The sequence below is a fragment of the Paramormyrops kingsleyae genome, chromosome 1 (assembly GCF_048594095.1).
Source record: "Paramormyrops kingsleyae isolate MSU_618 chromosome 1, PKINGS_0.4, whole genome shotgun sequence".
In the NCBI taxonomy this organism is placed as follows: Eukaryota; Metazoa; Chordata; class Actinopteri; order Osteoglossiformes; family Mormyridae; genus Paramormyrops; species Paramormyrops kingsleyae.
Window position 1 is genome coordinate 61,080,224 of NC_132797.1, and position 144,179 is coordinate 61,224,402.

The following is a 144,179-nucleotide window of genomic DNA, read 5'->3' on the forward strand; positions in this document are numbered from 1 at the left end:
ACCTATGACCTAATATAGGGACATGGGGACTATAATGGGCTGTACAGCAAGGACACACAGTCTAAAGAGTGGGTTACTACATTACTATGGAGATGCATTGATGGCTTTGGCCCTTTGTGTGGAAACCTAACATGGAGCCAAACCCTAGCCAAGCCTCCAGCTTCTCATGGTCACCGCTCTGTCCTTTTACCCCATGTAATGAGGCCAAAGCTCAGGGTGGCATAGTGGAGCCAAGTGGGCGTCTACCTACCAGGCTCCGCAGGACGATGGGGGCCTTTGAATGAGCTCACCGACCATATGTGAGCTGCTGAAAAGCCAGTCATCATACAATAACTTTAAATCGCATCTACGTGAGTCACCGAAAATTACTGGCAGATCAGGAAAGTTCTCCTGGCCTCTGCAAAAAACACGATGTATTCCATTGAATGAGAATTACTTCAAATCACAAGCGGCTTCAGCCCATAAACCGATGGCGTAAAGAAAGGTTAGTGTGAGAATCGAGGACTTGTTCACTGATCTAAAACAGCAGAAGCAATACATGCTGTCAGCTGCCAGTTGCCTCTGCTGCCACGATGGGGAGAGCTTTTGTACTGAAGCAGGGGTGCGGGTTCGAAAGGAATGCAAAACCCATCTGATTTCAGAAGTAGTGAATGATTAATAAAAGAAAATGCTGGTGGTAATTTACCTTGATCAACAATAACGTTATAATGTGAGAAACAGCAGCATAGATGTCATCACAAATTTTGATTGCTCTTCTCACTGTGGACCTTACGGTGCCAGTGTGAACAAGAGTGTGCTCTTCTCACTCTGGGCTGCCCATCTCCACCCACTCCTGTGCTGTGAGATTTTCCACTTGCATGTGCCAACTCAAACTCTGGACTTCACACCAGGAAATCTGCGGTTCTCTCAGCTTAATCCCGGATACAACCTTTATATGCAGATCTCAATAAGCTAGTTTGCTTGGCAGTGTGAATCTGAAGCAAGGACATCCAGTGTTCTCTGTTCAGAAACACCAGCCTGCAATCTGCTCCACATGCCATGAGCAAAGCTCAGGAGATGATTAATGTTTACCCATCTGCATGCTTGTGTGATCACAACTGCTGGGGAATTCTGGGATATATGGTTATGTAGGGGGTTCTTCTATATGGTACATAGAAGGATTGTTTGCATGCAAATTCTAATGAAGATGACCTCTGCTCTTCATTGAACCTGGTTGGTTGTGGAAATCTCAGGTCCAAAGTACATTTTGAGTCATGACCAAGTGCTTCCATGTCTCTGGATGACTTCAACAGTCTCGGAGCAAGTACACGCAGCATTAAAACTGCAGCTCACGGACAGCAGCTTCACACTGCCATGTCTTTTCAGTCACCTTCTGCTGGGCATCATCCTCTCTGTGATGCCAGCCTTCAGTTGAACAAGCATGGGGCTGTAAACACTCTCACTATGAATGTCAGTGCAGATAACGAAAATGGGCGTCATGTGACAAGTCATTTATTCTGACATAAAGTAAACTAGAGTAGATTGATAATCCACAAAATATTGACACTGGGCCTTATGTTAAAACATGTTTACTTGCCATCAGTGTGTGACTGGAAGATATAGTCCCAGTGCTGAGGCCATTACTGGCATGTGTTGTTGGTCTTTGGAAGCTTTGGTTTAAGCATGGGGGAGGGGTGGCACAGTGGTTAACACTGTTGCCTCCCCCCTCTGGGACCAGGGTTCAAGTGTCCAGCAGGGTTCCATGTGTGTGGAGTTCACATGTTCTTCCCATGTTGTTGGGGGGCTTCCCTCCAGTCCAAAAACATGCAGAGGTTAATTGGAGTTGCCAAATCACCCAAAAGTGTCCTTTTGTGAGTGAATGGTATATGAATGTGTCCTGTGATGGGTTGACACCTCATCCTGAGTGTTCCCTGCCTTGCACCCATAGGCTCCGGATCCCCTGCAACCCTGAATAGGAGAACCAGTTTCAGAAAATGGAAGGATGGGTTAAGGAGGAGGGTCTTATATTCCCCTCTGAGGAGTCTCCCTGATACTTGTCATATTTCCTTAGTCAGCACATACCTGTGCATTTCTTAGCTCTCACTCTGACTACTGATTGACTGACATCTTCCATAATTGAATGTGTTCCTGAGGCCAAGTGCCTTCTGAGAAGCCGTTGACTATACAGGAGAGGGAACTCCCTGCACCATGGGCCTGTCAGCTTTTGACAAGGAGACTCTGCCTTCATCTCCATGGTCTTAACACCCTGCATTCATGGAATGGTACTTGCAGGAACAGCCAGACAGCCCGAGGGCTGTTTCACCACCCCTGTGTGCATGTGAGACCTTGCCAGACTCACTGGGAGATGTGCTCATTAAACCCAGTGTTGTTTAGCCCAAAAAAGAGAAGATAGTCAGATACAGAGGAGAGCAGTGAGATTATGGAGGCATTTAGTCATCTTTTTTAAATGACCCCAGCAAAGAAGTTGAGATGGTGCCCACTACAGGTTGGGGGACTCACTGCACATGCTGATAATGGCTTTGCTGTGTGTCAACATTTCACAGAGCTAATTGATTCAAAGTCTGTGTGTATGTGAGCTGCGGCCTCCATGGTCGATGCATGCAGATCCGGTGTGGCTTTTGAAAGACAGTGTGTGGATCTGCATGCTGGTTTCTCATTACAAACGAGCCTGGCCACACGGGGCCACTTCAGTAAAGGTGGGAGGAGGGGCACCCGCCCAACCTCTTCATCTCTGCCTACAGGGACCTACAGCAACATTTTTGTCAGCGGTTCAGGACCACATGTGTTAGATTGTTATTGTTGGGCTGCAAACGTTCTGCTGTCTTCCAGGAAATCATGTGAGGATAGATTAATTCATTTAAACAGGTTTTGAGAGATGACCTGACCTAAAAGTGAACTTTTACCGTGTACTTCAGAATTTTTAGCTAAATTCAGAATACAAACACTAAATACGTAATCAATAAATATATGCTCTAAGCATGTGGCTCTGACCTGTTTTACTGTAACCCTTAAAACCTTTAATCTCCTCCTAATCTTCAGCATTTCATTAAAAAAGAGAAATAAATTAAATGCTATGTAACAGAAATGCATGGATGCATATATTTATCCATCTTCTAAACATGTCCACTATTAGTGGACCCTCCTGGAGCCTATCCCAGGCGGCACAGGGTTAAAGTTAGGATTAGGCTGGATTCACCTTGGATCAGGTGTCAACTTTTTCACAGTGGATTTGTCATGCACTATCCATCAATGCTTTCTTCCAGGTTTCCTGCTCAATCACCTTCTTTGAAGGGATCCTGGTTTTCAGTGTATTCTTTCTGAAGAACACTATAAATCACTGTAAAAGTCTTTGTAATCAATGAGCCTGTATAATATGAAACAAACATGATGGAGACTGAGTGTAGAGATACCAGAAGACAGACACACAGCATCACATGGTGTCACACAGTGTCATACACTGTGTCACGTCCTAATGACCAAAACAAATACAGTCATTCCTGCTACAATGAAACTAATGCATTCCTGACAAACCTCACATTCACAAAAATTGTGTACTAAGATACACATACCTAATGGAAAAATAGGGTTAGTGGAATGCAAATCCAAAACTTAGCAACTTATGCCAATAAAAATGAATTAAATTATAAAAAACAATGATACCAGTGCAAATAATGTAATTATATGCATTTTAAATAAGAAATAATAATAATATATCTCCAAGGGATCTGATGGGTCTCATGAGAACTGCCTAGTAATCGCTTCAACTGAACATGCTGAAGTGAACTGAAGTGAACTTGTCGATTGTCAAGAATTGGGAGTAGTGAGTCACAGCCACCCTGCCACCAGTACAAATACATAGGGCACAAATACAATGGCCACAACACAAATACATGCACACAGCACAAATACAAAGGATTATGGTATGCAAAAGTTGCTCTGTGCTTTTATATGATAATTTGTCAAATAGTTTGACCTGTACAATGTGCTGGATATATAAAAAGTTAAATTCTTCTTGTTTTGAGAACTGATTCGATCAATTCACTGAAAAGAATGGGTTCAAAAGAACAATTTGTTCACAAATTGAGCATTACTAACATTAAATTGGATAGCTGTTTTTGTCTGCAAATAGTGCTTCTAGGTTGTAGTTGTAGGTTGCATAGTGCTTTTCTCTCTGACTGAAAATCATGTAAATACATATGCAATTTTGTGTATGATACTAATACTGTAAATTAATCGCATTAGAACACATTGTAGCAGGACTGACTGCACATTTACTATATTCATTCAGAACCAGCATTTAGGTTTATCATGTTTCAGTACCTCTGTCCTGAATGGGTGACTTTGATATAATAATCCTCTGCTGTATATGTCACCCAGTTTTTTTCTCTGTCAACACAGATAAACTCACTCTCTAGGGCAGACAGAACCTGTTATGTCTCAGAGCCACAGTGTCAGGGTCGGCACCCATCCGACCTTGCCCCATTGTGTTCCTTCCCTATTCTTACTAGCAGGCGGCTGGTCATTCTGGTCTCTCGCCTGTCATGTAGTCCCTTAGCCCTAGTGTGTTCCCCATGCCCAGACAACTGTATAGCTCACTGGAATGAATCTGTGGCTCAAACTTGTCAATTCACCAGTTGTGGGTTTAAAACTGGCCAGAAACCAGCCTAACCTATTTTGCTTATCGGTTTTCAGATTTTCCTACTGTTTGTTATTGGTTCTTTGCTTCCCTGTTTTGATTTGCCCTGCTTGTGTCCAGTTTGATTTAGATTTTTTTTTCTCTTAGTCTTTCTTAGTGTAGTCAGCCCTCTGTTATGTTCCCTAGTCTCAAGTGCTTTCCTGTCTTGGTGATTGTTATAGTTCCCTAGTCCTTGTTCTCGTTTAGTGATTCTGCTTCCACCTGTTTTTCATTGTTCCTGTATCTTTCTTGATTGGTTAATTGATTATTAGTTGCACCTGTTCCTTGTTTGCCCTGGTGATCCTGTGTATTTAATTGCTTTACTTTGTTTTATTCCCTAATCAGTCGTTGTCTGAGTTACTGTGCTTGTGGTACTGTGTGTATATTCTGCCTGTTTGTCTAGTGGTTGCCCGATTCCTTTAGCTGGTGTATGGTTCTGTTATTTATTTTCCCCTGTTTATTTATATCCCCTCGTGGTCCTTTTGTTTTGTATTTCACCCCAGTATGTTCCATTTTCTTTAATAAACCCCCTTTTGTCTTGAGCTACTAAGTGGATCATCACTTACTTTTTCTCACCTGCACCATGCCACGCTGTAACACGCCGAGGCACATTCATGTGAAACAGATGCTGTCAAAATTCCCCAGAAATACACCAGCTGAATGATTCAGTCACTGTCTTCGTTGAAGAACCAGCTTCCCGACCAAACATGCCAAAGTGAGGACAATTTGCAATGTGTCTTCTGGAAATGCCTCTGGATCTAACAGAAGATGGTGCCTTGGTTTAAAACGTAATGAACACATCTTTGTGTTTCTTCATTCTGCATGACGTGGTGAGTTCACCCACATGCCTGCCCTTCACACTCTATGATTTTTTGAAAATCCCCTGTTCGTGTCAGAGAAGCAGTATTTCCAAGAAAGATGAGTATGAAGGAAAAAAAATCTGTATGGTAGGAAGTTTCTTGCGCAGTAGAAATGCAGTGTTTTCCGCATGCATCTTTCTGTAATTATTTGTGGTTGCATGCTTACCATGATTCTCACTGACAGCAGGTGAGGGCCAGGAAGGGGCTGGTGTCAAGGATCACTAACACAGAGTACCACACGGCTCGTTACACAAGATGGAAACATTAAGTAAAGGGGCAGTACTGTCTCACATACAGCCGTGATTATTTCCACAGTGACACTTTGCCAGGCCTTGACACACACAAGCAGCGTTTCACACATCCCACACAGCATGGACGTCAGCCCGACCAGCTCCAAGCTCCATTCAGATTTTTCTTGCTCAAATGGAATTTGAGCTCAGGTTCCATTCAGAACTTCCTCACAGATGGGACCACAGATTACAGTACTGTTGGTACTAATGCTCTTATAATAACACAATAGATGGGCTTGGTACCACTGGATAATGTTTCATAAAGCAGTGTGGAATGCTGCTAAGGCAGGAGCACAGGGAGGCTAGGAAAAGCCGAAACCAAACAAGCTGCCTTTCCCACTCCTCCAGGACGGAAAACACTGGAGAGACACCCAGAGAGAACATGAAGCCTGATCCAAGTGTAACAGTGTGGGACCAAGGCAGCTTGGGGCCTGTGGTTGCGAACCCTGCACGGTGACACTAAAGGGACGATGCTGGGTGACTGTGGCATGATGCTCCCACCCGCTGGTACTCTTAATCGAAACAATGGCCCCTCGCTCAGCAAAAGGTCTGATGCAAAGAAAGATTTGCTGTCATATGTTTGATTATTTTATTCCTTTTCTGGGAATCTGATCGGATCAGATTCCCTAAGTCCTCTTCCTGTCCTGATGCAGCATGTACAGTAGGATTCTTCCCAGGAAAACCACACAACCTGCCAGCTGTGTGACACATCAATGAAGCAGGCAGGTGTAAGCACTATAAATACAGTGCATCATAATGGATAAAGGAGCGTTATACCAGATTACAGTGTGTTACAATGTGTTATACTGTGTGATAGCGGATTCGAGTGTGTTATAAAGAATTACAGTGTGTTACAGTGTGTTATATCTGAATAGAGTGTATTATACTGCGTTACAGCAGATTACACTGTTATACAGAATTAGAATGCATTATAGCCTAATGCAGTGCGTTATAGAGAATTATAGTGTGCTACATCATGTTATAGCAGATTAGAGTGCATTATACTGTGCTATAGTAGATTACAGTACATTATAGTGGATTGCAGTGGGTTATAGTTGATTATAGTATGTTATAGCTGATTACAGTGCATCATAGGGGGTTATATAGTCTGTTATAGCAGGATATACTGTGTTATAGTGGACTACAGTCCATTACACTGTGTTATATTGTGTTGCACCCTGTTACAGTGGGTAGCACTGTGTTATGCAAATATGTTGTAGTGGATTGCAGTGCCAATGAATGACAGCCCATGAGCTTAAATCCTTCAGTACTACAGAACCTGCTGTTTTCTGGAAAGATAAACAAATGATCACTGTTAAAATGTGAAAAGCAGACCCTTGAAGCACCGTTTCCAGTAGTGTTACTCTGGTGGTCCTTGCGGGGCGTCTCATGCGGGGGGCCCCAGGGAGCAGGCAGGCCAGTAGGGGCATTTTCTCAGCGATATAGATACTGGTTATTTCTGCACCACTGAAGGCTTAGAGTGACACGGCAGATGTTAGCAGGAAGGCTCCAGTGTGACCTTAAGGCAGCCGGCCACACTGCCCCTGTGCCCCTGCTTCCACCCCCAGCCTTGCTCCCCCTGTGTTGATGACTAGGATGTGCCTCAGTGTGGAGAGCACTCCGCAGAACATTCTCAGTGTGAACCATCTGTGAGATGATCTCCGTGGGAAAGTGCCAAGCTGAGCTGTGTGCGGGCAGGGGGTGGGCAATGTGAGCATGTTCTTTTGTACATGCTGTGCCCCTGAAGGACAGGCACCAGAGGAACCCCTGCTTCCTGCCCCATGAGCACTGTGCCCGTGTCCTTGTTCCTGCTCTTGGTCAGGGGTCATTCAGCTGCCTGGGTTACAAAGGTCACGAGGTCATCTGGTCATATGATGACAAGGGTGGGGTCCTCAGCAGTGCCAGGATGGAGTGGGCAGCAGGGTGACGGTCCATTGTGCAAGAGCGACTGGGCGCAGTGTGTGAAAACAGTCAGAGCCAGAGTTCAAGCAAAGGTTCTGGCGCATGGGGGCAAAAATCGAGAGGGCGGATACAGGCTTTGTAACAGTTAACGCTTTCTGGCGGGGACCTCTAGTGGCAGAGTTACTCAGATGTTCCTCTTGTGGTGTCAGGTACCGAGAGTCTGTGCTGATGTGCCATTCATCTTTATCTGTAGATGGAATACAAAATACAGATGGCATGTCACTGCCTGTGTGGACAAGCCGTGAGATTGAAGGTGTTTATGTCATTCAGATCTGCTGATAGCCCCTTCCAGAGAGATCAAAAGCCCCCTTTGCTCCAGCCATGTGCTAACCAAAGCTCACTCCCAGCATGCCTTGCAGATGACTCTGAAGGGTCCTCACTTTCAGAATCAACTTGTTGTGTTACAAACAAACAAACAAGCAAACAAGCAAAAAATGACTGGGTCCTTCAAGGAGAACCAGGCCTGCAGAGACAATGGTGATTTCCAGATAGATATCAACGGCTTTATAATCTTAAGACAATTTATTTGTGTCATTGTCTCTTTTCATGAAGTCATAATTGATATTTATGCAAATTGTAGTATAATTGTTATTTTGCCGGTATACGATGGGGGTTGGTACACAATGACAGAGGTGGCTGTATGATTCTTCACCTCACACTCAGGTCTTGGGGCCATTAGAGGGTTAAAGGATGATCCCAGCTTAGCGTTTGAGATCAATGCGTAATATCACACTCCATTAAACCTGAAGATTGGTTCCTCATCACATCAGATGTGGCAGGGGCCATGCGCTTGTCTCTGTCTCTTGGTCTGTGTGTCAGCATACTTCATTAAGGTCCCCCTACCCACTACCCCCCGCCCCAGCGGCTGTGAGCTGCGTTTCCATCCCGGCCAAGCATTTGACCTCACCAAGTAAGTAAGTCACGTGCTTTCAGTAGGGAAGATGGGCCATGCAGATGTGCATGATAATGCTGCACACAGATATCAGGCAGTGAAACGCCTCCCTAGTGGCCTGGAGCAGTGGCTTGGTCTGGCCTATCTGGCAGGCATTTGGACCCGTGCTGTTCCAAGCAGCTCCTTTGAGTGGCCAATGACCTCACCATGGTGATAGAACACCAGCTAATTAAACATTCAAAGGATGATTTAAAAAATGGAAGTTATGCAAGGGCTGGCATGAGGAGGTGCTTGCAGCCAGCCAAGAGTTCAGACAAGGTGAAGCCATCTCCTGGTGGGAGCCCTGCCTCCTGGCTTGCTTTAGCCTATTAACATGCATTATTCATTTCAGGATGAGCTCATACACTACACCATATAAATAGGTCAGGAATATATATACAGGGGCCTGGGCGATGGGAGAAATCCCAGAGGTGAGACGACCATCTCAGCCTTGCTTTGAGTACAGGAGATGTGGGTCTTATTTGTTCACAAATAAGTTAAATTAAATTACTTATTGTAGTTAAATTACTATTTGTAAAAAAACACCTTGAGGTGCTTGTATCCTGTGACAGCATACAGCCTGCTGATATTTCATGAATATGTGTCCAGTTTAACTCTAGTTTTACATAATCAAACTAGTGCTGTAGTTCTCGAGACCGGTCTTGATCTTGAGACCAATTTTTTGTGGTCTCGGTCTTGTCTTGGTCTCGACTCTATTTGGTCTCGGTCTTGTCTTGGTCTCGTCCTCCATTTGGTCTTGGTCTTGTCTTGGTCTCGGACATAGCGGTCTCGATGGGATGGGGAAAAAAAGAGAAAACAGCACATCCTCACAGAACAGTATTATTATTACGCGCCTCAATTCAAATGCAACCAGTCAGATGCATCTATTTTAAAAACGTTACATTTTATACATTTTCTCAACGGACACTGCCAGTGCTTCACAGTCCACACACATCATACACATCACATCATAGCGAAGTCGGCAAAGAAATGTCCGAAAATGTCCGCGAAGTCTATAGCATAGTTATAATTCAAATAAATTAGGTATTTTACATTGATTAGAAAGCACGGTCATGGAAGTGCAAGTCAATCTGGAGGCTCATTCTCTTTAATTCAAAGCAAAGGATAATTACATAGCTGTATTCATAGCTTACCCGAGGCCTCTGTCCCTGGTATAAGAGACTTAATATGAACATCTTTCTGGTACATCCCATCTCTTTCCCTTGACGACGTCTGATAAAATGGTTATAGGAGAGGATTGCTGAGAATATTATTTTCAATCAGGCCTCGTAACTATGACAAATCTGGGAGATTTTAAATGAGAGACATATGGACATATGGACAATATAATTGAAAAGATAACATGAATTTGATTTAACGAGTAATGACACTTTACAGCAATGCCTTTTTTCTCTACAGTTGATCTGAGTAATGTGATGTCAATTCTAGCGCTAGTCTGTTTTCGGTCTTGGTCTCGCCTTAGTGTGTCTTGGTCGTGGTCGTGGTCTTGGTCTTGGTCTTGGACTTGGTCTTGGTCTTGGTACCCTCAAGTCTCGGCAGTGTCTTGGTCTCCATACCCTCCGGTCTCGGCAATGTCTTGGTCTCGGTTTAGGCGGTCTTGACTACAACACTAAATCAAACTATTATTCAAACCAGGTCCAGATCACAGCCAGACCAAGAAAATCCTTTGCAGTCTTGGGCACCTCCACTTCTGGTCAGAAGTAAAGACACAATGTTCTGCTCTTATCAAGGAAACATTGAGCTGTTGATCCATAAATGCAGAACTCCAATTATGTTTCTGGACACTATGAGGGAAAAATTAGGTTTATCTGCTTTTTTAATCTTGGTTGGACATTCTATTTCACTTGTTAGATTTCTGTTGCTCAAAGAGCACCAGGGGAAGCAAACAGTAAAAACAGAAACTTGCCAGAGCTGGGATATGGCGGGTTGACATGCTTTCTCACGCCACACCGCTGGAGAGGAGGAGGATGGATGGATGGATGTATATATATATATATATATATATATATATATATATAGAGAGAGAGAGAGAGAGAGAGAGAGAGAGAGAGAGGCAAAAAGGCAAAGCTAGGTTAACACTGTGATCAGCAATACACTGTGTTTGGCAAATTTCTTACAGTGAACCGACTGTTCATGAACAAATCAGGTTACGCACCGGATGTTCGAAAAATTTTTGTACCGATGTTTCAGGCTGCGAACAGACAAACATCCCCCAAAAGCACCCCAAAGAACAACCTGAAACATGATGAAGTGTACATTATGCCCAAGAATGGTTGTGTAATGTATAAAAAACTTGTTGTGGATGTATGTCTTTACTATATCTCTTCAGAGGTCGAATATCTGAAAAAAGAAAAAAATAGAGAGAACGTTCTGATACAGCGGTGCCTTTCAGTGATTGATAAACATGTTTGTGATGGTTTTTAACAGTCACATATCTATACGTAAGATTACAATACTTCATTAAAAACATAAATTATTAAGTAACTCCTATTTAAGTGTTACATTCTTGCATTCACACATAGTGGCAACTGCGTATTGTTTGTAAACAGTACAAACAAAGAAGTTCATCTCCATACAACGTATCGCATCACAAAATGTATATAAAAATTTTAGGCATATGAAAATAATATACAGTATAATCACATTTTCAAAATCACTGTATTGTTTTTGACTGTTACTCAGTCTTTTAATATTTAGTTTTTTTAAGGGGATGTTTTGTGGTTCTTTTCCATGTTTTGCTGTCTTTCGAGTGACCAGCCCACCAACTTGCCTATGTTCTGTTTTATTTAATTTAGCATTATTTGTGTATAATTAAGGATATTTTAATTAAAGTCTATATTCTTGGTCACAGAGTAACAAAAAAAAATAATAATTCAGTGTTTCTGAGGTTTGAACGAATTATTTGCATTTACATTATTTTAAATGGGAAAAATTGATTCAGGTTTCGGGTCACAAACTGAGTCCTCAAACGAATTAAGTTCATGAGCTGAGGTACCACTGTACTTGGGTAACGATGCACTGAGAAAATCTTGATAGTAACTCACACAGACCCTGCTATCCACTGAGTACAGGTGTGTGACACCTAGGCTGGCATGATGGTGACAGGAGAAGAGGAAGAAAAGTGAGCCACAAGGTGGTTTGAAGGTGCCTTTCAAAGGGCCATTTCTCACTTTGTGTTCTTTCACTGAAAAAGTTCCAGAAATCACAAGAGGACACCAACATCTGTTTAAGAGTGTTTTGTCCTGTGTTAATTTGGTACAGTAGCTTGTACCACACTGAGTGGGAGTCACAGTGCTGGATTTGCCTAAGACTGGCAACAGACTTCACTTCCAGAGTTCTTATGCCAAGGCTAGTGCTGTCACATCACATCCAGGGGCCATTCAACACTCACAGAAAATGTCAGCCACTGTAAAACTATCTTCGGGGAACGCTTAACAAAGGCTGTTTGGGAAATATCACCATGTATCTGTCAGAGATTATTCTCTGCACTCTCAAGAGGCTTTTTTGATATAGGTCAACGGAGCTGGCTTTTATTGGTAAATAAAACTTGCAAGAGTAATTTAATGACCCCACAGAACAGATTATCTGGGCTCCGCCTGCTGATGATCACAGTACACAGGACCTTCCCTCTTTTATTAAAATACTTCCTGGCATCTTTTATACAAATACCTACTGGAATGGAACAGGACTCCAATACTCCATTAAGGAAGGCTCACAGGTAAAACTATTTGGACTCTTTTTCTAACTCTCTACAGGTACATACATATACACCCAGGTTGAATAACCTCTATCTTCAGCACCCGCAGAGGAGGAGCTGGGTGAAAAGAGGGAAACCTGAGGCCTGCAAGTTTTTCTTGGGGGGGAAGTGAATTAATAAATGACTCCTTGCTGTATTAAACAGACTGCCCTGTGTGTGTTTTGATGAGGTCTCCATGCCAGACATCAGATAACTCACTATGCCGGCGGTTCTCGTTATTTATTGACCATGATGCATTGAGGTAATGAATTTTATGAAACCTTCTTAATGTGGCAGACCCCACAACTCTGTCAAGTTGTCTTCTCATTGTTGAGTTTAGTCTGAAGGCTGTGGCACCATCTTAACTTTTGCATAAAGAGTGACAACTCATGGATGAGTTAGTGCTTCTACCTTAGCCATGCCCACTGTGGGTTTTGTGAGGAGCTGGTGAGCAGTGTACTGAGATGGAGACAAATGGAGAGGTCAGTGAGGATGCTCAGTGTGGAGTGAGGGACAGGCCAAGCAGAAATGGTGTCTATGAGAGCATCTGACAGCTGGTTGTGACCTCAGGACCACATGAGACATGTACACACCTGCAAAGGGCATTATGGACCTCTCTACATGAAGACTCGGTACATATATAGCAGCCCAACATACCCGCACGGAGCGCAGCAAATATTACAACCTGCGAGGAGAGGCTAGGGACATGTGAATCTCCTTATTGCTCACATGCAGATTCCTCAACCATCTTGAGCTCGAGATGGAGGGATCAGCGGATGAATGAGGCCCTAGTAGGCGTCTACTCTCCAACACATGACTTGTTACCAGCTAAGCTCTCGACTCACACTTTTTTTACGTGAGTTTTTGCTGAACAGCTAAGTAAAAATTTACAAAAATGATTAAACACTAAATAGATATGAAATGTTGTCACAGGCAACTGTACTGTGGTGCTGAGGTCCCCGGGATCAGCATGCTGGTGCTAGCAGGCAGGGTGGCTGGGCTAGCCTGTGGGATTATGGTGTATGCCAGATGTGGCTTGCTGCACCTTTGCTTATTAGCCAGGGGGCAACATTGGGCATGCTGCTGTGTCTCGCCTGTGGCTTCCCCATCCCTCCTACACTTTCCTGCTCTCCAGAGTGCCGTTGCTGCTCAGAGAAGCCTCCTGACCTGGTGTGTGCAGGTGGACCTCTTTTTCACACTCTGAGAAGCCGCAGGAATCTTGCACCCCCCCAAGTAGTGAGTCCCAAAATTGAGCACCAACACGCTGGCCATGGCATGAGTCCTGCTGGAATCCAAATTCAATTAGCCAGATATAAGGTGTGAGGCTTGTGTGAGCCAGCGGGTGGCGCTTTAAAGGTGGAGGCTCTCGTTCTGTCAGCACTGATCCCGCAGATGCCTCCCCTAATGAAAGCCAGCTGGCCCCCATCGTGCTGAGGAAGGCGCTCTGTATAAGACGGGCCAGCCGAGCATATTCTGGAGGGTGGCTGGGTTTGACTAGAGTCGAGTTTATCTGCCTTTCAGTCTCAGGGATTTTAGAACACTTTTGTGTCTCCCTGGACTTTTAGTCCTCCCCATGTTGCTGTTGTAACCTGGATACCAAAGGAGGGAAATCAGCCCAAGGGCATACATGGACACCATCTGTTACAGAGGTAAGGCTGAAGTTGTCACCAAAAGGTTGACTAAGGTCACTGTGTCCTCATACCTGTACAGTACTCAGCTGTATATGACTGTAAAACCCTGTGAGCTGCATTATGTCAGGAAGAACAATGACAGTTGTTACAGGAAATAAGACCATAAGAACTATACAAACGAGAGGAGGCCATTTGGCCCATCGAGCTCGCTTGGGGAGAACTTAACTAATAGCTCAGAGTTGTTAAAATCTTATCTAGCTCTGATTTAAAGGAACCCAAGGATTCAGCTTGCACTATGTTATCAGGAAGACTATTCCATACTCTGACTACACGCTGTGTAAAGAAGTGCTTCCTTAAATCCAGTTTGAAATGTTCTCCTGCTAATTTCCACCTATGGCCACGAGTTCTTGTATTTGAACTAATGCTGAAGTAACTATTCGGTTGAACAGCATCCAAACCTGTTAGAATCTTATAGACCTGGATCATGTCCCCCCTCAGTCTCCTTTGCTTGAGGCTGAACAGATTTAGTTCAACTAACCTTTCCTTGTTTGACATTCCTCTAAGACCAGGAATCATTCTTGTGGCCCTACGCTGCACCTTTTCTAAGGCTGCAATGTCCTTTTTAAGATATGGTGACCAAACCTGCACACAATATTCTAGGTCAGGACTCACCCAGGAATTGCATAATCTTAGCATTACCTCCCTTGACTTAAACTCTACACACCTGGAGATATACCCCAACATCCTATTGGCCTTTTTTATTGCTTCAACGCACTGGCGAGAAAAATGATGAAGGATGAGAGCAGGCATTGGCAGCTGTTCTCATACAGTATCTCTCAACCCAGGGCCTCTCTCTGCTCTCTGAGGGGTGATAGACCCAGTGGCTGCAGACCCATTGGCCTTGCTTGTGCACAGTCAGGCTGCGACTGAGTCTGCAAATTATCACTAAGTGAACCTCTTAACAGACACTGAATGATGACCTACAAATGGTGTTGGAGACAGGCAGCTTCTTCATAACTGTGTTTGTTAAACACATTAGCATGTTTTTACTGGGCAGCAGCTCTGCCTTTTGGTGCCAGGCTCAGTGATACGTAACTAAACCTCATCTGGAGTTCTGCAATTTATCCTGGCATCCAGCTCTCTGGAATAGTAACGGGATTCCTAAAAGACCCGGGTCACCTTAGCCTCCCTGTGGTCACTGTGGTGCATGCACACTTACATACAGGCATAATGATCCTGTAGTATGCACCTATTTCACTGACGGTGTCTTTCCTGCTGCTACTCTATGCTGCCATCATGGCAGATTCTGTTTCCTGTGAAACAAAAGCAGCTTTGAGTGTCTCAGCAGTTCTACGAATAACCGTCATTCCCCTTTGAGATCACTGAGATTCATCAGCAGTCATGACCAAGTCTCTTGGTCTGGACTGCACGTGGGCCAGGGCTCATGCTCTGTGGTAACATGGAATCTCTTGCCTGCATACTATTTCACTTTTTTATCCCAAAAGCGTGGTGTGTGACATACATGTCAGTACAGTAGCCACCAAGCCTCCCTGCCTCCCCATGCATGAAGCCTCCATGTGTCTCCTGTGCTCAAAAGGCGACCTCTCACTATCTGTGCTGATACTGCTGTTGCTACCCCAGGGCATACTGGGACCCTTGGGCCTCAGGGCAGAACCCTGTCATGGTGTGTCTTGCACATGGCATGAGCCACACAAGCCTGTGACATCTACAGTATCCGAGTGTGCATGTGGAGGGATTTAATGACTGTAAAAGTTTGCCCCTAAATCTCATTTTGTTTAAACCACAGATTGAAAAGGCCTTGGCAGTACAGTAGAAATTCCTCTCATAAGGCCTGATGGCGTCCCAACAATCTGTGTAATCGGGAAGGAAGAGTGAGCAGAGGATGCTGCTCCCTATTAGACCGGCTGGATGGGACAATACCTCTGATCTGTAGGACCTTCATTCTGATTGAACGTACAAAACACCAGTGGTTAGTACAACACTGCTTAGCCCCGTAAATGCCAACTCGTTAAATGGCAGCTTCCCACCTTCAGGAGCCTATTGTCCCTGGCTGTTCCCGATCTTGCGAAAGCTGAGTGTGTGTCACAGACACCTCTGCTCCTTCCACAAAATGCTGCTGGTGTTACATTTCCTCGTATCTTCTCATGAAGCAGGTGGCACTGTCTGATAGGTCATTAAATGTCTGTGATGACTCTCAGTCATTCAACTATTGCATTTCAGCATGGGGGCTCATCAGATGTGAAATATGCTCCTTTATCTTGCCCACACTCCCCAGCATCTGGGCACACTTGACATGGAATTCCCTCTAAGAAAGGGGTAGGGGGTGCTTAGGACTGTAGATCATCTCCTCAGATGTGAAGTGTTTCGCCACCATGTTGAGGAGACTCAGCCCAAAGCCAGAGCCTATTTGATTGCCGCTTCTGTTGATTACCACTTCCTTGATGGACGGAAAGCGAACAGCAAAGCCATTGTTTGTGCCTCCATGCCCCCTTACTACGATGAAAATGAAACCTTATGTTAATATTTATGCATACAGGACAAAATCAGGAGCATTATGCTGCTTTTCAGAAATTGTTTATTTTGCAGATGCTTCTATCCAAAGTGATGTACATTTTGAGACAGCAGGGTCAGCCAGCCCATGGAGCACAATTTTCACAAGAATTAAGGACAATTTTCAGTGGTTGAACAATGTAATCACTCTGCCCACCCTGGGATTGAACTAGTGATCTTTCCAACTTAGCCACACACCATCCTTAAGCCCATTGTGTGACCAGAAACAGAGAGATGCTGATCTGCAGGACTTGCTGATCCCATCCTTCACACCTGTCACCTCCTCTGTCTGCTTCCCTGAACCGTCTACATGAAAAAGAATCATATTGTTCCATTTCAGGGAGAGGAAGATGAGCCTCATTCCATGGCAAGGGATTTACAAGCTGCTCTAAGCAGGTGTATGAACACTCTAAACCGTGCTTGGCCGCTTGGCCTCCAGCTCACCAGTGATTTACTGACGTGGTCACTGATGCTCATTTCGGCTGCTGGGGTTGCAAACCTTTGAATGGGGGAGGCCAAGGGTTTAAATATAGATGGAGCCCGGTGGAGACTAGCCATGCCTCCTAAGTCCAAAATGTATCTTGCCGGAGAACAATAGCACTTCCTTTATGTCAGGAACTCGAGGGTTTCTGTCATGTGAATGAAGCATCAAACAGGCAGCAAAAGAAGGTGATGATCAATTTACGGCTCCGCAAAACAACAGGGGTTTATTAACAGATAATGAGAACACTGGAAACACTACAAACAAAAAGACCATGAGGGGTCAAAACTAAACAGAGGAAACAATATAACTAACAGAACAAAAAAGACCTACAAGGGGGGAACTGATAACACAGAGAACAGGCAGGGAAGCAAACATATCACACAGCTAATCAGAACAATCAACCTCGGGGAAACACAGTCAATGACTCCAACAAGGAACAGAGCAGGATCAGGTACTTAAATACAAAGGGTTAACAAGGAAACACAGGACAGGTGAGACCAGTCAAGAGGCTCAGGGAAACAGCACGCAGGTGAATCTAATAAACTAAATTATGGAACAGAATCCAACACTAGGGAAGTCAGGAAAGACAGGAAAAACACAACCAAGGGCACAAAGCAAAAAACAAAACAGAATGCAAACCACAAAACTCAGGAACTATAAAAACTAATACAAAGGAAACACTAGAGAACAATATCTACTAAAGAGAAAAATAGAGGTGGCTGAACTTGAACACACAACTGAGGAGATTATAAGTGCACACTCAGTCCATAGAGCCATGCAGGGATTTGGTGCAACACACTAAGGACTTGAACAACAGGGAGGACAGGATGGCCAGTGACACCTGCTGGCCAAACGGTGATGAGACACGAAAGACTGGGACAGATGGGTGCAGACCCTGACACTTTAACGTTAAGCTTTTTTCATCCATCCATCTATCTATCCATCTGTTTTTTGTATCCACTTGTCCTATTCAGAGTCACAGGGGGTCCAGAGCCTTGGAGGCTACAGTTGCAAAACCCTTTTACATAATGACTGAAATTAATGTTAATTTCCTTTAGTTATTCTAATATCTTGAGTGGATGAGATATTCCTACATGACGTCTTGATTTTTCTCCCCTGTTGTATTTCGACTGATTTCGCTTACCATACTGCTGCTAAAACTGCGCTTACTAGCAAGACTCTGCTAGAGGTAAGACGTATGTAAGAAGCAATCTCTGAATAACTTGGTATTTTAATGCATTTTCACAGGGACATTACAAATGAATATGCAAGAATAGAACTTGCAATAATAAGCCATTTTTATGCATTTTTCAGGTTTATTATGTTGTGTTTAAAAAAATTCAAAACTATGTAACCACACAATATGTACAATACCCATGGCAATGTTTTTTTTATTTTTATTTTTTACCACATTTACTCATAACATAACATGCCAACAAATGAACATACTGTGTCTTTAAGATTGATGACTAATTGTTGGTGACTAATAATATAATGTACAGGGAGACTTATCCCCAGCCAGACCTGTCAGGGCTCCCCCTCCTCTCTGGTTCTGGTTTAGTCCCTGGGGAGACCTCAGTGGTGCCTAGTCCACTTGTTTAGGTTGCAGACACAAACCCGCGCTGACATTTTTTAACGACATAATCACCATCTTTCAGCATGAAGTGGGTGCCAGGTGTTCTTCCTTTCATTGCCTGTGAGTGTTCATTGCCTATGGCAACATAATTGGCATCTATATAAAATATATCACTTTGGTCATAAGCCAATCAACTGCCAGGCCATACTGGTCCGTGGGGAAAATAAATAATTGTATGTGAGCTTATCCACTGGCATATATGGGTAACTGGTGGGTGAATTACTACATGCTTCCAGCCTGAGCCCCCCTCAGAAACAGTGGGCAGTGTTGTTCCCACTAAAAGAAGTACAAAAAAGTCATCAAAGGGATGTGTCTGTGGGCGGAGTTTTTGAAGGCTCTGCAGGTAAGGACAGATTAATGTCACTGTTGGGCCCTTGAACAAGGTACTGACCCCCAATTGCTCCACAGACTGTCTAACCCTGCTTTTTCAAAAATGTATTTCAATTTGGAAAAAAGTATCTGGTAAGATGAAAAATCACTTGCGGACCCGTTAGAGGGTCATTTCACAGCCATTTGGTATGTGGTCCAGCACCCCCCCCCCCAAAATCTGCCGCTGGGCCAGCTCACTTACCATGTCACACGATGCGGTGTACAGGTCACATCATTGTGGGCTCACGGGTCTGTGACGGATGTGATGGGCTCAAAATGAACGTATATGCTGTGAAGATTGTGAAAATGATGATCAAACCCCCTCTGGCCTCCCCTGCCCCACCCCCCTATAAACCCCTAATACCCACATCCATTCAGCTTCCCCTGGTCTGACCCTGATATGAGCATGTATGTGTTTGCCCCCCCTCCCCCAATGTTGCATTCTGACATCACACCCCATGCCCTCCTCCCAAACAGCGATTTCCCTGGTGGAAATACCATTGTGAGTAATGGCTGAAATGCCACAAAGAAGAGGCAGATGCTCATATTATCCCAGATGCGATACAGTATTCATATAGAAACTTGGCAGATTGTACCATAAAGGAACTTTATTAGGTGTTCCTAATAATCCTTTAGGTGAGTATACACTCACCTAAAGGATTATTAGGAACACCTGTTCAATTTCTCATTAATGCAATTATCTAATCAACCAATCACATGGCAGTTGCTTCAATGCATTTAGGGGTGTGGTCCTGGTCAAGACAATCTCCTGAACTCCAAACTCAATGTCAGAATGGGAAAGAAAGGTGATTTAAGCAATTTTGAGCATGGCATGATTGTTGGTGCCAGATGGGCCGGTTACTGGGATTTTCATGCACAACCATTTCTAGGGTTTACAAAGAATGGTGTGCAAAGGGAAAAACATCCAGTATGCGGCAGTCCTGTGGCGAAAATGCCTTGTTGATGCTAGAGGTCAGAGGAGAATGGGCTGACTGATTCAAGCTGATAGAAGAGCAACTTTGACTGAAATAACCACTCGTTACAACCGAGGTTTGCAGCAAAGCATTTGTGAAGCCACAACACGCACAACCTTGAGGCGGATGGGCTACAACAGCAGAAGACCCCACCGGGTACCACTCATCTCCACTACAAATAGGAAAAAGAGACTACAATTTGCACAAGCTCACCAAAATTGGACAGTTGAAGACTGGAAAAATGTTGCCTGGTCTGATGAGTCTCGATTTCTGTTGAGACATTCAAATGGTAGAGTCAGAATTTGCCGTAAACAGAATGAGAACATGGATCCATCATGCCTTGTTACCACTGTGCAGGCTGGTGGTGGTGGTGTAATGGTGTGGGGGATGTTTTCTTGGCACACTTTAGGCCCCTTAGTGCCAATTGGGCATCGTTTAAATGCCACGGCCTACCTGAGCATTGCTTCTGACCATGTCCATCCCTTTATGACCACCATGTACCCATCCTCTGATGGCTACTTCCAGCAGGATAGTGCACCATGTCACAAAGCTCGAATCATTTCAAATTGGTTTCTTGAACATGACAATGAGTTCACTGTATTAAAATGGCCGCCACGGTCACCAGATCTCAACCCAATAGAGCATCTTTGGGATGTGGTGGAACGGGAGCTTCGTGCCCTGGATGTGCATCCCACAAATCTCCATCAACTGCAAGATGCTATCCTATCAATATGGGCCAACATTTCTAAAGAATGCTTTCAGCACCTTGTTGAATCAATGCCACGCAGAATTAAGGCAGTTCTGAAGGCGAAAGGGGGTCAAACACTGTATTAGTATGGTGTTCCTAATAATCCTTTAGGTGAGTGTATAGTAGGTGTGTCAGACATATGACTTTGCTTTGCGTAGACATTTACATAGACATTAAAGATCTGATTCATGCAAGTCTGTACTTGCGGACCTTTCAGTAAGTTAACAAGAAGAACAACTAATTGGTGATTTTTCTTACAAAAAAAGGAATCTCTCATGTCATTTTATCTGTTTATTACATTCTAAGAGCCTTTGAGTCGGTGCTAGCATGGAGGCTTCTAGAAGTCCAGGTTATTGAGGCTCTGGGTTCGGGCATAGGGGACTGAAGTTGTGCTGAAGCCAGTTACTCTTCTTTTCTGTCTCTCACATCATGAGACATGCAGTTACTTAAATATAATGGAAGGCAGGAGACTCACTCTATGTCCAGGTTTCTATTCTTAGCTCTTAGACGTTTATAGCACACAGTCAATCACTGTCATTTGACTGGATATGAAGACTTTTCCAGAAATTTGAAGGCTTTCCAGATCATTACTGGTAAAGCATGTGATTGCTGGTGATGCTTCTGCCTGGCTATCAGTGACCCATCATCCCACCTTCTGCAAAATATGACATCACAGACTACATCCACATCACTAAGTGATGATAGAGCGAAAGAGCAATGGCAGCTTCTAATATCGATATTGGAACACAGGATGGTCCTGTCGACATTGGGGTGCTCTGAGAGCTCCACCCTCTACACAGGGAACCACCATGAGGAAATAAAACCAATGGGAATTCACAATAAAAAAGAGAGAACTTAGATTTTCCCAGCTGGGAAATGCATGAGATGCCCTTTAAGAAATCACAGAACGCAGCTGGCCAGCACATCTCTGGGGAGGTTAGCGAGCATTTTATAACGAAAGCCATGGTGAGTAACTCTTGAGACAAGATGGGCAGAGTTTATCATGGAGAAACCCAGGGCAATACCCATCCCCAGCCCTCTGTCTGTGCCGCTTGTTCCCAGGGTGTGAACTGACTGATTAGCCACATTATTTATTTAGTCAGCCGATGCCCTCACTCCGCCCTGTCAGTACATCAGAATTCACAGCAGGAGGCCATTGCAGGCCTGGATGCTGAACAACATGGTTCAGGGTGCCCACCGGACCAGTGGTACCTGACAGAGGGGTTGTACTACTTGGCCAGTGTTGTGATGTTTCTAATTCCACTTCAGCAATGTAACACTTGCATGAACTCATCCTAATGGCCCTGATGGAACTAAATGAGAGACTCGGCACTCGGCTGGGGGTCTAAAGACTGTACATCAATAAAATCCTGGGATTTGGGATGACCTGAGGCAGGGGGAAGAGGTCCTGCATTGGCGATGTCAAAAGTATTACACATTATACAAAAGATTCTAGAGCATGTGGATTATTAGTGAAGAAGTCTTTTCTGCTTTCAGATGTGCTCGAGAGTCTATAGAAAAACATCTCTGCAGTGAGTGTGTGTGAGGTGGGGGGCCATGCAGGGATGTGCCACACATCGGTACATGGGTACTAGAGGAGAAAAGTAGCTAATTTGGAATCTGACCTGAGCAGATTACACATAATACACATAATACAGTTTTATAGCAACCAAGCAGCAGTCATAAATAAAAGAAAATATACGTGTATAAACATCCAAAGACGAGGTTATTCGTTTGGGGAAAATAACATTTATTTATTGGTCACAAAACACCAATAAACCGAGCTCAAATGTATAACAAACGCAATTATCCTGCTCTATTGGTAAAATCCACCCATTTTACCCATTTTACTGCAATCTGTCTCGGCTTCTAGACTTTAATTGAGATATGTATATAGATGTTGATTATACGACATTGAATCACTGTCCACGTACACACATGCGTGTTTAGAATTCACTAAGAGTCGTAAACGTACGTAGCGCAGTGCATCGAGCCGCAGTCGCAAACAGTACTGTTTGCTACCGGTCGTAAAATACTCCGTGTACACATGCTTTAACTCTGAGCACATGCGCAGTCTAACACTGGGAAAGACACACGCAGGCGCACATGTACATTATGCATGAACCGGATCCGGAAGCTACGGATCCAGTAGGGTGTACGGATTGTGTAGCGACAGTGTTCACAGAGGGGGAGAGTGGCATGGCATATACGGTATGGTTGAGTTTGCAGAGATGGTAAGCGATGTGGCGTACGTGGTCCATAGAATGAAAATCTGCCTCGGCATAGCTGGATAAGGAGAGTTTGGTACATGGGACTGACATACAGTGAATCTCAAATACTGCTGTTCCTTCGATATATTTCATTCCCTAAAATATAAATCCTGCACATGTAAAAGAAGGTGGTAAAACAGGCCTACTACTTACTAGTAGGTTAAGAAGTTCTTCTTGTTCAAGGGTACATTTCCCAAAAGTTCCCGTGAGCAACTTACAGAGTTGGAACCATTCCAGTTGCATGGTTCCAACTATGTGAGTTGCTGACATTTTAAGCAACTAGGTTTTTGGGAAACGTAACCCAGGTTAGCAGAGGAGTAGCAAACAACATTATGAAGTCTGTGATACTGACATTGACAAGAGGCTTCTGTACTGCCTGTAGCCTACTTTTGGTTAGCTAAACAAATATCTAATCTCGAATATCTAATAATATCGGTACTGAAGTCAAAAACATCGAAAGCAAGAAAGCTTTGAGTGGTTCAGTGGGCTAAGTCTCTGTGCCTGTTATCAGAAGATTGCTGGTTTAAGCCCCAGCCTTGGCAGCACGATCAAATGTGTGTAGGCCCTTGAGCAAAGCCCTTAATCCCCAGCTCAAGGGGTGCTGCACAATAGCTGACCAAATGCTGTGACCCCCAAGTTGTGGAGAGCAAGATGGGGTTTATGAAGGAAATCATTCTAAAGTACATGTACAAATAAAGCATGTTTGTTTTTTTTAAAAATCATTACAAACTACACATTTATATACAGCTTTCTGTTTGGAGTTCTTGATAAAAATTGCATGGCAAAGCTAGCATTGTAAATAATTTATTGATCAAGATGTAAAATGTAACAATATTCTTGTTACAATGCCAAAGACAAAGTTATGACTATGCTAACATTGTGCCTAGGCTGAAGTGGGAGTGTTACAGTTACATGTAGTAAGGTAGAAATAGTACACTCTAAAATATGACAAAAATACAGTATAGTAAATACATAAACAAAGTAACATAGTTGTTGATTATTAGGGATCAGGGCAAGTCAATCTGATAGTTGATATAGGCGGCCGCCTAGGACACCAACTTCTGAGCCAGTTTCACTTTGCCGCAGATGGGGGGGGGGGGGCACTGGTGGAGATGCTCTCCTAGGATGCCACATTGGATAGGACCAGTACTGTCAAGGATGCACATAACTGAGCAAGTACGCATTCCCTGGTGCATTTTAACCTTTATGTAGCTAATGTGTACTTCATTCGTTTTGAGGGGGACCTCAAAAAGTGACGAACCCATCTGGGAGCTGATTATTTGTCCATATTACCTCTGGGCACAGCCTGGCATGACACCGGTGGCCTGTACTACGAAGTGGGGTTACTGGCTTATCGGGGTAACTTGTCGGATTTAAGGTACCACAGTTTAAATGGACTTCATATTCGTTCAATTACATTTTGCCGAGACTACCTTAAATCCGACAAGTTACCCCGATAAGCCAGTAACCCCGCTTCGTAGTACAGGCCACTGGTCCTCACCTGCAGGTTTAGGGGCATTCTCCACGACAAAACTAACATTTCGCCCACATGAGCTACAAAATTTGTGCAAAGTTGGCCGCTGAAAGCCACAGAACGGACAATACATTTTGATCTGAAAAAACAAAAAAAAACAACAATGTTACCGATTTTAGCATGCTTTATTTGTATTCCGTTGTTCTTTATTATTAAGGGTCTGAATAAATTGTAAAATATATTTTTTTCTATCAATCTGTAATGAATTTTGACCTGATTTTAACCATTAATGAAGCACTGCAGAATTTTGTCATTTATTTGCATATATTTATTTAGGTATTTATTGGCAATTAAATTAATAACGTTCCACAGTTAAGTGTGTGATTCGTCAGATTAGTCTAATAATATCCAAAAGACCAATGAATCGTATGATCAGATTGTTAAAAAAAAAACACCTTTTAGTTCACCCACAACACCTCTGCTCTGACCAAAAGCCACTGAACAAATAATCAGCTCCCAGATGGGTTCGTCACTTTTTGAGGTCCCCCTGAAACATTTCCGTTGTGGTCTGCTATTTGCAGCGCGTTTTTTGTGTTTGCATCGCGTTTTTTGTGTTTGCATCGCGTTCATGTGTTTGCTGCGCGTTCGTGTGTTTGCAGCGCGTTTCCGTATTTGCAGCGCCTGTGTTGTCAAACTGATGGAGACGTTTTCTTAATTTGTTGTGGTTTTTTTTATGTTTGCATGTGTTTTCTGAAGTTGCAGCATGGTTTTTTTCTGTTTGCATGTGTTTTCTGAAGTTGCAGCGCGTTGAGCTCTCTCGGCCACCGTATATAAAGGTTAAAATGCATGGTAATTTCTTGTCACAAGAGAGCGAATGCACATAAAATAAGTATATATTAGTACTGTCATGACAAGAAAATTGCTGCATGTATCGCTTATGACAAAGTGCATACTTGCATAGCAGTTAGGGACATCCCTGTTTATTATCAAGTATTATATATTGTACATAATTGTATGTGCTATACTTTTACATGACTGCCAGCACAGCACATTTGTTTGTATTATCATCACCAACGTTTTGTACAAATTTTTCAGCTCGATTATAATCTTATGGGACCACCATTAAAAATGTGGTCTGTTATTGAACGGATTGTTGTTGTGCGGCGCATGACTGTAGAAATGTTGGTTCTGTGTGAGTCATTGTAGTGCTTCACTGTAAAACAACCAGTCAGAGTAGAGCTCATCAACATATTAATGAGCTTACCAAGAAAGATAAAATGGCCTGTTTCATTCTAGGGCCAAATAATAGAGTTGTAAATGGGCCTGTAAATCCACTTCTTGACATTTTTCAAGCAAACCAAGTTCATATACCTTCTATGTAGACACCAGAGAACAATTAAAAATACTGAAAAAATGCATTATATGGCACCTTTAATAACCAGATTTCAGATATTTATCCATACAGCCCAAGATACAGTTTAAAGGAGTCTTACTGACATACTGTGGTCCAATAACTAACATGATACAATGATAATAAAAATAGTTTACCAATGCCAAGGCTGTCTGTAGCACAGGGCCCCGGCAACCCCGCACCTTGGCAAAAACAAAACAGTTAGTAAAATAAGGCAGTACCAGAGAGGTTATGGGGCTGGCTGAGTAAGTGGACAGCAGTGAGAGGGCAACTAGAGTAGCAGATTTTCCCATGGAGTCTGGAAAGTCAAAGATGATCTCCTTTAATCAGCACCCCCCTTCAGGCAGAGTTGTGATAGAAGAGATGTCTCTGGTTATATAGAGCTTGCCTACATGTGGAACTCAGGATTGCCGCTCCTTTGCCTTCCCCTCTGCCGTTATCCTAAACCCCCTGCATCTGTTTTATGTATAAAAATGTTACTGTAGTGTGGCTATGTCACAAAGGCCTTCCCTCCTCAGCCATACAGCTGCGCCCCGGCACGCCCCAGGTGGAGATGTTTTCACTGAAAATGACTCAGGATGACTAAGCGGTGATGCTGGTCTGCTGACTGGAGGATGCAAGCTCCTCAGCATGCACCATTTAAGCAGCAGCCTGTTGTCCCTGGCCACTTGAGACAGTGCGGTATGTCTGGGCAGGTGGGGGGGCCATGGGCTGCCTGCGTGGTGAGATGGGGCCACATTCGTCGTCTACTGGAGCGCCTTTGGCACATGGACTGTCACGTTTCACTCAACAGCCAGACGACCTGCCTTCTGTGGATGAAAGTAATTTTTTAGGACCCAGAGTGGCATCAAAAGCTCTGTCATTGTTGCAGACCCTGGGATCCTAATGCTGACTCTATGCACATCTTCAGCACACTCTATGTTTCCCTCTCCATCCTGGTGGAGGACATGTTGACAAACAGGACGCCATCTTGGTAGGGTCACTTCTGGAAGAGGCTGAAGGGCTGAAACTCAGTATCAAAAATGTTGGTTTACATGAGTCCTAATTGCTGTGTACTGCACCTGCCCAGATGTTCTTGCAGGGTGAACATTAAAAGTAATTCCAGGGATTTTCTTACTGGATGTCCATTAAACAAGTTCATAATGAATGTCTAACAAACACATTATCTGGCAAAAAGCAGGAAGATTCAAACATTTTAAGCTGTTTTTAGGAAAAGGGCACAGAGTGTAGAATTTTGCAGCCAGTGTAAAGCCCTGATGCTTTAGTTTGCCGCCAGCCTTCCCTCCGGATAGAGGGGACCCTCACTGACTGCTCTGACTGTGGTTTCATGTGAGGCCATCATCTGACTGTAACAGTTCACATGACCAAACTACTGCATGAAATAACACATCATTTCAAGTATTCTGATCTTTGTAAAAACAGTTTCTCCTCTGCTTTTTGAATCTGAATTCCATTTCTTCCATTACACAGCTGTTATTTGTACAGTTTTCATGGCAAAAAGCAGAAGCCCTTTGTTTTTTTCATGCACCCCCTGCTATGTTTGAATGGTCCATTCCATTTGCTCTACATGATCCATGCTTGAATTCTACGTTCCATCTCCTAATTGGTTGTTTACTGCCTCCCTTGTTGGCCAGTGAATGTTGTATAATAAATAAAGACTCTGTGGTCTCTGGTGTGAATGCCCCCACCCTGACTGATGCACTCTGTGTATGCCTGCTTTTTATTAAAGGTGCACGGGTGAGCTTTGGTTCTGATTTTTGGCCCAGGCCCACATGCTAGAAAGCACATTTTTATCCAGGCCCTCCCACCCAGTTCTCAGCCCAGCATCTGGTGCCTTTGAGATGTTTTTCCAGGAAATTAATGTTTTAGCAGCAAGATCCGAATGGCCTTTCCTGCCATAACTTTCTTGTCATGTTCCATGTGATGTCACTTTGTATACATTATATGCTTGCATGCTTATGTTTTACATATATGTAATTACAAAGTTATCACTTTTTGTTATACTGCTGATTTGTACAATACATGCTGAAATACATATATGCTGCATTCAATGCTGATTTTGACATGAGTTCCTGTCTTCAGATCCAGCTTGTTCAGAACACACACTGGCCCATTAGTTGGGTTTCCCTGCAGCTTATATCCTTTTGAACTTTACCCAGCTTCCTTTCTGGCTATTTCTGTCTCCTGATATGATAGATGGTGTCTGTCACAAAAAGTGCCTGTAACCGTAATAACAGCAGCTGCTTGGTTTGTATATAAAGACTCATCCTGCGATTCAGCAGCAGCAGGTTAACATGCGATACTTGCTACATGCGAGCTCTTAACCGGACATGCACCCAGCACCCAGCGTGAACCTAGCAAACGTGAGACAGGCAGGTGATTTATACTATGATTTACCCTGTGATTTATGCTATGATTAACCGTGCCCATGCTGCAATTTACTCTGGGAGTTACCTTGCAATTTACATTCGGATTTACCCAGAGATTTACATTGCAATTTACCCTGTGATTTACACTGATTAATGCTGTGATTTACACTTCCATTTACACTGTGATTTACCCTGAGATTTACACCGTGATTATGTGATCTCACTTGATTTCAATTCTTTTGGCTGGTAAGCGAAACAGATGGATTTTGATAAATAAAAACTTTCAATGATAAAAGTCACCGACATGGTCACAAACAAAGGCCATTTGTTACTATGGATATAAATGACATGTGGATGACACTCTTGCTTCATACCTGTAGGGTTGGGGGTTTGAATTGCACCATTGCTCTGCGTGTGTGAGTTTGCGTGCTCCTCCTGGGTCATGCAGGTTTCCTCCTGCAGTCAGGTTATTCGGCGCTGCTAAATTACCCGTAGTGCGTGAATGTTTGTGCCCTGTGATGTACCGTCCAGCATGTACTCTGGCCTGGGAGAGGCTCCTGGCCCCCTATATTCCTGGAAGATGGATAGATTTAAATTAGCTCAATAAATTGGCCTACTAGCTATTTAATGGATGCCAGTTCTTTCCTTTGTTTTGGGTTCATTTGTTTTATCATTTTTAATAACAATAAATTCCACTTGGAGCATGTCAGGAAGCGAGCGCCCTTGCGGTGTTGGGAGAATGACGGATGTGTGTGGACTCGATGTTCCCCTCCAATATGGAGCAGCCAAATGCCACTAAAAATAGATTTCCTGCCAATCCGAATCATCAGAGCAATTATTTATGTTACGATGTCATACTGGAACATTGAAACAGTCTTTGTACTGGTGTGAAATAACGTTTCGGTCAGAGCAAGTCAGCAAGGGCAGAATTAAATCCAGCAAGCAAATGAAGGAGTTGTAGGAGGAGCATAATGCAGTACATCATCATACAGCTTGTAGTTTTTAATACCCCAGGGCTGTGCTTGGGTAAGGGCTCTGCAGATTTAAGGCAGACCCCCCTCCTGATCCTTAAATGCCATCCATCCATCTATCCATCCATCCATCCCTGCCCTTCCTTCAAAGCCAAGAAACTCCACACTCTGTCTTTTTTCATGTCTCGCTTGAGTCTGTTTGACAGAAGAAACTTACAGCCATTACTAAAACCAATAAACCAGTAAAGACAAGTTGGGGTGTTGGCCACTTCTGTCTCCTCATATGATACATACAAGTAAAAAAAACAAGTAGAAAAGTTCACTTTACCATACCAAGATTTCTCCTGTTTCTGGAGTGTCTTGCTTTAAAACCCCTGTGAATGGCTTTGTAGTGGAAAAAATATATGACGCCACTGGAAGACTATGAGTCTCTCACCCAAAAATGACCTCTGACATCAGTCAGCGCCCATTACTGAATTACACCAGAGAAGTGACAAATCAAGGCTGTATTTAAAAGAGTTTATTTTTATTCATTTAAAGGCTTTTTCTGATAAAGTGAAACAAAGGGAAATTATCCTTCCATAGGGAACACAAATGCATACAGTAATGGGTCATTTCTTATACAGAAATAAGCTTTCTCTGTACTGTAGCCTGTCACAGGGTAAGTGTTAAGCAGCATATTGTCATGGAAATAACCTAAAAAGTAGAAGCGTTCAGTATCAGCAGCAGTTAGCTAATGTACTGCTCTGTACAATTCTTCCCATTAGGAATAAAGCACAATGAAATATTGACTATATGCATGTTTAACACAACACAGTAAGGCTATATGGCCAGTCTGAATATTTTAGAACAGGCAAGACACGACCTCCTCTTAAATTTGTGATGAATTACAAACAATGCTTCTGCTGTTCTCTGACCCACTTTTAGCATGACCAGGCTCATGTCTGTCTGCGTTTTGTTTATCATGTCTCTTTGTTGCCATAGTTAGCACTTCATAAATGTGTAACTAAGTGCCAATGACAGCTTAATTAACTATTAACAAAGTATTATTTGCAGTCCCTTCATTTAACAGTCTTCCATCTTGGAACCATTGTCTATTTTTGGAGGCCGTCTGTCACACAAAATTCAATGCACCAGGTGTCAATTTGCTTTACATTAATAGACCCACGTATGTATTTTTAAAGGTCTGCAAGGTGCTTGCCCAGCAGTTTCATGCATGTATTTCTGAATGGGTTAGAAGCTGCATGGCATTTTAAATGTGCACCGAAGCTCAGAACCATTCAGAATCTTAGGCAGATGGTGACCTTTCGTCACATGTCTTGGGACCCCAAACTGAGCCTCAGTCAGGCTGAAATTGGGTCGTGCTCCTCGAGCCTCAGGAACCCTGCACCTTCAGCAATGAAAGCCCAGATTCTGTGGTCTGCTCACAGTCACCTGCCCACAGGCTGGTTCAGCCCCTATGCCTGAAGCGATGGTTTCGTTGTGCAGATCTAACAAGTGTGTCCTGATGTCACCTTAAGAAAATGGAACAGAAATCTTCATGTGCTTTAGTGACATGTTAGACACCCTGCACTTGTGCTTAGAGAAATCTACAGATTTAAATCCGTACCTGTTTGAAGATCTTAACTGGTCTCTCATGTTACTACATTTTGAGTTTAGAATGAGATTGTTTACCAGGCAGCATAAGTAAATAGTAAGTGGACAGAAAATAGTCAGTTTCACCATTTTCTTAGGTCTCCTTGTGTCTAACACCTCATGACTAAGGCCTCTAACACCTCATGACTTTGCACTCCCTTTGAGAGTGAGCCACGAAGAGGAAGATCTGCTTTATCTGAAATGTTAGACCTGAGCCCAGTGGGCGGAACCGGGAGATCCAGTGACACTATTTTAAGGTGCCCAGCAAGCTAATTGGGTTCTCTGGGTAAATATTGATGGGTGTCACATTTAGCTTCAGAGGAGTCTCCCCCCCCCCCCCAACCGCCCCTGCTCCCCTGGCCTTCTGATTTCAGCAGAGTATAGTTTTTCCTAATGTCCTGCCTGTGCACGGAAGGTGTAGAGATCACTGCATGTCTGAAAGATGAACAACCACTCAGCCAATCTAAAGTGACATTTAACCCTTTGCGTGAGGAACCTCAGAAGCACTGGGAATGGCTCACGTGCATTAGCAAGCACGGAGCTTAATTCATAGTTAAACTTTTCATCAGGCAGTCAGCCGTGATGCTGTCATTGGCACCTTCCTCCTTCCTGTGAGTCACCGTACTCTCTCCCCCCGCCCCCCCCTCCACCCCCTCACAGCAGGGGCCTTGCTTCCGTCCAGCTGGCAGGGCAGCAGTTTACAGTCACAGCGGAAGGTGATAATGCAGGGGGCGCTATCGGATAGCCACGTGATGTGGCCCGGGATTAGGAGTGTCACACGCACCCTGGCGCTGCCCCACCGCACGAACCCCTGAGCACTTGCTTGCTCCCTACCTCGTTATGACCTTTTGTTTCTAACTGCCTTCAGTGGCCCATCATTCGCTTTCCCCACGCAACGCAGGCCAGCTGCCAGATCCACCTTGAGATACCTCGCAGCCACTTGGCTTTCACTACAAATGCATGTCCGATGATGTCAGTAGTTATCGGTAATAAAACAGTACTATTCGAGCTGAATATCAGCCACAATATGTAAATGTCTTATCTGAGCATCTGTGAGCTTGGAACTGATCCAACATGTTCAGAGAGTGCCAGAGTGGTGGAGTGGAGTGCAAACATGCGGCTGGTCACCTCTCATGTCTTGGAACCATGGGCAGTAAGATGTTCAACGCTCATGGTATTCAGGCAGAAATCAAACATCATGGTGATGCTCCTGCTCCACAGCTTGGCTGAGAGTTTCTTTGAAGCTGGGTTTAATGAGGCCACCAGGTGATGGTTTACTGAACTACAAGCCTGTTGTTGTATGATATCATCATGATACATGCAAGTTCCCCATGGGGGCCCGTGGACATCACCGTCTGAGTCCCTCACAGCCAGACTGTGCTCTTTCCTCAGTGAACAGTCTGGCATGTTTATTCTTTTATAATTTTGCACTTCTAGGTGACTGTAAGTTATCCTAAATGAATTGAGATTTAAGGAAGTCATAGTGAATAACTTGTGTGTCCAGAAGAAATACATTGTCATGACGTTTGGGCCACGAGCAGGGAATGCAGTATGGGCTCATTTTGTATATCACTTGTGGGATTTGTGATAGCTGCTACAACAGGTTGAAGAGGAAACACAGCTGCTTGTTATTGCAGCAAGAAGGCCACAAACCTTCATCTCAACACATAGTGTAAATATAATAACGTCATAATGGTATTCATATTTATGTCTTATTGACTTACTGTTTAATCCTACTCCGCTTTTAGCACATTCATTTGTGTTTACTGGTGGCTGGATGGACATGTAGAGTAAAATTTTCATTGCATGGTGTAAGTAACTGTTTGCTGTGCATATGACAATAAACTCTTCAATCTTTAACATGGGTTCATGGAGTCTGGTAAATCTGGGAATGCCATGGAACTTCTAGTCAGCATGCAGTGCCTTCCCATCAGAGACAACTACTTTAATTTGGTGAAGCCCGGTCCCAGGCCTGCTTCCATTACCATTCAAATAAATACAGAATTGAGAGATGGAGGTGAAGCTAGGGGTATAAATGGAATCCTGCTTGTGCTAAGACCCCTCAGCATGTCGTATCGCTTAGCGTGACAAAATGCATGCCTGACATCTGCTCGACAGTAAATAACACTCGCACGCTTATAGTTTCGTTTCTCAGAAACAAGGGAAGGCATCACATGTGAGTGTGAGTGTGCATGCACGTGCTTTGTAGGCTTTGCATGAAATTGCAGAGTTTGGATCTGTCACCCTCGTTTCCATGACACGAAGGTTTTCCCAGAGAAATATAATCCAGGGAATTACACAGCGACTAGGCATGGAAATCCTACCCAGGATACACACACGGCACCGAGATGCCGAACATGCTTGCAGAGTCAAGTGCCAACAGATTACAGACAAGATCATGCCACAGGCTGGGGAGTAGTGCAGGGGAGTGAAGCGGATCCCAAACAGAGAAGCTTGGCCACCCAAGGGAATCAGAATTCCCAACACGCTTGTTGATGTGTCTGTGTGGTTGATTGGAGAAGATGGTACCTAAGCTGGCCCAGGGATTATTCTGCTGGTTCCTCGTTCAAGAGACAGCACGTGTTCACATTCCAGGCAACATTGTATCCATTTCTGATTCACTGCATGGAAGTGACACATCTGCAGTATGTCGGGGAGAGCCTGTAGATCGAGTCCAGGAAGCAGAATCTGCTGGGAATGAGATATTTCTTTATGGATGATGATGTGGCTGCGCTGCCCTATTGTCAGAGGAGCAGGGCATTCCCCTGAATCCTGGTCTTTGTTAGTTATATATATATATAACTTTGTAGAATACATGCCTGGTGAAGTCATCTTCTGAACAGAAAAGAGAGAGAGCGCAGAGTGGATGGCATGGTGGGTGGGGCCACACGTGGGGGTGGCTACTTTCCAACAGTGGCAAGAGTGGCAAGCAAGGTTAGGCAAACAGTCCTTTCACAACAGCTCAGTCCTCCTGCCCCAGCTGTGGCACAGCCATATGCCCCCCTCACCCCCAATTGCCCTCCACTTGTTTTTATTTCCTCACAGCCCATACCTCACCCCCGCTAACCCCCGTCTGCGAGTGGTGCATGACATCACAGGCTTGGCTCGCACTAGGCCAGGATCCATGGGAGAGGGCTGGTTCTCATGGTGACCCCCCCCCCCCCCCCTCCCACTGACTCTCCTCCTTCCCCTACTGTGATGCAGCCTCAGCGGGCACCTTGGGTTGGGCTACTGCCCCCTGAAGGTCAGCTGGCTGAACTGCTTACAGGAAAAAAGAAGATTACTTTCCCAGCTATTTGTTTTTGGAGGATAAAAACATATCTTCAATGCTTTGATATGCTGTCTTTCTTTTTTCTGGATTAATAGATGACGTTTGTATGTGTACTTTGAAATAAAGGACACTTATGGTGACTGGAAATGGATATTGTGCAAGACAGAAGAGACACATTATTATGTATCATCCTTGCTCAGACCACCATTGGCCTTTTACAGTGTTTACTTAATTTAGTATTAGATGTGTTGGACACGTGAAATCCTCTGTAATACAATCAGTTTCACACTCTCCACAGCAGAGGGCGTGTTTAGGCACCTTTCTGGCTCAGTGTCTGCTGTATAAATTATACACAATGTTACATGATCCTAAACTGCTTACTGGAGCCACAAGTGATGGCAATGAGTTCTCAAGGGGGACTGTGACAAAGCCCAGAGGACCATTTTATCAGACCCGGCGTTAGGTAACAAGCAAGGCTGGTCAAAATCTCGGCAAAGTCTCCAGAGAGTGACATATCCAGCAACTGTAGAACTCTATGTAATGCCTTAAAGCTAGTAACCTGGGCCGGATACAGTACGTAAGTATACGAATGGAGCTCAATAGATAGGTATACATTTGGCAGATATATGAAGGTACAGAGTGTCTTGTCTTCAGGAAAGGCTGGCCATCTTCTCTCCCGACTCCCCATTCACTCCCCATTCACACATTCTTGCTGTCTGCCCATTGATGTGAGATGAATTGTGTGGAGCTGCACATTGCCACAAACCAAGGGCATGCTGGTGGCTGTTGCTTATGTCTAGCTCTTTAGGGAGTTGACCTTTGTTAACTCCTTAATACTCCAGGGTTCATGGGTCGCATTTATGAATGCTGAGACAATATTAACTGTGAAACCATGACATGATATTTCAGCAAACAGAGACTGTCTTATGATATTTATACTGGTCAGTGGTGATTCTAGACCAGTTGAACTGGGGGTGGGTAGACTGAGGCCAGTTGTTTTGTTAGGGGGGGGCAGATGCTTTTGACCTTAATGTCCTCCAAGTATTACTTGCACAAGAATATCAGCATTAAGAACCAAAAGACGATTTTGAAATCAGATAGTTTATTTATGCAATGCTTTGCATCACATTTTACAGTTTTTACAAATATGTAACTCACGCTAATTTCTTGTTGAGACTGTTGTGCTTCCACAAACTTCATTATTTTTTTCTGTCATTAACGTTGCTTTTCACCAACTGCCACATTTCGGCCACCTGGTGCACCCGCGTTAAGAGTCCGTTAAGAAAATGTGCTTACATTTGTGTTTCTCCTGTTCCTAGTGCACAAAATCTTACCCCACATATATAAATGTAAATAATAATAATAACACACTTATTTCAGACCGAAGTACCATATGTATTTAGGGGTGGCACAGGGGGGGCATGCATATTGTCATTGGGGCATTGTCCCCCCCCCCCCCCCCCCTCACCCAGACCATATGCCCTTAAAAAGGCAAAGTTCACAGTAAACTCCAACCTGAACCTGAGTAGCAGTAACCAATCAGTGCGGCATTGGGGCACTTGAAAGTCCATGAGGCAACTGTAATAATCAATAAGGTCCAGATGAGTCCTGAATCAAACAAATCGACAAGTAGGAGCTACATACCTGCCATAAAGGATAAGCTCCGCCTGCAGAGAATATTTAAAATATTCTGAAATTTCCTGATATTTCATTTCATTACTTTTGGGGGAAAACATTCTACTTTTAGAGGAAACATTCAACTTCTTCATATACTGTATAATCAGGCTCAGGACATGCTTCAGAAAGTAGTCTGTGGGAAGCCAGAAACAGCAAGACAACAATTCTGTTTTGTAGGTAGGTTTTCTGATAGAATTAAGAAATCATTTCAGTATTACTGTATGGAATTAAAACCAGGGCCCTAATATTAAATGGTTTACAATCTGAAGCTGGTGATTTTAAGGAAGGTTTTTTTTCTGTAGAAGGTTTTCGGGAAGCAGCATGATGGCAAACCATTCTCACCTCTCTCCATAACCAGAAAACCAGAGTTAACAAGAATCAATGCTGACTCTGCACCAACAGATAATTGTCCCCAGCCTTCCGCAAAACCTCAAGCTGTAAGTCCTTCAAAACAAGTTCCTCTTCCAAACCTCTGACCCCTCCCAGGCTGCAAACAGGACAAGCAAGAATAAAAAGCCATCTTTGGAAGCTATAAAAATGCCTAAGTTAAGATTAAATCCCAGACCTAATATCTGCTGAGGACCACATTATGGTTCTTATTCTGACTCTGTTCTGTATTTGTGTACCCTACTGGATCATTTTTAGCCCACGAGCCCAACCCTTTTTAGTCCATTAGCCTTAGCCTGTTATTCTCAAAGTTCTGAGGTAGTGAATCTATTCTGTTAGCTTTAGCCCCTTAATCTATGAATTCTGAGCTCTTATATTGTCAGCTTTATCCCCTTGATCTAGAAGTTCTTCACTGCTAGTCCTGAAGGTGCAATTCTTTTAGCTTTCATCAGCATCTTCTCCAACTTCCCTAAACCCATCATTATCATCATCATCAGTATCTTCTCTATCTTCCTTGCATCCATCATCATCATCATCATCATCATCTCTCTACAGCAATCAGCATCATGTTCTCCATCTTCCCTATACTCAACATCACCAGCAGCAACTTCTCTATCTCTACTACACTTATCATCATCAGCATCTTTTCCATCTCCCCTACACTCATCATCATCTTCTCCATCTCCCCTACACTCATCATCAACATCTACTCCATCTCCCCTACATCCATCACCATCAGCATATTCTCCATCCTCCCTACACTCATCATCAACAACATTTTCTCCATCTGCTCTATATCCATCATCAGCATCTTCTGCATCTACCCTACACCCATCATCAGAATCTTCACCATCTCACCTCTATTTTACTCTGTTTCTCTTGCATGTATTCTCAGGCTCTGAGCTCTCCATCCATCTCTCTGCTCTCTCGTCTCTCCATGTTGGAGGTAAGCTAGCACCAGGGTATGCAGAGATGGCCTGAGATAAACCATCACAAAGACTTTTGCAGTATCTATTTACACAAGAAAACCAAAAAGATAAAACCCTATGACCCCAAATAATCTCAAATTCCAAATGAAGCTTCGGTTGCTAAAATGAATGAGAATTACACTATTTTTTAGGGTAAACTGCTAAAACCTCACATTGTGCGGAATTATGTGATTTACAAGGGTATTCCTAACATATATTTATTTTTGAAGAAATGTTTCCATTTAAAAAGCTGCCCTATCTCTTGTATCACAGCACAGGATAGATTGTGTCCATCACCCTTGCTATATTGCTCAACACCACCCAGGGGATAAACAGTAATATGTAAATACAGCCCTGATAATGGTTTCTGGGTTCTGATCCAGGTCCCTTACAAAGAGTACTGCCCAGAGGGGAAAATCAGGGCAAAGTTGCAAAGAACCCCATGTGAACACTGACGCGACACGGATTTCATGACAGATTTGACTGTAATTTTGGGTTTCCCTTAAAGGGACGGATGGGACAATAAAAAGAGCCTTTCTGCAAAGCACGAATGTGAAATCAATGCTTGGGCAAGACAAAAAAAGAACAAGAATCTGCACAATTAAGCACCTCACTGCATGGGTATCAGACACGAAAGAGGATCTGGCCACACAAAAGGGAGACACCAGTGTAAACAATTGCCGGAAATGAGGGACAGGTCGAGCGACACCAATAAACTATTTTGAGCACCTCAATCTTCCTCTGGGATAGAGAGCATCCAGATCCCCCCTCTCTGCCAATCACTGAGTCCTGATGTCCTACAGCCCATGACAGCATGCACTGCTGAGAAAAAATTTAGCATCTAGCTCAGGGGTGGCCAATCTTATCTGCAAAGGGCCGGTGTGTATGCAGGTTTTTGGGATAACCTATACTGTAGGTCAGCTGTTCAAACCCAGGTGTGAGGACTCTTCAGCCAATCAGTCCTCTAATTAATGATCTAATTAGGGAGCTGCAGCGAAAACCCGCATACACACCGGCCCTTTGCGGATAAGATTGACCACCGCTGATCTAGCTTGTCATACTGTGCCTTTGTGCTCTTTGACACTGTCGTTTTGCATCCAATAACTAGACACCCTCAAACTCAAGGGTTTAGTTTGTGCCAAAATGTGACCATTTGTCTACAGCCTGGAGCTGCCTCCCAAAACAACACTATAGCCATGGTTCCGTCACTGACCTTAATGCTAGAAGGAGATACTTGTTCACGGAAAAAGTATAAAACCTTTGTTCTTTGTTTAACTTTGTTGCAAGTGGAATAAATTAACAAGCAGGAACAGATCTTCCATGTTAACATGGGTAACAGATGAGGACATTTAGGTACCATTTACAATTATCATAAAGAGCAGCAAGGATGCAGAAAACCACAGAGCTGTTCACATGGAGGATGAACAGCATTCGAGAAGATGTTGAGATTTAGAGCTACATTCAGATTCTCCTTAATCAAATTTGTGTTGATTACACAATGAGAGGTAACAAACAGGCTCTGTCATTACATTCCACACCGAGGGATATGAAATGAAAACTTTCGGCTTCCCCGGCTAAGCTTAGAGTGGATTTAAACTGCGTGAAAGTGAGGTTATGACATTACTGTACCTAATTAATCAGTTATTTCACATTTCTTTTCAATTTCCTTTCATATTTAAAGAGATTTATGCAGTAAGCTGTCATTGCACGTAATGGTTTCTGATCTTTCATCCTGCCCTGCATAGCCCACTTTCATCATCTTCATCATCCACCTCCTCCACACGAAAACAGCCCCACCATCATGGCTCCGCACCCAGAATTTAAGGCTGCACCCTGAGAGGAGGGAAATTAATGCAAACACAAGTGTTTGGTCACACAAAACTACCCTGCCCCCCTCGCAAGAGCACAGACACAGAAAATCAATTGCTTTGATGTTGCTTTGAATGCTTCAACATTGTACTTCCTCAAACATTTCCTTATGTTTACATTTTGCCACAATAATGTAAAAGAATAAAAGAAAGATTTTATAAATATTGCTGATAGGAGGAATATTTTGAATCTGGGGCTGTTAAAGGCTTTGCTGTTTTACTAGCAAAGCGACTCTGCTGTTGGAGCTGCAGTTGTGTGAGGTAGGTGTCATACCTGCGTGAAGTTGGCCGCCCATATGTTTCAGACTTCAACCAAATTGGTCTCAGTCATATGTGCCGCGTTTGTGCTGGATTGTGCCGTTAAAATTTTTGTTTGTGCTGTTTTAGTTTCTGAAATATAAACATTTGTTTACATGGTGATGTCATCAGCGTGAAGTTGACCTCCCATTTGCGTCTGATTTTGACCAAACCGATCGCAATCGTTTGTGCGCCGTTTGTGTCATTAAAAATGTCCTTTGTGTTGCTTCAGTGCAGAGATATTGCTTATTTACATGGTCACGTGATTCCGCCGTTAAGTTAGCCCCCCACTTTCCTCTGAACCGGTCTCAGTGGTTTGTGCCGTTTAAAAATTGTCTGTACTGTTATTTTTTCTGAGAATCTGAATTTATTCCACACAAATCTGAAATGTGGTATCTGGCTGGCAGGGCTGACTAAGTCTACGTACAGCTTTGTCGCGGAGTCATGAAATGCTCCACCTTCTGTTAACATGAGAAACACGAGCCTGAGCACTATACGCATGCATAAACTAAGAGGTATAACTCAGAAAACATGAACATTCCTGGCGTGGGCAGGAAGCGGACTGGTGGGGTTGCCCATGTCACTGCGAGTTTGACTGTGAAAGACAGCAGCCTCACCTCCAATCCCAGCCCTCCTTGTTTTATTATTAGGAGCAGTACAGGGTTGTGTGCATTTCTGGCACCATCAGACAGATCTGTGTGAAATCATTCATATTATTGGGTCAAAACATACAAGACTGACTTTCCTGGTTAAAGTGACAAAGCACAATGAATGGATGAATGAATGAATGAATGAATGAATGAATGGGATCACCAACCTCTGGATTAATGGGATAAGACCTGAACCAGTATACTGCCCTAATAAAGGTGTCTGTTTATTCATGTATGTTTCATTCTGTTCATAGATGGCAGTGCTAGTGTTGCATTAAGTTATGTTTCAGTTGGTGCTAGAATTACCCTATCTTACTGTATTGTTCGAAAAGGCATAGGCAGACCCGTGGTCTAGTTAAGTAACTTAGTTAAGTAACCCAGTATCACAGAGGGTCTTTGGCCATGTTCTCCCCTCCCAGGCCGTCTGTACGCCCTGCAGAGCTTGACATGCTGTGACGACCTCCATCTCCTCAAATTCTCATTTAACCAGGGTGATGTGTCTGTGAAATCTGGTGAAACCTTGAAATTTGATTCCTGTATGAAGACATTACAGGCCTGATTTACTCCACATCAAGTGTTCTCTGGAGTATTCAGCTGTTCTATTCCTTGAAATCCGTGTAAAAATCCTGGAAAGAGACAAATATTTCCAGGCCTTAGTGCCCCAGCGATAACATTTGGTGTAATTGGTATGTACCTCGTATCCCTGAAGACCGATTTCATCATCTGTGCTTCAGCTGTCTGCACAAAGCAGTAGTCATGGATTTTTCTTAGGAGTGGGTTCATTAACAATCACTGGGCAATTTAAAAAGTCTTTTTAAGCCTACCCTGTCACTGTTCTTTCTGTCTAATGGCAGCTTTCCCTATTTCAGAACGTTAGTTTATGTTAATAACAAACAGAACATGTTTATCTTTATTATGTAGTGATCAATACTTGAAGCCAAAAAATCAGCCGTTAAATAAGAATTAATAATGGGCCATCATTATAAGCAGAGCTTGCAGAATATGGAAAATGTGATGTTGTGAGCAGCAATCCATTAAGTTGCCATATTGGCAGCATTAACAAGCCGTTTCTTCCTCCCTGAAGCTCAGTTAACATAATATAGCATTTCTTTGCACACTTATTTTCAAATTCAAGATACCTGTGTGTGAAGATCATGTAATTAGCTACATCAAAGGTGTATGTGTGTGTGTGTGTGTGTGTGTGTGTGTCGAGGGGGGGGGGGGCAGTGGGCTTGGACTTGATGCTGAAGAAACTGGGGGGAAAGCGTCTCATGGGAGCAGTCCAAACATGACAATGTACCTCTATTACCTAAGGATGGTATGCGCTACATGGAGAAACTTCCAGAATGGGTGTGATGTTATGGTAGGGATGGCACTGAGTGCACAAAAATGTTTGGGTTCTTACAGACAAACTTAAATTTACTTAGTGGATGAATTTGTCCAACAAAATATACAGTTAGTCAAGCCTTGCTCAAGGCGCCAATGGTGAAATCACTTGGGGGACTTGGGATTTGAACTAGCAACCTTCTGATCACAGACACAGCATCCTAACCCACTGAGCAACACACCACCCTTATGTCAGACTGGCACCATGTCAGGCATTTCCCAAAGATAACCTGCACATGACCCAAGCCTGACATTTTGGATTGTCTGTGTTCGCTGTAATTAAGCTGACTTCCCAATGAGCTAACCTGCAGGCTGCTGCCATGGTGACCAAGCACCAGTCCCGCAGCAGTCCTGGTTCAAAAGGTTGGTGAGTGGCAGGAGGGTGCGGCATGGCCAAGCTGAACCCGACATCATGGGCCACTGCTGCTCCATAAAAACATCAGGTAATCATTCACATGGTTTGCAGATGGCACTGGTTCTGACAGACGTGTTCCAGAGTGAGAGTGTTCCTAGTGCTATCGCCGATCTGCAGGAGGGACGAAGAGGAGCGTGAAGATCAGCTGGAGCCCGGCCCAGCCTGGCAAGTGCGTCATGCGGCTCTAAACTATCTCATGCATTATGGAGGTGTTTCCTGGCAATGCAGCCGAACACGCAGCCTGCGTTTTCACGGGCATCTCTCCGCCTCATGGCCGAAACAATGTTAACTGAAGGGTGGCTTAAATATACAGAGTTTAATTACATTTAATGGCCATTCTGAGAAAAGTAGGACTCATGCGGGAGCCTAATGAGCGCGTTTGGAGTAACAGTATCCGGGTATTCATGAGGTGTGCGTCAGTGCCATGCACAATGGGAACAGTCGTCCCAAATGGGAATTTTCCTACTGGTTGTCACAGATGAAGAGATTGACGGGGCAATGCTGAAAGAGAAGATGGAAAAGCACTCTGCTACCCAGCCCATGTCACCTCAGATCACACTCAATAATGCAAACTCTGCCTTATCTTCTTGCCACTTTGAATTCTCCTTCCGTGCATTTTCCTCCCTGTGGTGTGTTGCGAGTATCAAAAGGAGCATAAAGGGTATTTCCATTGTGATTTTTTTCACAAATGAAATATGGCACAAGCAAGTAATTCGTTAGTCACTCTAGTTGCTGTAATCAATTACTGCACACAGATTACAAGTTATTAATAACAGCAATCAATTACCATTACCTTTACCAATTACATTACCAGTTACCGTACTTTTTAAAATTACACACTCACCCAATAACATATTGAACTTTAAATGGTGTCAATGCTGGCTATAAAACAGATCTGAAAAACACTGGAACAGCGGAGAGGCAGTGATGCAGTGGGGAGGCACTAGGAGACAGGTGCAGCACTGGGAGAGAGGCGAGGCTGTGGGAGAGAGGCAAGGCAGTGTGAGAAAGGGGAGGCACTGGGACAGAGTCACCCTGGGTTAATTAGTCCTTTCACCAGTACAGCTGTGTAACTGATGTATTACTGTACACACCATTAAGCTAGCAACACCAAGAAAATGGAATTTCCAGTAACATGCCATTAACTGAATTATAGTGGTTTACAACCTCAATGTCTTCCAATGCTGGTATGTCTTGTGCGGGAAAATGTTTGCTTTTATTTATGGGGATTGAGAGAACCTAAGTTAGGCAGCTTGAATGGTGAGGATTAATGTGAAACTGTTTAAGGACAGAGAGAACCCTCAGAACTGATACTGTACCATGATTGGTTGCCGCTTAGCGAGGACAAGGGGAGACTGACTCCAGCCAGACACCAGATAATGGATCAATGCCTCAGAGAAGCTGTATGGCGTGAGGAGATCCCAGTCAACAAAGCACTGGGGCTTTGGTCAGCGTTTGATGAGAACTCAGCAGCCAAGCACACTCACTGTTGTACCACACACTAGTCACTGCTTGCTAACACTTTTTCCTCATGTCAGCTGGTTTGAAAACAAAATTGTATAAGAGTGGTGGTAATTTGTTTGTGATTACTGGTCTCAGATCAGTGACAGGAGCGTGGCACTCTTAGGGTGACATTGTTGTGGAGTTGCATGTGTGCTGAGTGAATGCAAATGCTCGTCTGCCTGGTAACTTTACTCCCAAGATAGATTTTTTAAGGAAGTGCCAGAAGACAGAGAGATGGAGCTGCTGATTGAAAGCAGAGCCTGCGTGTTTTCTCTATGGCATTGTTACCCACCCCCCCACGAGTCTACTGTCCTATTGATACCCCTTCATTATTCCACGGCTTAAAGATTGATCTGGGTCATGCGGAAAGTAAAGAGAGAGGGAAGCAGTGTTTGGTTTCTGCTTCTTTCTGCCTGCTTTTCTTGCGGCAAGGTGAGCGCCACCATTGCTCGCGTTCACATCCTCTGTTATTCTCCCTTTCCTCCTGTGGCTACCTGTCTGTCTGCATGTCTATACATAAATATGCCCCATGGTTATCATTGTTATAAATATCTCACTTACTAGACTCCGCTCTTTAGTAGGATCTGATTTACAGACATTTCCAGATTTAATGACCTACGTGGGTGTTTTCTAGGAGCGTGGGTACAGATAGTACAGTAGGTGTGATGGTGCTTTAGTGTTCAGGTTTAGGAAACACTGTTTTCGGACCAGGAATACATTGTTCCCCACCAGCCTGGACTCCCAGGAGGTTTTCCAGCTGCTGGCCATGCTTAGCCACCCTCGGGGCATCACGCCCTTCCTTCCATCAGATACGCACACGCCGGATGCTGGACGCCCGGCCCGACCCAACCCAGCCTATGAGGAGGGTGGGGTATTGTGTCTGTGGGGCGCCTTGCCAGCAGGTTCATAAAAAATGAAATAAACGCAGAGAAAGAGCCTGGCCGAGGGAGTCAGAGGACAGTTACTGAATCATCAAGCGGCGCCAAGCGAGACAGACCAGACACACCTCTCGTTCCCAGGTCAGCCAGCACCTGGGACCCGGGGAACCTTATCCAGCCTGGAGCCCAAGCTGGGATTGGTCCAAATGGAAATGGAACAGTTTGTAACTGCAAGGGCCTGAACCCAAATGGTCTGGAATGTGGAGTTGGAATAAGAGTCAAAATGGACCCAGAAGAGGTGGAGTTGCTTCATCTCTGGTTTCTAAGGGTGTGTCTATGTGTGTGGGGGGATGGGGGGCTTGAGGAATCCTACAGCTTGGATCTGGGTGGGACCTGTACACGAAACTGTACATGTGGCCCAAGCTCTGTGAAACTGGCTGGGCAGCCAGCAAACCATGGCCAGGAGACTCAGCTGAGCACAGAACCAAGTGGGAGAGTAAAGTGTAAAATATTAAACACATTCACACTGCTTGACTATTCCTGTCTGCTGCTGCTAAATGCTGGAATTGAATCTTGATATTAACATTAATGAAGATGAAATTGTTCATAGTAAAATTATAGGACTCGTTGATATTGACATTGTCCCATTAGCAGATACTACAATATGAGGATGGTGTTCAGCTGGTCTGAGAAGCTGGGGAGTCAGTGAGAGGCTCTGTACTGTTTATACCAATTCCTCAGGATGTTCACGCTGGGAACAGCTCCTTGTTGACACTGACAGTACTTTTGCACTTCTAAAAACCTCACAAGACGCATTGGGAAAGATTTTTTTTTCGTCAGAGATTTCTCTCACCTTCTGCCTTCACATCCTGTTTATAACAGGATGCTCCCGAAGTATTGCTCCCGGAGTGACAGCTGTCCTCTTCCACTTGGCAAAGCCAGGTCCTTCCTTCTTCATATAACCAGCCAGGCCCTCTGTGTGCCACTTGGAGACACATCTATGCAGGCTGCTCGCTCAGACGTGGCCCAGAAAGTATTCCAGTATAGTAGAGGGCTGGGATCGCGTTCCCACAATCTTGAGGAAAATGTAGGCCTCAACCAGACTTTCCCAAGCCAGCTGAGCACTGGAAGGCAAAGTGACGGTATGCAAGGCATTCTGGGAAATCAGTCTGAATTTTTAATAGTTATGTACATCCTTCAACAGCGTGAGGATTCCAGCCCATGGAGCTGGAATCATTTCCTGGTTTTCTTGGCTTTGGGGTGCTTGGAGCACAGAAATGGTGGTGTGAGGCTTTGGTTGGGGGGTCCAACGGCACATCGATTGCTGTGGCAATCAGGTCTGCTTGCGGCAGATCTGAGAAAGAAGCAGGAATGAGCAAAGAGGGTGAAAAGTGCGACCAAACAAAATCAAGGCATTTCTGGGAATTTATGACTTTTACAGCTTACAGTAAACAGCAACGATCAACCGGAAAACCACCAGCTAAAAATCTGAGCTGAAATTAATGAACAGGGTTTTTCCCAAGCTCCCCAAAGCAATTAATTAAAACAAGATAAACTGGTTTGGTGTGCTAGGCTCCAAAGTGTAGGGCCCCTCCCTCAGGGCCAGCTGTTCACCCTCACTCCCACCCCGCATTGTTAACACTCCAGCCGTTTGGTCAGCGCAACTCCATAGTTCACCAGGAAGCTCCACGCCACGTTCCATAAGAGATTATAGCGATCTATGAACTAAAGATGTCATGAAGCATTTCCCCTCCACTTGTGAGGAGGTGTGATCACAGTTTACACCGCTCATAACTGCCATGTTGCACCAGTCATGATGACCCTGTTGAAAGCTAAAGCTGTTGGGTGTTACGGTTGCGTGCTAGAGAGTAGGACTTCTGTGCATCAAATGATCATGTATGGTGCGGGCACTTGATCTCCTAGGGGTGGGGGAGGAGCTTTCTGGTAAGTACCTGTCACAGCATGTGCTGAGGGTGCCCCTGGTGTCCTGCTGGATTTAAACAGGGTGGGATGGCCGTGGTTACCTCTGCAGGGCACAGATACACACTGATGAATTTTAGTTGGACTGGAAATTACGGGAAGAGAGTGTCTTTTTGAGTAATGATGGCCGAGCTTTGACTGTTTGCCATGAGCTAGGTTTTCAATCCTTCTTTTGTCTCAATTATTCTCCCATAATGCACCTGTCCCTCCCTTATCCCTATGTGTTCAGTCTCTTTCCTAAAGCTCCTGTGTGTTAGCCCGCTTTCCATCAGTCCAGCTGAATACCATGGACAGGCCCAAGAACACCACATATGCTCACACACAACCTAAGACAACAAGTCAGCCAACAGTTTGCACACATCAAATGCGTGCATAGAGATGAACACAGCGAACCACATGTATCCTTACAAATGTATGTGCTTGACAGTTTAATAAGTCCACTTTAATGCGTGTTGACAGTAAGTCATGAGGTTTCCTCACGCTGCACGTAACCACAGTGAAATACAGCATCCTTTGATATCTCTGTGGAGTAAGCATGGCCTTTCCCACACCACACAACACCAGAGCCAGGGAGTGTCTCACGAGCCACACAGCCCAACATCCCACAAGCACATAAGAAACACAACTATCAAAACAGGAAGCGATATCACTGGTCGTGTGTACCTTCACCCTGGGGCCCGGCGCGCCCTTGCTGTTTAGTGATTTCAGTCTAATGTGGAACCTGCTGATAGTGACATGCTTTGTTAGCTTGCTAATGCTGGGCAGCAAACAAGGAGACCTCCAGTTACAATGTCGCAGTGGCGTAGATAGGCAGGGCAGTCAGAATAACACAGACCATTCTGTGGATCAGCACAAACATCTACAGAGATGAGGGGATGCCTAAACATTTTCCTATTAAAAAAACCAGCCTGAAGACTTCACAGGGAGGAAAATAGATCTCTCAGCCCTGGCGCTGTTCACAGATCCCCTGTTCTCTTTATCCTTTTTTCTAATAACATAAGAAGTTCATTAACAAATATGGTTTACGGGCTTAATTATGAGACACCGTGAAAGGAAGGTGAGGGAAAGGGCCCTGATAAGGCCTGGGTTTTTTGCACTGTACTTCTGTGCTAGCTTTTCCCATGCAGCATGCGTGTGCGTATATTTGCTTGGGAGAAACCTCATTCACGGATCTAACCGTTACCAGGCAGTGCAAACAGGCGGAAGACCTGAGTGTCAGCTGACAGCAAGAGGAGCTTCAGTGTGACTGTGGGAGAGACTCATGTGTGGTACAGGTGTAGAGGAAAGGTCATTGGAGCTCCTGATGCACCACATACAGTAGGCCACCTGGGCACTGACAGGGTTGGGGCAGGGCTTTCATCTGGTCATATTTGACTAAACATATTTAGTAATACAGAGCTTCTCCACAGTCCTGACTGACAAATGAACCATTTATCATGACACCAGATGCCCAAGAGAGGTATGTCTGCAGCTCATGGATGGGGGACATGTAACCTGACATGTCTTGTCCCCCCTGTGGGTGTGAGCAGGATGTCCACTGTAGGGCACTATGGAGAGTGTCTTATTAAACGTGGGTGCTGGATTGAGCCAAATTGGCTAGATTTACGGGAAAATGCCATAATGATCTCATCATGTTACTGTGTCTTGGAAATCACAGAAACGCATCATGACCATGACTAGTGACCTCACCAGTGACCTGCATTGACTGGTATTCCACAATTCCCTTCATGCCATGAGTTCATCTTTATTAGATCAGCAGCAGTGAAGCATGTCACCTGTCCGGGCAAAACCTGCGTCATGTACTGTATGGCTTCAGGGCCCATTCAAGCTCTGCTCTTTGTTTTAATGAAATTCACTAATCTGTTTTGTCAAGAGGCCCCGCCCCCATCCCTATGCACCAATCCCAGGGGTCCAGTGATGAGACAGTGAACCAATATGGATGGCAGTTCTTAAGAACATAAGAACATAAGAACTATACAGACGAGAGGAGGCCATTCGGCCCATCGAGTTCGCTTGGGGAGAACTTAACTAATAGCTCAGAGTTGTTAATATCTTATCTAGCTCTGATTTAAAGGAACCCAAGGATTCAGCTTGCACTACGTTATCAGGAAGACTATTCCATACTTTGACTACCAGCTGTGTAAAGAAGTGCTTCCTTAAATCCAGTTTGAAATGTTCTCCCGCTAATTTCCACCTATGGCCACGAGTTCTTGTATTTGAACTAATGCTGAAGTAACTATTCGGTTGAACAGCATCCAAACCTGTTAGAATCTTATAGACCTGGATCATGTCCCCCCTCAGTCTCCTTTGCTTGAGGCTGAACAGATTTAGCTCAAATAACCTTTCCTCGTATGACATTCCTCTAAGACCAGGAATCATTCTTGTGGCCCTACGCTGGCCGTTATGTCCTTTTTAAGATATGGTGACCAAATCTGCACACAATATTCTAGGTGAGGTCTCACCAAGGAATTGTATAATCTTAGCATTACCTCCTTTGACTTAAACTCCACACACCTGGAGATATACCCCAACATCCTATTGGCCTTTTTTATTGCTTCCCCGCACTGGCGAGAATGAGACATGGAAGCATCAACATACACACCAAGGTCTTTCTCATAATCAGCTACCTTTATTTCAGTAGGTCCCATAAAATACCTGTACTTTATATTTCTGCTCCCTACATGGAGTACCTTACATTTGTCTATGTTGTGTATATATCTTCTTGGATCCCGAATCCCCAAGCCCTTTGACAGGCATCTGGGTCCTGCTATTCAGGAATGGAGCTCACTGGATGTGCAGCGTGTGTTTCCTATTACAGCAAAGTCATATTTCACGTCTTCTACCAAAGATGAGGTGAAGGTCGGCTTCCATGAAGCACATGCAGCAGAATTTGCTTGGCGGCCTGTCTGTGGCCAGCACATACACAGCATCCATTAAGTGTGCATGGAAGTCAATCCCCGTTCCTCTGTGCTCTTCTGCTGCATTAATCAGACTAATCGGACTGCTTCATGTTTGAGACAGTGAAGGTAAACTTGAACAAATCAGAACTCAAGTAAGAAAGAACCAGACAGGAAAGCGAAAGGGAAGCCACATTCAGAAGGGTGTCAAAGCCAATGACGTCAGGGTTTTTATTTTAATAATAAATAAGAAGAAAGTTCTCACACTCTGGTATTTCGTTTTCCCCATTACACTGTGACACTGAAAGAAAAGCTCATAATCCTGGTGACTTCGTGAAATATCCTATAAACTGCTATTTTGAGTGTCTGTTAATTATAATGTGTATATACACCAATCAGCCATAACATTAAAACCACTGACAGGTGAAATGGGAATAACGTTGTTTATCTCATTGCAGTGGTGTCAAGGGTGCGATTATCAATTAGGCAAAAGAATAGTGCTATGTACAGTATATTGTGCAATGGGCACACATGCAATAGTCACATTGTGAAAGGATATAGAACTGCAATTGTCGTTTCATATATGTCCCGTCCTCATGTTCTGCATCTGCAGCAAACTGGCCTCAGTAACACGCAGACTATGGAACATACTCCTAATATGTCTTAACTGTTTCATCTGTATCATAACAGAAATGCATGAAATAGTGCCTTTATGAATGGGTATTGCAAAGCTGAAAAATATTGCAGTTAGGTTGTTTCCAGTATCATTCAGCCCTAAACAGATATTTATTCATGTTCATTTTTTTGGAAGAAAGAGGGGGATCTGCCAATTTTTGGGAGGACACATTTACCCTCCCCCATATCCCACATTTACCCTACCCCATTTCCAATGCCACTGGTTCAAAGTGTTGATTTGTCCTCCAGATCTCAGTAAGGCATCTGTGGGATGTGCTGGACAAAAAATCTGAACCATGGTGGCCCCACCTCATAACTTAAAGGATCTGCTGCTAATATCTTGGTGCCAGATTCCACGGAACACATTTAGTGGTCTTGTGCAGTCCATGCCTTGATAAAACAGAGTTGTTCTGGTGGCACGGAGGGGATCTGCACAATACTAGGAAGGTTGTTTTTAATATCATTGCTAAGAACATGCTAAAAACAATCCTCATATTCACCATGTGATCCTGATAGTGCTCAGTTCAAAGGTCATGCGTGTCACATGTAGATGATTAAGTTTGGAGCCCTTTTTGCCTCTCACACTAATTCTGTGTCCTCCCCATTTCATTCTCTCTTGTCCCAGTCTCGAGTGGCCCATAGACAAGGACAAGCTGACCCTCCCCAAACACACAGACACCCCTCCTAGGTAGGTGCCAAGGTGCTGTGTGCCAGATGACATGTGGATGGATCCTGGCCTGTTAGTGTGTTTTCTGCAGTCTGCCGTTGGTCTGGCTGGACACGCTCCAGACGTCTGTTCACAATTTACGTTCTGCCAAAAGTACATGTAATACTGTTTCTTGTTTGCTGTTTCAGCAGAATTAAGCATACATGACATTAACTGCTGGGGAAAGAAATGCCATCATCATCTTCACAGCCTCAGTGTGTTTAAGCTGCCAAACACCCCAGATGCTATAGCTGAGAAGGAAGGATCAAATCAATCGGCTTATCAGCACTTTCTTCAAGTGCATCCCTATGACGCCGTCAGTCAATCAGATGTCTTTTTATACTGATCCACCATTCAGCTCTGCCATGGCATGCTGTGAATGTGGTGGGTCATTGTATATCATCAGTGGAATTTATGATGAACCCTCGTCCAGCTTCCCGCACCTTCAGACATCCCTTTGATCTGACAGGGCTATCCAACTGTAGAAGCATTGTCTGTTGGTGTTCAGCTGCTTAGTGGGAGGTGGTCTCCCCCATTTTAAAGTCGATGGCATGGGTTCTGTCACCCCCCCCCCCAGCAGGCCCCCATCCAGGTCCCCTGCCTGACCTCCATGGACACCCCCGTCACCATACGGGAGGTCTGGCCTCTACAGCCTCTCTCCCCCCTTTCCTGTCACATTGTGGGGTCCAGGTTAGAAGCTGAAAGACAGATGATATTCACTCATTATTGGAAGTGGTACTGCTAAACCCAGTCCACATGCACTGGAACTAGATATGCATGCTTCTGGCTTTGATATGGGGTAGGGCACAATGTAAAAGGAAGGGCGCTATATAACAGTAAATCAAAATGAAGTTAATCAATTAAGAAACAAACATACAAATAAAGATGTGCATATTGCATACAGAAATGTATACATAGATGTATGTACATGCACATGCCCATATCAAGCACTCACACATGCATGCACATGCATCCCAGCTTATGCCTGCTATTTCTGGGGCTTGGGGCTAGGAGTGATGGATCTCACGTGCTAGAAGGCAGCATGTATCTGTAATTGCACCCAGGCCTGTGGGGCTCAGTGGTCCTGGTGCTAACTCCAGCCTCTGGCAGAAATTAGGTTTAGAAAGCTGTGCTGGCAGCAGGTAGGGCAACCGGCATTCCCTTAAAAGTACCATTGAGTGAGAGCAAAGCCCTTGGAGTCCCACGCTGGACCTCACAGCCCCCATTCCGTGTGACCATTTGCACCTGCCCAGTGCCACTTTCTGAAGGCTGTGTTCATAGTAAAAGCAACACATGTTCACCAGCTTTCTTTCCTTGGGCTGTTCCAGGGATGCACTCTTTGGGGAGGCAGGACCCCTATCTTTGCCAATGTGTTCTCCAAGTTACAGCATATATTTACACGCACGCACACACACACATGTGTGTGCACAAACACACAGCATCTCTACATCCTATATTCTCTATGATTAGGCAGCAGTGTGCAGCCTGCCTTCTTGATGAATGATATCTTATGAAAAATAATAAACATGATGAGAAAAGAAAGTTATGTGAATCAGACAATGAAACAAGTGAATGCTGTGTTCTTATTATGTCAGCAAGAGAGGCACGTTTCCTTGTTAACCCACAGTATGGATAGACTGCTGAAACTGACTCAAGAACTGTTTCAGTATGCAGTAACTCCATATATTTTCTAAGGAAAGATAAATGTAACCAAGAGTTAATTTCTCCATAAATATCTTCTACATAAATTTCAGCGGTGACGCTGGGGAGATACAGTGGCAATAAGATATCTTAATATGTCCTTGAAGTAACCCTTGAATTTCAAGCCATGACCCAATTTTGAAAGACAAACGCTGACACCAAGTGGACAGCTAATGTATTGCATGTTTCCAGTCCAATCATACAGCGTGGGGTTTACATTTATTTTCATAGTAACTCAATAACCCAAAGTCAGCTTTGCGCTATCAGGTGCTTGGAGATAGATTGTCATTAATATGTCCACAAATTTGAAAATACACTCACTGTATCTTTTTCCTGTTTTTACATCAGGTCAACGGAAGTTGATTTTATTTGACAGCATTTCCTGAGCTCTTGACAAAAAGACAACAAAGCTTCAGTTCACAGAAATATTCCATCCATCCAACCATTTTTAATTACTGGTCATTCCATCATGGTCATGGTGGTTCGAAGTTCCAGGCAATATATGTCTTGTACAAAAGAGCAGCTCACCACATACCAGATGGACCAGGGTAAAGGAAGGATACACTCTTTCACACAGCTGTCATTCAGCGCTGCTTTTATTGTTTGAATCTTTCAGAAACAACAATGCCATACAATATAATGTAATTTGAACACAGACCAACATAATGTACAGCCACAGCACCACAATCACATGCTCCAGGTCATTAACCAACTGGATAAACACCGGTGAACAAGTGTTCATGTTCACTGTGTTAACTGTCCATTCACCTCCTTCTTCTTCACACGAATGGCTTTGTCATGCTGGATATAATACTGATGAGTAGGATAACTCTCATTGTCTAAGACGCATCACAGATAGAAGCCCAGCAATACAAATGCCAGAAAGTTTCTCAAAAGGTGTCAATGGTAAGGTTAGTTAAAGCTCTGAGAATTAGTTTTAAGAAGAGGGCCATGAGGTGCACCTTCTTCACTAAATTTTAATTATTATCTGGAACGTATGCATCATAATGAAAATTCAGCTGCCTTGCTATCATTTGAAAATGCAAGGGTTACTGTCAAATTAAAATGTTTTGTCCCCTCTCATATGTAACTTCCATATGATCTTGGGGTAAAACTAGAATTATTTACTCAAAGGAAAAGTAAGAGAGTGAAGGAAAGGACTCATGCAAAGAGACATAAAACAGCATCATACATATGTAGCTTTCAATACTGCAATCCCCAAGGACACCTCAAAGTGAGCTGATATTTGCTGATGAAATATCAAAGCATATAGCTTAGGTACAGTATGACTCAATATCTTTGGCAAATAGGAATATATTTAAACCCAAACAGGTCCAGCTGGCATAGTTTGGCATGCATTTTGCACAGTGCATAGTTTGATTTAGTTTGCATCTGAAATATGTCTTCAAAGACTGGCCATATATACACATATCACCTTCTGCATGTATGTGGTCTCACAGAAAACATCGTTTACATTTTGTTTGATCTCACTCTGATTTAGGGATTATACTGAGTACAAACATCAGTGTCAATTGTTTTTGTATGTGCTTTTAAATGTCATAAATAAAAAAAGCTGCAAAGCACAGACCACCACAGGGTGGCGATAATGACCTATTGCCCTGTCGGATCGCCCAAAAACAGGCAGTCCAAATATGCATGGTGTTTCATTATTCCACAGCAGCGCCCTTCCATTATGAGCAATGACCTACTGCAGCAAATAACTAAAAAAGTGCATCAGTGTGCTAACACGCCATAAACAGCGAAATGTTTTGCTCTTGGGAGTGACGTATCGACAGAGCTCCTACGGCTGCCATGGTATAAAAAAAATAGTCTCATAGTAATGCGTGCTCTCGAGTTAATTGATGCGCTCCGTTTATTAATCAGTGCGGTAGAGTTGTAATTCGTGCCAGTGATCCGTGCTGTCGAGTTAGTAATGCGGTCGCTCGAGTTACTAAATCGTGCGTTGTAAGTGGTGATTAATTCGAGTGTACGATTTACTACCTCGAGCCCACGCATTACTACGAGACAATATATTTTTCTATCATAACACCTATTGGGGCTCCGTACCTATTCCTTACGCTATTAGCAAAAAGGTTATTTCATAAGAATGGATCATCATTCATATTTAAATCATTTATCATAAGCCGGTTCTAGTTCAAATGATACTGCTGAAGCTTTTTAAGTGCTGAAAAAAACTGAGGAAGAAGTTCTGCACATGGTGACAGGCTTCACCATACATACACTTTACAAGGTGTGTGTGTGTATATATACTGTATATATATATATATATATATATATATATATATATATATATATATATATATATATATATATTATTTTTTTTTTATTATTATTATTTTTTTTTTTTCACAGTGGTACCTCAGTTATCGAACTCATTAGAACTAGAATTTCTTAAAAGTCGAACCGACCAGTTTGAAAAAATATTACCTAGAGCTCGATCTGAGATAGCTTGTACGCGCGGGGAAATGAGTCATGCGGCACGTCTCTCTGGAAACAAAGGGTAACTCTTAGGTCTCAGCCTTGCATTAGCTGTGATAGCATCATGCATGTTTACATAAGCTGAATACATTTATTTAGACAGTAAAAATACATTTTGACAATGATAGACAGTAACAGTAATTATTATTATTATTATATAATAAAATACATTTAAAAATAAAGATTTCTTATTCATTATTTTAATATTAATAACAAACCATTAATACGTTTAATTATAATAATATTGTTGTGCCTAGTGCGGACAGAACGGAGACAAAGGCGCAGACGTCAGGGTATCGGGGAATACGAGGTTTAATTACAGGTAAGGCAGGCTAAACGCAGATGGACAATACAATGACCCGACTGGGGAAACAAACTGAAACGCGGACGAAATACAGAGCTAGGACTAATGACAACAACCAGAAACAGCTGATCACAGGAGGATTACACACGGGGTTAACGAGGGGGCGTGGCACACGGAAGGAGCGGACGATTGGGGCAGGACACATTATTTGGATACATTTATTTTCTTACTTCACAAATTACTGTTTTGATATATGTGCTTAGATGTGTTTAGTACAGTATATGCTCTTCTTGTTTTATCCAGTTCATTTTGTGTTTAAATACTTAAAAATAAACATATTTTGGGGGACGGGAACCAATTAATTGGTTTTCCATTATTCCTTATGGGGAAAATTCGATTACAACTCGATCCAGAGTTCTGAACGGATTAAATTCGAGTTCTGCGGTACCACTGTGTGTGTGTGTGTGTGTGTGTGTGTGTGTATATATATACACACACACACATTTGAATGATTTTAATTGTAGTGAAAATAGTTATTTCAATGCGGTAATCATGATGTTGAACATACATGTATATATGAGTTAATACACAGCAACATAGTCAAAAAATAAATACTTTAGTAAAGTAATTCTGTGATTTGTGTTATGTGTGTATCAAGATCTGTTTCATATACAATTCCCCCGTCCAAGGCCCTCCTAACCTGACACAGAGTCACTGCACCTCTTTCGAGTACACCTGGAAATGAATCACTACTGACATCTTGCACATGCAGTTGGAACGCTAAGCCCATCTATAAAATCAAGCTGTCGAACAAATGCATCCATCTTGGTTCTAAAGTATACAGCAGGCTGTCAGAGATGCTCGGGGTAAAGGAGCCTGGTGGTGGTGCCCTGCTCAGCGCTGGAGGACCCCAACCTCATTCAGAAGCTCCTTAGTGGTGTTTTACTGTGATATCTGAAGTGTGCCTCACACTTGGGGTGGGCCACCCACAAAGGTGAGTCATGCTGGGTTCAATTATTGCACTAATTTAATGAGCACTAGAGATCGTGGAGACATCTCTCAGCGTGTGACCCTACCAGGAGCGAACGACTGTGTAAGCAAAGACATGTGTGACCAAGAAGTCTACAGAGATGTTGCCCCAAGTAACAAGTACAACCAAGTCCTGAGCTTCAACAAAGTGACATTAATCTGCCCCGAGACCCCACATCTGTGTCCTGTGCAATGGGGATTTGACCCGCTCCCCCACACTCCTGCCCACTAAATGGACAGAAATCCCATGTCATGACCAGCAGTCCATGACTTCAGGCAGCAATAATCAAACCTCGCTGTTGAGAGCCAGAATTAAGTAAGCTGTGGCTGAAATTAAGGACTGACTGCTCAAGCTTAGAGAGAGTCCTAAAAAAGTCACTATAGAATAATTAAAGGATCTATACAATATATTTGGTGTGTGCTTTATAAGAAAGAAGTGTTTTTACAGCACTGACAGTGATAGACAGAGCCTGGAATGGCCTGGAATGGCCTGGAATATCCCACTGCACATGATTACTGCAAATGGCTACCGAGGATATACCAAGTTGAAACATTAAAGAGCTTGAACAGGCTTAGTGGCAAGATGACAGATAACGTTTAGGAAAAAAATTAAGACAAAGGCTTTTGTCTTGGCTTTAGAAGTCTTTTAAGCATGTTAGCAGTAATAAATATGTGTTTTGAATTTATTCTTTACTTTGATGAATTAATCTAAAGCCCTTAAAAAGCCCATTTTTTCTGTCGACGTTGCTTTTCCATTGGCTGTTTGTTTAGCTCGTGTTTTTCCTTCGGTACTATGCACTGACATCATTTCCTTTTACTTTGATGTCTTAGGAGATCTGCTACCTGACAACTGTACAGCGTCCCTGCTTGTTCAGAATAAAGCCAAAAAAGGGAAATAAACAGAAACAACAAACACAGAATGGCAGCGTGTCAGAGTTCAGGGGTGTACTGGGAGAAGTGGCAGCCAGGGGAGATTAGCGCTTCTGCAAACCAGTCAGGACCTTGGAGACGAAGCTGACGATGGCCAAGGCTGGCTGTTCAGAGTCCATTTCTGCAAACAGGTGACTCACGTTGTCTGTCATGCTGCCCTGCTTCCGGGCTATGAACCCAAAGAATCTGACCAAGACAAAGTTGAGAATTGCTAACAAACACTTTAAAAACCACAGATCAACAAATGAAACATCTATAAAGTCTTCATATAGTGCTTGATTTTAAATAATACATACTGTACATACTATCCATTTATCCACCATCCAAATTCTAACAGCTTATCCCAGTGACAGGGAGATATACAGCATATAATATATAACTTCAGTTTAAAAAAGCATTAGAACAACTTTCACTTAAAATCTCATCTCCCTCCTATATAGATAAATCTCAGGGAGTCCTTGCAGGAGGATCCTGTCATCACTAGGGGGTTGCTAAAAATGATGTTTGGACTCTGAGTCTAACCGTGATTAACACTCACTTTGCAGAACCGCCCTCTGCCTTCTTCCACCTGTAAAAGCATTTAAAGACACACGGTCATCCCTCATCAGCTGACTCAACCTCAGGTAGTACTATTGCCGCACTTTGCCAGCACTCAGACACTCACTTCCTGTCCTGGGGGTCGACGTCACAGAAGGTAATGGTGTTCATGGGATAGTGGCGTCGGAAGAATATTCTGGAGGGAAGGAGATGAAGCAAGGTTAGTTTGTGGCCGGCACGTGGCCCTCAGATGATGACCCCCCCTCATCATGTTAGGCAGCATCAGGGAGACCATTTCAGCTGAGTGTCTACTTAGGTGACACATCGGTGACATCAAACTATTCAACAGATACCATCAGGGAGGACACTGGTCAGTTCTTGTAAAATCACCTCCACTGCCACCGTCCCCTGACCCTGACTCACCTCCTCTGGTTGTCAGTGAGGGTGATACCTTGTGCGGACACCTTGAAGTGGACGATGGTGGGGGTGGGTAGCGTGCTGGCCCCTAGGGTCATGGACACGGCTTTGGCCACGGCTTGGGGGCCCGTCAAAGACTCCATGTCCACGGAGTTTATGTACAGAACGTTACATGCTGCAGGAGAGCAAAGACAGCGACAAAGCCTTCCGATCAACATAACATCATGTCTGAACTGCAGGAGGTGTGATCGCTCACCTGGTGTTGAGGTCTGATAGCTGTACTGGGTGCCTGCTGAATGGGCAGGGATTTGTTTTAGATGAATTAGGCCTGAATGAACCACCAGTTGAATCGCAGCATTAGAGCTATGTTACTGAATTATGTAGCCCAGAGATCCTGTGGTTTTCCAGCTTGATTTTACTGCAGATTCATTTCAGGGCAAATTAAACAGCATTCTAGGTCAATATTTCTGCATTTCCACACAGATGCAGTAGACACATGACACAAGCATGCATGTCTTCAGATTTCATGCCTTTTTCTGGAGTCACAGAGAGGTCACACAGGACAGGTGCGTGTGACCCAGGAGGGCCCTAGGTCACAGTTCTTAGGAACCTCATGCATAACAGCTTCGAAAAGGTCAGAGCACAAGCTCAAAGAGACACAGAGAAGCAAGCAGGTGTGTTTACCGTAGGATTCAGCTAGGGACCTCTGCCCTACACTCACTTGAAAGTGACAACAGAATTCATTTAAAATGTGAAGAGCTTAGTCAGTCACAGATGATTCTTATGAGGTCACAAAGGGGGGTCCTTACCTGCACCCTGCCTCAGTAGATTTGATGTGATGTCACTAATAGAGGCCATGTCCAAGCGCTCCACAGAAAAATCTACAGGGCAAAAAGTAATTTAAATTCACACCCCCTACTGATCCCGAATGAAAACTGTCAGCAGGATCCCACCCCTCGCCATCACAGCCACACCCCTACTGATTTTCAGGCACACCTCTCCCTCAGAATGGCCCTGACCCTCTGCCATCACAGTCACATGCTATACTGATCTCCAGCCAGCCTCCTACTTATTCCCAGTCAATATGGTCAATGCTGTCATCTCAGCCACACCCACTGAATAATCTAATTTCACACCATCACTCTCATCATGACCACATTACTCTGTTCTTGCCACACCTACTATAACAATATATGAAACTACTATGACCCTACTGCTGGATGGTGGGTTAGAATGCAGACTGGTGTCCTGACCTCGAGTTGGGATGAGCAGGGTGCAGGGTAGGGCCAGTGGGGTGATGGAGTGCTGGTACACCAAGGCAGACAGACACCCTGCGGAGGACAGGATGTTACTATGAAATTCACCACAGCCAGACCACAAGCACAGCTCTCTTTTGGGCTAAGCGCGGCTGTAGCTGTATAGATACTGCATTTGACAGAGTCTCTAGGGAGGGAGGGGCCCTGCCCCATGACCCAAGGAGGGGAGTCTGTCATGGTTCATGTCAGCAACCTTTAAACAAACCTGAAAACAGCAGTTGACTGTTTGATTTTAGCTTTGATGATTAGACTAAACATTTGGGAAATATCTGTAGTGAAAGGTTTGTAATAGGTAAAAAATGGTTGAAAATGTATTTATTAATCATTTGTTTGACATCAGAACAGATCTGTAGTTAAAAATGCATACCCTACATACTACTCTCCGTCTGCTGTATAACAGTACAGTCTTTTCAAGGCAGTTTTACACTACTCAGTTTCAAGTGCATGTAGTGAAAGTCCTTTGATCTGTTATTCTGTGAACGACGGTGCATGTTCTTCCTCCTCTGACACCATATTCCCACTCACCAAAGTAGGGCTCGTTGGGGCAGCCCTTCAGCTTCACTCCCCTGGGGCTTGTCTCGATTAGGAAGTGCCGCACTAGCTCGTGGGCTGTGTCACTACCTGTGGGACAGAAGGACACAGGTGGGATTCTCTTTTGGACAGATAGTAATAGTAATCAGTGGTGTAAATAGTGAAATAGATCTAAGGACAGTGACAGACACTGTGAGACAAGGGGCAGAATCGCACCTTTGTCACTCTTTTGCACAGTGGGTGGGGGCGAGGCCACCTTCATAGCCAAGCCATAAGCACCCCGGAAGGAGTGGCTGTCGCGGATGACGAAAGTGCCGGGTTCGCGGTCTTTTAGCATGTCGATGGCTGTCAAGAGGAAGAGGAGGGAGGGGAGGAAGGGCAGGTTGCTGAGCCTGAGCCCGCGGTGTTACATAAAACTGCTTAATAGTAACTTCAGTCCAAGGAAAATGCCACTGTTTCTGCTGTTAGGAAAGAAAGTAGCACAGCAGGTTATGGATCTGCAGGTGATCATGTGATCATGCTGAGTGCTGCTCAAACCTGAACACAGCAGGTCTCACAACCTGCTGCCCGCCCTCCTCCCCTGTGCTTACCTTCCTCTCGGGAGATGTCGGGCTTGTACCAGAACCGGGAAGTGCCCTGCACAAACTTCACGCTGAGATGGTTCTCTGGGCCTCCTTCTGCAAGCAGTGCATAGCCATGAGCAGTGGCGTGGTCCCTTGTTATAGCTGGCACGCAGTAGGACACTCATGCTTACCGCACGTGGAGAACCTGGAGAAGTCAGACAGGGTGTGGACCAGCCTGGTGCTGGGTGTGCTGTAGCCGCTGGATGGGGGCGAGGGGGCCGTCGCTTTGCCATTGTAGGAGGGTATAGTTGAAGGTCTCTCGCCCCCATTGGACATGCTTCGCTTGCGCGGGAGTTGTGGCTGCGTGCCCAAACTGCCCAAGGGCACCATGTATGGGGGCAAACTTGGAAAGGTGCCCCCTACAGGCACATCGGGGGTGACATAGCCACTTGATGAGGACTGCCCATCCGTGCCATAGCTGCATGGGAAGGAACCGCCTCCAGGCCCAGGCTCGCTGCCATTGGCTGGCTGCCCAAGCCAATCCGAGGTCAGGCTGCTCTGACTGGTCAGCTTGGGCCAAGAGGCAAGGCTATGGGGCGTGTTTGTAGCCACTGAGTGCTGGAGCATGCCAGGGCTCCCAGGGGTGGCCAGGACAGGGGCAGCCTCTGGCAGGCATGGCCCATAGTCAGCTGTAATATAGCTGCTTGTGGCGGTGTCTGAGCCAGAGGTCGGGTACGAAGAAGAGGGGAGGCGGTAGGCGGTGTCTGGGTGGTGGGGGCTGGGATCCCCTAGGGGGTGAGTAGGGGGAACAGTCCACAGGCCACTGTCAGCAAAGGGGTAAATTCTGAAACAGATCAGACATCAGTGTTTCTCAATAAAATCTCCAGGAGGAGCTCATACCGCTGATTGCATTGTTACATCTTGCAGGGAATGCCCTATCATAAAGCACTCTGTGGGTTATGTACACATGCCGTTTGCAGCCAGTCAGCTTTGGAGCACATAGCTATGGTTAATATAAACTTCTGTACCTTCTATGACATGAAAGGTCCGCCCCACACTAGTAATACGATGGCCATATGTGGAAATTAGCGGGAGAAATGAATTTGAGAAAGCACTTCTTTACACAGCGTGTAGTTAGAGTATGGAATAGTCTTCCTGTTAGTGTAGCGCAAGCTAAAACCCTGGGGTCCTTTAAATCAGAGCTAGATAAAATTTTAATAACTCTGAACTATTAGTTAAGTTCTCCCCAAACGAGCTTGATGGGCCAAATGTAAATTTCTTATGTTCTTAATACAATCAAGCGCTATAATGCATTGTGGGTAGCACAGACATGAAGATCACTTACCCATCAGAACTTGGAATGGGGCTACCGGAAGATAGAGGGGGGTTCATGGTATAGAAGGGGGTGTTTTGCTTTGCAAGGCTGTCAGTGGCATAACTGGGGGCTGAGGGGGCCCCTGCCGGCTTCCCCCCACTGACGGCAGCGGCACTACGAGCTACAGACTCCACGTAGCTGCATGGCTCTGTGGATAGACAGTGCACTGCTAGCACACAGATGCAGGATGAGTGATTGCCATGGCAATGATACTCCAAAACGGCAGAGGTCCCGTTAAGGCTTAAACGGTCCAGGTGAGATATCAAAACAAATTCATCATTTATGTTTCGTGTATTCTTGGTGTATGAAATCCAAGTGATTTGGCTCTTTACATTCTTCATATTGAAGCAGTTGTATGTATGAATGAGTGACAAAAATGCAGACCAACCTCAAATGGGGGTGCAATATTATGTTTAAGAGCAACAACTGAATCTAAAGCAAAGGTGTGTCGGTGGCATGGGGGGTAGGGGATTGTGGTGACTTTCAGATCTGGGGGGGGAATATGTTGGGGGCTGGTGAAGTTATTCATTACCATGGAGGTCTTACCTTCCTCTCCATATTCTAGAGGGTTAGCTGCTGAGTCTGGCAGCAAGGGGGGGGAGGAACAGATGTTTGAAAGAGGAAACAGAGAGAGAGAAAAGGAAGTGACTAACTAGCTGTCTGTTGCTGTGGGGCCAATCGGAAAATAGATGGTAAGTTTCAGATTGAACTGTAAAAATGCCATCAGCTGTAGAAAGAACAAGAAGAACTGCTTTTGACAGGAGAAAGACCCATATGAGAGCGAAGAGGGGTTGTTATGAAAACTGCGAGACATTGAAAATGTACGACTATTAAGCAGATGCTTTTATCCAAAGTGATGTATGACTGAGAAGACAGGGTTACTGGCCCACCATGGGATGGTGAGCACAGTGTCCTACATCTGCCCCCCTGCCCCCGCACACCACCACTTCCCAACCCACCCCCCCAGAAGGACTAGCAGATACTGACCTGAGCCACTCTGCTGCAGCAGGATCTCAACGGGGTTGTGGGGCTTCAGGCCCAGGGCAGAGAGAGGTGTCTTGGCCAGGCCTGGAGGAGAGCGGCCTGTAGGGGTGTTGGTGGTGGGGGGGGGGGGGGTGTTAGCCATCGTAAATCCCATTAAGGCACAGGGCCTTCTACTGGACATCAGGGTGCATCAAAATGTTCATAGGAAAATGGGATCATGAAGGCAGCACATGCTAGTTGAGTGCTATCAACACAGTACAGTGAGAATGGTGCGGAAGCCAGTGGCAGTATGTTATGCTCTACAGCAACATCATGCATGGGTGGGGGGAGGGAATAGTGTGACTGTCACAGGCCCAGTGGTGGTGGAGGGGGGAGTTGTCAAGTAGGCACAGCATGCATAGGGGGCGCAAGGGTGGTTAGTGCTCCTGGAGCCTGACCTCAGAGTAGAGCTCAAAACACAAAGGATGCAAATGGAAACATAGAGTTACATGATCAGAGCCAAGCCAGACAGGGAGGTGAGGCAATGAGGATCTTTCACAGTCCGTGTCACATGACTTTCATAATCCTGATATCACAGGGGTAAAGCTGTATAATACCCAGCGACTTGGGGGGTAGGTACGGCTGAGCCTCCGTGTCTAAAGCTGGGCTGCCTGATGTCTGTCATGCAGCCAGCAGTGCCACCCACAGTTGGGCGGATGCCGGTGATCACCACTTACCAAAGAATCCAAAACAATTCCTTATTTCTGTAGCATAAAGTACCCCCTGGGTGGGGCTTGGCTTGGGTGGGGCATTTGGAAAGTGGGGGGTGGGTTATGCTACTGAGGAGGAGAGAGCCGTGGTGATGTCACTCTACTGCAGCCTTAATGATCCGCATGATAATAAAGAGAGAGAGAGAGAGAGACCACTCCCAGGCCTTCCCAGAAGCTGTCCAACGGAATTATGGGAAAATTCCCAGGTGACTGCTGAGCTAAACATTAGCCTCAGCCATGAAATGAGCTAATTTTGTCCTTATTTGAGTTTGACTGGGGTGTCCTAATTCCACATGTCTTCCTGTTAGCTTCCTAGAAAGATGCCTTTTTATGTAAGGGTCTCTGTCATCTGACTTTTATTCACACTTAATTAAGAACCTGACCAACTTGGTGGAAGGTTGAGAAGATGAAACACTTCCACATACTAGGCTAGGAGATCAGCTCCACATGACCATGTCATATGACTGCTTATATTCACAGTCATGTGACCACCTCCATGATATGCATTCAACTCCAGACAAATGTATGATGGATAAGGAATGCCCTGGAATGGGAGGAGCCATTTCTGATTCAGGATAATAAGTTCTTGGAGCAACCAAAGTTAATCCTAAAATAACAAGCAATCTGACATCACGAATGCATGATTCTCTTTGATTGCATCCAATCAGAGACACCAGAAATGCTCAGTGCTCTCTTTCCTTTACACGCAGCACATTAAATGTTCTGAATTTAGCACAAGTGTTAAACTAAGTGTTAAACTATGTAATCTCCAGTGATTCCTTAAGAAGGAAGAATCATGATATCCACCAAGAATTGAAACCCATCACCAAATCAACAAGAATATTCCAAACCAACACCATTCTCTAATCTAATAAAAATTACAACAAATTTATTTTCAAGAATAAATTTGGTATAGACACCATGCCAATGGCAACATCATTTCATGTGAGCAGCTGGGCAGTGGCTCCTGCATATTTTTAAGTTGTTTTGAGGTATTAACACCATTACCTTGTCAGACTGCATCTTTCATGAAACTCTGTCCTATATAATTTACTGATGACAGCTGACTTACTAAGCACAGGCTTCTGTGACTTTAGAGAGAAACCCATCTTTTATGTGTGGACTGCTGTGAACCACGGCTCCCTCTTCCTGCAGAGCAAAAGAACTTACACAAATTGAAGTAAGGGGTTTGTGGAGAGACGGGGAAGGCTGGGGTCAGGGGAGGGGCCTCACCACCGGAGCTGGGCGGAGGACTGATGGGACTGTCCTCCATTTCCTCAAAGGCTTCCCGGTAGCTGTGCATCTGTCCCTGGGGGCAAGACAGGTACACACACCACACAAACACACACATAGTTATTATAAATAAAATGTATTATTATTATTATTACCATGGAGCAGTGGTACTATGCAACTCAAAGTGACTGAAATGGACCAAAAAAGGTTACATGGAAAACCTGTGCAGTGACTAATGGCAGGAGACCAGAGGATAGGGCAGAGAACCCTTGTGCTGTACCTCCTTGGGCCGTCCACCTGGGTTCTGAGCGATGGCGTTAACAAACTCTGGGGAAACACAGCGGATGGGTGAACGGATCGTGCGGCCAGGGCCACGGCCATCCAGACACTGGCCCTCGCTGTTTGTCCGGCGTCGTGTGGAGGCAGTGCCTCTGTCAGCCAATGTCTCCTTGCTTTGAACACCTGCCAATCAAAACACTGACCGCTCAGAATGGTGCCCCTACCATCTCAGACCTCCCCAAGAACTCAGTGAGGTTCTGAAGAGGAGCCGGGCTCACCTTTAAAGCCACTCCTGTCACGTCCGTTAAGATACCTGTTATCTTGTGTGGGCGAACTAACACCTGTGTTTGATTGGCAAACGTTTACTTTTTCAATAGTTAGCGTTTACTTTTTCAATAGGTAGCCCTTCATCTTCTAGTACAGGGCTGTGGTGTAAACAAAGCATCCATTCATTCATGCACAGCATTCATCTACTCATTCACAGTAAACTGTCACAATATGAATATCACTGCATTACCTTGTCCATTGGCCCGTCAGTATTGCTATGTAGAGAGTAGTACTTGGTGCACTGCAATCAGAGCACTTTCAGGCAAGCTTGTCAATCATTACTAAGACTGTCTATGGACATAATTCCCAAGAAACACTCAAACAAACACATGATCTCTCGGGCTCTCAGGCCAAGAAGATCCACCCAAACAAGCAGGGAACCAGGCAAGCAGCAGACGTCAGTTTGGGAGCAGGAGGGGAGTCACAGTGTGGGCTAATCCTATGGGAGTGGCTCAGGATGCAGCTTCTAACAGTGTAGAACATTGTGTTGTGTTTCAGTGCAGACTGGGCCACTAGGGGGCAACACAATCATGTCTTAGGAGTTCTGGGACTGCCAATCGGCTCACAGCTCACGGCTCCCATAGCTGAGCCGACAGTATGGAACAGCCACTACAAACATCCCCAGGAGCCCTAAGCTGAAAGTCCTGGCAGAGGGAGACAGACCTCAGACTCTACGCAGGACCCAGACCCTGGTGACGGGGAAGGCTAATCCATCCCAGCTGCAGGGACAGAGAATCCCAGGAGAGGTTGTTCACCCCTGGAAAAAATCAGACAAAGTTGATTCTGCTTGTTCTGTAAGTGGAATGCAAAAACGTGACTCAAACCTCAGCCCCACCTCCCCACATCTCCTGCAGAAGCATTATATTGTAAATGCCACACTGTGGGTGGGGCCCACAACCATGGTACTGACACTGGGAGTTGGGGGGCTCTACATCTCTGGAAAAAGCCAGTATACGTTGCTGTTCATGTACTGTGAAATTGGTAGCTCGTTAGTTATCAGTTACCGCCAGTCAGTTAGTAGTGTTAATGGCTGTACGGGCAGGTCAGAAAGGGACAGAATGAAGAGGACAAGTAAACAGACCAGCAAGGGAATAGGAGCGACTGTGGTCTGCTTTTGGGGTGGCCATGCTCTCCCAGATGCCCTGGATACGAGCATTGTACTCTGAACCCACAGCCAGGGGAGGTGTGGTGAGGAGGAAGAAGAGGAGGATGACAGGGCGCAGGGTTCCCAAAGTGGACAGATGGACAAAATGAGAGAAAGAGATGAAAAAAAGGTGAAAGGAGAGATTTACATGGCAGAAAACCCCATCACTGTCTGGGTTGTGTCTCATTATGGTGCCGGGGGCTTGATATACGAGGAAAGTCTGGGTCAGAAGAGAGGAGAAAGCCACCCTCTGTTTGGTGCTCTGAGATACACGGCCAGGACTAACTCTGATTATCTGAGCCTACTGGTTCCCCCTGGTGGATAAACAGAAGGACTGAGAATGGGCCTATTTTTCATAGAGGTCCATTTATTTTGCCCAAGAGATATGTAAGCTTCATTCAGAAAGTCCTTGTATTGCTGTTGAGTGTAAGGCTGCATAATATCATAGATAAAAAACAGTACTGCAATTTACCTGGATCAGGCTGTTCTCTCATGACCTCATACACTATGTTGGGATGCTTGAAATGCAGTCCCATTTGGGGGAACTCACACATCTTTAACAGGAGTTGCTCCCTTTACTGTTTATATAGGTGCTAAAATAGACCTGTATTAAAACTTATAAAAGTAAATTTTTAATTGATACTTTTACTGACCCCAATGGGTCTTTACACCTCCCTCAACTTGTTCTCTGTAGAGTAAGCTGTCTATGAAGGGCAGCCACCTGTTGTGCACCCAGGGAGCTGGGAGTTAAGGGCCTTGCTCAAGGACCAGCAGATATGCTGAGGCTAGGTTTGAACTGACGACCTTCTGATTATAGGCACAGAGGCTTAGCCCTCTGAGCCACACACTGCCCCCTTTTATTTTGACATAAGTACTAAATCTTACAAATCTTACGAAATAAACATGACATTTTAGTCCAGCTAGCCCTAGTAAAACTAACTTTAGCCCAGTTACCCTTAGCCCTGTTAGCTTTAGCCCCGCTAAGGCGCCCTTCTTACCGGCTACGCGGTGAGCCACCAGACCCTCCAGGCTGTAGCTCTTCTCTTCGTTAGGGGGGGCAGTGGGAAGGGGAGGCGGGGCATAGCCAAGACTATACTGGGACCCTGGCACTTTGGGCCCCCCCTGGAACTCATAGCCTACTGAAAAAGACCGAGTTATGGGGGGGTCTACTGGATGATGGAAGAGTGGGGGAGTATGGCCCGTGTAGGCCTCCTTGGGGGCCGTCAACACTTGGAGGAGGGAAGAGCCAAAAGGAAAGGGGCCCTGCAGAACGGAGTCTGACTGGGGTGCGGGGGGGCGCGCCTCAGGGGCCCGGGGTGGCTGAGCGATGGCAGGATCCAGTTCCAGCATGAGCATGCCGAGGTCCTCGATGGAGCGCTCCACATCCTGCTGGGAGGGGGCGGCGGGGGGCAGCTCTGGCAGGCTGTGGGTCTGCTGTTGCCAGGCATTCATGCCGCGCTGCACAGCATTTCGGCTGCTGGAGCCACGGGCAGGGGCCCTGGGGGTGGGCTCTAGAAGCAGCTCTGGCCCAGGTGCGGTTCCGAAGGAGCGGGAGCGGTAAATGGCGGCATGGCTGTAGTCCAAGTCTGGAGTGTGTGCCAGCACAGAGGAGCTGCAGCGGGCCCGTGGGCCCAACTCAGGTACCCCCGGCACATGGTGCAGACTGCCCTCCCCATTGATCACTGATTCCCTCTGGCAATAGAACTCAGGGGGTGTGACCCGATGCCCCTGGGAAGACGGGGTGCCCAGGCTGTCCCTGCTGTTGGACTCCAGCACCTCATCATCCAGGATGTCTGTCTCCCGGTCTGCGCCGCTATGTCCATTGACATGTACTTCTGCGGGCACTAGGTGGCGCAGGCCTAGCCCCGTCATAGGTGCAGGCACTGCTGGGCAGCCCGACCGTTGCATTGGTGCCTCCAGGCCCGTCAGAAGCGTCTCCAGGTCTTTTGTCTCCACTGGGCTCAGAGATTGGTTTGCCAGCACCCCCTGCTGGAACGGCTCATCGGTGCGGTCAGTCTTAATGGAGGCCGTGGAGTGCCCTGAGTCGCTGCTCACAGAGAGGGCGTTGTCACAGGCGGACAAGGCTGGGTCACCCGTAGGCAGGGTCTGGCCCGGTACCGTCAGCCCGTTTGTGGTGACGGTACTGTTAAGTGGATCCTTTCTGCGAATCTTTGCATAGAGACTGCTGTCCAGAGGACCTTGTGTGTGGATGATGTCTGGAATAAACAGCAAATAGGGAGAAAAAAGGCACATTGTTCACATTTTCCTCACAGCAAAAAATCTCAGTAAAAGAAGCCAGATGAGTAAAAAGCAATTTTACCCAGGAGTGCTCACAGGCATCACCAGCATAGCTTCATGGTGTCACCTCTGGGTCTATGTTGCTGATCTCCTTCTCCTACCCCCTCCTTCCAGCCCGGGATGCTACCTCAAACTAAACCTCTGCTTTCAGGCTGGATGGTGATGCCCTGGGCAGTGAAAGTATGGTGGAGAGGATGAAATGCCTCTCAATGCCTGCTTCTACTTTGATAAATATGCCCCATTCTTGCCTTTCCCATTCCATCTTAATGCCATCGTATCTTTGTTTTTCAGGCTGTGGACATCCCATAATGCCATCAACACGTGATCCTCCCTTCATAATGAATAAAAATTCTGTGCTATTTCTGGCGTAAAGGGCAGCATTAGCTCCAATCAAATTACCTCGTATTTGCTCAGTAGACATTGTTCTCCCCAAATCTCCTTCTTCACAGCTCTGAACACAATCCATCTATTCAGCCTTCTTATAGCAACCAGCGGGATAAGAGTGTTACTCAAAGGTACAACAGCTGGACACACCCACAAGTCAGCTCCCAAAACACGGCACTTCACAAGCAATCCACCCACACAGATGTTTTTAAAGTACATCTGTACACACACTGGGTTTTTTTTTAAGGAAAGAAGCTGAAAACAACCACTGTGAGCTCCAGGGCAGACCAGCACGCCAGGAAGGTGGGGCCCAGCTGGACATGGATATCCCACGGCTTACGACCCCCCCGCGGCCCTCAGATCTCTTTTCAAGGGCCTGCCTGATGGTTCTTCGGCGAACGTGTGGGGCACTCTGCCAGCGTCTCCTTAAACGAAGCTGCGAGGCTTGGAAAAACTGAACCTCCTCCCCATCCTCTGTTCAGGCCACCGTCACCCTGGCAACCTCCAGTTTAGTTTGCTACACATCTAATACAGGGGGCTCCTCTTGTTTTAGAAGAGACAGCCCAGCTCCCTGCTGCCCCCCGTGTTGGTCTTCCCTAAGAGTCATCGCAAGGTTCCAAAGTCGAGGGGGTACAGGGGCCACAGGGCTATAGGGCAAGTCAACATTTTAATGTTCCTCTCAAATTAGGGAAAATGCGGTACGACATGCCAAAACGCTGAAAGCACCCCCAAGCTAGAACCAAGGGGTCTGTAAAGCACCTACTTGCTATTTCCAAATCACTTTTATCACGTCCAGACTGTCCAACATGATACACCATTAGCACATTGTAAATCGAAACACTGGCAGACCCGCGACAAACTCCAGTATAAATAGTGACTTCAGGGACTCATGGGAAAGGCTCGGAGAGAAACAGAGCTCCTTTCAGTAGGAGAAAATAAGCCAAACAAAAGACAAGCGCACAGTGCGCTTACCTGTCTGTGTCCCCAGGGAGCCGCCTGGCCTTCCTGCAGGAGCTCCTCACAGACTAGCACCAGCACCTTGTATGTTTAACTGCTGCTCTCTTTAGCGGTAGTGCTCCCCCCCCCCTCCCCCCACTTGTAGAGTGTCCCAGGACTGTGTGTCTGACAGCGTGACATCACTGACAGCAAGGCGGTGCCCTCCTTCTTTCCCTCCCTCCCTCTCTCTCTCTCTTCTAATGCTCCACACCTCCATCCTGCTCCTGGTCAGACCTCTTTTCTAGGAGGCTCACACTGTTCCAGCTGTTGATGCTGCCATTGGATAATGGAAATAAATCACGCCCCTCAGAGCCAGGATAATTATTACCACACCCCTCTCAGCCAGGAAAATTCTAAGCACACTCCTCCAAACCTAGGATGTTACAGACACACCTCTCCGAATCAGGGAACTTATAACCATTCCTCTCCAAACCCAGGACATTATAGCCACACCCCTCTGAATCAGGAAAACTATAAGTACACTTCTCCAACCCCAGGATGGTATACCCTTGCCCCTCTGAGCCGGGGAAATTATAACCACACCTCTCGAAACCCAGGATGTTACAGACACGCCCATATGAACCAGGGAAATTGTAACTATGCTACCTACCCCCCCCACCCCCGCCCCCCCCAAACCAAGGACATTACTGTCATGCCCCCCTGAGCCAGTGAAATTATAACCACGCCCCTCCAAATCCAGGATGTCATAGCCACACCCCCTAAGCTGGGGACTGTCTCTTTAAACCATTAGACTGCATTTACAGATAATACACTGAAATAATGCAGTGATGTTCAGATGCTCGCGTGAGAAGTTGTCGCTGAGTGAATGGTAGAGTACCTTCCTCCCCATGAAGCACCATTATCCCCCAGCTCATGCACTGCTCCCACATGCTGGAACATGTGTGAATAACAGCTCCTGCATCGCTATAACAGGGACAGCTTCTTGTTCAAATCTGATGATAGGCACAAGGGACAAACTGTAAGCTGAGGACTGCTTGCACTTTTTCTGGCTCTAAACTTGTATGTATGTAGCTCTTTCTCAGTCCATAAACTGGCTGCACAGTATGAAATAAAAGCCACTGGCTCTCCTGGGTCATACTCTCAACCTATTCTGTGCCAGAAAACTGTTCATGTGACTGAAAGGCTGATGGTTGAGATTATGACCCTGGGCTGAAATAGGCATGCAGCCCTCAGATGGGGTGATGTGCCAGGAAGCTGGTCAGCATCCTTGGAAGGTGATGGTTCAGCAGGACAGGATGGGCGCTTTGGTGGGCCGATACTCCCCAGCACTTCAAACATTAAAGACACATGAAGGATCACAATGAGGCTAAACAGCAGCCAGAAATGTACTGGAGAGCTGCGGGTCCAACAGCAGGGCTCCTTGAGAAATAGAGAATTATATTCAGGAGCACAGGAACCCCGGAAACTAAACCCCCTCCCCAACCCGCCCCCCACCCCCAAGCAGACTGCAAAAACAAACATCAAGCAAACTGCAGAGGAAAGCTGTGCGAACAGAGAACCATCCCCCCCCCCTCCCCCCCAGACATCTGTATGCCCCCGGCCAGCCCTCCTGGTCTGACAATGTTATTGTGTCAGGTGCTGTTTGGATCAAACCTCCGAAGGGCCTGAACCTTACAGGAACCTTATGGGCACGTTATGGGCACCCAAACGGCCTGCTGACTCCCCAGGCAGTGCCACTCATTATCACAATAAAGTAGGCAGCTTATAAAAAGATAACACCTTTGCTCAAATTTAGCTCATTTAGCTCTGTGTTTCACCATGTTTTGTAAACAACAAGATTGCCATGCAAAATGACAGGACAGCATTACAGGGAGGCACAGCGATGCAATGACCCCCACCACCCCACCTGACAATACCCAGTGAGCCCACCATAACACCCATATGGAGACACAGCTTCCTGATATCATCACATGGTTTATGAAAAGTCCTCTGGTCCACTGGACCCACATATTGGCTCCTCTCTTGAACGTTCCCTGCCACAGCAGCCATACCGCCCCTCAGGAAGAAGTGCCCACCTACACAGCACTGCACTCCCAGCAGTAAGTGAGACAGAGCAAGCAAGAGACAGCAAGGGAGTGCAGGAGAGAGCTAAAGAGAGTCTGTGGTGCCCAGGCCTCTGGCTATGGACAGCGCCCCCCCCTCCCGGCACACCTAAACTATTCCAAAAATGTGTTTCCGAGCAGTGAGAGAACTCCCTGCTGTCATAGGGACACACACGATCCACACCCCCATGCACTGTCTGCCTACTCCCCCCCTTCAGGAACTTCAACATCTGCTTCCTGAGCAGACAGGCTGTTTCTAGATCTTTCTACCACAAGCGAGATGTTAAGCTGACAGCTATGAAATGTAGCTATGGCCCCGAAAATCAGTCATCACAAACCTTGCCCCTGATTTTAGTCTTTTATTCTGAGTTAAAAAAACTGACTTAAAAAAAAATAAAATGTGTGTTATTTGATCTAAATCTTGCTTTTCGGGCTGCATGCTCGGAGTGCCTTGTGGACGTTGGGCAGCTCTAAAATGACTGGCATTCCCCCCTCGTAAAAATCGAAGCACGTGTTACGTCATGTCTAGCATTTCAGAGACCTTGGCCATGATGTCACAGTCTTGTCTCTTCCTTATCAGTGTAACTGACATGATAAATGACCAGAATGAAGAGGGTTCCACACCTATATTATCCTCAGATGACATCACCGATTCCCATAGATGTGGGGGACCCTTAAATAAGTGACCTTTAACTCGAGTTATGACTCCAGTTGAGGTAATGATGTCTTTAGATATCTACAGGTTATTTTCAGATGAAACTTGGTTCATTACTTCAGACATGTAAACTGACCCCAAACCCTGCTTACCTACCAAACCTACTGCCCACACACATATATCCCCCTGCTTCCCACTCAGCAGGCACCAGCTAAACCCTCACATTATTTTCCCCTAGCTCTCTTTTCTGACTTCCGGGAGGGTCAGAGCAAGCCCCGTTAATTCCCTGCACATGTGAACTTGCAGCAGACTTGCAAAGAGCAAGTCCGAGTGTCCAACTGTCCGAGTAGAATTATTACTGGCTGCATATAAAATATTTCCACTGAAAACGACTCCTTTGCAGAGTCCAGGGGAGATTTCAGGAATCGGCACAAAGGTGCAGTGTCTGTCAGTGTCTCCAGGGTCCCACCGGGCTATGAGTGTGACACAATCAATGTATAAATGCCTGCATATCCAGTTTCACCCAGGGAGGTCACTTTCCTCTCATGTGGGGGGGGCACTCCCCAGACTATGACCCCTGCTGGAGATTGGGGAGTAATGCCTCGTATATATTACCATACTATTTACATTTTATTTAGCAGATGCTTTTATCCAAAGTCACATACATTTCAGGAAGCAGGGTACTGATAGTTCCGGCAGCAATTGAGGGCCCAACAGTGACATCACTCTGGGATTTGAACCAAAAACCTTCCGATCACAGTTCACTGTATTTCAAGTTTGTATTTCAAAGCAGCCATGGCATAGGGCTGCCCGTCTCAGTCCTCAGCCTTACCTGCTGGCAGGTCGTCACCATGCTGGTGGAAGTTCTCGTAGGAGTCCCAACGGATCAGCGGGTCCTGGGAGTTGTAGTCCACTGAGACGCTTGGTCCGTTCTCCAGGTGCTCCATACCTGATTATCACATATGCACACTGAGGACCACACTGACCAATTAACATTCAAATGGCGTTCTGTCTCCTGGGAGGTTACGAAACTTCTGAAGTTTCATGGAACTTTGTTGGGGATGACATAGGGACCACTGGTCATCGTATGACTTGCTAAAGCATCCTGTTGATCCCCGGTCCAAACTGGTGCCCCTCTAGACCTGTCCAAGGCCAAGTGTGACCTGACACAGGAAACTTTCCATAGGAGACTATCCACAGAGACTATCCACAGAGACACCAGCTGAGGCTCACCTTGGATTTTCTCTGGCCCCAGAGAGAAGACAAACTCCACTCTCCCACAGTCAGGGAATCGCTCATCTGTGAACAGGGAGAAACACAGGAGAAGACCACAGTGTTTCACACCCCACATTCTACATGTCAAACCACACTATTCCGACCTGTGGGGGTCACATGATTGCTATACACATTAAAGATACACCTCTGGCTTCCCATTCTGAATTTCATTAGAGCCAACAAGGTGCAATCAGGAGGGATTTTATCATTTTGGGTAGCTGGTTGTTTAATATGCTGTGGTCTGAACATTATACATGCCCAATACCACATGCAGTCTGTGTGCTTCTACAGGGACTCCCCCAGTGAAGTCTACCTCTGCAGGACTCATCCAGCTCCTCCTTGGTGAAGACCACATCCAGGTCATGGATGGCACAAGTGTGGAACTGGACCCGGAAGATCACGTCTCTGGCAGGGCCTTGGAACCCTTTGTGGTAGCACTTCAGCTGCCAAAAATCGATGGGGAATTCATCAGGAAAAAAACACCTACCGAGTATTGCTGACCTTCAGGTCTATGGTGGGAGGCTGCCATTCCAGGTCAATGCTGGGCAGCTATATAAAATCACAGCATCATTCTTAGCTTTATGCTGGTAAATGGCTATCATCAGACACTCACATGCCTACAGAAAACTGGGCCACCAAAGGGCAGTTTACTGAATTTAAGAGGTGTTCACATCAATCACTGTAAACCTCACTCTAGAGCAAAGAGATGAATGATTAGAAGCCCATCGATAGTCAGAATGGTGACCAGCATTGCTCCCAGTCAGTGTCACAACCTGTCTCTCTTTTCATGTAGCTATATAACTGCATCGTCTGTCCGCCCTTACCGAGCTGCCTTATCTGACACACTGCCATCCATGCCAAGGCCCATCCTGAAGCCATTAAGGTCTGCACAGGAAATTCCTGCCTTCCTGCCTGGCCAGTCACACTTTAATATGGTGCTTTCTTCATACCAGCCTCATTTTCAGTGCTACACTAAGGTCTGGTCCCATAATCCACACTAGATACAAATATGAGGTTTTCTCATGATCCTGAAGTTCACCCCAGGCTATGCAAAGCTGGTTACCTTATTGGTGAACAATGCATGCTGTTTGTTACAGTCATCATATCTCTCTGGTTTTTTGCTGCCTTTTTAAACCAGACGCACTCTGCATAACAAGCACATGCTACAGGAACAGCACAGAAGAATAACTGTTGAAGTAGCTGGATCTTTCACCAATATTTCAATACAGGGTCAGCCCAAATTACTCTGAGCAGGAAGGAAACAGAGAGAACAAGCACCTTGTGGTTTCTACTCAGCAGGAACATGGAGAAGTTCCTTAAGGAGGAGGAGCTTATTTGTGGGGGAAGAGTTAATGAGGCAGAAGCCGCTATAGGTTAGTCAACCGTGCATGATGAAACTCCACTACTTGGTCTAGCTAGGAAAAGATGTTCTACAGATTTGCCAGTTGACTATATGTTACACATCTGGGTCAATACATTGGACCTGTAATGAAGTAATGAAGAATACCCCCCCCCCAAAGGTGCATTCTCTTTCACACACATAAAGGTGCCACTGAACACATGTTATGCCTCCACAGATCCTTCATCAAGCTCTTCTGCTGTCTTTGGCTGACTCTGTTGACTCTTCGTTAAGATTTGTGGAGCACCTGTGTTTCATGTTGAGTAGATGATCCACACCCCATTAGCAGAGGCACGCTGTACATGAGAGTAGTGTGTGGAGACCTGCGTCTTACCAGAATGTCTCCTTTGAGCATGAGCCCGGGCTCAATGGTGATGCAGATGCTGGTCTGGCTGTCACCCTGGACGTTGCTGCAGAGACCAGACAGGAAATATGTAGGAGTCACTCACAGGCATGCGAGAGCCATCATTACAGGTCAGTAGCCTCTCAGAAGCCAGCAGAACCACATATGACTGGTTCTTTTTGAATGGACAGAGGGGTGGACAGATCTGCAGTGCTTCAGGGTACCTGCTGGCATCAGATTCATACCCCACACATCAGGCAAGATAACTTACTGCCAAGACAATGATTTCAGTGTGCATAAACAGCTGAGTAAAAAGATATTACCTCAGCTGTGCCTGGATTTACACAAACACACGCACATTCACCATTCGCCGCTGAAGGTCTTCATTCCCTAAGAGATTTCTCAATGGATTGATGTCATTCAATGCCACTGAAGTGTAAGAGTCCGGTCATCAATTTTGCACGCTGAAGTAGCAAAATTCTTCTGTAACCAGACTCATTAATGCCTAATATTTGCAAAGTACTTTATTAGACAGGGGCCTCTACTTCAACAGTCTTGATGAGTGCTTTGGGAACATGAGGTTTTTAAACAGTAAAATGGCCATTGAGATTCTGTATATGGACAGTGGGGATTCAGTGTTTTGCAAATCATTGTGGATGCTCTGGAAACTGCTATGGTGTCCCCATTGTTCCCTGCACCCCAAGTGGGGGAAGACTGAACCAGCAAGGCTTTGGTCTTTCACACCTCATAACTTCATTTCTTGATTACCAACTACAGGTATATCACAGATAAAAAGAGTGAGCATCACTCTTACTATATGCCAGAGGTATAAATGGGTTGCATAGCTTGGTATATCTTCAGAAAAGGACGGCAACCTGGGAGGAACAGCAACACAAAGAGGTTAGTGTCCAATGTGAGGAAGAGCAAAAACCATCAAATGTTCAACAGAAGCCCGTCAGAATGTCTGCAAGGGCTGCACAGGGCATACATGCTCACCTCCTCTGGACTCAAAGTCAGGGATCCCATGCATGATGACATGATGTAGGAACAGTGGTTTGTTGTTGATCTTTATCCGTCCTGACAGCAGGCCACTGAAGTATTGCACGTACCTGGGCCAGACAGAAGGACAGAGGATATTATTTAAGCATGCCTTCACCATTGCTCAACATGCACAACATGCTGCTGGGCACCAGCTTCTGGTTAATTATATCCCAGGCAGGAAATAGCAACGCTGAGGTTTAGCACTTTAGCTCGCTGCCAGATTCCTTTTAAAAAACCTTACGTGCAACTCGTTTAAACGAGAAGGGGTGGGGGTGTTTTGCAAAGCCAAGGGGCGTCAGCATGGACACCAGAATGGGGTGATGATGGGGAGCAGCCTCAAGGCACAGCTGTGAACGGCAAAAGGGGTCTGATGACCCGCAGCTCAGCCCTTTAGAAGAAGATCTCCGTCTGGGTCCTGTGAGCCCGTGTGGAGTTACAGGCAAGGACACGCTGTTTCAGTAACAGCAGAATTAGCTTCTGTGTGTGGAAGATCATGTGAAAAGGGTAATACAGTATGAGAAAAGGGATTAGATATCAACACCTACTAACCCTATGATATAGAACTCTCCGTGTAGATGACAGGAAGCAGCCCCCTTCTAATGGGACCAAAGGTTTCATTTTCAAAGATAACAGCTCTTTTCAATTTCAGCAATTAGGCCTCATTGAGAGATAAGTGATCCCCTGGAATGTACCAGCAGAAGGAGAAATTAGACGACATTAGGACAAGTTAAAAGCTATGAGACTTTAGGAAGCATTAGGAAAAGTTTGGAACATTAGGATAAGTTATTAGAAATGCCACACTTCTTCCCTTAGAGAAAACTCATAAGAAAACAGAATCAGTCTGTGAAAGCAACAGGGAGTGTGGAGGAACTGACCTTTGTTGGGAGGATTAGGGTTAGGAGACTTTAGGAGGAAGTGAAGAGAGACTGACCTCAGCAGGGAGGGTTAGGGTTAGGATACCTGAGGAGGAAGTGTGGAGAGACTGACCTCTGCTGGGACGGCTGACCCACAGGAAGGACCTTATCTTCATAAAAGTGCTTCATGGCGAATCTGTCCAAGGCCTGATCTGCACTGCTTTCCAGAAGAAACGCCTTTTAGTTCCCTATCACACTGCCTTGTTTTTAACAGTGTCAAAGTCACATAAACCTGTATCCATCTTTCTATCAGTCACTTTATAGTCATCCAGCAACATTCAACTTTACAATGGGCTTTTTAAATCTATAGTAATGATCACAGAATGACCAGCACACTGCTGTACAGTTTGAATTAGCTCCTTCAATCCACAGTGTAGGATCGATTGGGCTCCTCTGGGCTGACAGCCAGCATTTAGGGAACATGACCAATTGCTCTCCACCTACTAATGATTTATTGACTTACTTCAGAGAATCATCAGCTTCTGGCCAAACAAACAAAAGGACGTTGGATAAAGTGGTGGTGCAGCCTCACCTAGCTGATATGTTGCTGTAATGCATGTAGGCAGCGACCACCACCCCTGTTCGTCCGCGGTTGCCCTGCGGACAAAGCAAGAGCTCATTGGGGACCATTGGGGTCCAAATCCTCTGGCTGGCAGAGCAATTAAGCCCCTTGAGCAAGACCCCTAAATTCAAGAGGGAGCTGCATGCTGCTGACCCCAAGATTTCTTCACAAAAGTTTCCATTAAATAAATACATTTAATGAATAGGAGGATCTGTTACATGCACACTACAATGATGTCTTTCAATAGCATGTGGAACGATATAAAAACATGTAAAGTACATTTATTCCAACATGCAAGTATCAATGCTCTCTAACTACCCCTTTCTATATTAATTTACTATGTTGACAGTGTGTTTACCATCATACCCTAAGCATTGATTAGCATGCAGAGAATCACACAGCGACTGGACTTAATGGATACAGCTCCTGTAACTTCATGTAGCTAAAACTCCAGCGTCGCTCTACATTTAGCCCTTTAGCTTGCTAAGTCACACTGTCTCAGTCAGATGTTATTTTGCAATTATTGGCTGAATTCCTGCTATTAACACTATCAACAGACCAGTACCCGGAGAAAATGTTCTCTGGTGACACACTGTCTCCGTGTACACAAACTTTAAGATAGTAACCATGATGACAAGATCTCGTGGCTGTGTCTTCAGATCCATGAGTCACTCTGAAGCCTTTCAGATAGAGAAGCAATGAAACGGTGAAGCTGATGCCTCAAAATAGACTCAAGAGCACCATCTACTGTCCAGTATTGTGTATGGGCATGAGCTGAGGTATCACCAAGTAATGCCATTCACAGACAGTCTTAGGGAAAAAACAGGAAATATTGAATAACTACAAACAGGTACCTTTAGCCTTAAGCATGATCTACTCCACACCATGGGACTTATTATTAGTGACAAGGGTGACAGGTGCATGCTGTGAGGGTGGGCTCCTTGCCTTGTTGTGTAGCACCACCACATTGTGGGGGTCTGCTTTGAGCCAGGTGTCCATAGCCTTGCAGATGGTACAAATCTTGTCTAGGGTTGGTGCGTGGTGGTCAGGCCAGCCAAAGTCTAACACCTAGAGGGGCAGATGGCAGTGTGCAAGTTACAGTTTTGCATTCATGATTAAAAGTTGGAAATCAGTAGAGAACAGTTAGGGCCACTTCTGGACCACTGTCAGCACAACTCACCTTTGGGTTCAGCTTAGTCAGGTCATGCCTCTTCTCACTGAGGTTGATGACCTGCAAGCCAGATGAGCACGTTCAAGTCACAGAGCAGGGTGTGGTCTCACCACGACAGATGCTGCTGATTCAAAAGTGGACTAAGAATGATTAGTCAGATGCAGTGGAAAACGAGAGGAGCTGGAGTCCCTGGAAGGATGCTTGAGGGAGAAGAGGCAAAGCATTAACCACAGATATTATACACAGACATGCTGAACGAGACTGGAACCAGGGTAGAGTCAGTGTGGAGCCTGGCTGGAGCCAGTCTGCATTACCAGGTAATGAGCCCCATGCTTGGACTTCAACATGGTGGCCACCTCCTTGAGGTGAGCACTGTGGCTGTGTTCCTCAGCACTGGCAGGAAACGCTACCACGATGATGCTCTCAGTGATATAGAGAAGGTCCACGTCATAGTTCTCCTCTCCCTGGATCAGGCTCAGCGTCCTGTAGAGGACATACAGATAGGTAGATATGTACGTGTAGCTTGATCATGAAGTCCTTTTCTCAAGGATCACTGTAGTAGAAAAGCAGAGAGAGTCTGAGAATGATCTGCTGTCATACACATGGCTGATGCATATCCATAGTACCCCATGGAGTATATGCCTTAAAGCTCATTGGTGTAAAATAAACTTGGTCCACTAAATGATGTGACAGCAATAAGTCACTATGGGTTCATCTCTTTGTTCTTTCATGTATAGGACTGTAAACTGCAATAAAAGTATCATTTGACAAAATTTAAAGACCCAGTTTATATGCAATACAGCAAACAGAGTCTCAGTAAGACAGTCTGTTTGAAGGAACCACTAGGACGTGCAGGAAGCTGCTCAAATAAAAGTGTGAGGTCTTTACAATAAACGAGTGCGACGGCATCAAAAAGCTCTTTGCTATTGTTTTACTAAGTAAAACACTTCCCAAGAAACATCCCACAAACAGCCAAAGTGATTCCGAGTCCAACTGAAACAAAAGCGCAGTGTAGCTTTAGTCCAGGAGATCCTGGGATCAGAAAGGATCTTTGTAGGCCTCTGTTCCTGGTGAGTAGGCTTCCTTGGGAGCTGCTATCTGCATCTTGCATGACAACAAACCCCAGTAAATACCTGAAGTGTCTGAACAATGAGCAGTGCTGTTTAACAGCGCTGCACTCATACATCATATCTGATGGGAAGGCGTGGTGAAAGATGCTTTCTCTCAGATGCCACATAATATATGACTGCGGATCTTGTGTGCTAAACATCCCCAGCCAGTATGTGAACATTGTGTGCTTGATGTTAGGTTAGCAAACGAAGAGAGAACATGTCCGACTGGGAGTGGTAAATAGCCTTCCAGAGGCTGTTTACCATGGGAATGACCAATCAGCACTTGGAATGCAGCTCTGGCCAAACCCCTAATCATGTCTGCTGATGCATCCCTCACTTTGTGCTTTTGGTGCTTAGAGAAGCCATCTGGTTAGTGGCATGGCACTGAAAACACACAATGTGTCTAATGTAAAGCAGATCAAAGCCTCATTTAGCAGAGACTGAAGCACTGACATGTCCACCAGGTCAACATGTCCTGCATTCCCTACCTCCCCGTGAAATCCAAGAATGAGGGTTAGCGTCAGCTACAGATGACCAAAAGACCATTAATACATGAGTCATGGATTGGCAGCCGTTCATACCGTGAGGGCTTGAGTCTTGACTCGGTGGAGGACTTGATTGAACTCTGCAAACAGATTTGAGGCATTTCAATGAATGGTACAGAATCAAAGGAAATCTCTCATGGATGCCCAAAGTAGGGACCACAAGAACCCCAGAGGCAACCCAGAGGAACCCCAGAGGAAGCCCTGAGAAAATCCTGAGGAGACCCTGAGGAAACCTTGAGGAACCCCAGAGGAAGCCCTGAGAAAATCCTGAGGAGACCCTGAGGAAACCCAGAGGAAGCCCACAGAAAACCTTGAGAAAGCCCAGAGAAAACCTTGAAGAACCACTGAGGAAGCCCTGAGGAAACAAAATGTGGCCAAGAGCAGGCTCCTCATTGCTGAACTCTGCACAGCGCCAATTTATTTTAACAGTCGTTTCCATGTGCCCCTGCTTCCATACATAGACCCAATAGATAAATTAGAGATGCAGTCGTTCTGTGCTTCAACACACAGAAGCCACATTAACATTCATTTGCGGTGTTACAGCAAGCAGATGGGCTTGGCTGGGAATAGTAGTGTATCTTCCATGACTAACCAGTAACTGGCTAAAACTGTGCTGTAAATTCCTGTAACTTAATTGTAATTTGAGCAGATGTCACTGAATCTATAATAGTGAAAAACACATGCAGTTATTTACACAGTTAACATGTTGTAAACACAGACATGATGGCTTAAATAAAAATTATTAGACATAGACATTACATTAGATATTAACAATTACCGAAGTAAATTCCATCTAAAATGCCATAGACCTGGCACAAAAGCACCCAGACATGGACCCTCAAACCCCCACCCCAGAAGAAGACTGGTGGGGAAGCGGCTTGCAACACAGCTGTGAGCAATAAATGAACCTGAGGTTTGAGTGTATAAAGAGAAGAACAGTGCATGAGTCTCACAAAGACCTCCCTGGACCACACCTCTCCCTCAACAGGTGCTTCTCAACCTTCACTTGATACCATCCAACACTCTATAGACACAAACTTCAATCATCTTACAAACCAAACTTCTTTTGAACAGTACCTCCTGCAGGTACTCCTGTCCCATGTCCTGGACCCTAACTTCTGCAGGTACTCCTATCCCGTGTCCTGGACCCTACCTTCAGCAGATACTGCCCTCCCCATCTCCAGGCCCTCCTGATAGAGGAGAAGTCACTTGGCAGGGAACTTCTGGAGCTGACTGCAGAGACCTGGTGATCTCTGCTGTTGTTCATTCTTATCTCGAAAGTCCCTTAACTCTCTAAATAACCAGAGCTTTCAGACTGAAGCTGCTTCCTGGTTGCCACATCCCTGGCATGTAATGCTTGGCCTTTCTGCTCCCCCCCGCCCCCCACCTTTCACTCCTCCCTCCATCTCATGCACTCCCCTCCCTCTTTAACCCTGACACGGCGGCGGTCTTGGCAGGCTCCCCCGACAATCTGTTCAGCATTACAGGCCTCGCTGAAGCCCTCCGCAGCCAGCTATTTAAAGCCTCTCTCCATCAACGTGAGTTTTCAGGCAGCGCTAGAGCTTTTCTCAGATAACACACTGGAAGAAGACCTCAGTGCCATTGGTGTTGAGAGCTCAGGTCATCTGGATGAGGCTGCTATCATTACTCCACAGCATGGGCGTCGCTAGGCCATTTTTAGGGGGGTTTTAGCCCCCCTAACATTTGTACTCAGCCCCCCTAAAAATTCTCCATAAACTTTACACAAATTGGTGATCGGCCACGTCCCCTTTAAATTTCATATGAAAACGGCGGCAGACTTCGGCTCCGCAACGTCTTTCAGCGCGGTCTTCAACTGAAGCATCACAGACTGCGGCATCACAGAGCGAGGATTAAGCCAAGGTGTGTGTTTTTCGATAAATTGTTATATCTGCATCAGTGCAGTCCTTTTTCATAAATACAGTTTACAAAAAATGTCAAAATTTTCACTGTTTTACATCATCACACCAGCTGTTTCATCTAGCGAAAAGGAAGCCCTTAATACATACCCTATTAACCTATAGTCTACTTTATAAAACAATGATGCTGTTTTAATTGGAAAAACTAACTGTCTATATAAAACATTACACAGTGCATGGCATTAACTGCCATAGAGTTATGCACATAAATGATTAAAAATAGTGACAGACAGCATTCAATGCACTCGTTTTAACTGCATAGCAGTGTGATTTACAGAGATAGAAAAATCCTGTTTTTTTTGTAATAAATATTGTATTAAATAATGTCCCAGATCGTGAAAAACATTTATTAGCCTTTTTTTGTCACTTTGATTTAGAAAAAGTGACTTTTTTAATGAATAGAAACAAAAAAAGACATATAAAACTTTAAATTACATTAAAACAATGTTTGTCTATATTAATGAATTAGAATAAATAGCCTAGTAGATATAAAGTTTTAAGGGGTTGAATGTAGAACCTACTGTCTTATTTATGAGGAATCAGGAAGACTCATTTGAGTACTGATTCTGAACAAGCCAAATATGTGTTAAACATCTATGGGGGCTTAGCCCCCTTTAAATGAAAATCCTAGAAACGCCCCTGCTCCACAGCATGGACCAGCTTGAGGAATTGTGAGGGTCTTTCCTGCTCCTACACTGACTCCTACTTAGGGAAAAAGAAAACTCATCATCATCTTCATTTAAGTGCAGAGTGGTGAAAGGACATGATGTTTGTTTGGAAGACAACCTATAGCATCTACAGCAGGATTTTGTGGAAGATGATGGGAGCTTCTGATATAGAGTGGTCAAGGTGATTTCAGAAGTCGGGGAAAAATATCCTGGAAGGCTGAGTCTAAGGAAGGTAGAAGAAACGTAAAAATAAATAAAGTGAAAGAGCAGAACAGATCATGTGACTAAGGCCATCAGCGGGTGTGAAAACAGGTATGTTTTCCCAGACCCTGGACTGGAGGGGGCCCGAGGGACCCCCATTCAGCAGAAAGTACTGAGGAGGCCCAAGGTCACATTTTGATATGCCCCTGCATGTTATGGTCACTCTATGCTGACTATGAGATGTCAGAATGACCATAGTTTAACATCTGCAACACCCCTCAGCATCTGTGTCCGGCTACGCTGTATTGAAAGTTGCTTTGCCTGACCATAATGAGTCATTTGGTTATGTAAGAATCCTCCAAGCCCTAATTTCACACAGTATTCTCCTCTCTGGCCCACTAAAGGACTTACACAAACAGCATCATGACAAATAGAAGCGAAAGCATCATTGTGGTTCATCCCTATCTGCTGCTTTATAACCAAACACATCTGAAGACACTTGGATAGAGGGTGGGTAACATCCTCTGATATCCCCACACTTCACTGGCTCATCTTCACTATGCAAAACAAGCCTCATACTAAAGTGAAACCATACCTGTGGGAAAATAACTTATCACTTAAAATATTAATTTAGAATAAGGAAATAAAATAGCCACAAGATATAGATTAATCTCTAGTGTATGTGGGTAGTGAATACTCTTAGTGTTCAGTCCTGCAGATCACGGTGACAGACTGCTGAAGTCCACATACATTGTGAGCGCACTATGCTCAGTGTCTGCAGAGACCACTGGTTCGATGATGTGTACTCATCTGGAATTTCACATGACGTGCTACATTGACACGCTTAGTCATATGCAGCTGTGGTTGGGCAGGGACTAAAAATGGGGGGAGGGCACCCCACATCGCTGTACCAGGGCCGCACCCCCTCCTCAGAAAAAAGGAGTGAACTAGCTGAACTAGGGATTTGGGGTGGGTGAAGAGGAAAGTCTGATAATTCCAGATTAACAGTAAGGCAGCAGGATATAGAAAATCTCTCTCTCTCTCTTTCTCTCTCTCTCACACACACAGTGGAGGTTTAACAGTGACTCTCGAGCATAATAAAGGAATCCCAACCCTGCCCCAACAAAAATCAATAACAAGCAAATCCTTTTGTCATAGCAAATGTGCAGACACACACACACACATCTGTGTTTGTATTCATATTTTTGTGGGAACCATTCATTCATTTCTAAGGGAAAAACTCTAATCCCAACAAGAACAACCTTAACCCGTACCCAGCCCTAACCCTAACCATAAGTAAAGAAACAAAATATAAGTCTTTTGGCAGTTTTAGTTTTTTGATCACAGTCACAGATTTTCTCCTTGTAGGGACTGAAAAAATGGCTCCCACATCAAAATAACTGTTTTTTTTATCATATTGTCCAAACAGCATACTGAATCAGCTGATGGTTATATATCTCCAGGTTATAAAAGCTGTTTTAAGTTGTTCTGTCTTAAGGCTTTTAATAAGCTACGGGCCAGGAAAATACTAAATACTGGAGTAGACACTAAATTCTCAAAATAACTCAAACCATGTCATGTCATAAATGTTCTGTTCAGAGAATTAAAAAACAGCCCAGAATCAAGAGAAAAAATATTTAGAACACAAAAATCTTCTAGAATAATGTTCAGCAAGCAAAACAAAGGTAACAAGTGCTTACCATAGTTTCGGCATGTCTCAGGGAAATGTGGTGACCTGCAAGCTGGAGAGAGGAGAAGAGGAAAGAGCAAAGGTGAGACAGACAAGTGCTCATCCATGCAAAGATGAAGACAGCAAGAGCACAACACCACCTACTGGGGCACAGAAGGCAAAGCAGCTTCAGGTTACTATGTCAAAACCAAGGAATGCTGAAATACATTTCATAAAGCACAACCCTGGACTTGGTTATGAACGTCCCGGGCCTGACGTATGGTCAAACAGCAGGAGCATGCCAGGACCGTTAGGGTGGCAGTGGCTATCAGCCTGCCCTGGAACACAGGGGGTGATTGTAGGGTTTACTCAGGAAGAAAGCATGTGCACATACACATGTACATGCACACAGAAAACCAGGGTCGAAAGGAGTCTTTTTCACAGATCTTTGCTCTCCAGTAACCCCCACCCTTTAATTTCTCCTCCACATAGAGAAAACACAACAAATCATTTCCTGAGCCATATCCTGTAGCAAGTACAGAAAAAGGCAGCACAGCATAGTGAGCAGCTGTGGGACTGGCACATAGCACATTAGAACTTAGCTTTGCGCGTTCTGGTGCGGGCTTGTTCCCTCTCAGGGTCACTGTCCTCCACAGGAAGGAAACAACATTTAGAGCAGCGGCTGATCATGGCTACAACTGGTAACAGGAGGAGCTGAGTCAAAGGAGTCCAGAAGAGGAGGTGGAGAACCTTTAAGAAAAGTTCCTGCATTTTCTGCAGTAAAATATCCAGCAGTTAAAATGGGTTAAAATTGTAAGCTGCCTGCAGCCACCGGCATACATGGCAAGCGCAGCATCCCATGCACTCAGAAGTTCCACTCATACCCTGCATTTTTCCATCAGTGAGAAACACCCCCTCTGCATCAGGCAAGGGGGTGCAATATGGGTGAGGCAAGAAGTGAGAGGGGCCTTATGCAATATTTCTGAAATGGAGAGAACCCCCCCTGCATATCTCAGCACACAGCCACCTACAGAAAGGACACCGACTTTAATGAGTGCATGAATCAATGCGTAAATCAGTGTGTTTTTAACGTGGGGGAAAGAACAGTGTTTAGATTCTCTTGCTTACACAGCAATCAAAATTCCACAAACCTTACACAAATGAACCACTTTTATCAGCCACCATGTGTTTCCTATTAAATTTATGAGTTTTTACTGGAAATTCGCCTCCTCGAATCTCTGTGGTATTTCTTTAAATGTATACTGTAAGTCTTGAATGTAACAGGAAGGGGGATATTCAGTATGGATATAGTAAAAGTCAGTTAAAGAGGTCAAAAAAGTGAAAGACAGGACACACGACCCCCTACAGGACGAAGGAGAGAGGTGCAGGTCAGGCAGAGAGAGACAAGATACACAGCCCCCTACAGGACAAAGGAGAGATGCACAGGGCTGACAGAGAGAGGCAGGGCACATGATCCCCTACAGGACAAAGGAGTGAGGTACAGGTCTGGCAGAGAGAGACAGGACACATGACATCCTACAGGACAATGGAGAGAGGTGTAGGTCTGGTAGAGAGAGACAGGACACACAAACCCCTACCGGACAAATGAGAGAGGCACAGGTCTGGCAGAACTCTGTATTTGAGCCTGCAGGCCAAACCATTCCTGCGAACCCCCTAAAAAGGGCATGTGACATGCTGCCTCAACCAGACCAGTCGCCTCTTCAAAACCAATTAAGGGCTGATTTACAGCTGGCCAATGAAGACCTCAGCAGGCTGGCTGTGGAACAGCCAATAAACAAGCTGCTTTGAATTGCAGGGCTGTTCAAACCACCTCAAGTCTGTTGCCTGAATCTTCCTGGCCAGTCCCCACTGAACAGACACTGGGAAGAGAAACACAGCTACAGTCCATCCATCTATCCCTTCTGGCTACATGGTGTGCCATTGGTGAAACTACATACTGCTACAAATTGTTTTGCGTGGTTGGAATAAATGAGATGAGGTGTTTATGGCATATCCATGCCTACGGACATGAGATAAAGATCACATACTTTCGAAAGTGATAATATCCAATGTGGTGATGGTGTACTTTAGCCCTGATTGTGTAAACCAGTGAAGCATGTGAAGCCAGAGACATCCATATTTACAGCAACACATGGACAGGACCCCAAACCCCATCTACATGTAGATATCAAGCACTAGGGCACCAGGAAAACCGACATGTACATATCAGGAACCTAGCTACCAGGAACACCTTCTACATGTAAACATAAGAAACCAAGCCACCAGTAACACAGTCTACACATTCTACACTAAGACATCAAGAACCATAGGGCACCATCTTCTGCAGGTTTCTGGAGCAGGAGATGAAGATTGGGGTCTCATGAATGAGTGGACATCCATTCTTTACCTTATAAAATGTGTGACGGTATTAACAACCATGTGTCTGTACCTTACCTGCCACATAAATATTGAATCATCATGATCCTAACTGAATAAGCATTAACAAAATGAATGAATGGAAGATGGAAGGATTGATGAAAGCAGTGTCTTCACAAAATAAAGAGCACAGAGATCATGAAACTCTGTGAGCTTCAGTGCTAGTCTAAGCTGAGCTTCTGCCAAGGACAACCTAAAGACTGTCAACTGCCACTGCTCTAACCCTTTGTTTATTATTCATGGAATCTCGGCAGTGCCTAATAATTAAGTTATAACAAACAACAGAACAGACCTTACATGTTCCTGGACATGAGCCACAGGAATCCATCTGAAGAAGGCAGCCTGGTCTGCTGACAGCCAGCAGCAGGGGGAGCAGCTTATTTTGGCAGATACAAACGTAAACATAAAAAGGTAATGAAAAAAGCCCGGAGAGTGGCCCCGCAAGATGCCGCAGCAAGCCCAAAAAGGCCGGGCCTCTCCCGTATGCATCACTTGAGTCCAGCAGGGATTGAAACCCCGCCCTCAGGATGGGCTGAGTAACTTTCCCAGGCGAGCTGTTCCCATTGCAAACATGTGTGGTGGCACGTGCTGCAGAGGAGAGACTTCCCAGAATGCTAAGTGAACGGGTGAGTGAGTGTACCATCTCAGCCCCTGTGTAACACTAGAACATGGTTAGAGGTTAAGCAGCAACGTTAGAAGTGACAGGATGAAAGTCTCTTACCAGCTCATAGTTAGCAGTCGGTACACAGGGTGCATTAACCTGCAAGGCAGAGGAATGAAATGGTCAGCTTTTTACTTGAATATCCACTCAGCAGCCACTTTTGGGTTCCTCCAGGTATCTCAGCTGAGAGCGCAACTGATTGAGTTATAATAACCAGGGGCTGGACTCGCAAAGTATTAATTAATACATGTTCATCCCCCAGAGTATTAATAATCACGTGCTGGTCCCCAGAGTATTAACAACCATGACTCAGTTCCCCAAAGTATTAATAACCACAAGCTGGTCCCCCAGAGTATTACTGGCCACGTGCTAGCCTCTCAAAGTATTAATGACCATGTGCTGTTCCCCCAGAGTATTAAGGATCATTTGCTGGTCTCCCATAGTATTAATTACCACCTGCTAGTCATGGATGTAAACATTGATTTGGGTTTGGCTAAAAGCAAAATAAATGCTCACCTAGTTGCCGGGGACACCAAGTAATCCATAATGTTCAAAGTCATTATCTTTGATAATGTTTGTTTTTGTGATAGTGCTTGTTTTTGGAGTCATCACCAGTCTGCTGATGTATCACATAAATTTCACATCCATGACCTCTCCTTGGGGAGCCGGCTGCAGGCCACAGGATTGCCCTCTGCAACCAGAGGGACTGGAGAGTTACTGCTGGTTTAAGCTAGTTTACATCCAACTTATGGTGATCCCGGTTTTCCAAAAACAGCATAAACGGATTAGTGCACCCACTGTTGCTGCTTGCTTTTGAAGCCAACATGGCCGAGGACTGTGCTGAATAAACAGGATAAAGGCAGATAATGATGGTCTCTGCAATCAGCACATCCAGATGAATCACTTCCTGAGGATCTGGGGACTGCCATGGCATTGTCATGAAGTTAATGTACTGAGCACGCAAGCCAGTGCATTTCCCCACAGGATCACTCCTGCTAGAACTTGGGATTTTACAGTCATTCTGTATTTTTAAATCTAACTTTCACCATTTAATGGGTTATAAAAATGCAAGTATACCAAATTTGTAGCATTTTTCCAGGTATCTGCTGTCATTCCTGACTGATGCCTAAGAAATATGAAAGTTCCAGAACAGGAAAGTTCAGTTCATTCTTTCATAATGAGCAATAATGAGCAAGGCTGTGTCTCTTATCTTTTCATGGGTGATTTAATTGGATGCGATGGAATTATGGGACTGATACCACAGATGCCAGCTTGGGCATCTGTGAAGATACTCCTGCTCATTGCTAACTGATAGGTGACTCAGTACTGACTCATGTCTTTACTGTTGTTGGTAATTTTGGGCATTTTCCTGAATGCACTTTCCCAAATGCATTTATAAAAAAATAAAAGTTCTTAGACTTAGACTGAACTCTGTTCAGGCCAATGAGGAATGGATGTCAAAAGTCCAGGAACCTTATATACCTGGTACCTTTGGTGGGATGATTCTGGAGTCTAATTTAGTTTGCACTTTCCTGAGAGCCTTAATTAAACTCTTGCTGCCACAAGGTGTGCTGCTATTTATTTCAAGTGCAACTGTAACATAATTTAATTAAGAGTTTTAGTATACAGTATCTATTTAATCTAACTAATGTTAGATTATCACGGTATCACGTTAAACAGCTGGGTGTCTTACTGAAGCAGTTAAGGACAAGTGAACCACAGCATTATGTGCTCACGTCAACAGTCTCTGCTTCACAGATCTGCTTCCTGTAGCTGTAAATTACTTTTCCTTCCTGGAGTCCATTTAAATATAAAACAAGATGGACTCAGAAGGGAAGCCTGGTGAGATCCACAAGCACTGTAGCCTTTCGAGTCCAACAGAATTCTGAGAAACATCTGAAGAACACCTAAAGAACACTTTTAAAATTCAGTATACCTGAAATAGTTTTCCTTCACATCATCCTCTGTTCCTTCTCATAAAGGAGGTGTTTTACTTAAAGTAATCATAAAGCTTGCCCCTGTATGTGCTACTTGTGTATGAGGCTCTCAGTTCAGACAGAAAAGTTCTACCATAAAAGGACTCCTGTTTCGGAGGGTCTTGTTCCAGAAGACAGAGTGGGGTTGGAATGAAGTCATGGGCTACCCCTCTTACCATGTTTATGCTCTTTCAAAGCATGTAAAATGTTCCTTTTCTCTCTGCCTCCCTTTCTTTTTAACAGACCAAGTTGTTTTCCCCAGACACAATAAAAGCTTTATCCACAGAAGTTCCAGAAGGGTAAATCAAGGCAAGCGCTGCTCAGGGCTGACTAACAATCTAAGACAAGAGGAAAGAACCACCGAAACGAGTCCCTACTGACAGAAGGATGCATGAACCACATCTGAGAAGCAGCCTCTCTGCTGGAACCCAAGTCAAACCAGGTTCAATACCCACTCTGGCACATCAGCTGTCCTAACAAGTTATTTTGTTGACTAAAGAAGCAGTCTATATGACAAAAAGGAAAAGTTTTCTGACAGCACACACATCGGGAAATGTGTCTATGTCCTGAGACTCCCAAGGAGGCAAGGACATCACACATCAAGGGGGATGATAGGAACAGTTGACATTTCAGAATGAGAACAGATGGAGAAAACTAGGTCCCTGGCAACCTGGAAAGGCTAGTACTGCTTTAGATGAAAACACACTGCCTGTCCAGAGAATACTCGAGGGACATATAGTCCTGCTTCAGGTGAACCTGTGAGATGGTGGATTCCCTCTAGTAAGTTCCCAAACCCGCTTTCACACCACCTGAACTCTTTTTCTGGAACCAGGGACATTGGGCATGTTCACACCACAGGAACTTGGCCCGAAAGTACTCCCTCAGAGACAGTTCCAGAACCCTTTTTTAGTACCTATCTAGAGTAGGTACTTTTCATTCGAACACGAACTATGGCAAGGTGCTTACAGTGATAATATGCTCATTTTTGACCACAAACACTGGAGCTAACTTGGAAGTTACACGGAACTGAGTAGCAGATGGATGGAATTATTTTTGTACCCCAATTACATTTAATGCTTAAATAATACATTTTTTGGTTGCATCTCTATATTTCCGCATCAGAAAATTCTATCTCTAATCAATATACTTCTGTCTAATATCATCAGAATAACGTTAAAACATTTAAATACTGTGGAATACAAAAGATCGATCTGCTAGCCAGATTTAAGAAGAATCATGAAGATGTTGCAGTCATATAAGTAAAATATAAATTGAAGGCTGTGTCCCATTTTGAATGTGATCAATCCCTCTAATAACTAACAAATAACTAACAAAACAACTTATTTACCCTCCATTGTTTTGGAGTAACGGTGTAGTTTTATACAAAATTATGTATGAAGTTTAACCTACAAACTTCTTGTGTCTCCCATGCTTAGCATAAAGGTGCAGTGTGAACTTGACACACAAAAGTGGCCAGGAGCTTCAAAAGTTCCAAGTCCAGACAACCCAGGAACTTGTGAACCGGGACCAGGTTCCCAAACTTAGGTGTGAAAGTCCCTAGTGGCACAGCCTTCATGCTCAGCTTGGATGTTTCTACTCTGGTGAACCTTTGAATCTTAGCTTACAACAAAGGCATCCACTGGTGTGGCACACAGGAATGAAAACAGAGTGTAAATCCAGAGTAAATATTTAGCATTTGATAAGCTTCACAGCGCTTCTCTGTTGGTAATTTGAGTTTTGAGACAGATATATTGTTAGATGCCTGAAAATGTTTTCTCTCATACTTCAACGCAACAGAAACCATGTAAGCAATGAAGTGTGTTGTTGAGAGTCTGCTGGCAAAGAGCTTTATTTTAGCAAAAATAAACACAGAGAGCTGCCAGAGAGATGAAATTAATGCACCTAGTAGGACTGTGCTCCACAAGCAACGAAACCTCACGTGGCTGCCAGTGATGAGGACCCACTCATGCCTCCAGCCCATACCCCATCTCTCCAGCCCACCTCACACTGTTTCAGGCTAGGATGAATGGTTTCCTGGCTTTATTATGTCAGCCGATACATGAATCAGAGGTGAAAGCAAGCGAGCACCAAAGCAGGCCCCGTGTATCCCAAATATCCCACCAGGAAGGCAGGGCCTGATAAGACTGGGCCAGAACCCACATACTTCACATAGTGTTCGGGAGCCAGAGGATGGGCCGGGGGCCTCACACGTCCTGAGGCACCATGGCTAAGGAGAGGGCTCCCTAATGGGTCTCCCAGTCCAGGATCTTCAGGTGAAGTTCTACTGGGGGAGACAGATCACATCTACTGGCCAGAGACTAACTAAGCTTCCAACCTGATGGCCATGCACCTTTAATGGAGCTGGATGATTGCTACCAGGCGAGACACAGCAAGAAATGCAGAATGCCTCCTCAGGTATCAGCAATGCTCAACCTGAATGCCCCCTAATCCAGCACTGATCCATTCTGTAAGCACTGTCCTTCAACCCACAAGTCCAAACAAGGCCCCTGGGAGATGGTGAGTCTACTAGAGCTGGAGATGCATCCTAAAACAATGGAGAATGCCATGCGGCTTGGGGGCTAGAAAGCTAAAGCTTAAAACACAGACATACTGAGGACACAAACAAGCAGACTGAGGCACCAGCATATGGACATCCTCACACATGAACACACAAACACACACACACACACACACACACGTTTGTATCCATATCTTTGTGGGACCCATTCATTAATTTCTGTGGGTGAAACCTTAGTCCCAACAATGGCAACCTTAACCATAAGTAGCCAAACAAAATATAAGACTTTTGACATTTTTAGTTTTTTGATTGCAGTCACAGATTTTTATAAAATTGAGTTTACCCCAAATAACTTGTCCTCACAACATCAAAATATCAGGTTATCTGGTCCTCACAATGAAGCACATGCATAACCACTCCCCCCCCCCCCCCCCCCACACACACGCAAACCTGTCTCAGACAGTTGAACATATTATACCAGTCCAAATATGGCACCTTGCATTCCTCTACCATGTCATGCCTGTAAAATACCTCATTATTTCCAGCCGCCTGTTTACCTCCAGGACACACTCTCTAAAGGCAGCTCCAGGCTTGGCTCATGTCCCAGTAATACAAGGTCCTGGCTGGAGCTTGCAAGGAGACACAGGGATGTCCAGGCTAGTAGCCACAATGATTTGGCACTATTAAGGGTCTCTGCTGTAAGACCGAAGCCTGCACAACCAGACCAACATCTCTATGCCAACACCAGGGACTGAATCATCCCCCGACATTGGACTAGGACCTCCATAATAACAACAGGACCTTCACAATCAGAACAGAACCTTGACAATCAGATCAGGACAGGACCTACACAAGCAGGCAAGATACTCCAAATTTAGACCAGTACCACACAATCAGACCACTTACTCCACAGCAGGATCACATCCTCCAAAATAATACCAAAGCTTCCAAAAATAACACTAGGTCCAGCAATAAAATATGAGGTCATCTTTGATACTCAAGTCAATCAAACCAGAGACCCCAACACCCACTACCTCCTCAACCAGACCACTGGTATTTTCAGTGATACTAAAAGACTGGTTCACTGTCTTACATGCTCTTATAATAAAGATTGACAAATAAAGCTAACTGCGCAAAAACGTGGCCGCTACAGAGTAGTATGATTATGATTCAGATCTTGCAGAGTTTCCTGTAACGATAGAGTGAAACACAATTATGTACAGCCTTTACCCTTGAACAGTTTTAATGTGTGTAACATGCTTGTCTTGTTCTGTGATCAATTATTCTGAGACTTTCAGGACCTTTACAATTTACACATGTCATTCCTGACTGGACACATAAGAAGTAGATGTTTACCCTGAGGAAGCTATTCTGTGGCTAAATATGTCTGAAATCTATGAACAAGCTGTAGTAATTCCCATCTTCCATCTCATTAATGAAAATAAAAATGTTAAGCTTGCTCTAATTTTGACTTGGCAGTTTCTTATGCAGTATGTGGCAGCCTGACAATATGTACATTGCATATCTGCAATGAATTAAGACAACATGTGAAACTGTAGGATATAGCCTGTGAGTCTTAGTGTGACTGGAGTCTTCTCCTAATCCAAGACTCAGAGTCAATGTAGATGAGTCACCTCTGAGGGCTGAAGTCAGGTTACAACCGACACTCGTGCTGGAGAACTTTACATTTCCATTACATTTCCGTTACATTACAGTCTGGCTCTCTGTGGACCATCATAAGCACCAGACCACTTCAGTGAAGCCTAGAACCTGCATCTTAATATATATGTATAATTTAGAACCACAAAAAATATTTTCTGAAGGAAGTGTGACTGTGAAAAGCAGACACACATGGACTGCCTTCACACTATACACAACCTCAGCCATTTTTCTTTCCAAAACTTTTTTTTGTTTTAGCAAAATTGCTCTTACTGATGTAGTAAGTCTATAAATCATGGATATAACACAGCACTCATGAAACCACTGATCATGCAGCCAGCGTGAGATTATATTAAACACAACAGACTACAGTGCATCATATGTTACATTTTCCTCTATTAATGATCACTGAAAACCAGCATGTTTTTTTCATTACTGGCCTTTCCAGTTTAAGTCCGGACCTGTGCCTTTTAATTGGGAAACATTAACTCTTCTCAAGCCAGCTCAGAAACCCTAATACGGCATTTTATAGCAATGTCAGAGGCTGGTTCTGCTCTAGGACATTATCTGGGGTTCATGGTCAGCCAAGCTGGTGTGAGCAGCTACATCCACCATGTATCGGGTGTGGGACCTTCAGCCATTTCTGCAGTTGTGTTTATGCTCTGTGAGGCTCCATAAGTCCAGCTGTGAAATGTGCAAGGTGAGGGACACGGTGCTGATTATGAGCCATATGGACCAACACAGCTTCTCAAAAGCTGAGGCAAAGTTTCTGAGCATGCACATAACCCTATTCTGAACATGCGCAAAACTCCTTAACACCACACCACGTACTGTCCAAGACATAGTGACCTCAGTCCCCTGTGGTCCCATGTTATGCCCCCCAGAGCCAAAACAGAGACAGCTGGAGGCGGCCTGTGTCCTTGAACAGAGCACACCTGTTGTTTTACCAAGCCATAATTTCAAAGTCAAAGGCACAGCCTGAGTCTGCCTCTAAACCACAGGGAGGCGATGCAAACACTGAACAAGGTGAGAGTCTGCCACTAAATCAGAGGGAAGCGATGTAAACAGGCCTCAGGGTGATTATCTGCCTGCAAACCACAGGGAGGTGATGTATACACCAATCACGGTGAGTGTCTGCTGTTAAACCACAGGGAGGCGATATATACACCAGTGAGGGTGAGAGTTTGCATCCGTGCCATACCACAGAGGTGAGAAGTTTGCCTCTGCTGTAAAGTGATCCATCATATCACATAACAATAGAGCACTGAAAAGCATGTGCTCAGTGTGATGGGGAGCTTTAAATGTGGGCTCAGTGAGACGGAGAGCTTAAAGTGTCTGCTTAGTGAGATGGAGAGCTTTAAGCATGTGCTCAGTGTGACAGGGAGCTTTTAATGTGTGTTAGGTGAGACAGAGAGCTTCAAGCGCATGCTCAGTGAGATGGGAAGCTTCAGTGCTTCAGCGAAGGTTTTGAGAAACATTCATTGGAATGCAGGTATTTGTTGACTCTTTTATTCAACCAAACACTGGTTGTACTGGTTTACTCTCATGACCAATTTTGATCCCACCCCACCCCTGAATCTGTGCCTCTCTGTAAAAGATGACTCCTAGGGATCAGCTATGACATCCAGGTCATCCACTCTGGAAGCTCCTCCCACACACCCCCCATACCCCCCGGAAGTGCAGAAACCAGATCCTGATATGAAAATACCAGACTAATTACAGGGTGACAAGATCAGCAGACAGGGAGGGAGGGGAAGATATGAGTGAGACTGTAAGAGGCTAAGGAGCAGCACCCCCAGGGCTCTTCCAAGTCAACATACTCTGATCTCTCTCCTTTCTCTTCTTCATCAAGCTCCTCTAATGGCTTCATGGGCAGAGCTGGAACTTAGGAATCTCCCTGGACAGGGGCCCCAAGGTCAGAGGGGGCCCTCTGACAAATGAAACAGCCCAGGGGGCTCTGGCCCTGTTAATGTGCCTCTGCAGATGCATCACATCACAATGTTAAAGAAGAAACATCTTCACCAGTTTGACCCCAGAGGAAAGAGCACCAGGGGAACTTCAGAGTCATTGGGACACAAATACTGCAGCCAGACAGCAGGAATAAATACTCAGACAGCAGTAATGGATAATGAGACAGCAGGAATAAATACTGAGAAAGCAGAAATGGATACTGAGATAGCAAGAATAAATACTTAGACAGCAGTAATGGATACTGTGGCAGCAGAAATAAATACTCAGGTAGCAGTAATGGAAACTGAGACAGCAGGAATCGATATTTGTACTGAGGTAATGGGTTCTCAGACAGCAGCCATCAATACTCAGACAGCAAGAATGGATACTCAAACAGTAGGAATAAATACTCATATATCAGCAATGAATACTCAAAATTCTGCTCAAAGGTCCAACAGTGCACTCTGTTTTGGGAAATTCTGGCTGTTACCCCAACTGCCATATTACCATTTTGTTCTTACTACCTAAAGCTGAATCAAACTGGATGATGGAATGATCCCACAATCCAGTGACATAATCTGACAAGGCTCTCTGCCCTCAGGACAGACACATTAGTATTTCATGCACGAAGATACCCCCCCTCCACTCTGACCCAGCCAGTATGCAATTTGGTGCCCGTCAATCCTGTCATGTGACGCTAATGGCCTCCTATTGGTTGTCGACACCTAGCAGTAGATGATTCTGGAGGCCTTTCCATATCCACTCAATGGGAGGTTCTTCAGCACCTCTTACAGCACGTCTTGATTCGAGGTAATTACACCCCTCAAAGCACTGGCTGGAGATCCAGGTGAGGATGTAAATTGGAATGATGTGCACCTTGTGTGAGACTCAGGCTCCACTTCATGTCCATGTCCCAAAACCAAAGATCATGATCCAGAAAGAGTGTTTTCTGTTATGCTGCACACCTTTCTGGCTGTTTCTAACCCACATACTCCCAGGACCTGTAACACACATCTGCCGATCCACTCACATAGCCGCGGCTCATTTTTGTTGACACTTGGTGAGCACACAGACCACGTGCCTGGACCGTGCTGCTGTCCTGCACCTGGTGCTGTGTGCTCCAGCCTTTCTGGCCTTCAGGTGATGCTGCACAGGGCCCCTGTCTCCCTCTACACCACTGTGCTCCACCAGGGTGGTCATGTGACTCTTCCCCATGGACCTGATGATGGTCCAGATTAAGGTGATGTTGTAAGACCTCACATGTCCTGACAGACTAAAAATGTTTTAGCGAAACTTAAACTTCCTGCGCTATAATGTCTGTATACAGAACTGAAATTTCTCAAACAGTCAAGGGTGGCTTTCCAACAAGTTCTTCCCCGACTCTCTTACCTGGTAGACAGCAGTGGCCATCCTGTCTTTCTCCTTCTCACGGCTGGCCCTAGTGCTGCATTCCTTCCTGGCTGACTGCTGAAGATGACTTGTTAAAGACAACAGGTCCAGAAGCTTCAGAGGCTGTATAGCCGTATAGCTGTTTCGGGGCTTCTCAGTGGAGCCTCCCCAAGCACTGTTCTAGTGATCCTGGCTCCAAACTTTCTCACTCTTATTCTTTGCTGTCAGCACGGATATAGATCCTGGCAGTGAGAAGTATGGAGGCACAGAGATCTGGGAAGTGTGACTGCAGACTATTCCTATTTGCCTTTTCCTCTCCCACCCTCTCCTCCCTCCGTCTCTCCCCTACCCCCTAATCTCTCCTCCCTCCGTCTCTCTCTCTCTCTCTGCCCCGTACCCTCCCTCTCTCCATGTGCATGCATGTAGAGAGGAAAAAAACATTAAAACAGCAGGCAAAAGCAGCACACCAAGTTACACTTCCTAAAAAGGGCATGAAGGGGCAGTGCTGCAGTGCGAGTGACAGAAAAGGCAGCTACCCACACCCCAGCCACTATGTGGTACCCAGAACTCCACAAGCACCTGGTCCCATATAGAGTGATGTGTCATAATGTCATACCCTTACCTGCCATGGTGTCGTGAGTAGCTGTAAGAATGTAAAGGCAGGAGAACCTCAGAGCATGATTATCATACTACAAAAGCAGGAAGGGGGCCTGGAAAACTACGAGTATCTGAATCACCCTGAAAGCATACTATCTGTTCCCATTCAACACTTAAAACCAGCTTAGAAAATATTTAACTCATAAAAGGCTCCTGACCACACCCCACTTACTAAACATAGGTAACACTCACCCCAGGTACTCTCTGTGTGTTCTGGTCCCCACCCACCCCAGGTATCCTTTGCTTGTCCTGACCCCACCCCCTTATCATCACAGGCACCACCCACCCCAGCTGCCCTCTATTTGTCCTGGCCCTGCCCCCTCACCCTTCAGACTGATACTTGCCACCCAGATGGTGAACAGGGATGCTGAGATCACATACTGTAGCCTGAAACGTCTCGGGCTCCTATAATCAATGATAAATGAAAACAATGGTAAAGCTGTCAGCTGATGAGCACATTAACATGGATCATAATGAGGAACACCTCACTGTGTGAGATTTACGGGGGTCTATATTCAGCTGGGGGTCCTCATTATTTACCAGCCCTGCATGTTGGAGCGGGCACCAGCACACAGCTAAACAAGCCCCAGATTGCTGGGTGGAGTGGACAACGTGGAACACCAGGTCATACTCCACATTCCCATGCAAGCCTCAGTGGCATAGAGTCTCTGTCTATTTCACAGCACACAGACATCTTCATGATACTCCGTGTGAAGACAGTCATAAATTTTCCTGAAAGCTGCGGACCTTTTAATGGGATTTGCAATAGAGGACATTCTGTGCACCTTGGTTCCGTCTGGGCACAGCCTCCCTGCTATGCCTGTCGATCCTCTGCTCTGGCCTCACAGTGCCCTCTGCGGAAGGGTCTGCATGTAGCAGCACAAGCCCTGCATTCAGCACCTGTGCCACTCACACACTCCTCACTCCCCCTAACCCACTGGCTGCTTTCCCGCGGTGCCATATTCCCCACACTTCAAGGGGGCAGGGGGCTGCACACGTGAGCCTTCCCACTCATCCATGTTTCACAGTTACAACATTTACGTGAGTGTGCCAGCAGTAGCAGGAAGAGACCTAGGGCTGCACAACTCTGAAAACGAATCACGATACTTTTGCTTAGAATTGAGATCACGATACAAAATGAAACACAACAAAACATGACTGTGCCAAACATACAGATATGATTGATCCAAGACCGGTATATCAGCTTCTGACAACAGAAAGGAAATGCTCAATTGGCCATTCAATTAAGGTAACCAAAACACCCATACCAAAAGTTCCAGTACCAAAAGTTCCAGTGGGATACCTTTTTGGTATTTCGGTACTTTGGGTTGGGACTTGGAATGCTTTCTTTGTCAAACAGTTATGCAAATAGCCTGCCTCTGAAACGCAATAAAACCACTGTCTTGAAAACAGTTATGAACTCAGAAAAGGATGATAAATAAGGGAAAAAAAATATATAAATAATAATAATAATAATAATAATAATGGATGCGTGGACAAATGAAGTGACCCCAGCTTTAACTGCAATCTGGTCGGAAAAACCAGAGATCAGGATAGCATGGAAAGAAATAAAGTATTTTCTATAATACACTAGGACAGCACGGCATTGGAAAATTTCTAAGTATTGCAATGTAATTTTGTTGTAATAAATATTTGGGCATTTATAAAACAAAAAAGGAGTTCAACATAAATTTCTCAAAAACCAATCTAGGAGTGATTTAAATAGCAAAGATGAAAATGATTATGATTGTCTCAGAGAATGCATGCAGCACTCATGCAAAAGCAGCGGAGGTCATCTTTAAACTGATTTTAAAACATATACTAGATAATCTTGAAAAGGAATAATAATTAAGATTGCAACACTTGATATTTTTATTCCTCTGACAGACTAAAAATGTTTTAGCGAAACTTAAACTTCCTGCGCTATAATGTCTGTATACAGAACTGAAAGTAAGAAAAAGCCTGATCCTAATCTAGCTAACTGGCACATGCACAACTGTCATGCCCTGCCTTCCTGCCCCCTTGTTCTTTCCCCAGTGTGGTTCTAATGAGCCACACCTGTCACTAATTTGTCTTATTAATTTGTGCTTCTGTACTAACCACTGTTAGCCCTGTTCAGTTGACCTAACAAACCCCTTATTGTTTGCACTTATGTTTGCTCCTGCCTCTGTCGTCTTTGGCTCATGACAACATGCGATGTTGGTATTAATATAACATCAGCCAGCCGTATAATATATAGCCATTTTTTTTATTCAATACAAAAACCCTGCTTCATGACGTGATGTCATTCAGTGCTGGTACCAGTTTTTACGCCAGTGGAAACACCCTGAAGTACCATAGTCTTGGTACTTTAAGTGTTGAAATTAATGTACCTGGAATGGGGGGAAAGTGCCCTTTAAAGAGAATGCAGAATTGTGGAATGCTTGAGTTGAGAATTGAGATGATGGTTTTATGATTAATTGTGCAGCCCTCAAGAGGCCTGCTGGCAATTCAGTAACAGATACACATCCATGATACTGTAAGGTGGGGGGGGACAATTTAGAGTCTGTGGAGGATTGACACCCCCTGCATGGGGTGGCACTGTGCCGAAGCTTAGCAAAGGGCATTACTGGTGAGCGCCAATGCCCTCAATCCTGAGCTCACAGCTAAGTGCAGAAATCACACCCAGGCATGAAGGAACACAAGGTGAATGATTGCAAGCATGTTCAGGTCAAGGGAAGGCACCCTCAGCCCTCCGATTGAGACACCAAAGTGCATCATGCCTAGAAAATGGGGTTCCTAGATTCCTCCTACCATCACGAAGGCTGCCATACGCCACCCTCATAATAACCAGAGCCCCCATCCAGTGAAACCTTCACACTTCCTGGATCCCCTCATCGGATTGCCTGTCATCTTGCCCTGTAACTGCCTTCAGGTGGGCCTTGGTGATACCAGCCACTGACCCACTTCTGGTTTCACAGGAGGTTGTGATGGCTGTGCAGGACAACGCTCCCTGTAGGTTACCACTGTTTCATCACCACTTCCCTCTAGCTTACATTTGGCTGGATGCCGCAGCTGTGCAGGGGGGATCAAAGACTTTTCCAGCTTCTTTCAGTTACACAGAGCTGTACAGGAGTCTGCAGAAGCTCTGCTCAGCTCAGAATACAGATTAATGCACAGCACCTGCTAAGGTGGCTTAGATCGACTTTTCTGGACCAGGGTGTTTAGACATGAAACGTTGACAGAGCCAGACAATTAACCGAAATAAATATTACAAGAGCATCAGCTCTCACGCCCTTCAGACATTTTGAAGTGCAGAGATTCTTTTGGTGTGAAAACGACTGTCTGTGTGGACAGCAGCTGATTCATCTTTAAACCCCATCCCAGGAACTCCTGTGGGGGGGTCACTCTCTCAACACCCCCCATCTCTTAGATCTCTTAGCAAATAAAGGAATGCATTGTGTGGACAGTAAAACAATTCCAAGCCAATCAAAGGCAGCCATTCATTCACATAATGGAGATGACATTAAGGGAGTAGCCTAAGTTCATAAACCATCAGTAGGGGGCTGCGGAATGCAAGACCATGGGCAAAAGTCTCAGCCCTGCTAACTGGCTGTTTGTTCAAGTTCTCACATGATGATTCCTCAGAACATGGAGTTCATCATTTTAAACGGCCATTACAGATTCCCTCTGCAAACATACAGGACTCTTATTCACCTCACTCAGATAACAGTCCCAAACTAGGTGTGTGGTGTTGTCATGCAGAGTGTGTCGAGTTGCACATAATTTGTCTTCCGGCCTTTAACACAGGTTAATTTGAAAAGAGAACCACCCTCCTCCCCCCCCCCCCCATTTCTGATCACTGCCAGTCTGAGCTTTGATGATCTCAATCGTCCATGCTTCAGATAGCACCTGCTCTGAAATGGTTGTTTAAATGAGATCACTCTCGACCATTCAATACATCTGCACATGTACATGTTAGGTAGTCATGAGAGACACAAGTATGAGTGGGAGAGATGGCACAGAGGGAACAGAAGGGCTGCAAACTGACTTCCCTCTATAGGTGATCTGAGGTACTGTAGCTGTAGCTCATTAATATATGCAATGGGAAAAATGCACCCATGCAGAATAGTCAATGCTGAATGCATGTGGTGGCTACACAAAGAAGGCAATAGCAGACATGGCTATAAGTGATGCCAGTAGGGGGCGCTGCCCCATTCTCCCACCCACCTGGCATGCAGAGCCTCCTTTCCCTCCTCATCTCACTTTCCTCAGTATTCATCTCTTATTCTGACATGTCCAAAAACCAGCACATGATATTATGACCCCCTCTGTCGGTGTACTTGGTGAGGTGGGGTGGCGTGGGGTTGTGTATTTTTAGGATGGAAGAGTCAGAGAATGCCATGCTACAGCCAAATCAAACACTACTGCTGTTTGCGCATCCCAGAGATATTCCAGGGTGGAACATTAGGCGAGAGCACAGAGCAGGGAGAAGTAAAATGCACCCCCCAAACTCCACCCCCTCCATATAGCCACACCTACTCCATATAAGGGACAGATAGCCCATCAAGGCCTGGTCCATCCCGCTCGACATGTCAGAGACGCCGTCCACTTACCTTCACCTCACACCTCTTGTGGCATGTTAACCGGCAAACTGGAAGGGGGAGACAAAACATAAACATAAACATTTCAACAGCAGTGAAATGTGAACCAGTCCCCACTTTAGGTGGAGCACATAAGTTTTTTTACTTTACTTGTCATGCTTTAAAAGTTTATGGCTGTAACTCTCTGTGACCCATGCTCTTCTTCAGGCACACTCAGGGAGGGGGGGCTCATGATCTGTCCAGTGAGTGGGTGGATGGAGGGGAGGGGGATTGGGATAGGAATTCCTACACTCGGGCTGCTTGTAATGGGTCCCTGGTCCCAACGGACTGGGCTGGGTTCTGCCAGACAGTACACCCCCCTGCCCTCAGACCACAGTTTGCTGTACTCCGTTAGATTTCACAAAGATGTAACAAATATTATTAATAATATTAATAATAATAATAATTAAAAGACACAATTATTATTTACAGTAAATAAATCTTAGTAGTCACAATAAAAACACAGCGTTGGTCTGATATAGCAGAAAAATGTATGATATTTTTACAGTCCTAGAGGCTAGCTGTTTGTGTTACTTGCATTGCACTGCGCGAGTCAGCATTACAGTACACTTGTTGCACATGGCCAATAAAACATCTTAAATCAAAATAATGTTGGTAATGTGTGTATTACAGTACTCTCTAGCCTGCTGCCATCTAGTGGCATTGTGTGGCAACAACAATCCCATCCATGGTATAGAATTTAAGCTATGAAACAGGGCTGTGTTCTCAACATGCTACCACTCTCTCCATGCTTATACTATGACTTAAACCTCCCCATTTGATAGCTTCCCTGCTAGCAGTATGCTAAGGCTGGCATACATGGCATAACTCTGCCATAGCCATATGCTAACTCATATTGAGGAATTAGTATTGAGTATGTTACATGGCCCCATGTCGATCTGTGGGTGGAAGATGGGACGATGGATAAATTGGATGGTGTCACAATACAGATATTTCCTTAATTCAATTGTGCAATTGAACCCTGAACTTGCACAAAAAGTATTTCATATATTTTTTTCTATGTTTCAGCTTATTATTTGAAATATTGTGATGATAGTGTCCACTAGGCAGCTTAAAATCACAGAAACATCATACACAAACTCATCAGGCAGAGGAAGCTATGCACCAAACTGTATGAAACTGAAGAATATTTACATACTTTACGACTAATGTGGTCAGCATTCATGGAGGAAAATCTCACTGTTCTGCTTAAACAGCGTACAGTAACTGGAGTCTGGAGAACTCATTCTTCTCCTGGAGAAGTTTCAGTATGTTTGCTGCTTTTGGACTGAAAGAGGCTCCAGTGGTCCTAATCTAATCAGAGAAATACTGGCGAAATACTGATGACCACGAGACACGGGAAGCCCCCACAGAAATGTAAATATGACCATTTATGGCAGGGTTTCTCAACCCGGTCCTCGGGGACCACCAGACGGTCCATGTTTTTGCTCTCTCCCAATTCCCTGCCAATTGGGAGAGAGCAAAAACGTGGACCGTCGGTGGTCCCCGAGGACTGGGTTGAGAAACCTTGATTTATGGGTATATGCGTCTTGTACATGAGCTGCAATGAGTGAGTAACAAACACATCTGTCCTCTGTAAAATCACAACATTTTTATATTTATATTACAAATTGGGACAATGCTTTCATAGTTCAATAGTTATGTTCCATAACCGACAGTCCAGTCCTCTACAAAGTCTCAGGCCTCTCAGGATTTCTGTTTTTCCTTAAATACCCTCATCCTCAGTGTCTTCAGGGTTTTGAAAATGGGAATGTTACTATAAGCATCTGTCTCCAGGCTAATCAAAGCTGCTTTTGGAGGTGCCTGAGGACTCTGCATGGGTTATCTATGTGTTAACAGCACATGTTATGTGTGATTTACCTACAGCTTACACATACAGTATATGGTGCTGTACTGTGTGGATTATCACCACGTCATATGTTCACTTTGCACTCGTAGTGAAGGCTGCCCAGTTCATAAAGCTGGAAAGCAGACAAATGACTCAGGGTGCTAAAAATTAGCCTGGAGGCAGGGAGGGGGTTTTTAATCACTTAGGTACACAACTGCTGACACTTCCTGTGCCAACTAGAAACCCATGGAAGATAATGCCTCAGAGTCTGCTGACTCTGCTCTGCTAGGAAGCATCTAAGCGTCCCACTTTCCCTGCTTTGGTTTGCACGCGTAACACTCTCTCATCAGGACAGCTTTATCTGGGATAATGCCACGCAGGCCACCGAGACATCCTGACGGTACTCCCACTGCTATCAGCATTCCCTCCAATGGCAGAATGAAACACTAGCCACTGCACATCACAGCCGGGCTACAAATAACCAGCAGGAACAGTGGAGCGAAGTAGCTGATCAAGAGAGAAACATTGCTGTGAGGTCATTCACCGAAACCTGCTTCCTGCCTTGTCCCATCATGCATTTCACCCTGCCATCTTGACAGAATTATCCTTGCTTTTCATAGTGCATACAGGACATCGGCTGTTTATAGCTCATTTAAGTGTACTTTATAACACTAAAGAAAGAAACCATAGGAATTGTCCTTTTGCGAATGAGGGACAGGTAGAATTAATGGGAATGAAAGCTCTGGTCAGCTGACTCTCCTTCCCATGACAGTCATGCCCACCATCCTGAAACATTTTGACTGAACCATCAGTGATGTTAAAACAGGAGCACACGACACAGCACCAGCATATCACTCACCTCGACAGACCAGCCCGTCCCCGAAGAGGGTCTGCTTGCACATGCCACACTGCTTGCTCCTCTTGAAGGTCTTCGCCCGGAAGGTGTGTGAGTGGACTGAGTCAAACTCCTCTGGCTGTTGGGGTGGGCAGAAGACCAAAGAGGGGATTAATAAAGAGTTTGGGGAGCAACCCATATCCCCCTTTACTCAGAATGATACAGCAGACACCTTTCATTCTGAAAAGTATCACTTTTTATTTTTGACTTTTGAGCAGATGATTGCATTAGAGATGCACCGACTGCAATTTTCTTGGCCGATTCCAATTTCCGATTTTAGTCCAAGTGTGACCTGCTGATACAGATTTTTGCTGGTTCCGATTTTCTTTCTAAGAACTATAATTGGCAGCATATACTGTACAAACATAAATCAACTTTTTTTCAGTGCAAAATTTTATTTTCATAATAAAAAGAACATGTCAATCTTAACCCCAAATAAATTACCCTAAAGTGACAAGATCTTCTCTCACTTAAAAAAGTCTCAAAATAAAATTCTCTGTGATTGGAAAGAGGTACAAATAACAATAAACTGAAAATGAGCTGCTGTACATTATCTGATTATAATATCAGATCAAACTGACAACAGAGTTGGCAGTATGGGCACACTACTGGTCCCAAGTGAGGGGTGGCACCACCCTGGGCCCGGATACATGCGATACAGTGTGGAAGGGAATAATACAGCTGTTGTATCCTCTCCTGTGGTAAGTTGGGCCACAGCTGTTGTAACTGGCCCTCAAGATCCTGCAGATGGGCACTTATTCTGAGTTGATGTCTGAGCTGATCCTACACATTACTGATTGGGGAAAAATCAGGGGACCTGGCTGTCCATTGAAGGACCTCAGCATGACACAGGCAGTCCATAGAAACACATGCGGTGTGTGGTTGGACATAGTCTTTTTGAAAGTCTGTGTCAGGGTGCTGTCTCAGGAGGGGTAAGACATGCGGATGCAGGATGTAGTGCTGTGCCCTCAGGGTCCCCTGAATCACTACCAGAAGTCAATGTAGGTGTGTCTCTCCACAACATTGGCAGGATTGGTCTTCTCCCCTCGGCACCACCATACGCGCAGATGATGGTCATCCGTGGTAATGCAGAAACGAGATTCATCACTGATCATGGTACGACGGCACTCATCACCAGTCCATGTCTCCCGGTTATGGCACCACTCCAAACATAACCATCTCTGTGCTGGTGTTAACGGCAGCCTACGCATGGGATGGTGAACTCGTAGTCCAGCTGATGACAGTCGTCGAGACACAATGCGGGATGACATAGGGTGTTGTAGAGAGCCCAATACCTTTGTCCAGATGGCAGGCGCAGATGTCATGGGGTTCTGTAATGCTTGCTGCACAATACAACAATCCTCCCTTGGTATGGTCTGTATTGGGTCGACCAGAACCTTCATGACGTGTGTGGGTGCCCTCATATGCCAATTGGCAATTGGTTTCAACATCTGCATGCCCCACATGCTGAACAATTGCACGATATGACCACCTGGCCTCATGTAAACCCACAGTGCAACCCCTATCAAACTCTGTCAATTGCTGGTAATGCTGTGTAGCTGAGTGACAAGACATGCCAGCTCCTTGCAATTCAAAACATTTACATACCCATCGCTGGTCTGCACGTGTACCAAATTACATCCAAATCAGAACATTTCTTCTGGTTGCTTAACTTTATTTGTCATATTTTTTGCGTAAAACAGCCAGGTTCGGTATTGGAAATACAGACATGGACAAATTTGTTGGTACCCTTACAGCTCATTGAAACAATGCTTCATTTCTCCTGAAAAGTCATTCAATTAAAAGCAATTGTCTAATGTATACCTGCATGCCATTAGTATGAGATAAACAAAAAAATGTGAAAAGAAATGATTTGTTGTTTATTTTACAAAGATCTGCTAAAACAGTATGGACAGATTTGTTGGTACCCCTAGAGAGGCTATTTATCCAAGCTTTTCATCATCCATTCAGCCTATTTAATGAGAAAGAACATGCTACTGTGTTGTTTGGTATTACTGTGTGCACCACACTGAACATGGACCAGATAAAGCAAAGGAGCGAACTGTCTGAGGGGCTCAGAGAGAAAATTAGATAGCCATGTTAAAAGAAGAGGCTATAAGACTCCAAGTAGCCTCATGTTCCTGTGACCACAGTTGGCAATATTATTAAAAAGTATAAGGTTCATTGGACTATAGCCAGCCTCCCAGAACGTGGATGCAATAGGAAATGCAACCCCAGTTGATCAGAAGGGTAGTGCGGATGGTAGAAAAAGAGCCAAGGACACCATCCATAACCATTCAAACTGAGCTCCAAGACCAAGGTATGTCACTTTCTGATTGCATCATCTGTCACATTTTGAACAATAATGGGCTCCATGGAAGAAGACCCAGGAGGGTTCCACTATTGACAGAAAAACATAAAAAACCCTGAATGTAATTAGCCAAAATGCATGTTGACAGGCTCCAAAGTTTCTGGGAGAATGTCCTTTAGACTGATGAGACAAAACTGAAGCTTTTTGGCCAGTCACATCAGCTCTATGTTTACAGAAGGAAAAATAAAACTTTAAAAGAAAAGAGCATCATACCTATTGCGAAACATGGAGGGGGGTTCAGTATGGTTTTGGGGCTGCTTTGCTGCATCTGGCACAGGGAACCTTGAACCTGTGCAGGGCACAATAAAGTCTCAAGAATACCAAGACATCCTGGAGCGATACAGTACCATACTACCCAGTGTCAGAAAGCTCAGGCTCAGTCGCACGTCATGGGTTCTCCAACAGGATAATGACCCAAAACATACAGATCTACCGGTTGGTCCCTGGTCCAGGCTGAGCACACCGAAAAGTGCCCAATTCCGGTCCCTGGCTGGTCAATTGGTGCATCTCTAAATTTGAGTCACGTGCATCCCTGCTGCAGTTCCCTCCTGAATTCAAGAATAGTTTCCTAACCTAGCTAATCTTCCTTACCATTTCCTAATCTAATATAGCTGCTCCTGCACATGAACCTGCCGGCATGTAGCTGAGGAAACAGGCGATGACACTCAGAAAATGTGAACACGTTGACCGGGTGGGCAGCCCCAGGTATGTCACCTTGCCTAGGTGCCTAGGTAGTGCCTCTTGTCTTAGCACCTTACACTTAAGTACAGATGCTTTATTTATTCAGAATAACCCAGTCTTTAGTCAGCAATTAGGGTTGGGGACCTTGCTCAAAATTGAGAAAAGCACTCTACTAACCCTAGGATTTGAACCACTGACCTTCCGCTCATGGGCACAACATCCCCACACGCTTTGCCACACACACCCCCTAACTGAGACTTGTGGCCTGGCCCCATGCCACCAGTTCCTGTAAGCACTTATTCAACTGGTTCAAAATTAGCCTCTCCTGAGGATTGCAGGCCTGTTCCTGTGCAGGATGATCTACCGAGTAGAATGCTGGGAGATGTAAGTGACGAAAACAAACCTTAGCCCACCTCTGTGCTCTGATGAACAGAACCTGCTGTTAGAGGTGCGACATGGAGATCAGGCTGGTGAGAGCTCAGGAGAGACCAGCAAATGGAGCCTCACGCGATAGCAGGGAACAACTGGGGTCTGTGTGTGTGTGATTGCGCATGACAAACAGCAGGTCAAGACAGTTCCCAATCAGGTTCCTACAATGCGGTTCCCCATGTATAAGTAGGGTACTGCGGCGAGCCACCTGAATCTGGGACTGCACATGGCTGGGGGAGGGGGGTTATGAGAAGGTAAGGCAAAGGCAGAGCCTCACATTCAGCTCAACGGTGAGTCAAGGGCAAGGCCAAGTTTGCTGTTTCTGAGGACACACTTAAAAAGTCACTTTAGGGGCCAAACTTCATGGGTCCCGTACAGATGCATGGTTAGAGTGGTGGTGAACACCACTGATGACCATGTGTTTCTGAAACACGGATGAGAAAAAAACAGTGGAAGCAGACCTGTCTGTGGGCCACAGCCCCAGAGTGCGTTGTCACTGGGATAGCTCAGGGGGCCTGTGGGTTTGCACATGCCTACGGATGGCTGCTATCAGGGGCTGGAATGAGCCATTGTTAGGAACTGTGTGGTGATAAATGTTGTGTCACTGCCAATGGCAAACTGGATGCCTTAGATGTATGATGCCACTCTTGGACAGCCTCTCCAGAAACCTCCAGTTCCTCAAATCTCACAGCTGGTCTTTAGTGGACCTGTAATGCCCAGCTAACCTCCTGTGACTTTGCTTCCAGGAGACCCATCCCAGATCCCAGCTGTGGTTGAATCCTCAGAGGAACTGCGGCAAAATGATGAGCCCACAGCACCAGGCCACCTAGAGCCCAGTGCGTCTCTGGTTACTCAGGTTCAATGTGAGACAGAGGAGATGATACCAGTATAGCTGCCCTGTACTGGAGTTACTTTACAAACCGGGGTTTGGGGGGGGGGGGGATATGGGGGGGTCAGTACATCGTCGTCCTTGGCAGATTCTATTCAAAAGTGGTACTTAAAGCTCCTACTACGAGGCTTCCACAGGAAGTAGATCCCTCCCTCCCTGTGTGGTGTCACCTCTCTTGGGCAAAGCAGTGCATTTGGGTCAGGGTGGGGGGGTAGGTAGTGTAAGCCATTTGGAGAAATGTAACCAAATCTTCTCACGAAGGATAATCAGTGGTTTTCATTTGGGAACAAGATTATCCAAGGCATTCCAAACACTGCTTGTGGCCCCTCACCCGCAGCATTCATGGCCCCAACTGAGGCAGTCATCCAGTGACCCAGGAATAGGGCTGATCCAAAAAAAACAATTGCAGCATCTATCACCAGCATATCAATGATGTTCTGTAGTTACACTGAGCTACTGAAAGATAGCACGCATGTCTCCTCCAACTTCTCCACTGATGGTCTTCATGTCTTCATATGACTAGCTATGTGAACAACTAGCATGCTCCAGCACCTGACACCTGGAAGGCTGGAGAGTGCAACATAATCTAACTAATCGGTGCCAGAGAACTTCAGGGTGAGTCAGGTGGCCCATTTGGGGTCTGAGGATCTCTCAGATCTCAAGGTCACAATGACTACGATGGGTTACATCATTCCAAAAGCCCCCAGCAAAAAATATCATAGCTAATCAGGCTCTTCATCATCTGCTCCACTTTAAGCTAAGTGTTCTTCACAGAGGAGAGGTGCATGGTTCATACTGTGGGGAAAGCTAACCTGCTCAGGAAAATTGTGCTGAGCATTGCAGTCTCGCTCAAAGTAGGTCAACGGGTGGGAAGGCAGCCACTGTCCTAATGGTGTTCAGTAATTCATCACAGCAACAAACATCTCAGCTTCTAATGGTCCCATTCTAAAAGACCTGGGACACTTTAAATATAGACCATATATGACCCATGATCCCTGTTCCTACTTTTGCACATGATGAACTCCCCTCATTACATCATTGTCAGTAGAGGTATCTTTATTCAAACTAACAGCGTTACCCATTTAAAAAGCAGGGTGCTTCACTGAAGAACTCATCTAGAGTTGCCTAGAAGAAGATTCAGATTACAGAGCTTCCCCATACCTTCTATTCTGACCTTGACCTTTTCAGTGCAGACCATCGACCAAGCTCTATTTAATGGGTGGGGCATTTTTTGCCAGGGGGGTTGGTTGGGTTGGCACCAATGGCATTCTAAGTCACCATGCCCTCAGAAGATGGGCTGAGCGGCCTTGAACCCATAGTTACAAGGGGATGTGGCTCCCCTTGTAAGCAACACACACTCTCTCTCAGCATTTCCTTTGTGAGCGTTCAGGGAAGACTTTCCTCATATGTGCATCAGAGAGCAACAGCATTGATGAGGCAGGACACCCTGTAGACCAAAGACAGGGGCAGACTGTGCGGCTCTCAGTTCAGGAATTGCTTTGGAGGAGCCACATGTGGTCTCAGCTTGTGCTGTTAGTGATACCTTCAGTCAAGCTCCATCACTGAACTGCATCCTTCAGCTCTACAACTCAGCCCAACCTTCAGGCTGGGGGGCGGTCATAGAGCTGCTGAACCTCACCGTGACTTTCACTGAAAATGTTGGATATTGAGTAACTGCCGGGAGCTTTCTCTTCGATCCACTCTGATCACAGCTTTGTTCAGAAGCAGTCCAGGCTGTATTTATAGCTCATATCGGGCACTTTACCCATTTATGAAGCCGGATACTCATCAGAGATAGGGAATGAGCCCCCCCCCCACCTCACACACACATAACGCAAGCCCACTCCTGGGACACAAACCACCATACCACCTGCTGCCCTCTAACATAGCCTGATCAGGTATGAACATTACAATTCAATTACAGGTCTATATGATGGACAAATGAGGTGTGCTTAAAGTAGCCAATCAAGAGCGAGATCAGAGGGACTGCCCTGCCTGACCCCAATGTCGTGTGCCACACCTCCCACTCTCTTTGTCCCTGGCACTAAACAATAGTCCACTGATGGAGGACCAACTGAATCTTCTGGCTGGACCGTTATGTATCTCAATGCGCATGGAGATCACAGCCCCTTATAGCAGAGTGCATTTAAACAATTCCTGCCTCACTGCTCCAGGGATCCATAATGACACTAATGGGCATCGATCATGGGGCATCAATACTTATTTCTGTTTAGCAGATATAGCTGTGAGGTTTGGTTTAGTAGTTAGATGACTTTCCCCCTCAGACTGAACTGTCGCCTGAACACCTCGCAATCTGCCGAAATGACACAACCTCTATGGCACCAAGCTTTATCATCCCACTCCCTTAATTTCTCTCATTCATACACCTCTGTGAATTCATTCATTATAAAAATGGACAAAAAGCGTGGTGGATGGATTACCTCCTTAGAGCTGACCTTTCTTTTTTTGATGATTCCTAAATCTCGACAAAATGTGCAGAAAGCTTGAGAATGGCATGATCTCATCTATAATTCAGAGCCTGGAGGTACCACCTTACTCCCCCACCCAGGATTGGATGTCGCTCCTTGTCCTGCTCTTCAGGCCCATCGTGCTTACACAGGTATCTCATTAACTCTGTGCGTGAGATACTAAGACACCGAACGGGCTTTATGACACTGAGCCTTCAGGATTCCTCCTGCTCTATTACCCATGCCATCCTCTCACAGTGTTTGCTCGTGGGCTCAAGTGTCCTAAAAAAAGAAAGTTTATTCTTTTTCAATTATAAGGTTGGTGAAAGGCTTCCGCAAAGACACACCCTCACACAGTCTGGCCTTTAAAAACACACAGACATACGCTATAAAGCTTACCCCCAGCTTAGTCGGTGACAGTGCCTTAAGGTGACATTTCACACTAAGCTCCTGAGCCTGGTGACTGGATCCAAATCTAATTTTATATTCGACTGCATCTAAGCGGGATGAGCGGTGAAGCCAGGGTTCCCACAGCTGGCCGGCACAGGCAGGACACACAGCATCCGCAGCGGCACAAGAGCAACAGATTAAATTATACAGGGCATGACAGAAATAGCTTAGTGTCAAGCTGGTCACACCAAAGTCGGACGGCCTGGGAAGGGAGTCTCGGGGGGGTCTCGCAGGGCATCTTGCGCAGGATGGATGCCCTCCGTTCCCCAGCCATGCCTCCCACCCCAGCCAACTTAAGGCACTCACCCAGAACATGCAGGAGAGGCAGACCCAGGTGCGCGCACGGCCCGCCAGGGCCGCCGGCAGGCCGAAAGAGGCAGAAGGCATGCTGGTGGATCAGGATCTCAGGGGACGAGCCGCCAGTGCTGCACTGTGCTCCCGCTCCTCACGCCCCACATCCATGTTCCACCAGAGTGCTGAACACGCTGCCTGTGACTGTCCACTCCCTCGCTCACTTGAGCTCTTTTATTTAGGCACACCCCCCCCACCCAGTTATTCGTCTCTCTCTCTCCCTCTCTCTCTCCTTCTCTCTCTCCCTCTCTTCCTCCTATAACTTGTTTTCCCGCCGTTATGGTCACTCCTCCTAAATACTGACAAATACTCATCTCCAAAGGGGCAAAGGGGAGGAGCCTTTACCTAAAAAAATCCCCTCCCCTCGTTGAAGCATGTGCTCTGCTCCTCCCTCCCTTTTCACCTCCTTCACTCTCAGCCCTGCCCCAGTCTCTTCGCTCTTCGGTTTCTCCATCTCTCTCTCCTTTCCTCTCCTCTACGGGATTGGCCGACGGCGGGCTCGCCCTCAGCCTGCATGGTGTTCCTACAAATGCCTTCACAGCCTCATCTACTGCCCCCTCCACAAGCCCCACCTACAGACAGCCGCCTTTCCTCATGCCTCCAGGTCTGTCTGCAGCCTAAACGGGGGCTCCATCAAAATGGCCTCTCACTACTGGTCCCCAGCCCTGAGATGTCTTCTATCACCTTGTATTGTCCCAACCAGCATAGTCCTCTCAGCACTGAGGTCTCACTGCTTTTCAGGGATGTAGCTGAAGCCAATATGGATTTGTGAGGATCCTCTTCAGACCAGCTGCCTTATGGAATGTGAAGTTTGGAAAATAAACATTCGACTGCAGTCTCCATGGGTGCCTTGTGGTCTGGGGCAGGGCAAGTAACAGTCAGTTGGACACAGCTGCCCACAAACAGCTACGTCACATTCACCTTTTTTGGGGGAGGGACGCTGCAGCCCCTGTCATCTGCTTTTTCAACCCTTATTTCTCCAGGTAGACTGGTGTTTTCCCACAATGTCTCAGCAGCTGCCGGTAATACGGAGCTGACAGTTTGATCAATCTCTTCACAGGACATGGTTTCACAGAAGTCTATTTCAGGAGGTGAAACAAGACGACCTGCAATACAATCAGACGACCCATGTGACGGCCGTGCTTTGAAGAAGATCATGGGGGGGGGGTGCTCCTTTAACACCTGGCAGTGTGAGTGAGGCTGAAACATTCATAATAACAATCAGACGGTGCCTGAGCTGCTTCTCTGCTGTCCTTCTTTATCAATGAACAAGTTGCACATAATCTGATCTGAGAGCAGTCATGCAGTCGGAGCATCAAGGTCAGCTGAAGGTAAGAAGCTTCCGGAGGCTGTCATTCTGGCTGAAAGCTTGAATGCCCAGCTGATTGGTTGCTTGGCTGCCTGACTGATTGTTGCCCTGCCCACTCATTAATCAGCCACCCTCACCCTATAAAATTTGCTCAGTCCTGCAGGAATCCATGTAGCCTGCAGTGGCAAGCAGTGCATTCACACGAATACCACTCACCCTGACACCCCCTCCCAAAACACCCGGGTGCAGTTTGGTCTATAGCCCTCAGTCACGGTATCCTTGGGTGTTAACGGGTATCAGTGAGTGTCAGTGGCTGTCAGTGTGTATTAGGGATGCAAATCTCTAAGGCGATGTGATACACATCTTGATGCATTGCCAACAATTCGATACATTAAAGATAGACAAGAAGCAACTACTATTGCAATATGATACGATTCACCCTTATTGCAATGCAGTGCGACATGCCTCCAACTCACGTGAGACTTGGCCAAGAGACCAGCAGAGAGACAGCAATGGATAACTGGAGATGAGAGAGCAGACTTGAGAAACAGTTTAGAGAGGGGGTATTAGTCTAGATATAAAATTATTGGACAGAAATTATTGGTCACATTTCTAAATCATAAAGGCATAAGGTCGCTACTAAAAATGATATATTAATGTAACCCTGACCATGTGCTACTTCCTGCTCAAAAACTTCATTTGGAATGGCAGGCCAGGCCCAGGACGCACCTGTTGTGGCACTATGCATTGTGTTTTGGTATGTTGCTGATGTTACATGGCATGGTGATGGAGGTGTTGGCCCAGGTACGGCACAGCAGCAACTGTGGTGACAATCTGACTTCAGGTGATAATCTGTAATTTCACAGAAAACACCAACTAGGCCTAGAAGGGACAATGAAGAGCCAGACACATGTTTTCCTTGAGTAGTCAAATATACCCACAGGTGACCTCAGGGGATCATCTTCATAAAGAATTAGGTAGGAGTGGGAAAAATATTTCCTGTTCCTGCAGGGAATTTCAGCAGGGCACTTTCACTCAGAGCTGGTCTTCTACACACTCAGGTGACTCTATCCTTCACCTGTAGCCCTTCCGCCAAAGTGTAACTAGAGTAATATTTACAGGGCCGATCGTATACTGATATCAAGTTATTCCTATACCACATAATATGCTGTATATACACACAAAATACAATACTACCATTCTGCCACATAGTTTAAGCTGAAGATTCCTCATATTTACTGCCTTCCTTGGTATATTAAATATAATAATAATAATAATAAGAAGAAGAAGAAAAAGAAAAATCCTACCAAAAACAATAGTGGTCCATAGCACTAAGCAAGTGGCTTGTCATGACAAAAGCACTAAGAACCTGAAATTGTCCTCTATCCTTTTACCTTAAGTATACAAACTGACACAAACCCAACTTCCTATAGTTCTGGTTTCTTATCAGGTTGGCTATGAGCAGTTCCTCTCTAAATCAGCGCCTGAGCAGGCTTGCTCATAACAGCTCAGGAATCAGCTAAACAGCTCAACAGGGAGCGAGCCAAGCAAGGGTGACTCGTTCAAACTGCGGTACTTATTGCCCTGGAGAGACAGAAAGCACTGTACACAACACAAACTTTTGTTTTCCATTGTTTTTAGTTTTGTTTTCTTATATCTTTGTTCTGAGGAGCATGTGCTCCATAAGCTCTCAGTTACTCCAGAAGGAGAGCAGAGCTCATGGATTCGGCTTCCAGCAGGACAGCAAGATAAGGCTGGGATCTCAGCCCAAGGAGAGAGGCGTCCAACACTCTCAGAGAATCAGGCTGTGCGGATTTCAGCCTGTCCCCATTCTGTTTAAAAATGACCACATAAAGAGTTTTTCACTTAATGCCCCTTTCCGTGCACAGTGCTCACAGATTAGCTGGTCAGGTAGACTATCTCTATATGTAAATACCAGGAGACAATGGAGTCACATGAGTAACAACTCCAAACTTCACATACAAACCCGTGTTCTTGAGGGAGCTCATCCACATTTGATGCCTGTACCGCTTCGTTTTTTGAGTTGAAGAAGCCCTTTACAAAACCGCCATGAAAGTCAATTCAACAGTCAGACCAAATCAGCACTGCCAGGCAGGAGCAGGAACATCTGCTCATGTGAGCCCAGCTTTATCCAGCTCATTTTGAGGTTCCTCCCCTGGACAGGAGCAAGTCCCTGTCCCCGCGCCAGGCGAGGCCTGGGATGGGGGTCCTCAGCGCTCACACCTCTCACTCCAACCACCTCCCAACCTCAGCAGCGAGTGTGCTGGGAGGAGCCAGCTGGCCTGGCCTGCAGGCTGACAAATTTCCTTAGTTTCCTTGTGAAGGCCAATGGAAAGAACAGCACACGCGCATGCTCCTGACAGTTTTGGGGGGGGGGTTGTCTGGTGGGGCCCGGCATTAACCGTCAACGGGTCATTTAACTTAGCCGTCGCTCCATTCGTTTGCCTTGTTCTCTAGCCCAGTGTGAAGGTTATGTGTTTGAGTGCTGTGGAACTGTTTTGACTTACATGTGATGACTTGCATATTGATCATTCACAGAATGTGGGGCCTTCCACTGCCAGCCAGCCAAGTGTTCTGGGCAGAGCATGGGGCCTCCCGCTGGCAATCTGCCAAGGGCCAGGTCTCTCCGTTGCTCTGTCTGAATTACTGGTCCAGTGAAAGACATGGGGGTCATGGGGGGTGTCAGCATTTTAGGCCCTGTTAACAAAGCAAAATCCTGAGCCGTTCATGGTTCTGTAAAATAAGGAAACAGGCCCCTTTGACGACAGAGGAGAGAACCTTGAGTAAGAGTGCTCAGCTCAGGGGTTTCAAAACATGACATAACAGCTATAAAACCATGATCATTTTTACAGCTGGGGCTGTCAGACTGCTTTACATTTGTTGGCACCAGAAATCCAAGTCTGTGAGCTCATCCAGAGTGAGCAGACAAGTTTAAACAGTGCCTGAAAAGCCCCTGAAGGCAAGCATCTTAAACAAGCATGATAGACCCTTTTCCCCACGCCCTGTGACCCCATGCCCTACCAAATTTCCCAACGCTCTGTGACCCCAAGCCCTATCAGCTTTTCCCACGCCCTGTGACCCCAAGCCCTACCAGCTTTTCCCACGCTCTCTCACCCCATGACCTACCAGCTTTCCCCACGCCCTGTGACCCCGTACACTGCCAGCTTTCCCCACGCCCTGTGACCCCATACCCTACCAACTTTCCCCATGCCCTGTGACCCCATGACCTACCAGCTTTCCCCACACCCTGTGACCCCGTGCCCTGCCAGCCTTCCCCACATCCTCAGACCCACAAGCCCTGCCAGTTTTATCCATGCCCTGTGACCCCATACCCTGCCACTTTCTCCATGCCCTGTGACCCCATGTCCTGCCAGCTTTGCCCATGCCCTGTGATCCCATGCCCAGCCAGTTTTCCACATGCCCTGTGACTCCATGCCCTATCAGCCTTCCCCACACCCTGCCACCCTCATGCCAGTCTCTAGGGTCAGGTCTATAGGCACAGAGATGGATTACCACCGCACAGAGACAGGCCATCTCTCCTCTGGATCCCCTGACCCATTTCCCCATCACCACAGCATGTCCCCTCGAACCCCACTCACAGGGGGCTACTGTGCACTAATCTATATCTGTAGACAATCAGCTGGGTGCAAGGTATGGGCAGGAACAGCAAAGGGAAAAGAACATTGCAAATAGTAGCTTAGTGGAACCACACCATTCCCCAGCTGTGGACTGGTGAGATGAAAATGGCACCATGGAAAAGCGGCAACCCAGCACCCTGTAGACAGAAAGCCATTCAGAAAGGTCTGGATGGGATGGGGGCGGGGGGATAGTGACCTGGAGTAACTCAAGCTGTAAACACAGCTTTGAGGCCACACTCCCCATATCACACTCACTCTGATTGTCCTTTGGCCAAGTCTTTGTGTTTCTCCTAAACCCATGCTGTCTGTGTTTTAGAAACAGCACCGACGTCACACCGCAGACTCTGTGCCCATGCTCCCAGCTGTAGGTCTGCTCCTTAGAATCTTCAGGATGGTCCCATACACATCTGTGGCCTATGCACTCCGTCTGCTGTACCCTGGCCCACATGGAGGCCTCCTCCTTGGCTGGCCTGCATCTCTGAGTCACTTTCCATATATAAACACCACAAAAGGGTGGGACTGAGCTCCCATAATGGTGTAGAAGGACCTGAGCAGCACAGTCGATTCCTTGGGCCACAACGTATAACGGGCAGCATGAGTGCGTGGAATTTTAACAATATATCTCAGACTTCAAATAAAAAGCCAGTGCCAGCTAAAGTAAAAATAGTATTATCTGCCTCTGACACAAAATGCCATTGCATTCATTTAACATTCCAAAAGTGATGTGTTAAATACATCTTAGCAAATTTATAAATAAAATTTAAGCCAAATTTAGAAATTTTTATTTTCGTATCTGCTGACCATAAACCTAAAATCTCAGTTGTCATTAAAAAAAAATACATGCAAAGCTGATGCCAGTTCTATCCTGGGCAGCACAGGGCACCAGGATGTGGGTACTCCCTGGAGTGGGTGCCGGTGCTGTCAGAATTTAATCGAGGATAACAGATGCAACAGCAAATCGCTGAAGAAATTGTCCTGAAATACTTTAGTCCAGCTGATGAGCCAGCAGCCACATACCAGTGTGGGATTGCCAGGGACATGTTAAAGCCCTCATTTAGAGAGATAGTTTCACAAAAAGGTCTACCTTCTTGTTCCAAGGACAGCTGGCATTCCTTGGTAAATGCCTTTGTAATGACATTATTTTCTGTCATTACAAAGGCAAACTTATTCTTGAAAAACAGAAGAAAAATAATGAACCTTCAAGTGGAGTTAAATGATCTGTCTCAGTTTCTTATGATCACTAAAACCACAAAAAAGAGAATGAGGTTCTTCACTTGGTGTGTACTCAGAGGAAACTTGCTCATGTTTGCTGGAAGGGGGTGTTATTAAATGCCTGGAGGAAATGCTTTCCCAGAAACTGAAACGCAAGCACATCGACCGGTAAAACCCAAAACAGAAAAAAGGAGAACAAATGGCAGATGAGCACAATAACAAAAGCAGTCATCCATCTGCCATCTGCCAGGCAATGTGTGACTGCCACACTTCCTCTTTCTCTCTGTGATGGTGGACAGCCAGGTATAGCTCACAAGGAGAGAAGCGCTTCACCATGCTGACGATCCAGGAGAGAGTTGAGAAAATAACACAGAAGTATCCTTGAGATTGCTGAAGCTATGAAATAGAAAAAAATGTTCAGCAGATCAAAAAAAGAAATTGCGGGAATCAGCAAGGGTTACACTCATCTTCCTGTAGCAGCTGAAACCCACCTTTTACTTCTTCAAAGAATCGCAGCACTCCGGGAAATTGCTGGCCAGACTCCAGCAAATATCATCTGTAGTGTGAACCTCTCCCTGGCGCTTTTCCATTGCAACAGGTACTTTCCCTTCTGGTCAAGTAGCAGTACCAAAATTTCCAGTACCCAAAGTCCCAAAACAGCTGGGGTACTTTTTTGGTACTTGGGTACTTTGGGTGAGACTGCAAACACTTTCACTTGCAAACACTTTCTTTGATTATGCAAATAGCCTGCCTCTGAAAGCAATACACATACAGTATACTGTATACAACACAATTCACAATACAGTCAGATCTTGGACATTTGCGAGGTTAGGTTCCAGAACTAAAAATGGTAATATGTGCTTATGTCTATGGTTTAAACCCTAAATACGCTCCCAAAACACTTTAAATTCATTTAAAAGTTAGCTTAGTATAATACCATTTTAAAGAAAAAAACAAAAACAGAGTACAGTTGCCTAACGGATATTTGTCACACTAGCAAATTTACAGTACAGTATATTAATATTACCCCTACTATTTCACAAAACACGGCATTGGCTGCTGTTTTCTTTTGCATTCACAGTAAGGTAAAATTGAGTAATCGAACGGGACTGTAAACTTATTGACAGAAGTCATATACGTAACCATGGTACAATTCCATAAAATACATAAAGGAAACATGTACTGTACATACAGGGTACAGGTATTCAATCAATTAAAAATTACGTATATAGTGAAATAACAAACGCTAGTTTAAACTAAAGAAGATCACAAATTTCCCCCTCTCCAGCAGGAACTTGTGGTGCAGTCCAATTATCTTCAGGCACCATCTTTTGCCGGGCCACTCCCAGGGATCATAGCAGGTAAATAAACCGGTAAAAGAAACAAGAATTAGTCACACTAATCACAACAAAAGATAGAAATGAATTGATAAAAATGCATCAGTAAACTAAATGTGCGCGCTTACAAATAGAACGAATGTATTTAAACCAATTAATAAAGTTATTGCAAATCAATGTGTGTTAAAATAAAAGGATGAATGAAGATGTGTGAGCGTTTACCCACTTAAGTGTGCCCTGGTGTTTGGCCATCACACTATGGAAAAAAAAAGAATAATAAATAATAATATATGTGTGAGATGAAGAGACCCAAGCTTTAATTGCAATCTGGTGGGAAGAACCAGAAGAAAATCTGAATGTCATGACAAGAAATTAAAAAGCATTTGCTAGGGCTGCATAATATTGGGAAAAATTTAAATATCACAACATGATTTTGTTGTAGTACATATTGGAATATGTGTCTACCTGTCTAGAAGTGATTTAAACTGCAAGGATGAAAAGATTGGAAAGCACATGTAGAGCTCATGCAAAAGCAGAAGCAGTAAATTTTACACATATGATAGATAATCTTGAAAACAACAATCATTAAAATGCAGGGCTTGCAGTTTTGTTTCTGAAGACAAAGTAAAAATGTTCTAGTGAATCTTAAACCCTCTGTACTATAATGTCCGTAAAGTGTGAAGTGTCAGGGTTGGCACCCCTTTCCGTTTGGCCAGCAGGTGTTGCTGGCCAACCTGTGCTCTTCCCTGGTTTCTCGCCCTTCATCCCCATTGTACCTAAGTCTCTAGTGTGTTTTCCCTGCTAAATAGGTCAGTGGGCTGAGAGTGTGACTCTGATACTGAGTTTTCTGGAGTTTTGTTCTCTAGTGTCTATTTTGTGTTTCTTTATTCTTGAGTTTCCCCAGGTTTATTGTTATTATTTCTGTGTATTCTTGTTTCTAGTATTTCCTGGAGGTGTTTCCTCCAGTCCTTGCTGTAGATTCTTAGTCTTTAGTGCAGGGGTCTCCAACTCCGGTCCTGGAGAGCTACCGTCCAGTAAGTTTTCTATCCTACCTGGCTTCTGATGAGCCAGACCTGTTCTCGGGTAAATACCAGGAAAAGGTGTGGCTCATCAGAAGCCAAGTGGGACAGAAAACTTACTGGATAGTAGCTCTCCAGGACCGGAGTTGGAGACCCCTGCTTTAGTGTTTGTTCATTCTCTTAGTTGTCTGTGTTCTTAGGGCAATTTTGTCCACCTGTTTCTCATTGTTCCTGTGTCTCCCTTGATTGGTTCATTAATTAAGTTACACCTGTTCCTTATTTTTCCTAGATGTCTGTGTATTTAGTCTGCCATTGTAATGTCATGTGTGTTGGTCCTTGTACCCTGTTCCTGGTTCTGCTTGCTGTGTTGCCCTGCTCCCAGGTTGTGTGGTTTTTGCAGCTAGTTTTTAGTTTTAAGTTCTAAGTTCTGTTATAGTTTTCTGACTCTCATGGTCCTTTATTTTGTTTTGTGGATTTGCAAGTGGATTTTCACACCTTTTTCCCGCCTGCGCCATGCTGCACCTTGACAATGAAGTATGAAAAACTATAATGATCTAAAACCAGCTTACTATTGTGGCCTTTGCGATGTGAGAATTGCATGTGCATAACATGTGATGTTGGTATTAATCACATCACCCAGCCCTATAGTCAGAGATCACAACTGGTACGCAAATATGCACCTTTAAAAACTATACATGAGGCGATTGATTGTTGTAACAGTGCAAATATGTATGTATTTTATGCTCATTTGTGTTGATATGACAAGAAATTATTGTGCGTTTTAACCTTCATATGCAAATTCGTTGTTCATTTGTGGTTTAAAGGTTAAAATGCATGTGCATTAGCATTGTTGCAATCACTTTTAAAGGGGAATGCATACTTACGTACCAGTTATGTGAATCCCTGCCTATTATACTATAGCCATTATTCGAAATAAGTACAAAATATTCTGCCTCGCTTTGTGGTGTCATTCAGCAACGGTACCAGTTTTTATGGCAGTGGAAAACCAACAAATTGAAGTACTGGACTTTTGGAACTATTCTGAAGTACCAAAAATACAATACCTGGTGCAGTGGAAAGGCACCATAAGAAGGTGCCCAGTGACTGAGATGTGTTTTGTAGGTGTTTTGTAGGCCTTTATTTCCTGTTGACACCCTGTTTCCACAACACAGTCCCAAACGTCCAGGGTGCCACCCCAATCGGGTTCTCCCATGATTCCCCAGTCTCTGTTCACAGACACCTTAAGGCCCTGTCCTATCATTCAGGCCAGCAGTGGTGCTGAACACACTTTCTGGGTAGATTTCTGCATGAATTACATGCCGTCAGTCCAATCAGGGCAGACAGCTGTCATGCTAGTGATTATCATGATAAAAGCCACATTTGTTAGGACAGACTCCACAGGATGAGTGTGTGGTCAGGAATTATTCCTCTGCTTTAATCATTCAACAGCATTATCAGTGTGAAACAATGCAGCTAGCATGCAGCAAACTGACTGAAATCCAAGTTAATATAATCATCTAAAATGACAGTGTGAAAGTCAGCAGGGTGAAGTCCATGGGAAATGTTCATGAGAAATTTCTAGGAAGTTTTCTTCATACACCCTTCACAGACATGTGACCACAGGCAACGTGGTTCTTTCTGAAATATATCATTGTCACACCTCAAATATCCATGATGCCGGCCAGGGAAACCACATCTTCATCTCAGAAGGTCCTTCCTGGCTCTCAGCTTCATTACCTCTGTCCACACTCATGCTGGCCTGAACTGTAGTGTCTGTAATTACTCTCTGAAAGTCCCTCACAGCAGAGCCATGTTCATATGTCTCCTCTTGTGATTACAACCTCAGCCAGCGGTCATGGCCTATTCCAGGGACCCTGGCTTTATATGTACAAATACAGTGCATCCGGAAAGTATTCACAGCGCATCACTTTTTCCACATTTTGTTATGTTACAGCCTTATTCCAAAATGGATTAAATTCATTTTTTCCTCAAAATTCTACACACAACACCCCATGAAAAAAGTTTACTTGAGATTTTTGCAAATTTATGAAAAATAAAAAAGACTGATAGATCACATGTACATACAGTAAGTATTCACAGCCTTTGCCATGAAGCTCAAAATTTAGCTCAGGTGCATCCTGTTTCCACTGATCATCCTTGAGATGTTTCTGCAGCTTAATTGGAGTCCACCTATGGTAAATTCAGTTGATTGGACATGATTTGGAATGGAATGACACACCTGTCTATATAAGGTCCCACAGTTGAGAGTAGTACATGTCAAAGCACAAACCAAGCATGAAGTCAAAGGAATTGTCTCGAGGCACAAATTTGGGGAAGGTTACAGAAAAATTTCTTTTTTTTTTTTAAATTTTTTATATTCCCTCCACCAGCACCCCCTCTGCGGAGGACTGCTATATTTCTATTTAAATATTTATTTATTTATTTTTATTTACTTCCTCAAGAGAAGGAGAGGGAGAGAGAGGGGGGGGAAAGAAGAAAAACAGATAATCTGCTTCAATGTATGCTGAAGAGAGAAAACAACCAACATCTGTACGAATCACATCGAAAATCAAATGTTAAATGTTGTCGAACATGTGTGTGTCAGCGCGCTGGTGTTCATAAGGTTTCTCCATGTAAATGTCTAGTAGTGTGTGTGTGGGGAGCCACAGCCCCGCCCCCCCCAGGACATGAAGCTGACATGGAGGAGACCCAGGCCCCAGACATCCAGAGGCCCCCCAGGGCACGGGAACCCCAGGAGGACCACCGCAGGGATAATTGCAGCCCCCACCCAGAAAAGGGCAGAGGAGCGCTCCGGAGGGGGGCCATACGGCAGCCACATTGCAGGAGCCCCAGGGGGCCGTGGCGGCGAGCCCGCAGGCTCCGCCGGCGGCCGGCCACACCAGGGCATACCGGACCCCGGGCCCAGAGATTCAAGGACCCCCCTACCAACCCAGCCGAGGCCCGACAGAGCCGGGAGGGCCAGGCCCCGCCAAGCAACCGCCGAGAGTGAGCCAGCACACACCAGAGCATCCAGCCCCGAACATCGAGAACCACCAACGCATCGGCAGCCGGGGGCCCCATCCACCAGCAGGGAGTGTGGCGGGGGGGAATACAGCCTGAGATATTATTTCAGGTGGAGTCTAAGAACCAACCTGACACATGCGTATAGACAAACAGGCACACACATACACAAGCATACGTTCCCACCCTCATGCACACATAAACAAATATTCACCCAACCTGGAGACACACAGAAATGAACGCCGTACACACACTCACACTCCCCATATATACTGTATACTCCGAGATCCAGGCACCACCACCCCCAGAGGGGCAATCCGCCACCAGACCCCGGAGATGGACCCCTTTTTTCCTCTGGCGTGGGGACAAGAAGACCCCCCCGGACCACGCAGCAGCCGAGAAGCCCACCTGCCCAGACCCCAACCGGACGGCCAGCACTTCTTCTCAATCACAGGCTCCAGATGCCGAACAGAGAACGGGGGTGTGAAAAGACCCCATGCTTCCCTTCGCCCGCTCAGATGTGGTGTTGGTGTGTGTTGTTCTAAAGTGCTTTAAAACAGGGGAAGGGCATGGCGCTAAGCACCCTCTGCCAGAACCCTCAATGTCTATGTGTGACTTGAAATTGAGAAGTGGGCACTGGCACCAGAGGTAAGGCTGAATGAACAGACCGCCCTCTGGATGCCATTTTGTGTGCCCACCCCCAAGGCCCTAAATGTATGTGTCATGAGAGAGTAAGTAATGAGAGTGTCTAAGTTGTGATGCATGATAGAGACACAGGTGGTCACGAGGGGACAGAGGAGGAATACCTCCCCTGCATCCCAGCGACGCACCTGCACCTCAAAGCCCTACATGTGTGATGGAGCGGGAGGAGGGAAGCACTTAGGGATGGGGAGGAAAGGATCTGGGGGGGGCAAAGTACCCCCCCCTCCTGCAGCCAGTTCCCCCGCTGACCCCCTTAAGCACCCTCGTTCCCTAAAATCCACCCAGGGCGGGGCTGAGAGCAGCGGCACCACCGGGCACCACAGAGCCCGGGGCGGCCAACCGGACCCCACCACAGAGGAAAAAACTACACCCACCCCACCATTCAGTCAACTCCCAGACTACATAAGACAATAGACACCCAGGTTGAGTCCATTCTCCTCCTCTATTGGATCGACGTAGAGTGGATACCCCTAAGGCAGGGACCACCTGCAGACAGATGGTAACAACCTCCCCGTCAGCTAAAGAGGCCCCCGCGCCGGGGCCGGGCCCCAGTGCACGCGCCAACCCACACCCTGACAACACACCCACCAGGATCCAAGCTCCATCTTGAAATGTTACGAATTTCATTGCTGGGGTCTTTCCATCTAGTACTTAAACAGCAACAGTCTCCTCTAGTGTTAGAACCAGGTCTTTGATAAACCTCAGGACAGGGCCCCAAGTCTTATGAAAGGTCTTTAAGGACCCTCCAATTCTGGTTGCCATAGGGAAATGAGGAAACAGCTTTTGCACAAAGTGTCTGCTTTGAAATAAATGAAACAGTTGTTTCTTTGGCAGGCTATACTTGACTGATAGGATTGTGACTGTTGCAAAGGCCCCATCCTCATATAAACTATTAATAGTGTTGAGCCAATGTTTTCTGGCCATTTAAGAAAGGCAGCAAAGGTTTTTTTATACCTTTAAACATTAACAAAAACTGTTAATGTCTTTTCTTTAAAATTTTAAAGTCTATTTCTGTCTGGTTTTTCGCGATAAGTTGCATGAACGCCTGAGTTAGTGTGTTTTGGGGGCTTGGACACACATCGAGGTCCTGACAGAAATAATTATGTCTGCTTTCACAGCCCTAAACTTAAACTCTAAAGCCCCTGACCACCGGTGCCTATGTGTTTTTGCGCATGATCATGAACAAACATTTACTGAAAAAAGTGTGTTTTTATTAAAATAACTAAGTCTTTATTCTGTCAAAGTTTTTTAAAAAAATAAGGACCAGCAGGGGCGCTATAGTCACTCTCTAGTCTCGCTGCATAGTGGATGACCGCTGGCACTGTTGAATGTGGCCAATGTTTCATTACTGTAACTATCAAGCAGTCTGCATCTCAGTTACCATTGTCAACTTAACATGCTACTCCAGCATACATCTCAAATCAAGCTTGTAGATGATATAAGCTGGTACTGTGGGGTCATCTTGTAGGCTGTCTGACATTTACTGAAAAATGTCTTTATTAAAATGATTAAGGCATTATTCTTTAAAGTTTTTAATGTGTATTTGATGCGTAATGCTAAATGCAGCTTACTAGTTCCTATAAAATGTAATTAAATAACCATGTCCACCTTCTTTAAAATGACAAAAATATATCCTAAATTCTTACACACTTGCCTGATTCCGCAGTTCCTGCATCCCCCTACCCTTCTATGGCTTGTGAGATAAGAAAGCCCCCCTTCTGTCTGCCTGGTCGATCATTTCTAGCCGCTATTTAGGTGCTTCCTCAAATCTTGCTGCCTAAATGACTTATATCACACTCATACTAATTTAAAATTACGCTATAACAAAATGATCCTTATACATTTTAAGAAAAACCTAAACTATATATGTCTGGTGTTTTTTGATTCAGTTTGATGATCAACCTCTAAAGGCCACTTCTTTAAATTTCTTAGAAAAATACCGAAATAAAAGTTACTGCTAAACTGTTTTATTCTTTGTTTGAATCATCAGTGGCTATGCCCTGCTCATTTTCAAAGAGAGTAGCATGTCGCCTCTTGACTAAACTTTTGTGAAGCAAAGCTAATTCTTGACCGTACCCTGTACCTCCCCCTCAACCCATCCTTGACTTGTGCTAAAACTTCACACTTCTGCATGCCTGGGGTGCCTTGTAACAGCTATAGTGTTAATCAGTATCCTGTAATGTGTTGTAAAACAAAACTAGCCCATATAATTTCACCGTAAAACATGATGACAGTGTTTTTACCATTAGAAAATAATGCACTATTATATAAAATAGCACGTTGACAAGCACAACTAATGTTTTTTATCCCTTATATTAAGATAACTAAGGCATTATTCTACCAAAGATTTTAAAATGTTTCGATGTATGTTGATATATACCGCTCACTAGTTCCTCCCGTTCTTGTTGCCTAATTGATTTATATCACACTCATCCTAATTTAAAATTTCGCTATGACAAAACAATCCTTATGCAATTTTAAGAAAAGCGTGAACTATATATGTCTGGTGTTTTTTTTATAAGGCGCGTGAAGTTGTGGCTGTTAAGGGGCCCTGTAATTTTGTTCCATTTTGTTAAGGCGCGCCTACTGTCGGCTTGAGAAAATTACAACTGTTTCGCCGAGCTACCCTTAAGTGCGCGCTTGTGAGTGTACCCGTGGTTTTGCGGCGCTTGTGGAGTGTTCGCCTTATTTCTGTAGTTAAGGCTGAATTTTTATACCGATTTATCAAATACAGCTAAAGTTTTTTATACCTTTAAACATTAACAAAAACAGTTAATGTCTTAGGTCCTGTCCACACGGAGACGCATTTCGCTGTATACGTAGAAATTTTTTATCGTATTGGCGTTTCGTCCACACGGATCCGGCGTTTTAGGAGACTGAAGTGGATAAATCTGAAAACGACACCCTTGCGGTTTCGTGTTTACAGCCAATCCGTATATTTTGTGATGTCATCACGTCATGTGTCGGCTGCGTCACACGTAACAGCAACAACAATAATGGCGGACTACATGATTGTGTTCGTGTTGCTACAAAGCCTACTAGCTTTATTACAGCAAAATCTATTGCTTCTATGCAACTGTTATGAGCAACAAGCGATAATGGACACCATATGCCACATGCTCTTAGATCCACCGCGGAAGACAACCAGGAGAGCAACCAGGAGAAAATTTTGGATAAGACCAGGTAGAACTAGCAGTTGGTGGGACAACTTTGTCAATGGCGTTGTTGTGGAAGATGAATGGAGGGAGAATTTCCGCATGTCCAAAGCATCTCTCATCGCCCTGAGCGAGGAACTCAGTCCGTATATTGAAGGGCAAACAACAAACATGATGGCACCAATTACTACACTCAAAAGGGTTGCGTTAACTCTGTATTATTTGAGCGACGAGGCGACGGCTAAGGAAGACTGCTAACGCCTTCGGCGTGTCGCGACAGGCTGTGTCTGTTGTTGTCAGGCAAACGTGTAAAGCGACCCACCTGGGTCCAAAGTACATCAAGTTGCCTTTTACGGAGTCCGATGCCGAGGATCTGGTTTTGCGTTTCCATTGTGCTCATGGCATGCCACAGTGTTTGGGAGCGGTCGACGGCACACACATAGAAATCAAGCAGCCGTCTACCAACTCGATGGACTACATCAACAGGAAAGGCAAACATTCTCTCAATGTACAGGCGGTCTGTGATTATAAGTACAGATTTATGGATGTTGTGATAAAGTGGCCCGGGAGTGTACACGATGCACGGGTTTTTGCTAATTCAAAGCTCAACCTGTACTTTAAGACTGGCCAGATCCCTCCTCTGAAAAAAAAGATTGTGGACAACAAAGAGGACATACCAATTTATCTTCTTGGTGACCCAGCCTACCCTCTGCTGCCTTACTTGATGAAGGAATATGCAAACGGTGGCTCCACACCTCAAGAACAGTACTTTGGGTTAAGTTTGTGTAGGGCACGGATGGTCATTGAGTGTGCTTTTGGTCGTCTCAAAGCCAGATTTGCTGCACTGAAAAGGCCTATGGACATCAACTTGCAGGACCTGCCCTTCTCCACAATTTTTGTGAAAACTGTAAGGAGACTGTGGCTGAACACACTGTGTTGGGAACGATGCAAGGTGATAAAGACTTACAGCCTCCTACACAATGCAACAACTACCTCACAGACTGTAATGAAGGAGAGGGAAAGAGAGTGAGGAGAGTACTCACAAAGTACCTTGACCCTTAAATGCTGGCCATCAAGTTTTTTTTTTCCTATTTTGGTCAGTTTTTTTTTTAAGTATTTACACTATTTACATTTGGAAAATGTACTAATGATTATTTTGAAAGTGTTGTGTTGAATATGTCTAGTGAAAATAAATGACTGCAAAAATTCCAGAACTTTTTTTATTGGAAAATAAATATTTAGGTCAAAGGACTATGGAGTTAATTTAGTGCCAAAAGTATCAATCAAAATTTTGAAAACCGCAAGCAAATCATTAAGTATCAGAATGAAAATTTGTATTCCAAATATCAAAAAAGTCAAATAAAATAATTTTATCCTTCTTCTCTAATTTGTTTTGCTTTTGGAATGTTTTTCTTTGCTTTTGGAATTTTGTTTTTTGCTTTTGGAATATTTTTCTTTGCTTTTGGATTTTTTTTTTGCTTTTGGATTTTTTTTTTGCTTTTGACTTTTGGCACTGTTTTAACGGGTGGGCGGGCCTTAGCAGCTTACACGTCTATTGGTCAGCTGGAATTTGGCGTGAACACGCCTTTAACCATCTGAGCACGCCCACTCCATGACGCATCAGAACATCGCAACATAGCGGGAAGCTCCGGAGCCAGTTTACAGCATGGAATTGCATCTTTGTAGTTGTATAATAGTGTACTTTTATTAGGAATCGGTGTATGCAACACATATTTCGCGTTCATAAAATGTCACCAACCCATCCAATTCAGTAACTTTCGCTATTCCACCAACGCGCTGACCAGGGAAGTTGCTAGCTATTGAAAAGATGAGAGGCTAAGTCAAGTTTACCTGGGGCACCGCAGTTAAGTTAGCTTCGTATTCGATATTCAGTTTTCAGGCTTTAATAACATTTAACGGAAGTAAGGTGGGGCGTTTTTAATGTCAGAATCTTGATGTCCAGTACACAGACAACGATGCACACCGATTATTTTTGCGCTTCAAACCATTTCGTGATTTGTGCAAAATCGTGTTAATAGCTAATATAATAGGCCCTGTCAGCTATAATGACATGGTGGTTTAGCATTTTGGGCTCATGGTGACTGTTGCACACCCCTTTCTTTCCCAGATTGCTTTACATACGATTTTTAATTAATTTTTGAATGTTCGAAGGTATCCGTATAATGTGCAATGGGATAATACATGAATGGGTTAATAACTTTAAAACTAGATAAGACAGGCACACATCTAGTGAAGTGTTATGGAGTTAATTTTGTGCCAAAAGTATCAATCAAAATTTTGAAAACCGCAAGCAAATCATTAAGTATCAGAATGAAAATTTGTATTCCAAATATCAAAAAAGTCAAATAAAATCATTTTATCCCTTCTTCTTCTCTAATTTGTTTTGCTTCTGGAATGTTTTTCTTTGCTTTTGGATTTTTTTTGGATGGGTTGGTGACATTTTATGAACGCGAAATATGTGTTGCATACACCGATTCCTAATAAAAGTACACTATTATAGAAGTACAAATATGCAATTCAATGCTGTAAACTGGCTCCGGTCCCGCTATGTTGCGATGTTCTGATGCATCATGGAGTGGGCGTGCTCAGATGGTTAAAGGCGTGTTCACTCCAAATTCCAGCTGACCAATAGACGTGTAAGCTGCTAAGGCCCGCCCACCCATTAAAACAGTGCCAAAAGTCAGAAGCAAAAAAACATTCCAAAAGCAAAAAAAAAATCCAAAAGCAAAAAAAAATCCAAAAGCAAAGAAAAATATTCCAGAAGCAAAAAAAAAAAATCCAAAAGCAAAGAAAAACATTCCAGAAGCAAAACAAATTAGAGAAGAAGAAGGATAAAATTATTTTATTTGACTTTTTTGATATTTGGAATACAAATTTTCATTCTGATACTTAATGATTTGCATGCGGTTTTCAAAATTTTGATTGATACTTTTGGCACAAAATTAACTCCATAGCTGTGGTGACAAATAATTACTCACTATAATAATAATAATAGTAATAATAATAATAAGAAGAATAGTAGTAAAATTTGTTAAATACAACTACTAGTAGCAACACAAATTGTAATTAAGAATATTAATAATATACGTGTCACGCCCCGCTCCGTCCGCTCCCGATGTGTGCCACGCCCACCTCGTTACCTCCTGTTTCTGCTTGATTGTTTCCACCTATGTCTAGTCATTTCCACCCTGTCCTGTGTATATTAGTCCGTGTCTCCCACTATCCCGGAGATCCGTCATTGTATTGTTTCGATGTGCGTACCTGCTGTTCCCATTAAACCCTGTTTATCCTTATTCACGGCTCTGCTTGCCTGCTTCCCGGCTCGCCTGAACCCCAGCGTGACAGAATGACGGATCTCCCTGAAAGCACAAAGCAGCAGACCGAGCACGTTCGGCTCGGTCTGCTGCAGGATTTTGTGTATTGGCGAACCCAGCCCGAGGTCCTGGAGGACCCTACAGCCCTGGAACTGGCCACCCGGGGCGCGGACCTCCTCATGAAGGAACGCCCGCCCGGACAGCAGTACCCGCTCCAGCGGGCACGGAAATGCCTGCGTCGCCTGAACGAGCGCCTAAAAAGCCACCGGGAGAAGCGGAGCAGAGGACAGTGGGAAGAAGCACCTATGCTCTTCCTGGGAGCTTGCTCTCTGCTCCCCGCCGGGGAATCAGGCGATTGGCAAGTGAGCTCCCCGCTTGCCTGGGATGACACCACCGCTACCTGCCTGGCGGGCTTCCACACGGAGCAGCCGCCTCCGTTGGAGGCCTATATCTATCGGCCGGAGCGTCTAGGGCACGGCGGCATTCGCGCCGTAAGAGACTTTATTCCCCGGGTCTCCAAAGCCCTTAAAGGGGCAGCGCCGAAGCGCTCGGCTCCTGTCCTGCCTGCTCCGGACCTGGCTGATCCGGATCTGCCCGAGGCTGCGCTGCCTGCTGCTGCCGCCGATCTGCCCGCGGCTGCGCTGCCTGCTGCTGCCGCCGCCGATCTGCCTGCGGCACTGCCTGTTGCAGCTGCCGCCGCTTCGCCAGCGGCACCGCCGGACCCGCCTGTCCTGCTTGTCCTGCCTGCTGCAGCTGTCGCCGCTCTGCCCGCGGCACCGCCTGCTGCAGCTTCTGCCGCTTCGCCAGCGGCACCGCCTGACCCGCCTGTCCTGCTTGCCCTGCCTGCTGCAGCTGCCGCCGCTCTGCCCGCGGCACCGCCTGCTGCTGATGCCGCCGCTTTGCCTGCGGCTGCGCTGCCTGCTGCCGCCGCCGATCTGCCCGCGGCTGCGCTGCCTGCTGCCGCCGCCGATCTGCCCGCGGCTGCGCTGCCTGCTACCGCCGCCGATCTGCCCGCGGCACCGCCTGCTGCTGATGCCGCCGCCGATCTGCCCGCGGCACCGCCTGCTGCTGATGCCGCCGCCGATCTGCCCGCGGCACCGCCTGCTGAGGATGCCGCCGCTCTGCCCGCGGCACCGCCTGCTGCTGATGCCGCCGCTCTGCCCGCGGCATCGCCTGTCCTGCTTGACCCGCTTGTCCTGCCTGCTGCAGCTGCCGCCGCTCTGCCCGCGGCACCGCCTGCTGCAGCTTCCGCCGCTTTGCCTGTCCCGCCTGTCCTGCTTGTCCTGCCTGCGGCACTGCCCGCGGTGGCCACGGCGGCGCCCCCTGCTGGCCGCGTGATGGCGGCGCCCGCTGCGGCGCCCCCTGCTGGCCGCGTGATGGCGGCGCCCGCTGCGGCGCCCCCTGCTGGCCGCGTGATGGCGGCGCCCGCTGCGGCGCCCCCTGCTGGCCGCGTGACGGCGGCGCCCGTCCTGCCGGCACCTGAACTACCCGTCTCGCCTGCCCTGCCGGCTCTTGTCCTGCCCGTCTCGCCTGTCCTGTCCGGCCAGCCCTACTCGCCGGCCCAGCCCTGCTCGCCTGTCCAGCCGGCCCAGCCCTGCTCGCCTGTCCAGCCGGCCACGCCCGCGGCCCCGCCTGAGGCCGCCGCTCTGCCCGCGGCCCCGCCTGAGGCCGCCGCTCTGCCCGCGGCCCCGCCTGCGGCCGCCGCTCTGCCCGCGGCCACGCCCGCGGCTCTGGCTGCCACGCCCGCGGCTCTGGCTGCCCCGCCTGCGGCCACGCCCGCGGCTCTGGCTGCCACGCCCGCGGCTCGGGCTGCCCCGCCTGTTGAGGCCTTGACTCTTGTCTGCCCAGGACTGACCTCCCTCATGACTCCCTCGCCCTTGCCCCGGCGAGGTCAACAGCCCGCTGGACCCCGCCTGTCGGTGTCCCGTAAGGGAAGGGGACATAGGCGTCGGGTCCGGGTCCCGCCCTCCCTGCCCCCTGGCTCGCCCGTTCGGCCCCTGGCTGTGGCTCGGTGGCTGCCTGCGGGTCCTCCGGCTCGGGATCGGCGGTCGCCTCCGGATCCCCCCCTGGTTCCTCGGTGCCGGTCCTCGGTCCCGCCTCCGGCTCCATGTCGGTCGCCTCCGGGCCCCCCTGCTCCGGCTGAGCGTCGGACGGCGCCTTCGCCGGCTTCGGCTGCACCTCCGCCTGCCGCGGCTTCCCCCTCCTGCCTGCCTTCACTGGGGTTCCCTTCTGCTCCCTCCGTGTCCCCTCCGTCACTCCCTCGTCCCGTTCCCTTGGCCCCTGAGTGGTCCCCTCCTGCTCCCTCCTCCCTCTCCCCTGCGGCCCCTCCGGCCGCTGCCCGTCGCCCGCCTGGGCTCCCTCGGGCTCCCCTTCTTCCTCCTCCGTTCCCGTCTGTTCCCCCTGCCTTTGTTCCTCGTCCCTCTCTGTCTCCTCCGTTCACTCCTGGCCCTTTTGTCCCGCCTTTCTCCCCTTCTGTGTCTCCCTTCTTGGTCTGTCTGTCTGCCTTCCCTGTTCTCTGTCAGGTCTTCTCGTTTTTCTCGTCTTTGTTCCTGTTCTGTGTCTCTGTCCTGTTTCCCTGGTCCCGTTGATGGTTTTCTTGTCTTCCAGGTCCTGTTCCCCGGTCCCGTCCGTCGCCTCCTCTCGGGCGCGCCCGGTGTGCGCGCCTTTGGGGGGGGGTTATGTCACGCCCCGCTCCGTCCGCTCCCGATGTGTGCCACGCCCACCTCGTTACCTCCTGTTTCTGCTTGATTGTTTCCACCTATGTCTAGTCATTTCCACCCTGTCCTGTGTATATTAGTCCGTGTCTCCCACTATCCCGGAGATCCGTCATTGTATTGTTTCGATGTGCGTACCTGCTGTTCCCATTAAACCCTGTTTATCCTTATTCACGGCTCTGCTTGCCTGCTTCCCGGCTCGCCTGAACCCCAGCGTGACAATACGCATACATGCACATATTTTATTATATTTTTAAATAATTAAGTGTATGTCCTAATTTAAAAAGAGAGAAATTCCGCCTTTTTTTGACGTCTGAAGGTATAAAAAATTACATCTTTAGGCATGAAAAATCGACATGTTGATTTTTTGCATGTGAAAAATCGACATGTTGATTTTTTGCATCTAAAGGCTTGAAAATTTGACGTCTCTGGCCATTAATATTTGACGTCTTTAGGCATAAAGTTGTAAGACGTTTTGGCCCCGTTGGCCTTCCATAGTTTTAACACGTGTTAAGACGTTATTTGTTTACGTGTTAACACAGACGTCAAAGTAGACGTTAAGTCCCAAATGGCCTTCCATAGAACTGCAAAAGATAACTCACCTACACCCCCCACCCCCATTCCCACACACACACACACACCAGGTATTTCCTCTCCGGCCAAACGGGACATGTAGCGGCTGCTTTTCAAAAACTGTTGTAAAGTGACTTTTTAAGGCTATGGCCGACTAAACCCATTTGTCTTTAGTGTCGCGGTGGTCTGCACAGATGTATCAGTGGTCACAGTGACACCAGATTCAAGCACATTTCACGGACCTTGAGTTTCCCTTCATCCTACCTGGACCATGAGACACCTTTTCCTCTTCCTTATATCGCTGGAAAGGCATTAGCATCAAGTCGTCTTCACAGCAAAGGAGGCTCACCGCACGTCCCATTCAGGGCTCCCCAGCTCCTGGCTTGCTCATCCGGCTGAGCCTCAAAGCTGCGCGTTAACTCACTGAGACGCCTCCTGCTCCGCCGGACCCCCTGCTTTCCTTTTAAAAAGTTTATCGCCTCCAAACATGCTTTACCCAGAAAGAGCGGGTTGAGAAAATGCAGCCATCAGAAGGTCCAGTTCGGTTCCCATGATTTTCCATGCCGCACTGAGTGAGCTTCCCACCCGGTCGGTGGAAAACAGCCGGTTTGAGTGAAGAGTAAAATAAGACAGATTGGAATCTGTGTGTCATAAAGGTGAACTTTTTTACAGGCTTTTATCTGGTGCTGGTTACGGTTCGACACTTTATGGCCAAAAAGTCTAGCACATAAACCGTTTATTATTATTATTATTAGACGTCGTTATTATGTGATATAATGATATCCTAGAGCCATGTTCATCAGTTCCAGAAATTACGAAAGATTTTTTTACGAACTAGAAACCATTAAATGATCGGGATGCCAAAATACTGGTGGCATGTGACACCAGGAGATGTTTTCGACGGAAATGTCGCCTTCATGTTAAACATATGGCTCTGAAATTTAAATGAAATAATATAACAGCCTAAATGCAGGCGGGGCTGTTGCATGCAGAGGATACTGAATGTGTGGGATGGGGTGCCACTTTTAAACATTACTCCCATTACTCACATTAATCACTGTGGAGCTGGGATCCATGACCAGTAAAGTCAGTAGTAAGGTTTTAGGAGAATAAATACACACAGTGTCCTGGGTCTCTCATATCCTACTGAGACGGCACCCATTCATTTATGTCCATTGTAGTGGACATTTTGTTTTTGCATCTATCTTTTCACTGATGTAAGGAAACATATTTATTCCTGTTGTACACTAAAGAGGGCATGCTGTGAAATTAAAAATAAAAATAAATTTGAAAAAATCTAAATTATAAGATGTCTTATTTTCTCCAAAGACAAATAACCTAAAATTGAAGGACACTTTTTTCCTTGGGTCTCAGGAGGATATAGCTGTGATTTTTGTATTGTAGTTCAATACAAATGTGTCACAGTTTCTGCCTAGGCTTCAAAGAGCAACAGAAAGTTACATTCAGCCTAGGTAGCCAGGTTGGATTTCCCGGAAAAGAACTTGGAGGTTGAGGATGGGGGCCAAGCGCTCATTAAAGGCCTAGACAGAACAGCCATGCTGAATATCGTTGATGGGGGTCATTACATGGGCTCTGTATCTCACGCAACCTGCAGCGGTCACACAATGGGCCTCCTCATTCATATCCAGCCTGGATACCATGCCCAGCATCAGATGGCGCCTGTGTCCACCTATGTCTGTGCTCTCCTGCTCTGTGATTGGCTCCACAGCCATCTCCTTCTTCTCATTGGGGAATGAGAGGGGAGCACATCAGGTGGCTCTAAGGTATGAAGAAGCTCCTTGTGTTAGGGAGTGTGGGAGCCACACTTGCCACTCTTGCTGGCAGGAAGTGACAGGTTCAGACCCTGGAAGGAGCTTATTTATAACCCTTTAAAAGACATTACAACCATACTGCCTCAACCCAGAAGCTTGCCAGCTTTGTGTTAGCACGATGGCTAGGGTGTATGGCATTCCCTTCTCTATTTCTGCACCCTTCAAGCCCTGGCACAGAGGGCTGAACCTACATTGCCACCATACCTCACAGAAATGGCCGTGCAGCCATAATGTCACCATCCCTCCATTTGCTTGATGCCCCCTAGCACTTTAAAGACTGTGGATACTCATATGGTTTTATCATATTGTTTATTGCTAAGAATTTTTCCTGATACCTGGAGGGTCAATTCACTTTGCTCCTTTCCAACTCCCCCCCAACCAGCACCCTTTTACTTTGTCATGATCTGTGCAAGGGCAGCACAGTGCTTCACTCTTCAGAATTTCTGTATGAGCATGTGACTGACCTGAACCCATGAAATCTGAAGAACAAGTGATGGAAAATACATAGGCTGCTCCACCTGTTGGTTGGCCCTGGGAATGCTGGATATGTGGCCAGAAACTGGCACCTTGCTGAGTTTAGGTAGACACTCCTTTCTTGCGTATAATCCTCCAAACATTAAGTACCACAAATGAAGCTACAGGCCACGCTGGGATGCTCCTAAGTGACGACCGACAGCAGTAGTCACAGTAAAAACTGCTTGCTAGCTCAACCCTTAAACCTTTCCTATCTCATCAGGTCACTGTCATTTAAATTTACAGGCTGTGGTGAGGCTCAGTCTTAGTTGTCTTTGTGCTAAAAGCTTTGCTTCATGACCTCTGGCAAGGAAATAGAGAAATGTGGCTGCCCTCTACAGGCAAAACAGCAGAATAACGGGACAGGAAGCCACAGTGTTTATAAACAAGTCTCTGTCTGTGGAATAACAGCTCGGACATTTCACTGTGAAAAGGAGGAACTGAATGATATCATTGCACAATGTAAACAAAGGTGTTGTGAAGCTTAATTTAAGAAAATAACAGCCTCACTGATCTTTCTCACACAGTGACCCTGGCCGGGATGCATGAATGATCTTTTTTATTTTTAAAACCACATATATAATTTCATTATCATTTATGCAAGCTCTGTAGCTTATTTTCTCTCATTTCAGTTCAGTCCCATGACCGTCACAGGACTCCAGCAAACCTACTAGGGTGAAAATGTTTTTCCAGTAAATTAAAAAAACACCTCTCGGAACTTTTTTTTCTTTCTGTGGTTCCACTTTCCAGCTAACTTTCACAGGTTGCACGTCGCTTCCAGTTACTATTCCTCCTGTCAACGGCCTCCATCTACAGGTAACAGCTGCATTTATCTGTCCATCAGGGTACCAAACACAGTGCATGGCTGAAGAGTGTGATAGCTGATATGTAGGAACTTGGACAGATGTGTTGACATCATGAAACTTCCTGGGGATCCCCCTGCACCTTCTCACTGTGTCATTGTCACTCTATCTCTGGCTGTGCAGCATCATAATAGTAGTTTGGTTTATAGTGTACCCGCTGTACCAATTTATCTTGTGTGTCTTCAGTGCTATGTGCTTGTGGTGCATGCAGCGCTGGACAGTGTTCATAACACAAGTCCTGTCATCGAACAGTCACTTTCATTTTGAGGTTTAAAGGTCACTTTTGCCCGGTAAATACCAAGTGTGTGATTACGGTAATACTACAGATAAAGCTCACATATGACCTTTGCTTGGGACAGAAGCAGCAGAAGGAAATGGTTCTTCTGAAAATTCCGGCTGCACACTGATGCCTGTGTCCACTTCCTGAGTGTTACGACTTTGCATACACAACCAGCTACAGTACTTGCTGAGTACTGTGCCCCACATGCGGTTTTGGCTCTGAGCTGCAGTAACTTGGTTCTCTGTATTTCTGCAACGTGAATCGTGCACTCTAGGTTGCGGGGGTGGGGTGTGGGTGTAGACTTGTGGGGGGGGATTTGAGGGGATTGTGGAGATAGACTACAGCACTGTACAGCCCATTAAAATGAGAGGGGAGAAGACTCACTGATTAGTACTTGGAAGTATTTTAATTCTCTGTTCATTAAGACAAAGCCGTACATTTGCATAAATTACAGGCTGGGTATTATTGGACAGGACTTGGTCCTTGACCAGCAGTATACAGGCATCACACCACAACTGTGTGAGCAGCCTTCAGTTCAAGAGCAAAACAAAGCATAAAAATCACAGGAATGGCTCTTTTTATATTTAGGTCATGATCTTGATCTTGATTTCCTGAGACAGCTCTTGTTTTCCAAATATATGGATTTTTTATATATTTTGTTTATCTCTCTCTCTCTCTCTCACACACACACACTTACTCTCTTCCTGTTAGCCTTCTTCATCCCCATTCAATGTTAGTAAAAGAGTTGCTCTTTAAAATGTGTTACAGAGGGGAACAGACAGGCAAGCCGGGTAGGAATATGCCACCAGCACAGCGTTTCTGGATATTAAATAACCATACTTACTTGGTAAAACATCCAGATGTTTTTGTATTCCTTTGGCTATCAAGGAGAGCACACTCTACTGTACACCATGATGATTATTCCAAGCTATACAGTAATAGTGCCATAATACTGCAAACATTCACATAACTACCACGAATCCTAGTTTATACTACATACTGCTGGTAAAGCAGCAACCTATATACAGCAAAATGGCTGTGTAACTATTAGCCTAAAGCTAATGCTACAGCGTTAATCTAAGAGGTATTTGTGGGGCAGTGGAAAGCAGATTTACCTAGAAGTCATTTGTATTGTGCATGGTATTCTTCTTTAAATATCAAGCATGCATATTATTAAACATTTTTCTGTAGGGATTTTAAGAACTCAGAGAATTCAGAGAATCCACTGACAACAGAAAACTGTCCCATCTTAAATTCTACAGTAAGGCAGAAATCCAACTCAGAAGGCAGAAGTCCAACTCAAACATGATGATCAGGGTGTCTATATACATGGGACATGTGGTCCGTGTGACGGGTTAACAATATCCCTGGGTGCCAACAGTGGCGGGGCATCTTCATGGGCCATTTCATTTTTTGCAGTGAAGAAACTGGTCGGTTGAGGAAAATGTTCTGTTAGAGAATTCCTTTCTTTTCGTGGGGCTGCTGGGATACATTTGCTTCCTGGTTGCATATAGTGTTGATGTAAATTAGGAAGTAGAGTCAAAATCGTAGGAATGTGTTTAGTATTTAGTGTAGTGACTGTTTGTTTCCAAAAGGGCGTCCCCAAACCTCTGGGGTCGAGATGTTCAGTGTGAGCCACAGCCTTCTCAAAGAATGAGGCATGGGCATCACAGGGCGTGAGGTGTGGCTTTCACAGGGAATTGGGCGCGGTCATTACAGGGAACTAGGTATGGTCGTCATTGGGCGTGAGGCGTGGTTATCGGTCTTCGCGAGGAATAAGGTGCGGTTGTCGATCTTCATGGGGAATGAGGTGCAGCCATTGGTCGTCACAGGGCTGTGGAAACTCCATCCGAATTCTGAGATAGTGACCGGCTTCCTCTGGGGGGCACCTCGCGGTCTGCTGCCCTCTGGCCACAAAGTCTCTGGCACATCCTGCGGCGAAAGTCGTGGCTGATGAAGGCATAGAGCACAGGGTTGATAGCGCTGTGCAGCACGCCCAGCACCTGCGTGCTAAAGATGGCGGCACCCACGACACGCCGGGCCTCACAGCCGCCAGGCACCAGGCTGATCCTCTGCAGAGTGTCGACCATCACTGCCAGGTGGTGGGGGGCCCAGCACAGCAGGAAGGCGGGGATCACGGCAGAGATGAGCCTGCGGGCACGTTGCCCCCTCCTGCCCCGCGTCCGTCGCAGCCGCTCGGCAGTTGACCAGCAGCATGTCAGCATGACAGCCAGCGGCAGCAGGAAGCCCAGCGTGTGGCGTAGCAGCCGCGTGGCCAGGCGCCAGGCTGCCGCTGCCTCCGGTGAGTAGTTCTCCTCGCAGACTGGCCACACTGAACCTACGGGTTGCACCTGCCCCTTGAGGAGTGCCGGCAGTGAGAGGGCACCCCCTACCGCCCAGACAGCAGCACATGCCAGCCAGCTGCCACGCCGCCTGCATGCCTCATTGCGGCTCTGTGCAGCTCGCACAATGAGCCGGTAACGCTCAACGCTGATGCAGGCCAGTAACAGCATGCTGCTGTAGAAGCTGCCCTCCAGCACCAGACTGGCCAGTTTGCAGGGGCTGTCGCCAAATGTCCAGCCACGCAGCGCTGCCACTGCCCACAGCGGCAGCGTGAGTGCCAACAGCCCATCGGCTATGGCCAGGTGCCGCAGATACAACTCGGAGGGGGACAGGGCCCTGTGGCTGGAACCAATGGCCACGGCCGCCACCAGGTTCCCTGGGACGGCCAGGAAGAAGACCAGCAAGTAGAAGGTACACACCAGGATGCTGAGGGCCAGTGAGACAGTGAATGGCTCACACGCAAATGTGCCCGGGTCCGGCAGGAAGCCGCCGCTGCTGCTGTTCCCCGAAATATTCAGGTCGTCATAGTAATTGGATAAATCCTTCAAAATTTCCAGTAAATCATCTAGAACCAGCGTGCCGTTGGACTCTGTTGAGTTTAAGAATTGAATGTATTTAGACCCTTTTACCCGAAGCATCGTAAATAAAGCAAATAGCACAGTAGAAACATACGGCTCTCAAGCAGCCCACTAAGCACAAGTGCAGCTAGGCTGAGCTTCCATTGAATACCCAGGTATAAATGTGTTCCTGCCATTAAAGCTTTAAACACTAAGACAAAGATCAGATTCACACCACTGCTTGTGTTGTAGGCATGCAATAAGAATAATGATGATGTTCATTATACAACTTTTAGGAAGGAACAGGTAATAGTTAATTTCTGAACTTCAGAACTGACAGGGTTATATTGCAGCATCATCGAGGACTACACAGGACAATCTCACATTTCCATCATGACCGTATCACAGCAAAATGAGGACTGTCTAAAATCATACCCAATTTCATTATCAGTGGATTATTTTTATTGGACTATGCCTATTGTTAGCAAATAAACAAAGTATAAATATTTCTCATAAAAAAATTCTATACTGAGAAATTAATTGGTGTTAGAAATATAAAGAGGTAAATGTTGAACCATCAGTTTTGAGAGCAGTGTACCCAGTAGGCTTGGCAGTCTGCTGGTCCTTATGAAACGGGCCTCACCTTCAGTCATACTTGATGTGCTGATCCATGAAGATGCCCATGAGAGCCTTATGCAGTGGAGATGCCAGGAGCAAGGTGCCGTGTGTTCCGTCAGCCTGACATGGGTCTTGTCCCAATGTGATGTGCCACCGCGTGGCTTCTCTGTCTGTTTGCTGGATATGACTCTGCTTACTGCATGTTTGTAGAGGGATTTCTCATGAATCACTAGCAGTGTGTGCTGTCTGGGGGGGGGGGGGATTTCCCTATCTGAGGGCTAAAAGTACTATTACATCACTGATATACCATACCATACCATACCAACTTTATTTATAGAGCCCTTTACAAACCCACTCTGGGCCAAAGTGCTGTACAGAATCCAAACAAAAATATGAACGGGAACCTCACTGTGTTACACATCTATGGTATGTATTGCTACCCACCAGCTCATGAGTACAGCAACATAATCTTAATCAGCAACAGAACAGGGCCAAAACAGGGTAGTTTCAGAAAACTCTACTGATGGCCACTTTATAAAGAGATAACAATAAAGATGCCGATTAAGTTTGCTGATTGAATACCCAGGTATAAATGTGTTCCTGCCATTAAAGCTTTAAACACAATGACAAAGATCAGATTCACACCACTGCTTGTGTTGTAGACATGCAATAAGAATAATGATGATGTTCATTATACAACTTTTAGGAAGGAACAGGTAATAGTTTATTTCTGAGCTTCAGAACTGACAGGGTTATATTGCTGCATCATCGAGGACTACACAGGACAATCTCACATTTCCATCATGACCGTATCACAGCAAAATGAGGACTGTCTAAAATCATACCCAATTTCATTATCAGTGGATTATTTTTATATACTGATTAAGTGACCAGTGTGAGGACATGTTCAGGCATCAGGGCAAAACAGGAGTCACATGAGAGTGACCCGTGATGGATGTAAACACCAGTGGGTCACATTTCAGGAACCATGTGACCTTCTGGCTTTCTTCATCAGTTTCTGTAGCAGATGCCTGGGAATCTCTGCTATTGCAGTTAGCTGCAATTACTGGCCAATCATATCTATTGGAATTTGGTGCCGATATATTAATTGGTCAGAACAGTAAACACACATCATAAAGCATTAGTCCATATCATTATA

At 45.4% G+C, this 144,179-nt stretch overlaps 2 protein-coding genes across 18 annotated transcripts; both read right to left on the bottom strand.

The window, feature by feature from the left end:
- Positions 1–52,855: 52,855 nt before the first annotated feature.
- Positions 52,856–114,205, bottom strand: LOC111842870 (tensin-1-like). Of its 17 annotated transcripts, XM_023809921.2 has the most exons (36): positions 113,934–114,185; positions 106,304–106,418; positions 103,569–103,606; positions 88,885–88,923; positions 85,759–85,800; positions 81,289–81,332; positions 79,910–80,078; positions 79,605–79,655; positions 79,370–79,492; positions 78,395–78,459; positions 77,936–78,019; positions 76,904–77,016; positions 76,722–76,782; positions 75,899–75,974; positions 74,479–74,608; positions 74,124–74,189; positions 73,723–73,839; positions 67,493–68,710; positions 66,432–66,512; positions 65,302–65,364; positions 65,025–65,206; positions 64,745–64,820; positions 62,766–62,861; positions 62,325–62,360; positions 61,749–61,926; positions 60,595–61,247; positions 60,431–60,517; positions 60,057–60,185; positions 59,835–59,930; positions 59,247–59,324; positions 58,803–58,874; positions 58,678–58,713; positions 58,000–58,168; positions 57,704–57,772; positions 57,578–57,607; positions 52,856–57,225 (listed from the first exon to the last, which is right to left on the bottom strand). In XM_023809921.2, the coding sequence occupies exons 1-36, from the start codon at positions 114,012–114,014 to the stop codon at positions 57,084–57,086; spliced, it is 4,905 nt and encodes a 1,634-aa protein (XP_023665689.2). In that variant the 5' UTR covers positions 114,015–114,185; the 3' UTR covers positions 52,856–57,083. The 17 variants fall into 17 exon arrangements, with proteins under 17 accessions (XP_023665689.2, XP_023665684.2, XP_023665683.2 ...); XM_023809916.2 differs by lacking the exon at positions 58,678–58,713 and having other exon boundaries at positions 58,000–58,285; positions 60,431–60,514; positions 113,934–114,193; XM_023809915.2 differs by lacking the exon at positions 58,678–58,713 and having other exon boundaries at positions 58,000–58,285; positions 113,934–114,189.
- Positions 114,206–139,889: 25,684 nt separating this feature from the next.
- Positions 139,890–143,217, bottom strand: LOC111842881 (C-X-C chemokine receptor type 1-like). Its single transcript, XM_023809949.2, has 2 exons — positions 143,046–143,217; positions 139,890–142,434 (listed from the first exon to the last, which is right to left on the bottom strand). Exons 1-2 carry the CDS (start codon positions 143,053–143,055, stop codon positions 141,329–141,331), a joined length of 1,116 nt encoding a protein of 371 aa, XP_023665717.2. The 5' UTR covers positions 143,056–143,217; the 3' UTR covers positions 139,890–141,328.
- Positions 143,218–144,179: the final 962 nt, after the last annotated feature.

What these genes read in the sequence shown, in the direction of transcription:
- LOC111842870 (XM_023809915.2), bottom strand. Translation starts at nt 114,014, where the DNA reads ATGCCTTCTGCCTCTTTCGGCCTGCCGGCGGCCCTGGCGGGCCGTGCG. An exon ending in TGACTAAGCTGAACCCAAAG is followed by an intron (nt 79,493 to 79,604) that starts GTGAGTTGTGCT and finishes CTGCCCCTCTAG; the next exon opens with GTGTTAGACTTTGGCTGGCC. An exon ending in CAGGTGGACGGCCCAAGGAG is followed by an intron (nt 64,821 to 65,024) that starts GTACAGCACAAG and finishes TCTTGCCCCCAG; the next exon opens with GGACAGATGCACAGCTACCG.